Raw genomic sequence first — 122,123 nt, forward strand, 5'->3', positions numbered from 1 at the left:
TAAAGCAGTACATTATCATCACCTTTTACTCTGGTGGAGGAAATAAATTGCCATATCTGAACGTGGACTTTGAAATGCTAATGTTCTTGCGAGGAGGCTGATGTACTATGACCTCAACAGAGACTCTTGCAGTCTGTATACTCAATCTGGCCTGTTTCACTTAACGATCTGCTTCTGCATAATTCTGTTTCCCTGTTTAACTTGAAACGCTTGATACTGTTATTTTACTTACATGCCAAATATGTTTTGACTTGATTTGAGTCTTAGGGGCATCTTGATGGCAGGTCAGAGTTTCAATTCTGACCTTTCTGTTTCATTGCATGTCTTTCTGTATAATTTGTTGGCGCTCTCTGCTGTCAACAATCTAAATGTGTGAAGTCTGTCTCTCCGGGCTATGATTTGGTCATGGTCCCATTTATGTGGTGATTAAAGCTCAGGAGGCCAAAAGCGTGCCTCTATTACCGAGCAATAAATGGTGTGTAAGAGCAAAACATGTCCGTGGTAGAAAATGCAATTTTTTATAGTGCAGTTTGCTGATGCTGAGGGTTGAACATCAGGGAGGTTAGTAAACTTAACAAGCTCCTTAGGGTTGCCAGTTCTGTCCTAAGCTCCTATGGACACTCTGGGTGTAGCGGTGGAGAGAAGGACTTTGTCCAAACTAGGAGCTATAATTGACAACCCCTCAGGAGGAGTGTGTTCAGCAGGATGATCCTCCAGCTGAGATACAGGACAGCAGAACCGAGTGCTGGGATGCAGCATCTGTTTGGTATATAACCATGTAATTCCTAAATAGTTAATGCAGCACTTTTGTTAAACCCTTTGAATTAAAACTGAAATTCTGCAGTTTAATCACATCTTGAATGTTCGATTTAAGCCCCTCTTTGGTGGTATACTGAAGAAATTAATTCAATTAAGTGTTATTTCTATAGTGCCAAATCATAACAGCAAGGTGCTTTATAAAGTTAAAGACCCTACAATAATACAGAGAAAACCACAACAATCAAGCACTGTGAGCAAGCACTTGGCAACAGTGGGAAAGAAAAACTCCCTTTTAACAGGAAGAAAGCTCCAGCAGCACAAGGCTCAGGGAGGGGCAGTCATCTGTTGTTGGGAGTGAGGGGAGGGAGACAAGACAAAGACATGCTGGGGTTGAGAGCCAGAGATTAATGACAACTAATGATTAAATGAAGAATGGTGAAAAAACACAGTAAGTAAAAACAGTGAGTGTAGAAGAAATACTCAGCAGCCTGGCCCTAGTGCAATGTAACTAAGGGTGGATTACGGGTCACTTGATCTAGCTCTACCTAAAAGCTTTATCAAAAAGGAGAGTTTTAGGCCTAATCTTAAAAGTAGAGAGGGTGTCTGACTCCTGAATCCAAGCTGGGAGCTGGTTCAAGAGTAGAAGGGCCTGAAGGCTGAAGGCTCTGCCTCTCATTCAGTCTGAATGAATCTCATGAGTCTGAATGTAAAATGTAAATAGAAGTGTAACTGTCCAATAATTTATGGATGTAACTAAATATATATTGATCATTTCAAACCATTGTGATGGATTGCTGACCTGTCCAGGGTGTACCCTGACTCTCCCCCTATGACAGCTGGGATAGGCTCCAGCTTGACTCTGATTCAGAATTGAATAGGCAGAAGAAAATGGATAGATGTTCAGATTTAAAACTTCTTCTTGTCATTCCTCTGTTTGTATTTGAAGCTGCATGTTTCACCAGTTGTCAGTTCTCCAAGGTCACTTGGCAGGATCCAATTGTGAATGTGAAATCCACGTAATAGTCCAGGTGAGGTGTATTATTCAGTCAGCAGGGAAATGCAATAGCATGAATGAGGATGCTGAAAATAATTCAGATTGTTAGACTCAGCGTGGAAGCCAGTTATGAAGCAAACATAAAAAGGAACTGCTGACATTTGATTTCTCAATACTGAAGAAAACCACAGTGAGTTCACCATAAAATTCAGATTATGACCAGACACCATCTGCACAGCTGGGTCAAGTGGATATTAAGGACAGATGGACAGATGGACTCCAGAAATATGGCAATGATGAAAGAAGGGACTGGACAGAATCCAGTAGTGGGCTGAATTTGAGTTTTCAATTCTACAATTTTATATTTATAATTTTGTATTTAGGAATCCCTGGTGTAACAGTTCAATAGTGGCAGAAAAAGGCCAAAGTTCTAACTTTTAAAGAAGCGGCACGGACTACATTTTAGACCTTTTACACCACATTCATCTAAAAATGGAATTAGGTAATATATATTTTAAAGAGCTCTCAGTTCTGCACTATATTTGAGATACCTGTAATACATGCAGGCTACATGGAGAAAAGGGAAAAAACAATACCAGTGTTTGGTTGATAATTTTGTTGGATAAAGATATAATTTTTGTACTTTTGTTTCTGTATGCTGTTACAGTTCATTTAAAATTAAACAGTCATGGCTGATTAATATGCAGATGTTGTCAACATTTCAGCTAAGATTCAAGGGGTTTTACAAAAAAATTCTAGTAAATATTTACTCACTGGAGATATAATCAGCCCATTTTCAAAGGCATAAAGTTAATTGGGCTACTGACTGTCCAGCTATTTTGTGGCCAGGTAAGGGCTGTCCCCTTGTTATTTAATGAGAAAAGAAGCAGACATGATATAAGAATCAGAATCAGCATACTTTATTAATCTCTGAGAAAATTAGTTAGTCGCATCTGAAAAAGTGTTGAAATGTGTTTTATGGCTTTTACTGTATTGATAAAAATGAGGGCCAAAGAGCTTGTAAGTTAGTGAGGTCGCCAATATAAATAGATAAACCTTTCAGAGAGATACTAAAAAATGTAGAAGTGGCCAAATCAACAATCAATGGAACCTGACCAGCTTAGCAACATCAAAAGACCCAAAAGGCCTAAAAAAGAAGGAAAGTGCATGATGACATTTTCTTGTAAGGGAAGGCCTTCGATATATTAGTAAGATAATGCTAAACTGCATACTGCAGCTATTACAAAAGCATGGCTTTCCAGTGGAAGAGTCGGATGCTGAACTGGTTTGCCTGCAGTCCAGACCATTCAGCAATTAAAAACATCTGGTGCATCATGAAATGAAAAATACAACAAAGAAGACTCAGTACTGTTCAGCAGTTTGAATCCTGTGTCAGACAAGAGTGGGACAATATTCCTCTTCCAAAAGTCCAGCAGCTGCTTATTTTTTCAGTATTCCAGACACACTCAGGATCGCCTTCACTCCTCAGGGCATGTTGATAAACCTGCAGGTGCAGAAAGAAAAACAGAGGAGAAGGTTTGAATTTTGTTTTGCAGTTTAACCAGTGTTCTTAGTTGGTTCGCTAATCTTAAGTCAATGTTCCCTGTTTTTCTTTTGCAGCTTCACTAACATACACTGAAAAAAGGGACTGGCCATCTCTTGGATTTCTGTAAGTATCTTGCGTGTATTTAACATAATTGCCTCATGCTTTAACCCTGGAGAACCCATGGGGTCAAATTTGACCCCATGGTTTCCCTAGAAAACCAATGGGGTCGGCTCTGACCCCATGGGTTCTCCAGGGTTAAAGTTAAGTGTAACTATAGAAACTACATGATATGCAGAGAGAGTATATTAAATTGTTCATATCATGTTCGAGTGAAGTACGTCAATAATATAGCAATGTTAAATCTCGTAACACCGCACGTGATTTCGTCTCGCACGCTTTGGATTGTGGTTTGTGGAAGGCGTCCATCTCAGTCAAGTCGAGCAGCCGCCTCTGCTTTTTTTGTTATACCGAAAAAAGGAAATTGGGTAGTTGTTTCATTTACAAAAGTCTAACTTGTAATTTGAACAAAATAATTTCACGTTTCTATGGTGAACGCAATTAAATCATGTAGGATCTTTATGAAATTCAGCAACTTAATTTGTTCTTGTTGAGATGACATGATAGAATCTAGTAAGAGTGGTTAGTTGCTGGACTCATGAAATTCACGAGATCACATAAGATTTCAAACTGCAGGAAAATCACTGGAGTTATAAGAGGCAGACAACTATACACACACCACATGTATGCTATCTGCTATCTGCATCAAGCCTTGTAATCATAGCTTTCTTACTGTTGTTAAGCCTGGATTGGTGGCGTGGTGGTTAGTGCTGTTGCCTCACAGCAAGAAGGTCCTGGGTTCAAATCTACAATCTAGCTAGTTTGCACTGGTTTCTCTCTGGGTATTCTGGTTTCCTCCCACAGTTAGAAGTCATGCAGTTATTAGGGTTAGGTTAATTGGTCATTCTAAACTACGCATGTATGAGTGAGTGCAAATGGTTGTTTGTCTCTATGTGATAGACTGGTGAGCTGTCCAGGGTGGACCCTGCCTCTTAACCTATCACTTCGGGGTTATGCCCCTGCAACCCAGATAAAGATAGGAGAATGGAAGTTGTTGTAAATCCATTCATTTTTTTATGTTAACTAGACTTTGTTGAACATTATGTAATATGAAGACAACATGTAGTGACCAAGTAGTACTGGGGTAAAGGTTATTGAATAGTGTTGGAATAAAATGACAAAATTGTGAAGAATTAATATATTCCAAGAGCTCAACTTACTTCGTCTAAACATGTTTCAATCATGTTTTCTCAACACAAAATGCACAGGTTTATTGAATATAAATGAGTTGTGTTGATTTAACTCAGTTGTTTAAGTTTCTGCCAAAGCAAAACAATTGTGTGCAACCAATGTCCACTATTGAATTAAATAAATCCAACATGCTCTTTTTTTTCAGAGTAGATGTACAAGATTAACAAAACTCATCCTGAAAGACGCTTTTTGAATATGCAGAAAGTTTGAAATCTTGCAGAACTACATCTGAATATATGCACATCTTGTTACCCTCCAACATCTGAACCCAGGCTAACAGAAAAGGAAGAAGATTAAATCACTTATTTGTGTGTCTTGAATAATAAGACAAAATGAGAAAAGTTGAGAAAAAAAATCTATTTGAAACCAATACAGAAAGTATTGCATAGTGATGCACATGGGTGTATAAAGATTCACATGAATGCAGGGCATAAACAGTCTGATGCTCAGAATTTCCTCGAAAAGGACAACACCTTGCTCAATGTCCTGTCATAATGTTTAAGTTACATATATGCACCTTTACATATATACATAGATGTTTCGTTGTGGTACGTGTTTTAGTGTCCACCAACTGTACTAAAAAAATACATTATTATTTTTTAAAGACACCTTTTGTATAGTTCTGTCCTTAAAGTGCGGATCAAGATGAAGTACAGAAATTAGATTTTGACATTTAAAAAGGTCAGCGAGTGGCCATAGAGTGTTATTTTGGGGATGAAGTATGATAATATGTTTATGTGTTTTTAAAAAAATATATCGTAATAGATCCCAAATCCTTCTAAATGTTGAGGCATTTTACTTCGCCTTCATTTGTCCCGCCTCTAATGGAAAACAAGGGGGAGCCATTCAGCACCATGGACAGCGCCCCCTTCAAGAAAAATGCTTTAGGAATCTTTAGGAAACTTTAGAAAAACAGAGGTAAAGTTCATACCTTTCTAGGTCAGGTTCAAAACCTTCGATAGCCTCATTAACTCTGCCCACAGCACCGTCAGAGCGCCACGGTGAAACATTTATGACTCGCTTGTGTTGTCTTTACTTTTCACTGATGTCTCAAATCCCAGGGAGAAACAGCAGTCTAGCGGCCCATCACGCTGCTACATCCCTGAGGCGAACGCATAATGTATTAACCCTTTGCGACCAGCGCGAGGAGAGTGCGCCGGGTGTTTAAAAGGGCTGCTCCAACCACTTTTAATTATTACGGCGGAGCAGCGCGGTAGACACAGTTTTCAACCTCAAGGCTAAAGACTGCAATCGAGCTGCTGCGGTCCCACTGATGGGGGGAAGCTGAGGCTTCACATGGTCTATTATATAATTAGTATACGGAGTGTAAAATGGGGGTATTTTCATCAGAGGCTGGAAACACAGACAGCCTGGTAAGAACGAAAGGAAGGTCTAATAACAGTGGTTTAAAAATAAAAGGAAAAGAAAGAAAAAGGCTTGGGTGGAGGAAGGTGCCTTGAATCTTGCAAGAAGATGAAAAAGATGAAGACCTGGGAAGGGTGGTGGGAGTGAGGGATGGAGTGGGGGGTAGACACACTGCATCATTTAAGTACTGCGGCTGATGTCACTTCCTAAACACCATAATTGGTCATCAATGACTCTTATAGCTGTGAAGAATGGCTAAATGAAAAAACACACACACAAACACACTTCCCCGGGGCTTTGTTTCAGTGATTCGTTGAACCCTTAATTGCTCGGACCTCACATCCTCTCTCACACACACACACACCTGAGAGAAGGGCAACTCCCACTGAGGACGGCGTCGCATATCTTCCCGCTCACCTATACACAGCCTGCTGCCGTCGCCCCCCTTATGTGCCCCCTCCCTTACCGGACTGGACCGACAAATGGGTTAAATCTGTCACCAGGAGTAGCCGTGATAGATGCACCAGGAGCGTCGGGAGATCCCTTCCCGTCCCTTTGCTGCTTGACAGATCTGCGCTCAAAGCTTTCGCCGTGCATCATCCACGCTGTGGTTTGAATTCGACAAGGAAGACTGAATTAAACCGTGTTTTTTCTTCATTTCTTTCTTTTTAAAATTTGTTTTATAGGCGACCGAGAGAAGCAGCTGCAACAGCAGCACCGGTTCTTAGACCCAGACCCGTGGGCGGCTGGGTGGCGTTCGTCTGGGCGAGCTGATAGGACGCAGATTTGGCACTCTACCTACCAACTGCTTCATCCCAAAACGACCCCAAATTCTCGAGATATGGCGATGAGAAGTGAGATGTAGAAAGCGGACATAAGGCCATTCATGTGGGTCTGTGTTTCAGCCAAAACGGACAACATTTCACACCATCACCACCATCAGCGTCCTCCCCATCTAACCAGTTGATTTTTTAAAATAACTATCTAAAAAGTGTGGAACACATGACACGCTGGTGAATTCCCCAGGCAGGTCCAACACAGAGACTGAATGAGTCCATCTTTGACTGTCGGACGGACTCCTCAAGAGCACAGGACGGATGCAAACAGAATAAACACATCTTGGCAATTCACACAAACACCTTCAGCGTCTCCGCCAACGGTGCTCTAACAGAACGGGGTGACTCGCACACCGGAGGAAAAGTCGTTTCACGGGCAGGTAGGCTATACCCTCACGGCCAATTAGCGTGCTGCCTCCGGGGCGGCGTGTTAAAGGTGATAAAGGTGATTACCGCGACCTAGAGCCCATGCGTCGGTCCTTCTGATCGCCTTGGAGACGCGCAGGCGACTGCACCTGTTGTAATCTCGTCCGTGTGAATGTGTAGGGCTTGTGTGCGCGTGGGCGTATGCGCGTGCGGAGCACATATAGACCTCAGTATGCGTTGACGAGCTGTGAGCCGTGCTTTTTTTGTTAATGGGTGACAAAGTGACAAAACAGCGTGATGTGTGTGTGTGTGTGTGTGTGTGTGTGTGTGTGTGTGTGTGTGTGTGTGTGTGTGTGTGTGTGTGTGTGTGTGCATATCTGAAAATGTATATTATTTCTTAAAATCTTTCAGTCTTTCAGCTGTCTGCGCGAGTCAGAGCGCTGTGTGGGTTTGATCGATATGATTAGGTGATTATAGGTCCATCTCACACGCGCCATAAGTGTAATTACAATATGATTGTCTCAGTACGCAGCAGGGTGCATAGCACTCCATCTCACTCTATGCATTATGCTCTGTGGCTTCTTCAGCCGTTCTCCGGTTTTCTCAGGCTTTAGCAGCTCACATATTGGTTCTGATAAATGGAGACTGGCTGCAGTCTAAAGCCCAGTTGTATTCGTTCTCATTGCCAGATGCTCTAAAACTCCACAGTCATAAAGCGTGATGGCCAAATCTGTCACCTGCCTTACACACATTCATCATCTGATACCCTGGAGGAGACTCGCCTGTGGATGGTAACGGATGGTGGGTATTATAGGTAATTGGGAGTGTAGATTTAGTTCGACTTTGTTTGTTTGTTTTTCCGTGTAGTCTTCTTATAAAGAGGTTGGGGTGGGGGGTGGGGGGTATTAGCACACATGAATGTTTTTCTTTATTTTCAAATCCTCGCACACCCCATTCTGCGGTGAGTGTGTGTGACAGATCAGCAGCTTGGCAGCTTGGAGTGGTGTGTGTCCAGCTGCGCTCCCTCCGCCGCAGAGGCGCGTGGCATGGAACACTATCATGAGTGTCCAGCTTTTTTTCCACTTGTTGGGTGGGATGCTTACAGCATCCAACAGGCTCTTTCAAAACACCTGATATAAGATCACATACTCAGCAGAGCTGCTCAGTTAGCGCAGCAGCTGCAGATGGGGATTGAAATTGACCCAAGTTGAACTCCAGCAGAGGGGGCTTTGGGCGGCAGGATTCACAGCCCATACAGCGCCTCGTTGGAGAGATGTTTTTAGAATACATCCTTGATGGGCAGAAGAAAGACAACTGATATCACAGCTGTGCAGTGACAGCTAGACAGTTTGCCCAAGGTGACTTCAGTGGGATGCTGACAATGTGACATTGTGCAGAGGCACAGTGAATTATTTAATTAACCATTTCTGTTGGTTTAAAATCTGTAAATCTAATAAGACACAACTTTATTGTGGGCTTCTTGTTGATCTTACGCATGTCTTTCTTTGATCCATAAATTCACAAGACCTTCTCTCCATATTTCTTTTTCCTTTGTGGTTTATAGTAACTGAAGGATGATGAATCACAGAGTGGCAGTTTAGCTGTTTCCAGCAGTGGTGCTTCAGATGATCAGCTGTGGTCTTTCATTGTTGTTGGCAGGTGGCAAGGGCTTTAACTAAAAGTGAAGGAGACATGAAGAGAAAAAATGATGTTTTACTGGCTTGAAGTGCAGAGAGGATCATTGGTTCATTTATCTGGTATCTATCTCCTGGGCCAGCTTACAGCTCTCGTGCACATCAGAGAAGCCTTGGATGATGTTTAATGGCTTAGTTGTAGTTAGTAGTTGTATGTTTCGATGGTTAACTGTTGGCTGCAGTAGAAGTAAAAACCAGTTCTCCTTGATGTGGAAGAGAAAATCTGATATTGTTATTCTGTTGTAGGATTGCCTGCTTTTGATGGCTGCACTGTGCATACGCTGCTGGAAAAAAAGTAATGGTGTGATCCCCTCATCTCTTTCCTACTATTCTGCTAATGCATTTTACTCCATGGGGAAGAGGTGAGGAAGGTGAGAAAAAAAAACATTATTCTCCATTTTCCCTATGCAACATTTTTTTTTCTCTCACTCACAGAACCTCGTTTCCCTTCATCTCAGCCTCTCCTCTCTGAGCTCAAATCTGTTCTGATCACCACCATTGCAGACTTGAAAATGGGCTACCTGGGGTGCAAGTGACCCCACAGTTCAAACACTGTCAGTCAGCCCACTTTGATTTGCTCCTTTCATCCCCTTTGCCCCTGCATGCCCCACGAACACACCTGCCTTTATGTCCACTATTCCACTATTCCTCATCCTGCTCTCACACAGTGAATGAAGCTTATCAGATGGTGGCTCTCTGCTAAATCATGTCAGCGCTAATGTCCATCTCTGTGACAACAGTGGGTGATTTCACAAGTAGAAAAAAACCCAACATCCAAAAATATACAGGAGAATGTCAGGGAAGGATGGAAAACAACAGAGAGAAAGGACCGGTGTGCAAGTGTTTGATTTTTGTGCACGCGTGTCTGCTGGTTTTTGCCACGAGTGAGTGGGCGTTTCTGTCAGGGGAACAATTGTGGGAACAGATGGACTGTTGCAATACATTCTCATATTAATTTCATATCATATGTCTTATTTATTTGTCCACTGATTGAATAATTCTCATTTCCTGCTTATTTGAGTCGTTGAAGAATTTGAGAATTTATTCTGTGGCTAATGTTCACACATTAAATCTTCATTACTGCTGTCGTCGTTTTGTTCCCATAGGCTAAATACTGGATATCCGCAGCAGACTGCTAAACCATGATAAATAAACAGCATACATGCATACATCAGCACAAATGTGCCAAAAGCAAGGATCAGGTTATGCGCATGACTTGTTCTGAATCCCCCAAATCAAAAGTAACTATGGTATAGCTTTTAACTGCAGCACTGGAGGGTGGAGTGTCTTATCAAATATGCAGATAATGCCACATTTTTAGACTGGACAGCATTCATAGTGCTCAAATATGGGGTTAGATTTATGTCACTGTGAATGAACAAAATCTGACAGCAAAAATTACAAAAAAAATAAATAAATAAATTGAACATGAAACATATAAGTTGAATGAAAAAAATGACGTCAGTGGCAATAAAACTCTGCATCAATGCTGCATTTCACTAGGAGATTGTCACCTTCTCATCTTTTGCACATTTTCCCAGATGCAATGTTTATTTTTTTAGTTTTAGTTCAGACTGAGATGACATGTATATCCCAGTGCTGGGTTACTTAATGGGAAATATTTATTTTAAGTTATTTTAGCACTTTTTTTCTCTACCACAATACAAAGTAAGAGTCATTTTTAATTGTCTTAATTTATTGTTAATACTATTTCGTTAATGGGCAGCAGGCTAACATAGACAAATTAAGAGGAGTCTTAAGTAATAATGTGATTAGGTGAGGGGAAGACAGTTTATAAAGCTGTTCAACTACCTACCTGCTGCTGCTGAGCTTAGCAACAATGAAACAAAATGACTTGACAAGTATGACCCAAATCTTGCTTTTAGTTATTAAATTCTGCTGTGAGAACATGAAGATGAAGGATTCAAACCTGCAGCCACGCAAGGTTTCATGTAAGGCCCTGCCAGTTTCTAAATGAGCTGAATCTCAGTGTAGTTGTATTTCACTGATGTTGCCAATCCACACAAAGCACCTTCAAGTAATTTTTGCAAAACAGCAGCCAGCGTGGCAGCAAAGTGCAGTAAATGTGGGGTAAAAGCAACAGAATTAATGAGCCATTATCACACATGCACTGCAGCCCTGGAGTGTTTTTGTGTTGTTTCTCGCTTCTCTGTAGTGCTGCATGTGACAAAGCAAACGTCCAAATAGCTTTGATCTGATGTCAAAGCCTCTTTTACCTGCAGCTCCTTATAGTTTAAAGTCTGCGAGATGACCAGTTAAGCCCATGTGGTCTTCCTTGTGCATGCTCTAAGTAAGCACCACCCTTCTCCAAAACCAACTGGAGCTCTAGTAGTGAGAATGCATTTGAAGTTTATGTGTGAAAACAGCTCAGTGTCTGTTACAAAGCAACAGTAGTTAGTAACAACTACCCTCCACTGGTCACACCAAAGTAAGTATAGCTGAAGGAGAAAGCCCTGTGATTCTATTAAACTGTTTGAAAACATTTGAACTTTTTAATTATGAATTAACACAAATATTCTCACATTAAGCTTTCATTTTATTTCTCCATGTGATATGCAGCCACTGCAGGTAGTAATTGGAAATGTTTAATAATGAGGCCTCAGTGTGTCTGTGTGTGTTAGCATCTTGTTGGCTGACACCGATGTCTGCAGAACAGATATATGTTGCCACGGTGACCGCAGTACCTTTAATGTGGAGGTGAGGCACGAGTAGACCCAGGAGCAGATGGACTGAAGAGCAAATTTCCTCCGAGCGCACAAAACTATGGATACATAAATACTTCCCTGCATGCACTTTGTTTGCTGTCTGCCTCTGTCTCTGTCTCATGCACATATACAATTTTCACACCTGATGCCCTCCACAGATCATCAGAACAGGCAATCACACTGCTCTTAACCTTTTAGGCTGTTTTTGTCTTTGCACACTTTGTGTCATTCTCTTCCCTCCACTCCGATTCCAAAATCCAAAAAGGATTTCAGTCTAGAAGGAGAGGAGATGGTTTATATTTCTACCATGTTTCCCATCTCATAGATACCCCCACTTCCAAATCTATCTCTCCTGTCTGGCAGTGGCTGGCTCTCAAAGTCCTATTGGGATCTCAATCTCTTCCTAACTACCTATCTATCCATCTATCTTTCTTTCTTTTTCTCCCTCACTTCAGCTCAGTTCACTGTGTACTATTGGCAGGAATATAACATGAAGCATATCGCCAAAGTGTCAAAATATTACAAGCCCTCAGAGGCATGACTCTCATGAATCAAAACAGAGAATCGCTCTGATCATACGACAGCGTGGGCCACGGTTGATTGATGCCCTGTCTCGCACCGAGGTGTCTCGGCGAGGTGTTGGGTGGCGTTTGGGACTGTCTGGAGGGACAGCTAGTCAGCAGATCTGACAGGGAGGGTTAGAAGAAATTATATCTGGCAAGCGTGTGGCGCTTCTCCTCTGTGGACCAAGGAGACTGAACAAAGACCAAGCAGGACAAAGACAATAGGAGATGGATCGCCTGACTGTACTATGAGGGTATTATCAGAACAATAGTAGTGGAATATTTTCTGTGACTCCATTGAATTATAATGTGATTACATAATTTGTCACTGTGATTCTGAAAGGAGGCGACTGGAATGAACATTAGAAGTGTGGAAGGAACAATGTTGCCTTAGCAGGAGCTCGTGTTTCCAAAAAAGGGCTCATGACTGCTTAGAATACCCATGCTTTGCCACACATTCTCACCTCATTCTTACCTGTGGCATGCATAGCTTATTTAGATTGTGTGTATGTGTGCTCTGCAGGGAGAAGATGCCATTCCACCATGTGCGGGCGGGCCTGCTCTATCCAGACAACTACCTGAGCAGCTCCCTGGCAGAGGGGAACGAAGCCTTCCAGCTAACCAGCCTCTCCACTGAGGAGCTGGGAGGTGAGTGTGCTGACAAAGGGAGCGAGAGAAGGGGGGAGTGTGTGGGGATGCAGAATGAAGTGTGAGGTACTAGCAATTAATGGTTCGCTGCCAGAACAATGCAGTTACACTGCTCCAAGTCTCCAGAGGAAAAGTTTTTCCATTTAGCCACTTTGTCTGAGCTTGACTGGATTCATTGGTTTCCAATTATAGTGCTCAGGAAATAAAATCAATTCAATGGGCTCAGAAGGAAGCAGTGTCTGACAGAATGTATATATGACCAGTTGATACTGGTATGGTAATTTAAGTTTTCAATTCAAATTCATCTTGTGTGAAAATTGATGTTATGTGTTCGCACCAAAGGCTTTGATGTGGCAAATAGATTCTTGGAAAGCAACGCTGCACATTAATAATTTGAGCTAAAATACAGCTTTTTTTAATGTTTGTGTGTGTAAATAACCAGAAAAAGACTATTTTAAGGAGGTTTATTTTTGCTGCTCTGACCAATGGTTTTATCAGTTATGATATTAATCTACTATGAGGAATCTAGCAACATTACTAAAAAAAAACATGGATTCAGTAGAGCAACAGGCACAAGTGTTCCCTTTAAACTGGTTCACAGACTCTTTGTAAACAAATCCCCACAGTTAGTCAGATTTATAAGGACCAGGAAAAAAAAGTGATAAAACTGCAACTCCGCCATGTTATAAACACAAGAATCAACATCTAACCCACTGTGGGGCCCAAGTTTTATCTGTTTATTGCATCATGAAAACTAACTTTTTTAGCGTCTGGCTCATAAAGGTCTGATGAAGAGCAGGTTTTCATGGTGCAATGTGCAGGCTGTTTATTTTTCTCTAGTGAATGTTGGGTTGTTTCAGCCCAAGACTTGCCTCGACTCTTGTGTTGATGCGCATGTAACCGTATAAACATTTACCACAGTAGGAAGAAAGACTTCCTAAATCAAATTCGACATCCAAAATAAACAGTAGATGTGTCCTACAGGGTTGATCGTTATAGAGGTACTAACTGCCAGTGTTGCTGGTAAATTAAATGGCAACTAATTTGACGTAATTATGCTTTTCTTTCCCGGCGATTACTTTGGTGAGTGAAAATTTATCTTTATTGCGCTTTAACCTGGGGAAACAAATAGGGTTTTCCTTTAAACTGGCTTTTACTGAATTTATACATCATGGGCACGCTTCACTGAGTGCCAGCTTTTCTGCAGTGATCCAAAATCATGCTGTGCATGCAGTACTTCTGGGTCCTGATTTGATGTGATTGACCAGGTGTACAAAACAAAGACTTCTCCACTGCAAAAAAATGCATACCCTGTGGTTGTGCTTTGATATGAAACAAATAGCTAATCCTGCCATAGACCGAGGAATGAGAGCATGAGAGTTTGTCTCTGACTCTCTGACTGTGCCTGTTTGTTTGTGCTTATACATGTGGCCCATTGTAGCTTGCTCGAATGAGCTTTGGTATGAAGTACTTTGTAGTATAAATCTTTTAATCCAGCGTCCCTTGTGCACAACTAAACTCAACCCAGTTCAATAAAACAGTTGCTTTACTGCGAGCAGAGCGGGTACAGTAAAACGTCTCATCATCATTAGTCTGGTTGGCCTCTGTCTGTGTCTTGTTAGTCAAGGGCAGCAAGAACGTGAAAGTAGTCTGGCCGTATGTAGAGCTTTTATATAAATTGAATCTGGACTCTTAGGTTCCAGACATCCTGATGTGGTCTTATCTAGTGCCTGTCAGCTACAGCTTCGTTGTAAGCAATGGGACTGTTTGATGTGGACCAAATATCAGTGGTATGTGCTGCCAGCATTTGAAAACTCCTAATCCCACTTCAGAGAGATGCTGAAGGTTCTTCTAGGATCATCTGTTAGTGCAGATAGAAAGCTAGTTAATCACCCCTGTGTAGATCCCTCCTATCATTTCTCTAGTTTTAAGGCATTTCATCAATCACATCAAGAACATGTATAGTCCTGGGGGTTGACCACATAATACGGAGTCATGCACAGGCAGGGTTGGAGCCTAACACACGAACACACGCAGGCATTTCACGGTAATATATCAGGGACTAGCTCATTTGTACCCTGTTGAAAATCTACTCTTCACTGTTGAGCTGCATACAAATACATTTCACTTTGTTTTGGGAGGCCGCACATTCACCCGCATTCCCAATCCCTCGCCTCTGTTTCTCACTTTATTTTGTTGGGGGAGGCAGTGGCATGGTGCTTGAGTCTAGTTATCAGCCGTAGGGGATATTTACAGGCTTAGGCGGGGGCTGTGACTGAACTTCAGCTCTCACGCAACTGACAGTGAAAAGACAGGCATAGGAGACAGATCTGAGGCTGACTTAATACACAGAGGAAGGAAGGAGCTGCATGTCAGGATAAGAATATTAATGACATGAGGCCTGAGAGAGACACAGAGAGATGAACTTCATGTAAAATTCATTGTTTAAGGTTGGAAAGGGATTAGACTTTGGGAAATTGTGTTTTTGATTGTGTTCCTTCTGTAAAGATTTGCAGAATGCCAGGTGAAATGGCACCCGCTCCGACCCCTGAAGCAAAAAAAGATCCGCAACGCACTGAATGCTTGCTCGCTAAAAGATATTAGATAAAGTCCTGCAAAGCTTGTCCCACCTCTGTCGTCTTCATTGCGTCGATGAGTTCGACCCCTAACTCCAAATCAGAGCTCCCTCCTCCTCTTCTCAGACAGCGCTAACTGATTGACAGGTAATTAGCCCCGAGATTGACCAACGTATTTTGTAAGACGGTCCTCGGAGATTTGAGTAATTCTGTTGCATGAAAAGATAGATGCCTTGCAAGCTGTGTGTTTACTTACAATTTGAAGATAGAAGTAAGCCTTTTATGTGGGAGGAGAGAGTCGGAAATGCTCTTGGCAGTGCTTGTGGTGATTGTGCTGCGTGGAGGGATTGGGACAGTTCCCTTGGGGTTTGTAAAATACAATAAGTACACAAAGATGTAAAAGAGCAAGAACAGGGAGAGAGGGACGAAGGGAGCGAGGGCGGGAGATCACTCTCACCTTGATTTGTCTGTGGCACTTCCAGTTAATGGGGAAGCCTGTTATCAACACCAGGGAAGCACCTTTCAGCACCAGCTACAAACCTGTTAAATCCTGTTAATGATTAATTTCTTTCCCATGGATTAGTCCATCTCCCTGACACCATCTGATGACTCACTGTTGCATTTTTAGGTTTTCATCTTATGAGGCTGGAGACGGTATGAACATTGTTGTTAAACTGAACCAGAGAGCGGGTTGTTTGCAATTGCCCTCAGATTTAAAACATTGTCAGTTTCCCTGACAACATTCCAAATAAGTCACATGACTTTGACCTGCGATTAAAATGATTAGCATTAAGTTTGGCACAGAAATTGTTGGGTTAAATTATATATATATATATATATATATATATATATATATATATTCTTTTTTTTTTTCGTTTGGATTTTGTTTTTGTCTCTATAAACTCTCAAGGATTTTCTGTCCTGCCGCTTCATGTCCATCAGCTAGCAGCTAATTTGTCTGTCTGCTGTTTGGAGCCGAGCAGGTTGTGCACAAAGAGGTCAAGGAAGCCTTTTAGCTCATTCATCCAAATGACCAGTGAGCCCATGCCATACAAAATCTTCATTGTACCTTTATCCATTCATTCATTTGTCTGGAATTCACAAGAATCGCTGCTCCTCCTGCAGCGTTGCCCAGAATTTAATCACACTTAAACACAATGATCACCCATATTATGCTCAAGGTCAAGGTCATATTTGTTGTTTTACGGCCAATAACCTGTGAGATGTGGTAGCTACAATGCAGAAAACAGCTGCATCATGCAGCAGCATGTGAGACTGAATGCAAACAGTCATGCTTAAGGCTGGAAATTCAAAAATGTGAGCAGAAACTCTATAGAGCTGAGAGGAACTGACTGTCACTCGTTGTGACCCATTTAACGTACAAGTAGGCATTTGATCGATTGCTGATGTGAAAAATATTGATGTTTGCCACTTTTTTGTGGTTTGTGGTAATCTTGTTTAATGAACAATCCGTGCAGTTCAGCCCCTAGAAGTTTAATCGACACCATGCTGCTTTGTTCCCAAAGACAGAAACAATCACTATTAACGCAATTGCATTTTGCGTATCAATCAAAGTAACTTAAATATGAATGAATTAATGTAAATGAATAAAACAAAACATAATTTAATATAAACACAAGAAAGAGAAGGTTTGGGAAATGCCAATAAAGAGATTTCACTGGCTGTTTTGCTTTCCAGCTTATAACATAAATTAAGAAGTTTGCAACTTTATTCCCAACTAACCAGAAACCAACACAGTGACCTCAACAAGATAAATATTTACAGAGAGTTTTATCTATGATAAGTGTGTAGGTTTAACTTTTTAAACATGTGTCTTATCTCCTCAAACAAGATAAAGAAGCTGAGAGACTGACAGTGATGCACAGCGATGTGTTGTATGTTTGCTGCGCAGAGATCCGTGAGGCGTTCCGTGTTCTGGATCGTGATGGGAATGGTTTCATCTCCAAACAGGAGCTGGGCATGGCCATGCGTTCCCTGGGTTACATGCCCAGTGAAGTGGAGCTGGCCATCATCATGCAGAGACTGGACATGGATGGTAAGATGCTACATAAGGACACACTCTTGGGTGCATGCATGGAGCAGCAAACCATGCATTTTCACATATGCAAAACACAGAGTGCAACCCTGCATGTGCGACTGTTTTACATAAAATATTTGTGTTTACATTGGAATAAAAAAATGTTGTAATGTTATCCTTTTAGAGAGAAGCTTATCATTATGTTTAAATGTGTTGCATTTTTAATGAAGTGTAAATGACTTAAGTAATGCAGTCTTGCAGAACTTAATTCCTCTTTCACTTGCTTGAGGCTAAAAAGGGGTTTTAGTTTTAGTTACAGTGTCCTTCAAACTTTGAAGTGCCTAAATGGCAGCAGGTGGTCACTTATCTAAAATAAATTCACCTGGAGACGACAGAGAGAGAACCTGCCTCCTCCTTAAACTCCTGCTTTGCTTGTAAATTCTCAGAGGGCCGCAATTTCTCATCAGCAGTCCCTGAATCACAAACCAGCTAGTCAATCTTTCGGCTGGTTCTTATCAGCCTGCTCTTGATTTCACTGCTCGCTGTAAATATCAAAGGTCAAAGCTAGAAGCTTTTTGCTTTGGCTTCCATGAGCAGCCTGAGAGCAGCGCTGCCATTTGTTCTGCTGAGAGACAGTATCTCTTTTAAAATCCTTTACCCCTGACTGCTATCATCCCCATGTCACCGCTCATAAAGCACTGAAAGGCAAAATTATTTTAAGAATGAGAAATTTTATAAGGTGTCAGAAAACCTGCACAGTTCTTCGGATGTATTTTATATGTATAATTAAATCAGTTCTTAAGCATTCTTGATCCTCTGATATCCGGCATTATCCTTTTCCCTCAGCTTTAGGCAAATAGTCTTAAAAAATAAGATTATTCTATATTATGTTAATTCAAATTTTTTTTGAGAAGCTGTAGTCAGGCTTTGGAACCAAGCTGATGCTCTTTCATGTGCGCAATATCCTATAATACAAGATAATGGTTTATTTTATGGGTCTGTAATCTCCTAGTCATTTTTGAAAAATAATTTAAAAGTGATAATAAAACATTTACTGGAAAAAAATGCATAATTTTGTAATAAGTATAAGAAGATATATAGTTTCTTCGGAAGAATGTCTTCATATACCGAAAACTTCAACATACTGAATTGTTGGTCTGTTTATAGAAAATGTTCAGGCTCTCTAGTGTTATCTGTGAGTATTTCCTGAATGATTTTCTCTATTATATCTTCCAAATTGCAAATAATTTTCAGCAAGGAATAAAAAAAATAATTGACACACACAACGGTGTTCTCACACAGCATTACCGCACCTTGTCCAGACTACTAATGCGTCTAATATGCTCCTTACGATAACGCGTGATAAACCGAACATTAGATAACAATTTTAACTGGTCATAAAATCAATATTGGCAATATACAGTGTAATAAGTCTGGGTGTTTTATGGTGTTTACAATGTGCTGCCATAGTGACGTTCAGCGTGTATTTATTCCACGGGGCGCTGCCTGTTGACTGTTATCTATAACAACATGCGGCTGCAGAATACATAATGCAAGCACACGCAAAGTTGTCTCTTTTGAATTTAAATCTACCAAATGATCCCTGAATTGTCACAAAAATCAGTCCCACAGACACACACAGGCACACACTCGTACAGGTCCACACATTGTATCCGAAAGGTGAATTAAGGCCGATGCTGCACGAGTGCTCGTCATGGATGAAAGCACACACCCATCTGTTGATCTGTCTCCTTTGTTTCTGGAAAGAAATTAACTTTGTCATAAAATGCATTATTTAACTCTGCTCTGCCAGCCTTCCTGTCTCAGTGTCTGATTGTTTTTTTGTGCTGGTCTGTCTCCTTGCTCCTCTTTTTCTGTGTGTGTGTTTGTCTACCTGCAGGGGACGGCCAGGTGGATTTCGAGGAGTTCATGACGATACTGGGGCCCAAGCTGCTGTCATCTGACAACAGAGAAGGATTTCTAGGCAACACCATTGACAACATCTTCTGGCAGGTGAGAGACAAAGCTTCCTCCTCCCAGCTGGTCAACAGTCTGTTGCTCATCACTCACTCTCCTCATCATTTATCAGTTCAATCCCTTATGCTTCCTCTTACTTCTTCCACCTCACCTCTGACTATGTATTTTAACAGTCAGAACAAGTCTTACATCTTTGAGAACAGCCCTAGTTTCTCCAAGAACTCTGCAGGCATGCATAAAACACACACACGTACACAAAATACACTCTCAGCCCCCCTACCTGCTTTTGCTGTTCCCTTGCATAGTTTTTTTTCCCCTTTTTGGATCTGAGTCTTAAAGGAAAAGAGACCTGCTGAGAATTAAGTGTGTTTCTTTATGTAAGTGTGTGTGTGTGTGTGTGTGTGTGTGTGTTGGAGATTTTTGGGCATGCATGTGTTTATCATTTACAGTGTTGCAGAGAGCATTATCATAATGAAGAGTTCGGGGATGCACTGTTCAAATTAGGCACCACAGTAAATGAAGCTCATTTGCACAATTTTAATGTGCTTACTTTGTTTTTGAAAATTGTTGTAGACAGAAATTAGCTTCTCTCTGAGTCTTTTTTCTGTGCCTCGTAGGTAAGACATGCAACAATAATGAAAAGTGCAAAGTTTTGAGTTTGTGTACGTGCGCTTTTGATGTGTAGGGAGGAGGCTGAGTGCGAGGACGGTTGGATGAGCACAGCGACAGTGCTCAGGAAGCTGTTCTGTGCTTTCCTTGAGTCAAATGAGAGGAGAAACATTTAGAGGGTGACTCATTGAAATGTAGAAGTGTGTGTGTGTGTGTGTGCCTTTCAGGTTACAAACACACACAGGGCCACATTTGCATTCTTCATCCTAGGTTTCAATGTGCAGTTACTTTAGACAATATAATTGGTGAAACAACGAGCCATTCACGCGCATTCACAAAACAAAGAAAATTCTTGCAAAAAACAACAACAAAAAAAGCCAATTTTTAAAACGAGGAATGCTGTGTGAAACAGAACACCTTTTATAAATGAGACAGACAGTGTGCCAGCCAGTGAGGCTGAAAGAGATGACAGAATAGAGAGAAGAGCTGGACAATAAGTGGGGATGGGGAGTTTGTGGGGGTGGTGTGGGGGGATGCCCCACATAAAGATATCGGAGTACAAAGGAAAAGCACACAAGAAAAAAAAAGGGTGGGTGGGGGGGGCGGGGGGGGGGTGACAGACGGAGTAAGAGAAACTGTGATTCATGAAGGTCGCAGACAGTGTGCATCTCAAGGGTGATTTGAAATGTTCACCTCACAAAAACAGGAAGAAGAGATGGGGGGGGAAATGACAGTAGAGTCAAGAAGCACAAGGGGGAGGATGGAGCAAAACAATGTAGGAAAAGCAAAGGGGGGGGGCGGATTTTGTGTGTGTGTTTGTGAGCCTGTTTATTTTCCACAGACCTCAGTGGGAGACGGGAAAAGAGGCAGAGTCATCATGTTGAGAGAGATGGAAGAGGTCCGCCATGATGGATACATTGTGATGGGCCATAATGACTCAGTTCAGTATATTCGAATAATATCTGCGCACTGAGAGATGCATGATGGTTTCACTGAGGAGAGTGGAACTGCTGTGCGTACCTGTTTATGTGTGTGTGTTTATTGAATTGTGCGCGGTCATGTGATTCTGCATCCTTTTTGTTTGGTGTACCTCTGAAAAAACTCTTCTGGTTCACTGTTGATTTTCCACTGTAGCGTGGTGTGAGTGCGATCTCACTGAGCTTTAGATATCTGCTTTGAAAAACTCCTGAATCAAGTTACCGCATTCGCTCTGACAGCCGGTAAATTAGATTTGAGAAAGCTAGCACCCACTCTTCCATTGCAAATTAAGCTGCGGCACCTAAAGACAGTCGCTTTTTTTCAGCTGTGGTACAAACAACAGTTTTTAAACCAATATCTTGACAGTGTTTATAGCTTATGAGAAATATGTTTATGCTGAGAGAGTGGGAAGGAGGTCTGTGGGATCGCCATCATGTTATGATTGTGGCCAGCCTTTCATTACATTTATTTGGCAGACATGTTTTTGTCCTAATGGGCTTCCACATTTTTCCAAAACATGCCAGGAGCATTTCCTGGATTCATGTTCACAGGCACAACATGCAGACAGGAGGAATCGGGCATTGAACCAACCCAACATTTAAAGGCCAGCCTGCTCAACCACCTGAGCTACTCCTGCCACCAAAGCATGTTTAACCTCATTTGCAAAAACCATGTATTGTGTGATGTTACAGTGATGAGAGGACCCAAACACTGGCCACCAGAGTAGAAAGCCCAAACCTGTAATGAGGCATGCAAGGTTTATGAGCCAGCGGGGCAACCAGAGTAGGCAGGGAGCAGGCAAAAGAGACAAAAATATCACAGATATTGAAGTTTGAAGCGAAAGTCCAAGAACAGACAAAGAGTCATACATGGAGAAACACAAGGAATAATCCAAACAAGAAATCATGAGGAACTGGAGCAAAAAGAGGAGCTACAAAGCTTGACTGCAGTTTATAAAAAGAAGATTAAGTAGGAAAGAAAAGGGTAATCGAAACCACAGAAAGGAACAATTAGATTATTCATTAGAGGTAAAGGGTTAAATGAAACAAAACGATTTTTTTAAGTGACTTATTTTAAAACATCGTGTTTTATAAAAAAAAAACAGCATCTCAAATTGTGTATTGCTATACTTATACTTGCTATACATGTAGTTGTAACTTCACTATCAATTATAGCTGATGAGCCCAACAGCTTTCAGAAAGCAGAATCATATGTCATCAAAATCTGTCAGCAGATTCTTTCCAGGCATTGCAGGTAAAATGTGCTGTAGCCTTGTTTTTGTTTTCACTGTGGAAGAAGTATATGCGCAAATGTTTGCAACAACTGTCAAATTGTTGTGTTTGGTACTGAAGTCAAATGTTGCACATGTTGTTTTTGGTAGGTACATGTCAAAATTCAAGTTGTACAAAAGTAATTAGGTAGTGTGTATCGCAGCTGACATATAGAATAATACGTGTAATAATAAGTGTTACTTAAGACGCCTGCAAATCTTCAAGAGACTGAACTTGGTTCTACTTTGCTGTAGTAAAATTTACACTTCAACAGGGCAAACTTCAGAGCTGTGTAGATATCCGTGAGTTGTGTTTGTAGTATGTGAGTATCTAGCTTGCTCTACAGAAGAGGAGCAAGCATAAAGGGAGTATGCAACATTTCAAATGCAGCTCAAGAAATATCAGCAAATATACAGACTGTTTGTGCGCAGTTTGTCGCACACTGTGTCTGCCAGCTAAACATGTAGCTACTCTATTTCCCAGCCAGAGAAAAAAGTGCTCTCAGAGATGGAGAAAGATGTAAGAAAGACAGGGCAGGAGAGGGAGAAGAGAGGTTAGATTTAAAGGTAATGTAGTGAAGTAGATTTTGGGGTAGGATTTTACGTGATGTCAGCGAATGCAGCACTAACATCCACACCTTCCCAGCTGCTAATTAGAGGCCCTATAAGAAACAGCTGTGCTTCACGACCACACGGAGGCATTTGGTAGTCTTTTCCCATCCAAGGTGGCTGAGAGCGTTAGCCAGCTAAGCACTGCAGATCTCCTCATGAAAGCTGTTCATTTTAGTATTGTCCTTTAGAGAGTGGATTGTGCCATGCTGCTGCTGTCTTGTTTTGTCTCGTTCCGTCTTGTTCGGTTTTATTCTGTCTTGTTGTGGCCTGTTATCTTACAAACCTTTATGGACTGGCCTCGACTGAATCCTGGTTTTATGGTCTTTTACTCGGAATTGTTTGCTATATTTTAAATCTTGCTTTTATAAAGTACTGTAACTTAGGGTGTATTTGTTTTATCTTTTACTAATTTGTTTAATGTTTTATGCTTTGTTTTGTTGCTTTAGTGGAGGTGCGGCCGCGTGTTGAGGGGCTAGGCACGTGAGGTGGAATCCCCTCACCGATGCATGAGCGTGTACACACCGGGCATAGGTAGATTGCACCATTTAGATTTCAGTGTGAGGTTTGCAGTGGAACTACATGGGTGAGTAATTGGTGGCACCCTGGGGCACTCCTCTCTGTAGGGTAGGTTGCCTCCTCAAGTGGCCGGTCTCCACCATTTTGTTTAGTTATTTTATCGAGTTGTTATTTTACTAGGGTGGCAGTGAGCCTTGTCGTTTTAATCATTGTTTGTTAATAAAGTGTTTTAATTAACAGTCTTGCAGTCTCAGCCCTGCTACCTTAAGAACCTTTCTGATTTTACAGTTCTATGCTTTTAGTAGTTTTTCTTAATAAACTTTGATTTGTAAAACCGATCTGCTCACCTCTGCTGTTAATAGCGAGCCTGTGGGCTTTGGTAGCTAGTGTAACATCTACATTGGCTATAAAAATCTTTCCTGGGGTGTACCTCTCCCCCCAGGTGGTGTTGTCAACATCCCTTAGTCACCTTCCCTGGTTATCCCTCATTCGCGCCACTACAGTAAAGACTGCCCAGTGACAAACCTAAAATTTAAACCTTACACATAATGTCTAAATTTTTAGACAGATAATGGATCTGTATTTGATATGTTTTAATAAATTCTGTATTTCATATTGTGAAAAGTCCTGCAAAATAAACTGAGATATGCTAACTTTGTGTTATTCCAAGACTGAAATTGCTCGGCAGTTTAATGCAAGATCGACAGGTTAGCTTGTCGTACTGTGGTGAATTTGCAATGAATGTGATTGTTTTCTTGGCATTAACTGCCGCAGCATCACGTTTCTGCACAAGTTTTGTCTATTCAGGTTTGGAGGCACCTGAATAGTCACCCATCTACAATGTAGGCAGCAGAAAATATAACTATTTCCCTGCTTGTGTCCTACATAAGAGATTCCAGCTAAGTACATTCAATAGATTTAGATTGGCATGACATTTCATTCTCATGTGCTGGTATTATTTTGTTGTTTTTTTTAACACAAGTGTCTGTGTTTCTACTTAAGTAAAGAAAGTGTGTACTTTAGCCACCTCTGGAGTCAGTGCCATTTAAAATACAAGAGATGAATTTTTACAGGGACTGCACTCAGAGGTTTAATTCATTCAAGTCATGTAATGTGTCAAAGAGATGATTAATCTGTCAAATATTCATTAAAAATATTAACTGATATTTAAGTCAGGGTTCTAAATTTCTGTCATTAACTTGTTAAGTTTTCTTTTTCTTTAAGCGTAGCCAGCTGTCAGTTATTTTATCAATGAAAACTGAAACCAAAAGGAAAGACTGTCTGCATCTACAGCTGTTAAAAACACACCACAGTGTTCATTCTAATAAGCAAAGATTAGTGCGTTTTAAAAAATGTTGTGTCCCTGTATCCCCATATTCAAAGTGCAGTGAGATTAAGTGGATTACTTTAACACATGTGCTTGAAAAGTGACCAGTATGGTGCCTAGTGAGTTTCAGCAACTTTCAATTGAGAATTTTCTTATTTTCAGTTTTATTCCCTCACATACATCTGCAATTGACTTCTGTTCCTGTGGCTCTTGTTTATCTATTATTCATTTCTGGTTGGCTGTAGCTTCTGCCTTTTTTTAAGTCAATTTTGCACTGCTACATGCAGTCAAAAAAACAAAAAGTTTACTTGAACTTGAAGATGACACCTAACTGTGACAGTACTGCTGCAAGACAGAAGAACTAGGCGGGAGGGGGGAAGTGTACAGAATAAAAGAAACATTGCTTTCGGGATGTCGCTCTGGGTGACTTTTTAGAGAAAGGGTCAGAAGACGAAGCAGGTGGACGAGTGACGAAACAAGCCTGTGTTGTTCGAGGGCAGGAGGATTAGTAAGGAAGGACGGCGTGTAAGCACCTGTTCCTCTGATTGATGTGTCCTGGCTCCTTCGATATGTCACCGGTCACTGCTTGTGATCCCCTGCTGCTTCTCTGTCAACCACTCACTCACATAAACACACACACACACACACATTTCTATATCGAGAGACACACAAATGACATATTTGAGTTCAGTCAGAGAAAGACAAAATGCTCTGACAGGAAAACTCTTGGTCTTCATTGTGTGTGTGTGTGTGTGTGTTTGGGGAGGGGGGATGTCAGTGTCCTTCAGAGACCTGGCAGGAGGAGAAATCACTCTGCTGGTTAGTAACAGGTACCACTGTGGAGTTCACCCACTCGACAGCCAGTCGGGAACATTGTACATTCTCCATGCTCCTGCCCTCACCTGTCATGTCGTCTGTCCTGCGGCTGCAGTCCGAAGAGGTTTTCCTCCATTTCCTTGTATCTATTCAGTTTAGAGACAGCTATGGCAAGAAGGATAGCAGAAGTCAGGCAGCTCATGCCCTCCAACTGCTGCTACCAAACCCTATTTATTTGCCCCGGAGCACCACACAAGGCAGCATGATTCAGTTAAAAGTCTAAACAGTAGTTTTTTTATGCTAATTGCAAATTTAACAGAAGTCAAGACAATCTATTTTCATAGACCAATATCACAAATTTGCTTGAGGGTACTTTGCATTGCAGTCAGCTCCCTCTGTGAGTTTCATTGAGATAAGAAAAAAAAAATTCCCAACATGGGAAGAAATGACAGAAAAATCAAGAAAAGCATCTGAAGATGGGTCCCTGTTCCACTGCCAGCTTTTTGGGTGGTGGAGTGACAGTTTTATTTAAGGCAGGAATTATGATTTGTTGTTGCAGTTTGTTTTTCAGCTCTTGCTAAGATGATTACAACTCATACCCCTGCACTGAATCTTGTTTGTTGTGTCTTACAGCCCCTCTATCTTTACCCACTCCTGTCACTTTTGTCCTTTTGAAAATAAAAGTTGCTTTAGTTTCATGTTTGCCAAATTGTGAATAATCTCCTATGGGTTGTTTTACCTTAGCTAGCCAAATAAAAGCATCTGCATGCGTGGGTGTTGGTTTGTGTGTAAGTGTGTGTGTGTGTGTGTGTGTGTGTGTGTGTGTGTGTGTGTGTGAGAGAGAGAAAGAGACAGACAGGGAGAAGTGGATGAGATAGAAACCCAGAGAGGGTGTCTGTCTGTGCAGTTTTGTGTCTGCAGTTATTTACTGCAGTGTCTCAAGTTTGCTTTCATTTGTGTGGGTTTGTGTGTGAGTATGCATCCAAATGCATGTTTCCATAATTAAAGCGTAAATCCCCAGGAAAGGCAAGACGAACAGTTAGACTGGAATCAATACACATTTGCAGAGCACAGAGAAGTGGACGTGCAAAATACATAAAGACCTGACACAATACCGTGTCCTTCTTATCATGTGTATCCATGCCTGTTCAAGGACATTTCTATTAATGGGTCAATATATCAGTTATGATTCACTTTTTTCTTTTCTTGCAGACTCGAGATCTGTTATAAATCAGAAGATCCACAAATTAGCTAATAATTTGGGGAATTTTATGTGTAAGATTTTTTTTCTTTATCGTAACAAAAGGAATTCATTTTATGACACAGAATTTTGTTCCTTCTCAAGACAATTTTCAAATGTTCGGTGTAATCAAAACACTAGCATTTAGGAACCTAGATAAAATACTAAATATGAGCACAGCGCTTAAATGCACAAAATAGAAACAGAAGCTTAAACAATCTTCATATTTGCAAATCATCTGAGATTCTCTTGCCCCTCCTCTATCCACTGCTGGCATCGATCCTGATTTTGGGCCCAGTAATTTTGTGATGCCATGCTGGTGCCGGCTTTTTGGCACCGTCTTTAGTCAGTGGAAATGTGTGGAACTGGTTTTAGATTGGACACTGGGAACGCATCCGTGGAAAAGAGATGACTGACATCAGCGGCTTTAGTAGTGGCCACGGCGGAAAAAAAACAACAAAAATCAAACTTCTTCTTCCTGTAATGTTTAGTTCTCAAATCCATTCTCGGACCACTACTGAGCATCATGATGTTAAAGGAGAAAAAACTTCCAAAGAGAAATGCTGAAGAACACGACACAAGATACAAAGGCAATTAGGCAGAGGAGAGGCTGACTAAACACATAAATGAAGGACAATTAGAGACAGGTGACAGACAGCAGGGTGGGACAGACAATGAAAGGAAGTGTAAGTATGACAAAATACAACAGGACACAGAAAAAAATAATAACAAAGACAAAGAATGATCTCAGAGTCAGGACAAGACTCCACTAATACATCTCGAAAATGATGCTATAAATCAATTATTTTCTGACACAGAGTTTACAAAAAAAGATTAATACCACTCTCATACAGTATCTGTCTAAATATGCTGTCACAGCTGTATTCACTAATGTCTGGAAATGGGAAAACCTCTAGTCTGACTATGTAATTTGTAAGCTATACAAGCCTATATTTGGCAAAGGACTGTTCCCCCTTTGTTCCATATCACTGTGCGAACTATGTACTGGCTTAGCATCATATTTAATGGACAGAGACGAGACTGCACATTGAAATTCCAGAAAGAAAGCAAATCAGTTTGTTTGTTTTTTCCCCAAAATGTGAAACTTGTCGATTAAACAAGAAATGGGCCTCAACTTCAAGCCTGACCAGGCAGGTGATGTAAGGTTTAAGCAAGAAATTGGTAAGTCCCAAAGACATGTTTAGGTTTCACACAAGGTCATGCTTCTAAAATCATTTATAAGCCCTCCCTCCCCTTTTCATACAACATCTGTGGTTTTCCCTAAAGTCATTAGTCATAAAGCACACTGGTTTTAGTATTTTAGCATATAGTGAGCAAGTCAGTAAAGCAAGAGCAGGATTATCTTTCCCTCGTTAAAATGAGCAGCTCTTCTTCACGAACGCAGCTCTTTTACTTTTTACCACCATTGTCTGCCAGTTCTGTTTTCTCCATCTGTCTCCCACTACTTCACACATCTCCCTTTTCTTTGACCTCATCGTGCTTTCCTGTTTTCTTATCTCGGTGTCTCTCTCTTCCTTTCTCCATCAAACCCTTCTTTTCTTCGTCTTCGCCATGCCTGCCTCTCTGTGTCCATCTGCCGTGCTAAACCAAGCGACTGATTGTATTTCAGGCAGTCAGTGAGGTAAATAATCTAGGCCTGCATGCTGGGCTTGAGGGATATGTCCATGAGTATCCCTGGATTGAGCCCTTGGGTGGTTGGGGGGTAGAATAGATGTTGGACAGAGGGAACGATTCAGACTTCAAGTCATGGATATTTGATACCCTTATTAATAATATGAAATAATTACTCAAAACAACCACCTACATGGAAGCCAACATGCCAGTTTCTCCGCCTATACATGTGAACAGGAAAAACAGGATTATATCATGACTCATGCACCAAAAATAGCTCCAGTTTTCTTTACATTACAACTGACACAGTTCCTACCTACATACTGTATCCCTGCGTTACGCTGTTGACTAATTAAAAATATATTCATATATAGCGTCAATTCCTACACCTCATTCTTCTATATTTATCTGCCCTCATGAAGGCGACCTGTGTTTGACTGTGTATCTGCATTGATTGCTGTGTGCCCCTGCAGTTCGACATGCAGCAGCTGTCTCTGGATGAGCTGAAGCAGGTGCTGTTCCACGCCTTCCGGGACCACCTGACAATGAAGGACATAGAGAACATTATCATCACCGAAGAGGAGAGCCTCAACGAAACCTCAGGGAACTGCCCTGAGTACGAGGGAGGTGAGGAAGCAGTTCTCGTGGAAACTTTGTTTGTATAAAAAGGTGTTTTGGGCAGTAAACAGTAATCTCTTAATGATTCAAATAACGACATGCACTATGCTTATTCGAACTGATTAAACAATCCAAAGTACACATATTTGTTTTTTTGCCAAGAGCCTGGTGAGTAGATCAATATCACTTTTATTTCTGTGTGCTATGAAGCAACAGCCAAGAGGCAATTAGACAAGAAGCAGGGGGAAAACCAGTTTGTTTCTCTCTCCACATCTCTGGATTATCCCTGGTGGCTGTTTATGAGAGATAATCAACCAATCAGAGCTCAGGAGGATGGAAATTAGGGCATCATCTTCCTGCATTGCTAACTCGCCATATTCATTAAAAATGGAAAGAAAGAAAAAAACATGGTCAGCATGTATAAGAACAGGACATCTGTACAAGTTGCTGTGAGTTAACGTAATGAAAACTCTGACTTGTTTCTTCAGTGACTGTGGAAAAATCTTCACCAAAAATGCCTGTAACAAGACAGATAAGGCAGCTGCTACTTATTGTTTTGGACAAAACTAAATCATACACTCCCTCCTCTGGCCAGCTTGACCACAGTTAAATGGATGAGTAAACGGAGTAAAAAGGAAATGCAATTTGACTTTGGCAGCTAACCTGGTTCTCTGCAAAGAATAATACCCAAAAAGCCTTTAACGCTCACAGTTTGGTGTGTTTTGTTTTGGGGGGTTTTCTGCCTTTCATCAGAACACAAAATGGAGCAGTTAAGCTGCAGAACACTGTGTTGTCTTCCTCAAGTCTGCTTGGCAAACTCAGTGAAACGTCTCAAGCAAATAATTAAAGCACACGATAACACTCATAACTATTTGCCATGACACCACAAATAGCTGTATTTACAGTTTAGGTGTGGAGTTTTGTAGAGTGCCAGGCTAGCTCTCTGATTCCAGACTTTTTCGCTATGGTGAGCTATATGCCTTCATATATATTTGAGCTACAGGCACAAGTCGTCTGATCTCAGCAGTGTGTAAGAAAATAAGCAGCACTCCAAACATTATACTAGCTATTTACCATCAGCAAAGGATTATTGCGGTGATCAGTTCTCTTACAGGAGCCCTCGTGTACACTTTACCTGCACAGAGTCATTGTTTTTGTTTTTCTGCTTCAGACATGATCTTGACAGCTGCCCTGGTTTCATTTTGACTATGTCTAGAGAGAGCCACTGATGCAAGTGTGTGCTGTCAGCCAGCTTATCATTGTCTGCAAACAAAACCAAGGACTGAATCATGGACTGTATGTGAGCTTTTGGCTGATGTGGAAGTGCTTAAGCCAAAATAAGGTTAACTCCTCTGACTGCAAAGACAGGTTTGACTGTACAGATAGCCGACAACAACAAGTAAAATGCTAAGACTTTTTTCCTTCCTGGGTCCCCTTTTCTTTTCTTTTTTAGAGGCAAACACATTTGTCCCTAAACGTTTTCCACTTCTTTGTATACTTCCTCACATCAGTTCCAATAGTTTCAACAATCTCCCTTCAGCATCAGTCCTTATACTGATGCTTTGATTATTTTTTCCTTATATTAAGACAACGATTTTTAGTTTCTCATTAATAAATTCAGAAACTGCAATGAAATGCACCGGAGCAATCGACGGTAGTGGACAGGCCAATCAGAATAGTTGTGATCTGCCTCAACACGACATGGGGTTTGACCTCAGGAAACACTTTCCTGTTGAGTGTATAATTTCAGTCATTGGGCTTGAATCATATTAAACATAGCAGGGTATAACTTAAGGGGGACCTTCCTCGTGTCCAGGTCCTTGTTACCCTTTAATTTCTGAGTCAGAGCATCCTCGAGTTTGTTTTCAAAAACCAATATGGTAGTGGTGAAAATACTGAGCTTGCTTTAAATACAGTCTTTTGACTGAATCAAAACAACTTCAACAAATGAGTGAATGTGCTATGGGACTTGACTGGGAGTCATGATGTGCCAGAGCAAACCAGCTGCTCACAAGAAATAAAGTTAAGAGAAATGAAAAGTCTGAGGAAAGGAGAAAACTTAGTTCTACTGGAACAAAGTGGAAACTACATAGCACTGTGCTATGGGTGATTCCTCAGGCTCGCAGAAGCAACCTTTTAAGTGTTGTTTAGCAAAACTTTGAGGTGAAATCCTTCATTTTCTAATCTGCTGCTATATCCATCACAGAAGTTTCACCTGTAAAGTGTTGATCATGTCAAAAAGGCTATGAAAAATCAAGACTGCTGAAGTAATATTTAGATGATAAAATCTAAACATCCTGCGGTCATAAATTAATGTCTTTAAGTTTTTGAAGCCAGGTAAGACAGATTGAAGATTGACGCCCTGCTAAATGTTTGACTGAACAGCTGAAAGACAGGCAATATTTTTCCAGCCTAAGAACAACTTATGTCGCTGTAGGGAGAATAGGGAAATGAAAACCTAAACCTGACCCTGCAGAGCCCAAAATTGCATGTCTGCTGTGAAACATCCACTGAGTAAGACTAAGACAAAGGTAAAGAAAGATCAAACACATTGAAAAACTTAGAAAGCCTTAATGAATCCACTGGGTACTGGGACTCAGTCTTGGGGAGACCTTAAAAAGAGACAGCTGGAGGGAAATGGTGAAACTAAGCAGAGAAGGGACAGGAGATAAGAGGCTAAAGAGGATCAGGGAACTGCTGGTTTGGCACTCTCTTTCACAAAGTTTTTGGTGTTGAGGGAAGGCTGTATCGTGGAGTTAGGGAGAGCAAAATGGAAAGTATAAAAATGTTGAGAGTGGGAAAATAGACAGGGGGAAGATATAGAAGACACGAAGAGGTATAGACATCACTTCTACAGGACAGCTGTACACCCCTCCACATTTAACCCTCTTCCCACATACTCAGCTTCCCTCTTTCATGGCTGCTTCTTTCCCATCTGCGTCCTGTCCAGTGGGACCCCAGTGCCTTTCACAGTTCCTCTTAGATCCACAAGTCTGAGCGCTGACTTGATTTATTGATGCAGTGTGTGATACTAACAACCTGAGACAAGCAGGCTGACAGCAAGGAAACTTTTGGTTGTTACTCCTACTGCAAGGCCTGTTGGAGGACACATCTGTCTCTGCTCATCTTTTTCTCTCAGTCTCCAAAGATAATGTCTTTAAGGAGGAAAGCAGGGGCCTGTCAGCCCAAATATCCCAAGCAGAACAAAAGTTCCACCTCACGCCTCTTGTCTTTGTTTTTGCTGCAGCTTTGCGTGCATTGTAACCAGTTTTTGCCTGTGATGAATTCATTGTCTTTACACTGGAGACGCTTCAACTCGACGATCTGGGTCACAGAGATAAACTGCAAAACATGGCAAACAGAAATGTTAGCTGCTACTTCACCTGCATTTGTTTGAGTCAAAGAACCGACATGTCCCCCGAGGAACAGGTTAAAATGGTAAAATCTGAATTTTTCATGAAGACCATTAGACACTTGGAGAGAAAATGCCCGTTACCTTTATTCTTCTGCAGACTTTATTTTCTAAACCTTCACACATTCTTTCTTGAATGCCGTGTTAAAACAGTCTCAACTCAAAGGTCCATTTAGTTGCATTTCGAAGCTTTTGGTAATATGTTGGAGTTTTCACTCAGCTAGTGGAAGTCACTTAGATTTGACATGAGCTTTGATTATATGATCATGGAGGTTGCATATGGGTGGGAGACTGTAACCCCTAAAACTGCCTCACTGAGCTTGTGAGAACATCCACTGACTTCTTTTTTAATGCTGCACACTTGCACATCACCTTTTAGATTGGCTGTCTTTAGGCCTTGCTTTCACTGAGCAATTCTCTGCAATCAGCTGTGAAATCTGCCAGGAAAACCAAGACACGGTTGTATAGCCATTATAAGTCACCAGATCAGCATGTAACAAGGCATGCCTCCATATAAAGCCAATTAACTGTTTTGTTGTTTTTTAAAGACACAATCAACTGTGAGAGCAGCAGAAAACCAAGGGGGCTATCTATTACCTGTTTCATACCATGATGCAACATTTTGAGAAAATGCTGTGCTTGTTTTTCTTGTGAGAGATCTCTTGCACCTGTGATCTAAGTATAGTGTGAAGCTAGCTCCGGCAAGTGGTTAGCTTAGCATATATGCTAACACCAAAGAAAGACCTTCCAAGAAATTGTCCGATCAATTTTACCTACAAGCAACCATAAAACTCACCAGATGTTATTTTTGGCCACCTGTGTTGACTTCTTGGAGTATCTGCTGCTTGTGAATGTTAGAAGGTTATTTACGGGTACAAATTTTAAAGCATGGCTGAGCATTAGAGATGCTATAGTTTCACCTGACTTTTAGGGTGAGTTAAGCTGACTGTCTCTTAGCTCTGGCTCCACACCTAATTCATAAACATAAAAGTTATATTGATCTTCTGGTTTAACTCCCTGCAAGAGAGCTCTTTTCCCGAAATGTCAAGCAAACACCTTACATGACAGAAGGACCCAAATGGAGGCAACCAGGGCCAGGATAAAATCCAAACCTCAAATATTTTGCCAAGTTGAGGTCATATACAGATGGCCACTTGGCATAGCAAAGAATGCAGAAGATGTAATGGGAGAAAAAAAGAGGAACAGACAGACAACCCATGTAGTAAATCAAAGAAATGAGGAGAATACCACACAGAAGGAAGTAAATTGTTTGATAGCTTGACGACTGAGCGGAACGAGACAATCTGGGAGCTTATTACTGGAGAGCTAGGGATATGTACACTGGGGAGATTGATTGGATTAGTAACAGGTGGTGCACAAAACTGGCGGGAAAAACACGGGGAGAAAGTAAAACAAACCACAGTGCATGAAAGTGAGTGACTTCAAACTAAAACAGGAAGTCACAAAGACTATTCATTTGAACGTGCAGTTTCTATTTCTTTGTTTTCAAACTGAATGCAGTAGCAACTGAATTTACCATGACAAAAAATAAGATGTACAAAAAATAAAATGACAAATTATAATAATCTCTTCATTTCTCTTCTTTTTTCACTTCTCTCAGTTCATCCCAAGAAGAAGAATAGGCAAACGTGTGTCAGGAAAAGCCTGATCTGCGCCTTTGCTATGGCTTTCATCATCAGTGTCATGCTTATCGCAGCCAATCAGATGCTGCGGAACGGCATGGAGTAACCAATTGCACTGTGAGCATGGGGAGTGGACAGAACAGCCATGACCTCACATCTTGTCTTTGCAGCCAAAGCTGGACCACAACCCAAGCACTTCTCTAAACAATCAGTTGAGTTTTGGTTTGGTTTTTTTAAGTTTAATTTGAACTGAACTTACAAAGGCAGACAATGAGTAAAATAAGTAAAATGAAAAGAGTTGTATTGACGATGTCACCACATAGAGTCACTGGATTTACTGATCGTAAGGAACCTGAACTGCAAAAGAATTCTGTTTTTATATAAAACGCTGAAATTAAGGGGGAAGGGGTATTATTTTGCTGTTTTCAAGAACAAGACCACCCTTTAAACTTGATTTTCTAATTACCGAAAATGTGTATCAGGTGCTTTGAGCCATTCCTAATTTCAGAAAACAAATAATGGTTATTATGGACAACTTCAGAAGTTGCACTGAATGTGAAATGAGTGAATGGTGGGCACAGTATTGAAATGCATATATATGTATATATATATATATATATATAGAGAGAGAGAGAGAGAGAGAGAGATTGTTATGTATACAAAAGACTTTGTGAAACATTTACATTAGTCCACCAGTCTTGGGTCACATACATTCTATGTTAATCTACAAGAAGCACAACTCAGTACTCAGTGACAACCCACTCAACAGTCATTGCTATCCCACTAGTAGTATTGATTGATTGATTGATTGATTGATTTGTGTGACATGTGAAAAACAGTGATGTACACGGGTAAGCTCCAACTGTCGGAAACGTTTTTAAAAAAATCTAATCAAATGGAGTGAGGACTGAAAAATATGTTTAGGAATGTATTTGCAGAAAATGTTTCATCTCAGCATGTCACTGTAATACTGCCCAGCTGTGGTAAACATAAACCATGCAAAAGCATGCCACTATATACACTGCCATACCAAACATTACCCCTACTTGTTCCCCATGGATTTCACTGTATATATAATACTACTTAGCTTATGTAATGTATTATTCCTCTCAACAGCAGAATGTATGAAAGATAGAAACTAGTGAGCTATATAAGGGATCGAGTTGTGACATGCTGTCTAATACAGTTGTTTTCTTGGACAAGGTTGCCGTCTAGTGGTGAATTTAAGTACTGCAGGTAAACGCCTGAACAGCCATGTTTACTATGTCTACAGGGGGAAGAACACCGCCAATAAATCTGAGCTTTGATATGTTTTTTGTGTCAGTGTCACAAGGGCACTTTGGTCTGTATTGGTCACTATTTTTAATGAACATTTCTTTCCACATGCCAAACTGGATTGTTGCAACAGTTGATCAAGGTTGGATGGAAGACTGAAGGTGATACCTGTTGTAGTTTCTGGGGTCAATGCTGTGTTTTATGGTTCAGATTTAATAGAGTTTTTTTTTTTTACAAGGCTTACTGGGATGAAAAAGTCCAAGAAAGACCTTGTAGGAGATTAGAATCATGCTCCTCTTCTTGCGTAATGGAGGCACCCAAGGTTGAACATCTCAGTGACACAATATATTAAATCTGAGGATGAAGCTGTACTCGGTGGTGTTGGTTTAGGGCTGGGCAATAAATAAACATCATTATTTATGTGCTGAGATTAAAACAGTATTGTGGGGCCTGAGCAAAATGTTACGTTTTCATAAACAAATTTAAGGAATTAGTGAAAATTACAGCAAATATTGTTTACAGTTATCTTAACCAAATAGCCCAGCCCTATGTAGATGTAGCTTTACATATGCCAGTGTTTATTATTCCTGATTGCAACACACCATAACAGCAGTGTAAGAGGACTGCACTGTGCTCCCCTGGGATATTATTGTAGACTTGTTTGTTCCCACTTAGAACTTGGAGCAATTTCACTTGTTTTCTAGCACTTTGGTAGGGCGGAGGAAAACAAAACTAGATGTTTCAGTCAAACTAATGTGCAACCACAAGTCCAGGTTAGACAAAATATAAAGAAGGTAAGAGGGGAGAGGGCTCTCTTTAAAAATAAATAAAAATTTTAAGAAAGCTTTGTAAGATTACAGCAAAAATGTATAATACTGTAAATCAGTATGCATGTTCTTGTTTAGGTTTTCATGTCTTTGAAAGACAGGGAATCCAATAATCTTTCTTTGTGGTGGCACAGCCTTGGTCTAAATGTAGGTATGTATGTACTACTGTCACATACTGTATTTGACTTTCCAATTTATACAGTAATAGCCATTTTTCTAGTTTCTACCAGCTATTAATCAAATCAGAGTGCGGAAGAGGGCATTTTCATAAATATGCAAATACAAGGTCACGTCACCAACATCTCTGTTTCACGTCACCTAGGGTAGAGTCTGTAGGCCTCACTGTGGATGGTTAAACTTTATATTGAATTCAATATATAGTGTGTTTTCTTCACATTAGGTTTTACTGGAATGTTCTCACTGCCTCATTGTCCTTGTATAAACTGCTGTATAATGTATGCTACACTTATTCCTGTAAGTCGTTTCGTCTTTGATATTGACATTTGACCAATGGGTCATCTCTTCGCCTTTGTCTATTAGCATCACAACCCTTTTGAAACCAGCATAGAGCGCTTTATCTTAACAATTCTCCGATAATTGTGCCATTCAGACATCCTTGCATGGCTATGTAAGGGAAACAAGACCTTTTATCGACACTTTTGATGTTTACATTGTTATACTGTACATCTGTATCAGGACAGGATCAATTCATGATTTTCATGTTTTTGAAAGTTGCTTTTAAGATTTGTTTTTACCAAAACATGTTTTTACCAGTTGTAGATTGTATAAAGACAAATCCTAACACAGATATGTAAAACAACCTTGGCATGCTGCTTAGAAAAGGAGAAAGAAAACAGCAATAGTTACCAACTGAATGGATATTTAAAAATGCAAATAACGAGTTTAATCTGTTTAATCTAAAAAAAAATAAAAAATTATATCCATATATGTTTATGCAATAAAATTTTGTTTTGATAGAAAAACTATAGTAACTGTGGTTTATTTTGAAAGATGTGCAAGAGAGTTTGAAACAACTTACAAGAATTAAAGCAGCACAGAAAGGTCAAATGTTCATAAATTAGCCGCTTAGACTACAGTCATGTGAAAAAGAAAGGATGTCAGATGTCGTAATAAAAAATCGATTGCACTTTATGAACTTAACATCAGTTCAAGTGTGAGAACTTCTGTAAAAGCAGAAGTTTGGGGCCAGTCAGGAAGATTCCTGTGTTTGTGAACACAATGCCAAGAAGGAAAGGTGTTGGCAGTGATCTTGGAGAAGCAATTGTTTCTACCTATCAATCTGGGAAGGGTTACCTATAAGGACAATTCCAAACAATTTGAAGTCCATCATACGACAGTGAGAAAGATTACTGAAGTGGAAAACAATTGGAAAACAGTCAAGACAGCTGCCAATTTTCCAAGAAGTGGGTGCCCCAGCAAATTCCCCCCAAGGTCACACCGTGCAACACTCAAGAGAAATAAAACAGAGGAGCTATATTTCAGCCTTCACAGGCTTCAGCTAGCGCGTTAAATGTTCAGTTGTTATGTTCAGATACATAAAACCTTAGAATTGAAAGTGAGTGTACTTTTTTTGTACATATAATTTTTGGCTCAAAGTAAGTTTGTAAGCAGCAGTGTTTTCACCTAGTGTTTATAATTTAAAGCTCATGTTGTTGCTTTGTCACTTGCTATCATTGCAGTGTCATTTCTAAATATCAGGCTTAAAAATAGAATGACAGCATGGTTGGCCCTGAGCTCCTCTCATTCCCCACACGACACATACAGCAACATCCCAGAGTGCCGAAAGCCCACTATGACATCACCTTCATACAAATGCTCTGAGGGAATTCATCTTAGTGGGTGTTACAGACAAACTGCTTCTTAAAACTCGATTTGATGCAGTCTGTAATGTCTAGAGGGGAACTAACACGTTTGTCAGCTCGTGTCAGACGGAGGATTCCAGTGGAGCAATGCTGGCATCAACGCTAACACTAAATCATGATAATTAGGGAGCATAGGTCAAACTCTAGTGAGAACAGCCTCATAGCAGATGCACCCGAACCCCATTAACCGCCAGATAATGAACCAAAGATGCCATTAGGTGGACAAACAAGGCATTATGCTTAGTGTAATGTTCCAGATAGATATTAACAGCCTGGCTTAGCTGCAAATCCTTCACTCTGTTATCATTGTGGGTGAAATTAACGGGTCGGACTTCATAAGTTAATTCCAGTTTGCTTTAAGGTAAAATGTAAGAAATGGAACAAAGAAGTCACACTGACAATGATTTGCATTAAAAAAAACTCTTTAATATGAGGTATTCACTGCAGATTCATTTTTCTTTTGAACCTCTGGAGCACATATAAATGCACAGGCAGCATGAATGTCAAACACTCTACTTCCCCCCCCTACACTTCTGAGCAAACAAAGACAATAAACAGCATTCAGTGCATTAAAGGGGACCTATTTTCTCCAAACTTTCTGTCATTTACATATGATGGTGGGTGATGATGGCTGCTCATATTAAATGTGGTCAAAATTGCAGCCTATTTAACAGATTTTTTCCTTTACATGTTTATACAGACATACAGTCCAGACAATAAGCACAGATCCCTGCCCACTTGTTGTGCAGACCTACTGTTTGTAAGAGGCAGCCAATCAGAAGAAAGCTGGCTTGAAGGGAGGGGTAAGGGAGATACTGTCTGAGAAGTGAGGGTCTGCACCAAGGAAGAGGATAGAATAAATAAAGATAAAGATTATGAAGATTATATTGAACTTTAAATTCTGAAAAATATGGAGTATAGGTCCCCTTTAACATTAACAAATATCCACAGAAAAAACAGTTTATTTTCTTATGCATCATCAGTGTGGGGTAAATCATATGCAACACTGACTTAAAGGGGGGGGGGGGGGGTCGGGGGGAATCATTTTCTGTATTAATACTGCTTCGCTGTCACTTGTGTAAAACATGGTATAAGATACCATAAAATACAATAAAGACTCCACTATGTAAACAATTACAATGTTTTTTAGCATAAAGGCACAACTGTAACAATGTCTTTTTAGATCAACTAAACACAGGACGACTTTTATTTATTTTTTTATGTGGAAAACCTGCAGTGTCTTCTGTGTTCTAGTTTAACAATAAATTAAAGCTAACAGGACAACTTCTTGTTTGACATACTTGTTACAATATGCAAAAAAAAAAAAACATTAGTGTTGGCATACAAAAAAAACAGTACGTTCAATACTCAATGTCTTCTTGTACCTTTTAAGTCAAATTATAGTGCCATTCACAGATTAAGTCTGAGTGTAGCTGCTGGATCTATGAGTTTCTTGTATTGTTTCCAAAGTATGTTCTGGTGAAGGAAAGGGACTGCTGGAACAGATATAATTAGAGACAGAAATAGGTAGAGAGGAAAATAGAAAAAGACAGAAGCAGAGAAAGAAAAGTGAAGTTTAGAACTCTGTGTGTGGGTGACTGTAGTCTCGACTGCCTCCTGGGCTCTCACTGGGCTTCATGAAGATACCCTCCATGGCTTTCCACAGACTGTGCTGGCTGGGGCTTGACATAGCATGAACTTCTGTCTGGCCGTGGATCGGTCGTCCATACTGCTCCCCCGTCACAGACAGCAGTGCATCAGTGGCCCTGTGACGGAAGCGGACGGCCTCCTCCCGCTTCCATACGGATCCCCCACACTGAACCATCCACTCATCGAGGTGGTCTCCTTCTCCGTTTTCGCCAAATGCGCTCACCTCCTGTGAAAAAGGAGAAAGAGATCAGAGGACTGGTGAAAACAGAATAAAGAAGAAGATGAGGTGCTTTCTTTTGTGGAAGCTCTTTGAAACCCTACAACGTTCCAGACATTTAAAAAAAACCAAAAAACAACCTCCTGATGCTTTTATGCATGCACGGCAGACTAAACTTTACTAGACATTACTGAGCTGTGTGTGGGAATGAAAATATCTAGATCAGTCAGATTAGACAACAATCTTTTACCTGGCAGCCCCCTAATCTATGTAATATTAGACTGAGCCCATAGAACTGTCTTCAGAATTGACAGCCAGCATTAGGTCATTATGCATCCTGTAAACTCTGAAGGTGCCACCTCTCACCTAAACCAAACAAAATTATTAAATCACAATTCTGTATAACTCCTTAACCTGCAGGATACATCCACCCTATATAACCCCATCCTTTTGACCCGATAGGCTCATTTCTCTCCAAATCCAAATGAAAACAAAGGGGGTCATTTGCTTAATATTTATCAAAAGACTATGTCAAGACTGCTTGAATGCCCTTTAATCATCTTACATGTGATGCAGTGAACAACACATTTGCCTGACATGTGAAAGACCATTTGTTTGGAGACTGGCAGAAACCCAGCCTCAGGTGGTCACGAGCTAGCGTGCTGCTAGTGCCTGTCCCAAGATCAGATAAATGGGAGGTTTGTGTGAGGAAGGGCATGTGGCATAAACTCTGTGCCAAATCAAACATGGCAACCCACTGGGAGGTAAAGGAACAACTCAAAGTACCTTCTGATAATACTTGAGGACAGTGAAATTCCCAAGGTGGTGGATACCTCAGTGATGTGAGATAAAGTCATGCCAACTTAAATCATTAAAACTTAAATAACATTCAATGATTAACTTTGAACTTTTTTACCACTGATATTTTAATAGAATTTGTAACTTTTTTCTTTTTCTTTGTTTATTAGCCCTGTGATGAACTGGTGATCTTTCTTGGGTGTATTCTCCCTCTCCCCCTATAACATTTGAGCTAAGTCTTAATCACACTCTGACTCTGATAAATGGTTTAGAAGATACATGCATGGATGCTTGAATGTGCACATCACATCATAGTCAGAAGCTTAACCAGCTTCGGTCTGTTTTTTCAGGGGTATTTACTGGAGTGAGAACAAATCTGTTGCACACCATGCAATCACCTGTCCATATCTGACCAATGTCCTGCTCTTTGCTGCATCTAAAGCCTCGGTCACACAGACCTAGAAGTCAGTCGGGGAGTACCCTGGCAAACCAAAATCCTTGCGACCTCCAGCAAACACTAGACCAACTGAAATTTAAAAATTTTATTCATTTGTGGTTAGCGTCGGGGAATACAGCTTTTTTCCAAGCAACTTGTGGTTGTCAGGGGTTTCCAAGTGGTTTCTATGCCTGTGTGACTGTGGTTGCCCCTGTGTAAATGGGGCTGCCCCTGGGACTTGTGCAGTGTAGGATACTGTCTGAATCTAATTTACATGTTTGGATTTTATATATGAAAAATCCAGATGTGCAAATAACTCATCATTTGACATGACTGAGGCAAATCTGCCCAGACTTAAAATTTATTTATTTATTTTTTAATTTTTAGATTTTAGATTTTTCAAAAATCCTTATTCTGTCCTTTGCAGTTTTCTTGCTGCTTAAATAGCTGTTGACTGTGTTAAACAACCACAGATTTTAAGATTTATCAGTTAATAGATCACAACGCCATGTATACCATTTTTTTTTATCTAGTGTCTTATCTCATCACCAAAGGTTCGGTGAAATACATCCCAGTCCACTGAATGGTGTATTAGTACCACTCATACCAAATTACTGGGCTTCATGAGTGGATGAGAGCTCCTGACAATATAAAGTGTATATTATGCGGTCATAGAAGTCTATGTACATGAAATTATTTACTATTGTGCTAATTTCACATTGATATACAGTTGTACTAAAAGCTTAAAGATTATTAAAGGAATGTTTATTATTGGCTATTGACTGGATAAACTAATCTTCCAATCAGAATCGATCTGGATGAATCAGTCTTGTAACTCACAAAGCAAGCTTTTCCACTAATTTTTAGATCGCTCAAAATGATCTAACACACCCAGATATTTATTGGCCAAGAAAACATGATACGATCAGCCATGCCAGATCCTTCTGAGTTCCCATACAAATAGAAATTATAGGTGTGGAAACTGTTCCCAGTGCCATACTAGTAAAACCACATAGTTTTTTTTCATCCACCTACCGGTAAATATTTTCAGACTATAAGTGTGATTACAAATTTATGAAAGTGGCAAATGCGATTTGCCACTTTCATAAATATTATGCGATAGCAGCTCATTTTAATAATATGTAACATGATATAGCATCTTTTTACAATTTTGTGGCATAGAGCATGTGCCAGCACCCCCTGGGGATACCATGATTTATTATTGAAGAGAAAAGAATTTGCAGAACTTGTACTCAATGTAGTTTCTTCACATTTTTTTTTAAATTAGATTTGTTTTGGGATGTTGGTATTTTTAAAAAATATACGACACTGATTTGTCCAAAGTATGAATATTTGTTGTAAACTGGTTTTATAATTGAGGTAATTTATGAATTTAAGTGACAATTTCAGAATAGGAGACATGGATGGTCCAGTTTTCGGAACAGGTGGTGATGTTAAATGTTATTTGGCTTTTTGAAGATTGTGTTGAAGTTTCGAGTGGGCTCATTCATTACCTGATTGATAGTATGCAGTGTGAGATGTCTAGCCAGGAAACTGTTTTTTTTGTACATGACGAAGGTCACACAGATGAAATGTTGTAAGTCAATAAAAAATGATGATAAGCTGGACAGTGTGTGGAGGTTATATATTGTTCCACCCAATTATTTCTTACAAATTCAGCATTTCTTTATCATGTAGAAAAAATATGTTGTACAGTTGTAATTGCACTTCTTTTTATTATATTTTAATATCTCAGATATTAAATGTAAAGAAATATAAACTAAAATTTCTGTTTTCCTAAGGTACGCATCTTCCAACTCTCTGACACTTTGGTCAGACAGTGTTCTCACACTTTCTCAGGATTTGGGAGTTTTATGCTGACCCGAGGCTGTTTTCCCAGAGAGTTTGTTAAGTATAAAAGCTGCTGTCAACTCAGGTTCACTGCAAAAATGTTGGTTTAGTTTTGAATAAAAGTGAAAGGCACCCTGTTTTTGTGTGTCTGTGTGTGTTTCACAAGATTACGCATTAATAAATGTTACAGCTGTTTATCGCTTCAGTGTTTTTCCTAATCTTCCTAATTCCTAAACTTATAATCAGCTTTTTTGATTAAGAAGAAAAAAAAATAAAGTCCATCTTCTACACACTGACATCCTTCCCCAATTTTCGCAAAGAGAAACCTGGTAAATCCCACACATAGCCCCAAAGCTCTCAGCTTTTCCCTTGTACTTCTCACACCACCCACCTGGTTAGATGACAGCGGGGAGGCGAAGTAGTGGCTATGCAGGTTACGTCCTGTGTTGACATGAGTGAGGCGAATCGTCTGCCCACACTTAACTGGGGTACCTCTGTGGCATAAGGCATCACTGGTCCCACGAACGCTCCAATAGCTGTTGCTGTCTTCTACTGCAGAAACCCCTGTTACAGACTGCTGTCCACTACCTGCCTCAGAGACACAGTCAGCAGGATTGTTAAAGATATTATAGACAGTTAAAATAAAAAAAATCTAATTTCATCTAGTATAGAAGATTGTGATTTAAAACCAGTCCTCTGTATAACTTATGAACTTTGTGTGTGTGATGAAGGTTAGGTTTGCTTTCTTGGTCGGTTTTTGGCAAACAGCAATTCCATATGCTTGTGTGCAACTACAAGTCAGTGTGGTGAAACAATGTTATACCTAGAGTTTTCTGAGCATACAGTAACATTTCTTGTTATTTCCTTTTGTGACGCATTATTGCATACACCAGTGCCAAATGCTGATATTAGGATTAAAACATGCAGGTACTCTAATAGGAAACATTAGAGGTGGAGGTATTCACTGGAGACAAAAGGAATGAAACGTCACGAATATCAGGGGTGATTTGTGACAGAAGGATCACAGCAAGTGTGAGAAGGAAAGGTTTACAAGATGGCAGTGAGACCTGGTGTGATGTATGGTTTGAAGACAGTGACACTGACAAAAACACAGGGTGCTGAGCAGGAGGTGGCAGAGTAGAAGATGCTTTGATTTTTGTTGGGAGTGACCAGAATGGACAGGATTAGAAATTAATATATTAGAGGGAGACGTGAGGTCAAGCAGTTTAAAGACAAAGTTAGAGAGACAAGGCTGAGGACATGCAGAGTTTCTTACAGAGGAAAAAAGAGTGACATGGTGGCAGATGATCTGCTGTGACGACCCCTACCCAGAGCTCATGCCTGCTGGTGAGGGTTGGGGTGAAGATTCACTGGTAAATCGACAGCTTCGCTTTTACACTCAGCTCTCACTTCATTACAATGGACTGGTACCACGGGAGCCAATCTCCAGCAATCTCCCCCCTCACTTATAAACAAGACCCCAAGATACTTGAACATCTCCACTTCCTGACCAGGAGTGTGCCTTCCAACCTTTTCCAGCTGAGGATCAAGGCCTCAGACTCAGAGGCGCTGATTCTCATTGCAAGGGCACCAGCTTATTGATTATTGTTGTATCACGATACCATCCATCTTCTTGTAAACATAACATGATAGTATTTTACTGTGTACAGGTGTCATTTGCATCTGTACTCAGAGTTTATGGAGTTGTTATAACTCATACATACCTCTAAACCTCTATCGCTGACTAGTACTTGCACATATTTAACACCACCCTGGGTTCTTGCTCTGTCAGCTAGTACAGATGGAAAGAACCAGTGTAAACACAGTTTATGCTGCTGACTTAGAGGGGCTGCATTTTGTGTTGGAAATGTGATTTCACCTTCGCTTCTTCTGTCTGGCAATAAAAGACCACAAAGAAACAGAAACAGTCGTAACTGTGTTCTAACTGTGGTTGTGCACATAAACGTTTTTATTTGTCTCACCAGCAAACCTTAGAAATTGAGCTTACATCCTAAAACGTGTCACATTTAACTGCAAACATGATGGAGTTAAATTGAACATTATGACAAACTCACACTGACACAGTTAATGGATGAACATTAAAAAGTCAGAATTGTATTTTTATCCAACAATGCAAACTTTGTTATGAAGGAAAATAACTGCAGTTATTGTTAGCTGAAAAACACGAGTGTTTATGAATGAAAAGATTAGTTTTGACATCAAACTTACCGGACCCGTAGCGTACGTCGTGCGAGTGTAGTCTCACGTTGTGCTTTAAATTCAACAGTTTAATGACTGATCCGCAGGTCACAAAGCTCAGTTCCGTGCCACGGGAGAGTCCAAACACACAGGGAAACAACAACAAAATGGCCTGTACAAAGCGTGGCATACTTTCACAGTTTAATTTACCCATTCCTTCTTTGTATAAAAGCCAAGCACATCCAGCCGCTGATCCTTCTCAGAGATTTGCCTTATATTTCGCTACGTCATTAAAAAACGTACAGTAAGCCAGTGTTGAGCTCAGGAGACAGCGCCTCTAGCGGCTCGGAACGGCAACTGCGCGGTCTTATTTGGTTTTGGGGTTATTTAAGCGTACTATTTGGCATCTCTGTGCTATATTTAAATGATATTTATACTAGGAAAAATACCTTAACGATAGTAAAGGTTGTCATATGGCATGGTGTTATTTTCGTTGTTTATGTGTGTATAGAATCGAGGTAAACCGCAGGGGGTGTTACCTTGCATCGGAAGAGGTTGGAAGTTCCCTTACTGCATCCCGGAATTGTCATCACGCCGCTCGTTCTCGGCCATTTTTACAAGTGCAAGCTCCGAAATATAACATACAATACAACTCAGTTGTTACCGTTAATATATTCGGAGTACGCTACCCCACTGAGTCGTGTAAGTCAGTTTCTTTTAGCGTGATTATGTGCTATGTCTTCACTGCGATGTCTTCTTTTTCAAGTAATTAGTACTAATGCTGATGGCTGTTGTTGTCTTCCCAGCTAATGCCAGGCTAACACATCGACATGCTAAAGCGTTAACTAGCCAACGTTAAACTGCGAAGTTGGTTTGGAGGCCTTGGTTAATTTATGCAATGCTGAATTTACTTTAGGTATAGCGGCCTTTTATTGCCAACACGTTTCAAAGCAACAACGTGCCACCGTTGTACTCGCTGCAATGTTCCTTTCTAGTTTATTAGCATTGCTAATAGTTGTTTAGCCTCGTTCGTTGCTAGCGAAGACGTTAGCTTTAGCTACCGTTATTAACAAAAAATGTTTATACAACAACCTTTTACTTCTTTAACTTGAAGATTTCACCCGGATAACTCACTCTACCGTTATATTTAAAGCAAGTATGCTGTTTGTACGGTAATCACGACCAGTGTTTTGTATGTGTGCGTGTGTGTGTGTGTACGCATTGCGACATGACTAGGTGAAGTCATTGTTAAAGCCCGCTTGTTAAATCTTTCTGGCATTATAATAGTGCTAGAGGAAAAAAATCATTCGAAGGGCTGACTAAAATATACCCTTTTGTTGCTGTTAACGTTAGGCGTTGTTTGTCAACATTACACACATATGTTTTATGAAGCTCTCAAAAGGCATCGTTTTCAGATGTAATCTTTCGCTTTTGTGTGAAAGTCTAAAGCTAAACCCTCATTTCTTTATACTTTACATAGCACAGCATGGTGTGTAGTATATTCATAAATAGTTGAGGAAAACTATCTACAGCAGATAAACAATATCTGGAAGACATGTCCTCAAGAAATAAGAAGAAAAATCATCAAACACCTGACACAGGATGTGAGAAATGCATCTGGACCTTCAGATGATGCCAAAGCATCATCAAAAATTGTCTCAGTAGAATGCTGAAGTACATAAGACTGGACTAAAAATCAGTGACGGTAGGGATTATGATGTGATCAATCAAAAATAGATTTTTTTGGTTCAAATTAATATATATAAAGATATCTAGATAAATGGAGGAGGTCAGGGGTACAACACCGAGTCTCTACAGCCATCTATAAAACACAGTGTGTCAGGGTTTGGGGTTACATTTCAGCCAGTGTTGTTGGGGATCTTGTCAAAATGGATGGAATTATGAATACAGAAAAGTAATGCCAGATTAACTGAAACATCAGCTAAATCATCAGAAAAGCATGTGATTTTTAATTTTTCAGAATGACAATGATTTCAAAACACACTGCCAATTCAGTAAAAACATACCTGGATAGAAAAACACACAGTGGAACTCTGTCATGCCAAGTTTAGAGAGGTGGCCTTTGTGAAGCCTACGACATAACCCACATAAGCGTCTGACGTTGTTGCCCACATTTATGCTTGTCTGTAGTTACATGTTAATTAACGTGTAGTTGTATCCCAGTGTTTCATATGTGCTGCAGACCTGTAGAAAAAAAAATAAAATACTGGGACTTGTTTTTTACCTTCTGGGTCCCCACTCTTTGCTGTGGTCTTTTTTTCTTTTCTTTTTTTTCTTCAGACGCACACATGTGTCTCAGGTTTTTCTACTTCGTATATTCCATCACGTCCATTTAGGTAGTTTTAGCAATCTCCCTCCAGAAATCTGTTGACATTTGTGAGACCTTATATTTATACTGATTTTTATTCTTTATACTGTGGCAATTGTTATTTCTTTCACTGATAATCTTTTTTAAAAGTGCGGCGAAAAAGTAGCTGGAATTGAAGATGCTGAACTGACAATCATAATAGCTGCTGGCTGCATCAAACTCAACGTGTAGTAACATTTCTCGGGGGGTTAGATTATGTGGAATATTATAGCATAGGGTTAAAAGAGGTTTCTGTAGATTTCACACAGAAGTCTATATCAGCTTTAGATTTCAGCCAGAAATCTATGTCATAACTATGTGAAAAACCCCTCTTAACCCGCATTGCAGCCTTCCATGCCCGTGATAATTGCGGGCTGCATCAAGCTGACATGTAGCTACATTTCTTGGAAGGTGAAAGTCAGGTTACCTGGAAGGTTATGGCGTAGGGTTTAAAGGCATTTCCAGTTATGTTTTAAGTAACAATGCAGATTCCCCACTGAAGCAACATTCAGGCAACAGTCATAGATTGGCATCCCCAGAGCCTGGACCTCAACGTTATTGAAGCAATGTGTGAGCATCGTGACAGACAACAGAACAAAAGGAAGCCAATATGCAAATAAAAGCTTTGAATGTCCATCAGAAAGCCTGGAAAACTATTCCTTAAAGAAATTTCAAGAAAGCTTGGGTAAGAGAGTCCAGGCTGTGTTGAAGAATAAAGGTGGTCATATCAAATATTTCCATGTGTGTTTACATTTCTCTCAGTAAATCACTGCAGCACTTTTTTAGCAGAATACGAAGAAATGAGAAAGAAAGTAAAGAATCAAAATTCCTGCACAGCACTATTATACATTACTATCAAATTGTTATCATATTAATCACAAAGTCATTAATAATCAGTAATAACCTGATGAATAATCTATATGTAATACAGGAGACATTATAACATCTTTGGTAATACATTGAGATATGTAAAAAAAATTAATAGTTTAAAGGGACATTAAGCAATCTTTATATTAAGGATTACATTTCTTATTCTAGCACAATGTTTTCCAGTATAGTGTAAGATTTGTGTGTATTTGGCTTTTGTCAGGAGAATTTTGGGAGAACCCAATATTGCCTGATTGATGACATTTTTATTAACAGCATTTTAAACCCTTTCTCAGGAACAGCAGTCATGTCGGACTTTATTGAAAGTGAGGCAGAAGAGTCAGAGGAGGAGTTTGAGGAGAAGGACTTAAAACCTAAGAAGAACCAGAGATTTTTGGAAGAAGATGGTAAGAGTCTGATTTCTTTAACTTTGGGAATGTGTGTTGAAGTTGTATGGCATGTGGACCCCTCATCTGTCATTTCTCAGCAGATGAAGAGGAAGAAGACGATAACCCAGAAGACCAGGATGAGAAAGGGAATTTACGTGGCTTCATTGACGATGGAGACGAGGTTGAAGAGGAGGAAGAAGCAGAAAAAAGTGGAAGTGGAGGGGGGAGTGATTCAGAGGAGGAAGTGAGGCGTCGACATAAAAAAAAGCGCAGTAAGTTCACCTGGTGTTTTTAAAAAATTGTTAAACCTGTGTGATTAATTACATATATCTATGTTTTCACTCTATTGAATATATCTATTCAATAGAGTGAAAACACTCATGCCCCATTATTATGCCATATCACACCATATTAGTGAGTGGAAGATGATCTTGGTTACTTCAGTCTTGCAGCCATGTTGGTACCCTACTAAGCAGTAATTTCGAATCCTATAAGTAATGCATTGAAGGAGAACCATAAGGCCACAGTATACCCACCGCTTTGGTCACTCTGCACTCTGCTGAGAAGGTCATGACACAATCGCATCCATTTATCCATCTATGTTCGCCATTATAGCGCAGGTAGCAGCTGCAGTATTCTCCTGAGTAATAGGTGTTGCCTGAGTGGCAACACCTATTATTCAGGAGACCATGTAAAGGAGAATTAAAGGCAGTGCCTGTTTTTCGAGAAGATATATCTTTTTAAGCAGTTGCAACAATTCTCAGCTTCTGTACTGATACATCATTAAAAAATTGCAAAACTGACATGATCGGGTGTGACAATGTGTCCCCAACCCAGCAGCGGCGGCACTATGCATCAGGTTACAAAAATCGAGGGGTGCGTGACCATTAGAAATGGTGACTTGCAACAGCAGGTGTGATGTTGGTTTTATCCTATGGTGCTGTTTGCCAGCCACCACATGGTATGTTTAGTGGAGTCTTAACGTTCAAGCCAGTGGTTTCCAGGACAGAAAAATTGTATGCATTAAATCACTAATCAAGTCTGTTCAAAAGTGCTTTCAAAGGTTTAGTGACTTTGCCCACAACAGAGTTTTAAAGTTTGTTTTTTTTACCACAAATACACAAATTTACCCAATATTATGGCTTCATTAGCAGGTTAATCTAGAGTACCAACATCAGAACAAATGATATGCTGATTCGAGTTATAGGTGCAGTAAGGCCTCAAAAGTGAAAACATTTGACTATATCTTTTCTACGGTAATGAGTTGACACTCCTGCCCTATTATAAATGCTTTTTTTGTATTTCTTTCTTTCTTTCTGAGACCAAATGTAGTCTGTATAAACACATTGCTTGATTAATTGTGATCATTTGGCTCGGTTGCTTGAGAAGTAGACATTAAATATGCCAATTTATTAAAGGTTACTGCAAAAATTAAGTAGTAGAAAAATGTTAAATGAGGTTAGTAATTTTGGAAAAGCGGTTCCTTTTACTTAGGTGGTTGAGCAAGGAGCACTGATAGATTTTAAGATATAACATTTTCAGTTATGTTCTTAGCATAATATTAAATCTCTGAAATTCTGATGCCTGCTCTGGCAGAAAAGTAATTTTGTTTTTACAAATCTAGGATAAACAAAGTATATTCTGTCACATCGTAACTGAAAAATAGCCTCATATTGTCATTTTTACAGGTACCTCAGCCAGTAGTGTATTTCTAATATAATACAGATATAGTTAATGAGGCAATAGATTGAAATTTATGACTGTTTTCTTATACTGTAGTTGCAGTTTTCAGTGTTATGGCCTTTCTTTTTGCACAGTAGAATTTAAAGTCAGGGGAAAATATATTTCTAAATAATGAGAGCTGACCTTAAACAGATTCCAGGCATCTGTTGGCCACATGTTGCATCTTTCACATTTAGCTCCATATGTTGTGGATCCAGATGCATCCCAGTGTTTACCCAGGCGGATGTTGTTTGATGCGATGCTAGTTCTCTGCTGGTGTGCTTTACAGTTAACATTCATGTTGTCCATTTTTAAAGAAAGTAAAGGTCTAACACAGATGAGTTATTTGCAGTTCTTATAGGAAGTGACAAAATGGGATTTTCAGTGACTCTGGTGTTAATGTGTCAAGTAAATCTTTATATCTACATTAAAAAATATTTCCAGCCTTGTATTTAAACACTGGGATAGACATGCTTTGGCAGTGGTAGTTTGAAGTTGTTTCCTCTGTTTAAGACTTTTCACCTTTGCAGGCTACGATGACTACCTGGATGATGACGACCTTGACCTAATTGAGGAAAACTTGGGTGTCAAAGTGAAAAGGAGGGTAAGTTCCTGTTAGGGCTGGGCGATATATCGAGTTTTTTAAAAATATCGATATATTTTTATACAAGATATAAGATGTGACAATATCCTTTATATCGATATAGTCTATGTTACGTTATAATTATAGTTGTGGAGCCACAAGTTTGCCTCTCTTTCGTCCACTTTTGTCTTTACGCAACGTTACTCGACCTCGCCGCTCTCCTTCACTGAACAACTCCCCCTCCCCCTCCTCCCCCATCGCTTCACCTGCAAGCAGCGACAAGATGGACATGGCAAATCTCCGTTAACGAGTTACTGCGCATCGCCCCGTGCGTGGGGCTGGACGGCGTCAACATGTTAACAAGCTAACCACGCTAACGCCATGCAGCCCAGAGGGGGCTGCACAGCCTAAAATCCTTTCATTCTCTCAAAAGTTGACAGCGCGCCTTATGTATGAATTCTGGTTGTGCTTGATGACTGCAAACCGATTTTATGTGGAACACGGCGCTCAGCAATCTGTCAAAAAATGTTTTAGTACGACTTTGGTAAGCTACGGAGCTGCACCGCTTGATGGATTGTCGGAGCATTACGGCTACCGAGGAGCCTCACGTAGTAATACGTACTGTGCTTTAACGTAATATTACCGTATTGTGTGTGTGTATAAGGACCATAAATGGCACCTGTTAAGAGACGTGGTTACAAAGAGGATTTCAAACTCCAGGCTGTCAGTCACGCAGTAGAAGTTGGGAACAGAGCAGCTGTGAAATCTATGTTATTATGCTCAGCGTCTTTTAGTTTACATTTTGACTGCACAATTGTGAGCTCTTTGTTATGCACAAAAACAACATAGTTTTATTTTATTTATGGATCATTATTATTTAATAAATGCTCATAATTTATTTTTGAGTAGTCTTTTTTCATGTACATCTATGCTGTATGTTAATAAAAGTGCCTGTGTGACATCTGGGACACAGCTTTGACTAAGAACTCTCTTTTTGTTCTTACTTTATGGCTTAAAAAAATATCGAGATATATATCTTATATCGCCATCCAGCTAAAAAATATCGAGATATGAATTTTGGGTCATATCGCCCAGCCCTAGTTCCTGTCTACATTTTTATTTTTACCCTTACATCTAACAATTTCAAGTCACTTTTGTACACTTGAAAAAGTTGAATCCACCTGAACTGACTTGTCTTGAATCACAGAAGAAGAAATATGACCGTGTAAAAACACTGGATGATGATGAAGATGATGACGAGAAGGACTTGATCGCAGATGAGATCTTTTATCCGGATGGTGAAGGGGAGCTGGAGGAAGGCGAGGCTGTTGATGAACCTCTGCAACAGCCTGATGATGATGAAGAAGGAGAGGATGAAGAATCAGGTTGGAGTCTTAAAAAATAATGAGAAAGTAACACATTTTATTTGAGATGTTCTATTGGATTGGGCTGTGGGGTTGTAAGTTTGTGCTATTCTTCCACAGATATCGATGACTTCATTGTGGATGATGATGGCCAGCCCATCACCAAAAAGAGGGGCAAGAAGTTCTCAGGATACACTGATGCGTGAGTGTTGGAGATTATATTGAAGATCTTTGTGGATTTGTTCCTTTCTAAAAAAAAAAAAAAAAGATAATTCAGTGCAGGGTAATGCACTTTTCTATCATTTCCTTTGCATTCAGTTATTTTGTCTCAAGTGTCAATCAGTGAGAAATATTTAATCAAACTAAACACAAAATAAAAAGTCACAAGCTCTCTCTCTGTGTCTCCACAGTGCGCTCCAGGAAGCTCAGGAGATTTTCGGTGGCGACTTTGACTTTGCTGACTTTGATGCTGATGCCTATGACCAGGGTGAGGAGGAGGAAGAGGATCAAGATGAAGAGGGCTGGGACCGACCCAAGAAGCAAACTAAGAGGAGGCTGGGGAGGAAAAGCATTTTTGAGATCTACGAGCCAAGTGAGCTCGAAAGTAGTCACATGACTGACCAGGACAATGAGATCCGCTCCACAGACATGCCTGAGCGGTTCCAGGTGTGTGTTTTGGGGTTAATTTATTGTAAACGTAGTTATTCTGTGCGAACCTGAGGCTGATTTCATGACTGCTCATTTTCTGGCTTGTAGCTGCGAGCTATTCCTGTCAAACCTGCTGAGGATGATGAGCTGGAAGAGGAAGCAGAATGGATCTTCAGACATGGGTTTTCCACTCTTACAATCTCAATGCAGGTAGAGCCTTCATGCCCCGTGGCATGCATACAGTACTGTGCAAAAGTCTTGAGCCACTGCTCATTTCTTTAGATTTGTCTTGTGCAATAGTTCTCCGGGTTTCCTGAAGATCTTTCAAAGCCTTTCTTTGGGCATTGACTACTTTTTCACTCATTTTCAGTCCAGCCCTTGTACCTTAGCAGTTTCAGGAATGTTTTTTTTTTGTTTAAGCTACTTAACACTGAACTATGAATCATTCAAGCATAAAAAGGCACGTAACTCAAGGAGTGAACCGGTATTCTACACACAATAGACAACTTGGCAAAGAGCCAATTTTAAATTGTATTTTCTGGCATTTTGTTACTAGAAGACTATTGCACAAACACATAATTTTTTCTCATTTCCCTTGCTGAATCTCACAATGTAACAGCCATAAAATAGTTTCTTTGCACCAAGGTGATTTCCAAAGAGCTTATAGCTGAAAATCTGGCAAATTTTAGCATGCTGTGGCATTTGTTCCTTTTGTTCTGAAGGACAGAAGAACTGTCTATAGCAGATTAACAATGTCTGAAAGTCATGTCCTTAAGAGACGAGGAAAAAACAGCAGATATTTTATACAGGAACTCAGATGAGAGATGCATAATTTCCTGAAGCCTCACTGAAATATTTTTTATGCCTTTAACAGGAGAGCACAGATTACCTAGACAGGGGCACAACCACAAACTTCAGCAGAAAAGGTCCCAGCACAATTGCCAAGATCAAAGAGGCCCTCAACTTCATGAGGAATCAACAGTTTGAGGTAGAGTGAGCTGCATGTTCTTTTCAAGATACGAGCTTGTCAGTGTTATTTTAACATGAGTAAAATATGTGACACTGTAAAGAGTTCTTGTATCTTTTTCCCCAGGTTCCTTTTATAGCTTTCTACAGAAAAGAATATGTTGAACCAGAGCTCAACATCAATGACCTGTGGAAAGTGTGGCAGTGGGATGAGAAGGTATAATTGCTTTGTCAAATAAGAAATGGATACAGACTAATCCGTCAGTAATCGTCTATGTTGCTTCCAGTATCTGCATTAAAAAACAACAACAAAAAGCATTTCTGGTTTCTTGATTTTAATATTTTCCTCTTTCACTCACCAGTGGACTCAGTTGAAGACCCGGAAGCAGAACCTGACGCGTCTGTTTCAGAAGATGCAATCCTATCAGTTTGAGCAGATCTCTGCTGACCCTGACAAACCTTTGGCTGATGGTATTCGTCCTCTGGACACTACTGACATGGAGAGGTATGACTTCATAGCACTACTGAGCCTACTGGTGAAACGTAGGCTAGAAAAGTAATCTTTTATTTATTTAATTTCTCCTCTGAAATTCTGTTTTGTCCTTTTTAAAGGCTGAAGGATGTACAGACTCTTGAAGAGCTGGGTGATGTCTACAATCACTTTTTGCTCTACTACGGACGAGACATCCCCAAGATGCAGAACGCTGCCAAAGCCAACAAGAAGAGGCTCAAGAAGATCAAAGAAGTGTCAGAGGATGGTAAGAAAACGTGGTTCATTAAATAATGGATAGATTTTGTGGATTTTAAAATTTTTTATTTAAAAAAAATAAAATAAAAATCACCACGGCTCTCTCTTTAGGAGATGAGGAGGAATTAGAGGTAGAAGAAGAAGAAGAGCAGAAAGGACCTGATCTGAAGTTGGCATCCCGTAGGGATATGTACAGCATCTGCCAGAGCGTGGGACTTGGTTAGTCTCCCTTTCTGCTTTGGAAAATGTAATCTCAGTGGTTAAGGAGGATTACCAACTCTTTTCTGCTTTCTTTCTCTCTGCAGATGGCTTGGCTAAAAAGTTTGGTTTAACTCCAGAGCAATTTGGAGAAAATCTGAGGGACAGTTACCAACGTCACGAGACAGAGCAGTTCCCTGCTGAGCCCGTAGAGCTGGCCAAAGATTACGTTTGCAGTCAGTTCTCTACTCCAGAGGCAGTGCTGGAGGGAACTAGGTATATGGTAGCCATGCAGATCGCTCGGGAACCTCTGGTCAGACATGTTCTCCGACAGACCTTTCAGGAGAGAGCCAAGGTTAACATCAAACCTACAAAAAAGGGCAAAAAGGTACACAGCTATTTATAAGAATTTGGTCCAAAAAAAAAATAGACATATAAACCGTCCTCTTTCTAACCCTGCCTTTCTTTCTCCCTGTAGGAGGTAGATGAAGCTCACTTTGCCTACTCTTTCAAGTATCTTAAGAACAAGCCTGTAAAAGAACTGAATGGGGATCAGTTCTTGAAGATGTGCCTTGCAGAGGATGAGGGGCTACTTACCATTGATATCTGCATAGACCTTATAGGAGTTAAAGGGTAAGTAGAGTGACATTTTTAGTGCATATTAATCAAAATCTTTGGAGTATTCTGGTGTGCTTAGCTGCAGAAGCTTAAACACATAGGAATGTGCTTTAAACGCAATTCGTTTGAAATATTTGTAGTTTAATGACAACTGTTTGGTATAAAGTTCAACCACTAAGCACAAGGCAGAACCCCTATTAACATTAATCCCACTGGGAAAATTAAACATGTGTGCAGTGTAGCGTGGTCAAAAGTCTCTGGCACCTTTGCATTTAAAATACTGTTTGTTTCTTAACTAATTTTATCACTGGTGTGAAATAGCTCTTTAAGAAAGAGTAACTGTGTGTTTTTTGTTTTAGACTTGATGATTAAGCTAATCTTTCAAGCTCACCTTTTATGCTCATTAATGTTTAGATTTATTTCATCAGCTGAGGAGAATCATAAAAAAGCATCATCATAAAACATCCTGAGTTCTTACGAATCCTGTCAGTTTTGTAATTAATGAACATTGCTTGGCCTTTGGACATCAAACACAGGCTCTGATGTGACTAACTGTTGTCCCATTTTTAGCGCCTGCATAGAAACCTTGCTTGGATGTTGCAATAAAAGAGTAGTAAAGTAGGATAAGCCCGTTGAGTCTAATTTCTTGAGTTTCTGGCTTTAGCGTGTTCTTTTTTTTTTCTCTCTCTCTCATCCTTGTCAGGAAAAAATGAGGCTTTTGAATTATTAATGGAAATATTAAGACACTCTGCCCTTTGTCCACGTTTTTTACATTTTTTCTGTGCTTCTCCACAGGTATGCAGGGGACCAGACGTACTTTGACGAGATCAAACAGTTCTACTACAGGGACGAGTTCAGTCACCAGGTGCAGGAGTGGAACAGGCAGCGAACTTTAGCCATAGAAAGAGCTCTCAATCAGTTCCTCTACCCTCAGATGGCCAAGGAGCTTAAGAGCAAACTGATTGCTGAGGCCAAAGAGAGCATTATCAGGGTAATTTTCTATCACATTGATGTGATCTGTTCTTCCATTTGTGCTATTATTCCCTATCAGTCTTGCACAGAAAATCAAAAGAGCACAGTCTGAGAAGCTGGACTACGTTTGTGATGTCGTAAATTCAAATCTATTTGTGTTTTTAATCTGAAAACTAATTATGACTTATCCTTTTTTTTTTCCTTCCCCCATTTAACATTGAAGTCCTGCTGTCGCCGACTGTATAACTGGCTGAAAGTGGCTCCGTACAGGCCAGATCAGCAGGTTGAGGAAGATGATGATCTGATGGATGAGAATCAGGGAAAAGGCATCCGAGTGCTTGGTGTAGCCTATGCGCCCAGCAGGTGCGTATATATTAGTAGCTTGAGTTGTTGGTGCGTTCAGCAAAGCACAGATATTTAAGTATAGCATATACGAAAAAAAGTAGTAAGATTTTTGTGTGTATAAACTTTACTCTGGCAGAGATACTCCAGTATTCTGTGCTCTGATCAACGGGGAGGGAGAGGTGATGGACTTTCTTCGTCTGCCCTACTTCATGAAGAGGAGGAACGCCTTCAGGGAGGATGAGAGAGAGAAGAAGGTAGAAGCAGAAAATACAGCTGTAGCACCTCTGTAATGGTTTTTGTTGAAAACAAGCCACTTAAGTCTTTGTTTAAATTGTGTGTCTAATCAGGCCAGTGACATTGAAAATCTCAAGAGGTTTCTGTCAGGCAAGAAACCTCATGTAGTAGCTGTTGCTGGAGAAAACCGGTAAATCACCAGATTTCCTCCTGTTTTTTCTGGATAGATGCTTGTACACATTTTTAACAGCATTCACAATGTAGAGCAGAAATGTTAAAAACATGAACGTGTTTACAGAGATGCCCAAATGATTATGGAGGACATCAAGAGAACTATCGGCGAGCTTGAGCAGGAGTCCTCTCTGCCTGCTGTAGGAGTGGAACTTGTTGACAATGAACTGGCCACGCTGTACATGAACAGCAAGAAGTCTGAGGTACATATTTGTTATCTCACCTACAATAGAATTACACAAAGATGTCTGTGGTTTAATTGTTTGTTAGTCAACCGGCAAGTGTGTTCAATTTATCTAAGGTGTGACCCTGTGTTAGCTTTCATTATTTCTTGTGATCCTGTTGCTTTCTGTCTGCAGGCTGATTTTAGGGATTATCCTCCGTTGCTGCGACAGGCTGTTTCGATAGCCAGGAAGATCCAGGATCCTCTGGTGGAGTATGCTCAGGTCTGCAGCACTGATGAGGATATTCTCTGCCTCAAACTACACCCACTGCAGGTGAGTGAATGAAGACACTGATTTTTGATTGGCTAGTATATACAGGGTAAATCAAAAAGAATCATCCAAATTCAAAATGCTTTTACTGTAATGTTAGAAAGAGGGGATTTTTGAGTTTCACAGGGTTGCTGGTAAAATGCATAACAACAGCAGTTGCTGCTTTGACTCCAGACATACTCGCAAAAGTCTGGGACTTTGAGTATTGCATGGATGTATGCCGTGCGTCTGGAGAGGCACACATTAACCTTGTGAACGTTGTAATTTTTGGATGCAAAACTTTATATTAAGCCATTTGTTTTAAAATGTACTTTCAAAGATGCAGCTTTTTGAAATCTGATTTTTTTTTCATATTCGATGTATTTTTTGCTCAGTACTGTCTTAGCATTTTTAGGTGTCACAAGGTGTTTTATACCAGCTACTGCTTCACTACAAAGATACCATTACTCATTTTCTCTTGTGGGTAACATGAGATTTTTACTGCCACGTTTGTCTACTTTTTTTTCTTCTGCAGCATCATATACACCTGTAACTGCAATCAAAGCTTGTCCTGCAAAGTTAAACTGCAGAAACCACTCAGTCAAGTTTTCAGCCTAGTCAAACGTATCATTTGTAGGAACAAATTATAATAAATTTGATTTATGTCAGTTTCATTATCAACTCTGCACTCAACTCGTATGCAAGCCTTTTCCGTTGTAGTGAAATTGTTTTTACGGTGTCCCACTGTCATGTCAGTATTAGTAAAAAGAATTTTTACACTTAGAAATGTACAGGGTAAGCAGGACAGACACTTCTCAAATGAAACCACTTCTCAATCCCTGTCTTGTAATCGTGTATTAGTCAATGTGAATTCATCAATCATAGGCCATCTTCAATCATAGCATGACTTGCTGTGTTTTTCTGCAGTTACATACAGTGCATTTGTAAAAAATAGTTTGTCCTCTCTTGTCCTTCTTAGGAACATGTGGTGAAGGAGGATTTGCTCAATGCTCTTTACTGTGAGTTCATCAACCGTGTTAATGAGGTTGGAGTGGATGTGAACAGAGCCATCGCACACCCTCATACTCAGAGCCTGGTTCAGTATGTGTGTGGTTTGGGACCAAGGAAGGGTTCACATCTTCTCAAGGTATACATTTCTGCTGCTGATATGTAAAGCGTATGTGCAAGATAACATTGATAACATTATTAACCACTGTGGTTTTATTTTGTGTAGATTCTGAAGCAGAACAATACTCGTTTGGAAAACAGAACACAGCTCGTCACAATGTGTCACATGGGACCCAAGGTTTTTATCAACTGTGCTGGTTTCATCAAAATTGACACGGCTTCGCTTGGGGACAGGTTGGAACCTCGTCTTGACATTTTCAGACAATGTCGATATTTCTCAAAGGGCTGAATGTGCACATGTTTGAGTCTATTATGCTTCTGTGAATTATTTAAAATCAGCCTCGGTTTTTCATTCTCTCAATCTCTCCTGGCAGTACGGACTCCTACATCGAGGTCCTGGATGGTTCTCGTGTCCACCCTGAGACATACGAGTGGGCTCGCAAGATGGCTGTAGACGCGCTCGAGTATGATGAGTCGGCAGAAGATGCCAATCCAGCCGGAGCTCTGGAGGAGATCTTGGAAAATCCCGAACGTCTCAAAGATCTGGACTTGGATGCATTTGCTGAAGAGCTTGAGAGACAGGTCAGTGTCTGTGTGTGTTGTACCTTTGACCACATTAGTATCATACTTTATCCTGCCAAGGAAAAATACGCCTAAGAGGAACCAACACTCCAAAAAAAGAAAAAACAAGAAAAACAAGCATTTCTTTTTATTTGTTCATCATGTGCCCATTTTACCTTTTTATTCAGAAACGGGAGAGTTCTATCTTCTACCACTATTGGATTCAGGAGTCTGTGGTCACAATATTTTTAAACCTGTCATCCTACTGTGTTATGTGCCTGCAGGGTTACGGAAACAAAGGAATTACTCTGTATGACATCCGTGCCGAGCTGAGCTGTAGGTATAAAGACTTACGAGTTGCATACAGAGTCCCTAACACTGAGGAGGTTTTCAACATGCTCACCAAGGAGACTCCAGAGACCTTTTATATCGGTAATATACACTACATTAAGATATGATGCCTCAAATTAAGCTCAATTCATCAATAAGAATCTCATTCACTTGTTCAATGGAGTGATGCTGGTCAACTGTCTTTCACAGTAGAAATATGTAATTCATAATTTAGCCTATGATTAAGGTTTTTCATATCTCTTTCTTTCAGGTAAGCTGATCACTAGTGTAGTAACTGGCATCGCTCACCGACGCCCTCAGGGAGAGAGCTATGACCAGGCCATCCGTAATGATGCTACAGGCCTTTGGCAGTGCCCCTTCTGCCAGCAGGACAATTTCCCTGAACTGAGCGAGGTACCAGACATTGACTTTTCTTTATTCCTGTTTCTGAGTGACTTTGTGTAACAGATATGCCATGACGATCATGTTTATAATTTGTTTTTGTGTGGCGCTTCAGGTGTGGAACCACTTTGACAGTGGGTCATGTCCAGGTCAGGCCATTGGAGTACGGTCCAGATTAGATAATGGTGTTCAGGGTTTCATTCCCACCAAGTTTCTCAGTGACAAAGTGGTCAAACACCCTGAGGAGAGGGTCAAGGTGAGGCGTTTTTTGTTTTGCCCCCTTTATTTGGTTGATCTCACCTGCAATTGTTTTCCTGTTTGTCCACTTACACTACCCATTCCTGATAGAGGTGTATTATTACTACTTTCCATTTTTCGTCCTTCAGCCTTGGGTTGGTGTGTTAACAGATTTTCCCTCCTTCTACTTTAGGTGGGCATGACAGTTCACTGTCGAATCATGAAAATTGACATTGAGAAATTCAGCGTTGACCTCACGTGTCGCACCTCCGATCTAATGGACAAGGCCAACGAATGGAAGCTCCCTAAGGACAGCTACTATGACTTTGACACAGAGTCTGAAGACCAAAAGCAGGACGAGGAGCTCAAAAAGAAACAACAGCGAACACGTGAGTATATGAAGTACCGTATTTCCCGGACTACAAAGCGCACCTGAATATTAGCCGCACAAGCTAAAATCAGGGGAAAATCCTGTTTTGTACATACATTAGCCGCACCTGACTAAAAGCCGCAGGTGTTTCAATGTTGACTTATCATATGTAAGAGAATATGCACAAAGGGAATTGTCAGGAAAGAGATGGCTGTTTGGAGACACATCCCTTTTATTAATATTTTGAAAAACAAATTAGGGGTACATATTTGCATAACTTTTTAGGTATATGTACAAGTACCGGTAATTACAAGTACGAAACATGTACTGTGCTTCATAAATGAATAACAAATGTAGTACATAACAATAACCTACAGCACACCAGAAAAATAGATTCAGCCTACCTTTTAGGCTCAGGTGCAGTGACACGGCTTTAACAAGAAGAAAAGTCAGTCATTCACCACCATCTTCCTGCGCACTAAAACCACCAAAGTCCACCAGTGTCGGATACGAACAGGCTCAGGATGGCTACGTCATCCACTCTCAGCTTCTTTCCTTCGTTGTCACTTTCAAAACCAAACAAATCCTCGTTGTCAGTGTCTGAGTCGAACACCCTCAGAAGGGCCGTGGCGGTGTCCTCCTCTCCATCATGCAGCAGTCTAGCCCTTCGAAATCCGTTGGTGATCATGGATGTTTTCACACTTTTCCACGCTGTCAGAATCCACCGGTGGAGTTGAGCATAACTTGCTTTTCGCAAGTTTATCGCCGCTCGTCATCCACGCCTCCCGCTGAACGCGTAGCGCTACTTTGAAGTTTGTTTTTCTGTACGGCACTATGTTGCCTGGCGGATGGACATGTGACCAACATACCACTCTTGAACCCCGATACTGTGTGTCTGATCACATGCCCTTCCGCCAGGCAACGTAGTGCCGTACAACAGCGGAACAAACAAAACAAATCGTCTTACGATATGACAAAAATCATGGACAATCCATAGAAAAGCCACACCTGACTAAAAGCCGCAGGGTTCAAAGCTTGTGCAAAAAGTAGCGGCTTATAGCCCGACAATTACGGTATACAAAACATATTTGGTTGTTGAAGTTGCAAACAGCACTGCATTTTTAAAAAATCTTTAATACCTAGTAGTGTGGACTTTAACATCATTCATTCTTATACCATTTGTCTTTGGCTTTTTAGCATATATAAAGCGTGTGATTGCCCACCCCAACTTCCACAACATCAGTTTCAACCAGGCAGAGAAGATGATGGAGACCCTGGATCAGGGTGACTTAATTATTAGGCCCAGTAGCAAGGGAGAAAACCACCTCACAGTCACCTGGAAGGTAAGAAAACCAGCACTGCAGAAGGGTTAAAACTTTGGTTGATTGAAAATAACAAATGTAATAAAATGCTTCATTGTGTCCAAGCATTTTAAACAAGACCTGGCAGTAAGATGCGACAAAGACTTAAATGATTTCTTTCGTACCAAATACTCTACTCTGACTCCATATAATGTTTTATAGGTGGCCGATGGCATCTACCAGCATGTTGATGTGAGAGAAGAAGGCAAAGAGAATGCTTTCAGCTTAGGGCACACTCTCTGGATCAACAATGAGGTAAGCTGTTTTGTTGTTGTTGTTGTTTTTTTGTTGAAGTATTGCTTACAGAGTTTTTTTTTTTATTCACTGCAGGAGTTTGAAGATCTGGATGAAATTACTGCTCGGTACATTCAGCCAATGGCATCATTTGCCCGGGATCTACTGGGGCATAAGTACTTCCAGGAGTGCAACGGGGGAAACAGGGAGGTATGTATATTGAGTTTTTTCAGGTGACATTGTTCTTATAATTGAGTTGTGAGCTGTTTGTTTGTGTTGTCTTGGCTTGCACATCTGATCTTGCTCATCTTGTTCTATATCTGACAGAAAATGGAGGAGTTGCTGATCCGGACAAAGAGGGAAAAGCCCACCTTCATTCCTTACTTTATTTCGGCATGCAAAGATCTACCAGGAAAATTCATCCTGGGCTACCAACCACGTGGAAAACCACGGTAAGCGGAAATGTTTTTTTCCTACTTTCATGAAAGAAAATGTGAAGTCTGATGTATAAATGTGGTACAAATATACATTTCTTTATGTATTTATTGGAAGGTTTCTGGTTGATTAACAGGAAGGTTGTCCTTCATGTGAAATGCTTTATTTTTTATCCTCTCCATAGGATTGAGTATGTTACTATCACCCCAGATGGCTTCCGCTACCGTTCACAGATTTTTCCTACAGTGAATGGGCTTTTCCGGTGGTTTAAGGACCATTATCAGGAGCCTGTGCCAGGTATGAAAGTGCTATAACTATACTTTATAAAATATATCACAGCTCCTAAAATACATTATAGGTGATTGTTTAAACATTTTCTCCTTCATTCAAGGCATCACTCCCAGTAACAGCAGTCGAACAAGGACGCCTGCCTCACTGAACGCTACCCCAGCCAATATTAACATTGCAGGTGAGCCCTGAGGTCTCCACCCAATTTATTAATCTAGATTTTCAGCTCAGGCTCTATTAATTTTACTGTTTTCTGCTGTATTCCCTCCTTTCTCACTAGACTTGACACGAGCTGTCAACGCCCTCCCACGCAACATGACATCTCAGATGTTCAATGCCATCGCCGCAGTCACGGGCCAGGGTCAGAACCCCAACACCACACCTGCACAGTGGGGCTCCAGCCAGTACGGCTACGGTGGCAGCACAGGAGGTGGAGGGAGCTCGTCTGCCTATCATGTGAGGACAGCTATGTTTTTTTTTAAAAGAGGAGAGGATGTTTTGGGGATTGTGATTGCTCCCAACAGACTGTTGGGAGTTGTTCACGGTGTCCACTAGAGATAAATTGGGACCAGTGGAAATGGTAAATACCAGCTTGTGATGGTGCAGTTCGGAAAACGGATCATTAGCTGATATGGTGACCTGTCCCGGACACTATTGGAAACCTGAATTACAAGATAAGATTGACCCTTTGTCTAATTATTAATAATTGAGTTCCTAAGGTTTTTGCCACATTAAATATTATTTATCAGACTATTTCTGATGATGGCCACAAGACCAAAACATTAGCATGTTTGTTGACATCAAATCAAATCAAATCACTTTTATTGTCACATCACATGTGCAGGTACACTGGTACAGTACATGAGAGTGAAATTCTTGTGTGCGAGCTTCACAAGCAACAGAGTTGTGCAAAAATACAATAACGTAAAACAAGCAAAATATAAGAATGGCTAAATCTGAAAGTAATAAATATATGTACAATATATATATAATATATATGATCAGAATGAATTGGTGACATTGTTTACCTTTGGGTCCCCATCATTGACGGAAATTGGAACTGAAAAGTTTTTTTGGCAGCATTAAAGCCAACTGAATGTGGTTTTACCTCGATTCACTTCACAATCGATGTGTACTTCATTTCCTGCAGGTGTTTGCCACACCTCAGCAACCTATAGCGACACCCATGATGACGCCCAGCTACTCGTACACCACACCGAGCCAGCAAGCCTTGGGCACGCCGCAATACCCAGGCTCCACTCCTCAGTCTTCACATTCTCATGCCCACGCCCACCCACATGGAAGCCACATGTCACATCATGGCCATCACAGCCATCACAGCAGTCACCACGGCCACTCATCGGGCACGCCGTCATCTTCCACCTCATCCCGAGGACGGACGCCACAACAGCAGCCAAAGTAAGTACAAAATGGCAGTCCTTCAGTCTTAGTTATTTGTGTTAAGACTTCATCTGGAGTTCAGATTTTTCCCTCACCTCCAACTCTTAAAAGTTAAATGTCTGTTTTGAAGTATGTCACTCTGCCAGGCAACAATTTATGTTTATGTTGCAGTTTTCTGCCACAAGGCGGTGCTAAACCTGCAGTAAGAATTATTTGAAATCTAAACAGCCTCCCAATGTTCGGTTGGGTTTCCTTTCATATGCTGACCAATAAACAAATCTCCCTCTGTCCTCTGTCACTGCAGGCCAAGCAGCAGCAGCTCCTCCGCGGTGGACTGGGGCAAGATGGCCGAGCAGTGGCTGAAGGAAAAGGAAGCAGAGGGCAGAAAGAAATCTCAGAGAATGACGCCACGACCGTCACCCAGCCCTATGATCGAGAGCACACCCATGTCAATCGCTGGAGACGCCACACCCCTGCTGGATGAAATGGACCGATAGGGGACAAAGGGGGGCGTTGCTGTACCCCCCACACACACCCAACTTTGTCCCTTTGTACTGCTTTTTCATCCAGATAACCCATTACCCTTTCTCTCCCCAACATCCCATCAGCCCCATCTTCACCTTGACTCTTCATGTTTTCCCTTCACCTCATGATATTGTAGCTGCAGTTTTCACTCTGGTGTCACGGCTCATATCAACCCAGCCCATCTCTCGTCTTCCCGTCGACCCATCAAATGTTTCATAATCTCACCTCCAGCCACCTCACGCTATGGCTGCATAGTATTTTGTACAGTCAGAGTAACACTGTATACATCATGCAAAACGTCAGTAGAATGACATAAAGAAAGGAGAAAAAAAACACTTGAAGTATGCGGAAGCAGTTACGTATAGGATATGGACCTACACTGACATTGAAGGACAAGCTGTCTCTCTTTATTTTTGCCATTGGTTTTAGTTTGATCGAGGAAATAGGTCTGACAGATGGGGAACAACAACCCGGTCATGGTTGGCGGAGTTTTATGAGCAGTTGCCAAAAGAGCGCTTTGCCAAGCCAATGAGGAAATTGAATATTTGTATGAATGCGTCAGAACGAATAAAGACTTTTTTTTTCTTGTTTGAATCTTAAGACTTCAATCTTCACATCTGTCAAAGCAAACACACATGTTACTGAGCAGACACATGGTGACAGAATTCAGTCAGGCATGAGTTACAGATTATTGTCTCCACCACACGCTGTGATATGATCAGCTGACACCGTGTGATTGGCTCCTGTAGATAGCCTCTAATGTATTGCTGAATTTCAGTGGCCTGTTCTGTGTGGTCATTAATGATGTGCCACACTGAAAACAGGATGTTTTTGATGACTTCTTGTTCTTCAATATGCAGAAGTTGTCTTCAGTTTAAAGTTGTTGTTTTTAGTACCTGCTCTGACTGGCAGATTGTTGACGAAACTTTCATTAGTCTGTCAGATGTTGATTTTAAAGTTTACCCAGATCTGAATTTCTTGTATGTTAAATGTGTGCAGTTCAGTGAATACTGGTTTATGATGTTTGCCATCTTAAAAGATGTGATCTCCACGTGCTGCTGCTGTAATTCTGCCTGAGTCAGTATCTCTTTTCTCACTGATATCACAGCTTTCAAAATTTCCAATATTCCAGTGGATGAGCTCAAGTTTTTCTAACACTATCAGCTGAATATACTATCAGACTGACTTCCCACTGCTTATATTCCTAAACTCTGTATAATGTTCTGAACTGCACGACAGTTTAAAGCCACCCTGGTTCTCTCCTGATTCATGGATTCAGTTTTACTTTTGCCGTTTGTGCCAGAGTACAAACAGGCAGCACTGGTATTCAGAGGTGTGTTTAATTTTGCTGTGTGCGAAGCAACATGGTCCCATAATATGCATAATCTTTTTAATTATGGTTTTGGAGTAAACGCTCTGGGTTTTACATTTCTTGCCAGGTGGAGATCTCGCATGTGTCTCAGCGAGGCTGTGATTGGTTGTCGGCAGTAGCTGGTCTCCGGCACTGCTGATGGCTTTTTCTACCTGTGATCCCTTTAATAAAAGTGTTCATATGAAGCTTTGTGTTTTATTCTTGCTAGTCTGTGCAACAAATTGGCAGTCTTAACATATGATGGGCATGTTTGTCTGTTGTTTTTATTTTCTTACTGGCAGCTTACTTCCAGCCTTTGAGTCAACAGTAGGATAGAGAATGTAATTTAACCTTGGTTTATAGTTTGAGACGTGATGATAACAATTTAATTTATTATTTACAACACTGTGGAAGTGTGGAAAACATGGAAAGATTTCAATACCTTAAGAATCTGTATAATATGAGTTAAAACAATATATCCACGCTTATGAAGACACCCACGTTCTTGCTGTCTGGCTTACTGACAAAATTCAATGGAAGCAGATTGAGCTTGCTGCTTTTTCCCATTCCTGCAAACAATCCCTCCATTTTCAAGATCATGAGAACCGTTATGTCAGAGGAGTGGGATGTGTAACGGGTGTGACCATGGTCACTGGAGTTGGCGTACGCATCAAATTAGCAGCAGATAGACACATGACAGGAGGCCTCTAAGGCCCACTCCCCCCTTCTTTTAAAAAGATGCAGTCACCCCAGCACTGACATTTCAGCAGGAGAAAAACGCTCCTTCAAACGGATGTTTTAAAAGCATCAACAAAGTGCAATTTAATGGTGGTTGTAGTGGAGAATAATCTTCCTCTTCTCATAAATGTTTACATAATCAGGGACATCACAATGGCCTGTTTGTTGTCACTGCAGTCAGCTATAAACATTCCTGAGATTACACTGCTCAGATCAGTCAGCTGACAGGCCTGTTTACAGGAACCACTTAGAATTTACATCTTGACCTATTGCTGAATCCTTCTCAGGTCATTATCAGCACTGTGACCTTTCTTTCATGGGTTCTACTCGTGATATTCACAGCGAGCCGTACTGTCCGCATTTCATCTTAACTTTCCTGTTGCACGTCCCATTTCGTGTTGCTGGGTAATTGCTTCCGAAAATTCCTGGCAGATATTCATCCAATCTCAGCAGCAGTTGGGCTTCTTCTTTGGTTTATGGCTGGTCTCTGTGCTGTCTGTGATCCCTGTGAGCAACATAAATAAAAACATATGATTTTTTTCCCCCTTTTCTGTTATTTGTATAAGCAATGTGAGCTTTCTTTTTCTCACTGGAAGCAATAAAACAATCAAAACCTTGGTGAATGGCTCTTAAAGGTTACATTTTCTCGAAAATATCACACCATTGAACTTGGAGACACAGTGAACACGGGGCGTATTGATTATACAGGATTTCTCCCTTTATCAGTAATGGTAAGTAACAAATACATGCCTATGCTACATTACTGTTTGGTCTGTTTATGCTATTGGCACACTGATATGGTTAAATACACACAGAAAAGATAAAACATAGGGGTGGTGGGTGTTGTTTATAGAAATATATAGAAGACCAATATAAGAATGATTGTATGTTTATAAGCAGTAAAATGTATTTACATCTTAAATTTATTGAGGAACCACTTCACCAAAAATGTAGTTATTTATCTGACACTGAACTTTTGATATTATCCCTAAATACAGTAAACTTCATAAGCTAATGTGTCAAATGATGTAACAATGATACTGTAAACATCATGATGCTTTTATAAGGTGTCATAAGTACACAAAACCTAAAAATGAGTCATATTAGCCTGTTGTTAGGTGGTTGCTAGAGAATATGATGACATCATATCTAATATATATATATAAGAACCTGTAGGGGCTCAAGATGTACTCGCGTGACTTGACTTTTTATTTCTCAGCTCACGGTTGTGTAGGAGGAGTTGGTGGATAAACAAACAGACAGAGATTGCTTGTGTTATAGTAGGAAACATTAATAGCAGAGCAGTAGTTAGCATTCAGGAGAGTAAAATATCAAGGACACAAAATGATTTGAGTTTTTTCCTATATAACTTAACTTAGTCCCTGATTACAGGGGAGAAAATCTCCTGGGCACGCTCTCGTATTCTTAACACAAATTGTGATGTTTTTGGCTTAACATCGCTCGAAGATGGTGGCTACCTCAAAACATTACCGAAGCTCCTCGGGCAGCGAGCTGGACAATAAGAAAACCAATAATTTCTGCACCCAGAAAGGAAGAGAGTGATTTCATGACAGAGGATCCCAGATTACTATATTACAATCATTCTCTTTTTTTAAGAGAGGGGGTAAAGGTCACAGTGGGCTTGTTTTAGTCCTGCCAAGATCATTTTTATACGTATTAACAATTTTCAGTGGCATACCACATTTGTTTGATTAATAGCAGTTTATTTTGTGGATCACTGTGCTACGGGTGGTGCACTTATAGGACTTTGACCCTCTGTGGAATGAGTTGGTCGAAAGCCACTCCAGTGACAATCAATGGAGGTACGATGAAAAAACACTCTTTGTGTCTAAGCAAAAAAATAAATAAATTGTTTTTTCCTACACACAAAACAATAAACAGATAAAGCACAGCACCTTTCATTTTTGAGCTAACCACTAAAGCAGCCACTGAATAATGTGGACTCACTGATTATGTCACCAACATGCCTCGACCCACTCCTCTCCAGCTCAGATAAAACATTGGCCTCAAAAGTCAAAGAAGCCACACGGAAGAAGAAGTCCTTCACACCATCTCCTGGACAAAAACAAAGTCACAGAGGGCAGAGTTTACTGAGAGGACAAAACATGAAAATGAAAAGCATTCAGGCTTGATAACCGACTGTTTATCTCCCACCTGACTTTGCAGACACAGCCCAGTACTCTGCTTTGATTTCCTCAGAGAGCCTCATGGCTTCCTGCTCAATCTGAGCCAACAGGTCAGGAGACTGAAGAGCAAAACACAGAGAGAGCGAGAGTGATGAGTCACTGCAGGGCAACTTCAGCAACCCGTCAACCGATTATCAACATTCTGACTGATCAGAACAAAACTCCCCAATATCTGGCATTTTACAGAAGGCTAAAATTGAAATCAGAAATATTTTTATTACTGTTAAAGTCTGTCCTGTATGATGACAAGAGTTTTTGTTATTAACTGAAAAATTACATTAAAATTTTAGTTCAAATCTAAATTTTTAGTCATTTTTTCATAAAATTCACCCACACTGAGGTCCTTCTTGGTACCGACAAGGAACAATAAGACACTGGACGGGTCATTTTCCTTCATAGCATCTTCAAGCCACTGCCTGGATCCACACACATACACAAATAGACACACACGCACACACATTTTATTGGTTTTTAAAAGAAAATATCTGACAGTGACATTGTAATGGAAACTCCTTACCTGGCATGAGCCAGTGAGCCCACACTGCTTAAGTCAAACACAACAATAATGGCTGGAGAAATGCAGACAGTTTGATATGGGTCAGAACGAGAACACGAATCTTTCACCAGCTTTAGTTAAAAGACAAGAATGAATATTTTGAAGCTTCATTCACCTTGTGCTCCTCTGTAATAGGTGGAAGCGATACACTTGAAGCGCTCCTGACCTGCTGTATCCCATCTAAAACAGATCACACGCAGCTTTAATGGTCGTCTTTGGAATATTTGGTGAACGTGAAAGAAACAGTGGGATTAAAAGTGAACTAGAGTCCTAATGCTGACTGGATGCCGAAATTATTACCTTAATATTACACTGATTCTACATGTGCACTCACAGTAGGTACACACACATCTGAAGGTGACATAGTGAAGTCAAGCCTTGTGATTTAAGTCGCACTGAGCAGCCTGAACAACCAGATCGTGAAATTATCAGGCGGCTGCTGCACAGCCCCACAATTATCTATTTATGTGACCTCATTTAGACACAGACTGCTCATACTTGAACTTCTTCGTGGTGATTACTCAAATGACCCTAGGGCTCAGTCTATGAACTGGATGTTTCTCTCTGGTTAAGAAGTACACTTACAGCTGTAAACTGAAGGGAACACCAAGCACCTCAAAGCGCTCCATCTCAAAATCCACCCCTATAGTCGCTTTGTAGTTCTTCTCAAACGCACCCTTACAGAACCTGAGAGGAACAGGGGACAGGTGGCAGACTAAGAAAGGTAAAAAGAAAATCTTTTTAACATTTTTTGAATAAAATGCTTCATTTCTTAAGCATTCTTACCTGCTGATCAGACACGTTTTGCCAACTGCAACATCACCGACGACGATGACCTTAGCAACATTAAAGCTGAGAACAGAAATCCACAACTGTCAGCATTTACTCAACAACATGAAAATACACAACAGGATATTCCACAGCATGGAGAAATCGCTCAAACATTTAATTACATAAATACTTGATATGTTGGAAGCAATGGGAATTTAGTAAAGTGCCCTTTATTTATTTGCAATAATTTATAATTTGATGTATAACACAGAGAAGCAAAAACACAGTTCCAGTGCTAATTCTGCTTCATGACTTCAGTGTAGAAGTGTAGAAGATTTAACTGCTGCGCTTTTATGTATTTATTTTTTATTAAGCAATAACTAATTTATATATTGTATTGAAAAAAGAATTTGTGCTGACAACCCTGACTTGGATAGGGGAAAGAGAATGGATGGATGGGAAGAATTTGTGTATGTGTGATTGCACAAATATGAAGAAAATAACATGCATTAGTCATCTTTATGTGCCTATAACTTAAAAAAGCTACATGTCTGATTATATTCGGTTTTATTATCCATAACAAATCAACTGAAAAGACCAAAAATAAGAATGAACCCTTTGGAAAATATGGTTTGTTTAGCCAAAGCTGCTCTGTGCCTCTGTTATTATCCATAAACAATTAAAGCGCATCAATAAACTACACTGTAACACTGGGCCTTGTAGTTTATTTTGACTCACCACCTCAGACACTGTCCTTGTACTCACTACAGCACCAGCTGTTTTTAACACATGCTCTAATTCCTCCTGTTCCAATGATGTTAACTGAAAACTGCAGTTGATTAAAACTGAACCTATAAGTTAAGCTAAACAATCAAAATGTGATTAAAGTTGAGACTTAATTTAAGGAGTTCTGCATTACTGCCTCAGTAATGCAGAACTTAAAAACACCACCAACAGAAAGTGGTCAGATGTGGCAGGAGCGTCAGCTGACACAGTCAGTCTAATGTGATTTAGAAGACCAAATTAATCAGAAACTCATTAATTTAATTTAAACCCACAGTGTAGAGATGTGTGTAGTAGCATGATGGGAGGCAGAGAGCGTTTATTAACCCTTATGTGACCTTACCTCACTGTGCCTGCTTTCTGGACCTGGCATGCAGCCTTCACGTGCGGGTGGAAGCCTTCTTTGGTGTGCAGCGCTGCATTTGCACTAAAACACTATAAAAAAAACATGTCCATGTTTTATCATGCTTGAAAGAGGCTGCACACTGACCCAATCAGGATTAAAGACTCAACATTCATTTCAGTCATGATGTAAAACTGGAGATTCAGTCTCTTTATGCTGAGGTCAGGTTGCACTGCTGGAGATACTTTTTTTTTTATCACTTGCCAGATGGCAGCAAGGTGAACAGGCTGTGGTTTTTTGTATCCATGGAGATTTTTGTTACCATGGGGATAAACACCAAAGTCATTGTGGAGTACCTTTATTCAGGATTAAGACTAGGTTCAGGTTTGCGATAAGGTAAGGGTAGGAGATTCAACTACAATCATGGGGTTTGTGTGTGCGCGCGCGTGCGTGCGTGTGTATGTGCGTGTGTGTGTGTGTGTGTGTGTGTGTGTGTGTGTGTGTGTGTTTACTAACCTTTGGGAGCTGAGTAATAACCCGGTCCTTCTTCACAGGTGGCAACATGCTGATGCAGCTGATCGATGCACACACACGCATAAACACGCACCTCCTTCAAGAAGCCGCTATCACCACTACAAGCACACGTTTCATTCACTGCAAGAGGACGCACTTCTTGTATTTATCCCTTTCTCATAAATCACCCACAGAACTACAGAATCCACGCAGCACAATACCTTCTAAGCTTGTCAGAATTGAAAATATAAAAGTTTAAATTCTATTTTTAGTAGTCAATTGACAGTAATGTATAAATACACAAACAAATAAAGTTTTTCTTTTTAACAAACAAATCTGAATGGATTTTCACCAAATGTTGTAGAAACGTAGACAGTCAACTGAACAAAGTTACTACTGTCATTACTACTACTTCTCATGGCAGCACTGCAGACCCCAAACTAACATTACTTACGGGCCTGTTTGCTGGTCAAGGATTATGTAAGTTGTAAAAAACTTTACCTGAAGCACTCAGAAGATGTGATGTGTTATCCAAAGTCCGCAGAGGAAACAAATCCAGAACAAAATGACGGCGCCACAGCCTCAGAGAGAAGTCCCACATACTCTGAAATGAGTGACGAGACACAGAGTTAGCTGTCAAAGAGCGCCACTGTGCGGTCACAGGCCGCATTTTATATTAACCTCCTAAGACCCGAACTCTTCCACAGCGGGCATATTTAATTTCTCTTTGATATTTGGGCATATTGGGGCCCGATGAATGTAAAAACAAAGAATTACCAGATTTTTTTTACCTTATTTTTGTTTTTAAGAAAAATAAGAGCCACATATGAGGATATTTGTTTAAAATTTTGATAGAACAGTAGCAACATAATGTCCTCGTAAGTGGATATCAGGCCCTAGGAGAGCAAAATTTAGTATTTTGGTCTAAATAACCCAAAATGTGATGTCCACATATGTGGACGCCAGGTCCTAGGAGGTTAAGAAGTAGCTGCATTTGTTAACGGGAGAAAAAATAAAATTCACAGTTAAGTGGACAAACATAAATTACTAGCTTGAGCACATAAGTAAATAAATAACACACAAAAGCAGGTGATGACCACTATAATGCAGCTCTTAGCTGGTAATTAGATGCTAAAATGCGAACAAAAAATCCGGCACGTTGTTATAAATAAAACAAAAATGTCCAAATGGTTAAAATACATGCTTTTAAAAACGTATCTATCACCACAATTAAAGTGTTATTTAAAAAAAAAGAAAAGAAAAGAAAAGAAAGGGATTATCAAGTTAGCTAGCGAGGCGTTGGATCAAGTGAGTGACGGTTTTCTCCGACAAAATGCGAAGAAAGCCGAAGTAGCACTGACGTTTTATTTCCGCGACAGCCGCAGTATAAAAACGCGCAAACGCACATTGTTCGTCCTTTTGGTCTCTTCTCGTCGGGTGTGGTTCATTGTCGCTAGTTTCGCTGAAGTTGCGAAGTGCATTGATACTTAAGAAGGCTACTGTGCTTTTAGATGAAAGGCCCCGCGTTAAAGGTTAGTTTGTAAGCGTGTTTAAGTCGTGATTTAAGTTCGCTAAAGTTGAAGGTTAGCATTGTTCTTAGTTGTGATGTTGTAGCCACGTGGGGAGGATTGCTGGTCCTGTGCTTTATCTTTCTGCAAATCTTAATGCAAGCATTGAATGCCTCCTCGATGTCTCATGTCTGCCATGAGTCTGGAAAATCATATTTCTGCAAGGCTGACGCACTTATGCTACTGATAAATTAGTGATTATGCAAATTATTTCAAACCCATTCTTCTCTTTACCTCTTTTTGTGTGAAGAACATAAAATAGTGAATTTTGAATTCTCAGAAAGCTGTCAATTGTAACAATATGAACACCATAGGATTTTTAAAAAATCATTATTTTCCTCTCGCTCTCAGGTGGATCTAGGGCTTTTGGGTCACAGTATGGGTTTAAAAATCGTGCTGTTCAAGTCCTGTGGTCTCGTTTCCTCGGAAGGTGAGTGACCATAAAGTGGACCCAGCTGTTTGTCTGATACATCTGTAACCGTGATGAAAACTGTGAATAGGAAGTGCCGTCTGATGCGATAACTGACGATGTTTCTCACTCACTGTTCTGAGCCTCAGTCTCAAAATAGCTCTGTGGTAATCCCTCTGTTCACATGAGTAGAATTTAATTTCTGTTTGCTTTTCAGGCTACTCAGAAGATGCGAGATCAAGAGGATGACAAACCAGGATCAAAGGTTGGCTTAATAGTTCTGAACCCATGTAGTTCTGATGCATGTCAGAACAAATGAACTCAACTCACACACTCGCTGTTTCCTCCTCCAGGTAAAGGAAAAGAACTTGAGCATCCATGAAGGATGTTTGTCTGCATGGTGTGTGCACTCCCAGCTGAACTAGTGGACAGATGTGGATTTGTTACACACAGGTAAATTTCCATTCCTGCCCATAAGCCCATGAAAAACTGGCTGCTTCTGTTGTGATGAAATTTAAACTGATAACAGCTGGAATTACCGGCAGATTGTTCAGTGTTGATCATTGGTTTTCTGAACACAAAGTGAGAATAAATTTGTCTAGAATTGACTTGATCAGTTCAAGTGTCTCACCATTTTGAACTTTGTTTCAGATGTCTCAAAGTGAGCTGGTTGAGATTCATCTGAAGACATGCTGAGCCGTTCCTCGTAAGTACACTTAGAACAAACCTGACTGTATTTAAAGATCAACTCACCTTTGTACAACGAGGACAGATTTTTGAAGTACTCACTGTGTACCACATGGAATTTACATCATTTGAAATCCTGCTGGGATTTGTTTGTATAATTGTCTGATCCTAAAAAGCTTTCCACATTTTGTTCAATGAAATAAAATCTTAAACTTTAATCCAATGCTATTCATCATTTTGTGATAACCTCAAAATTTAAATGAAAGTGCTCTGTTGTGCAAAGGGGAGTTAATTGGAAATGCATTTCCCAAGAGTCTTATGAGCCCTGAGCGGCTATATCAATGATGAAAACCTGGAATAGGAAGTGCCGTCAGATGCGACAACTGACGATTGTCTCTAATCCACCTTTCTGAGTCTCTTCAAATTAAAGAAATTGATGCTTATCAAAGTGTGCTGCATATTCTGATGTTTCCCTTTTTTATTATCAGGTCTGTCTAATGATGTCTTAGTTCACTGTCCAGTGAATTTATCAGGTAACCTTTTTCCTCTATATGACAAGTATTTATCATTAATTGTGGTGATGAAACCTAAACTGAAAAGCTGGAATTACCGTCAGATTGTTCAGTGGTGATTGTTGGTTTTCTGAACAGAAAGTGGAAACGTTACATTCTGCTGTTAGACGGAAGCTTCTTGACATTAACTTCCTCTTATGTCTCAGAACTGGATTCAGTGGCTGCAGAGACTCTTCTTCAGTATACATGGATCCAGAGCTCGGTAAGATACATGCATGTATCAGATGTCTTAAGTCCTATAATTGTCTTTTAGCAATACGTGGTCTGTTTAGTGTGACCTCTGCTGGAGAAATGGAGTGATGCAGTTTGAAAAATAACATGATGCAGTAAAGAAACTCTTCTTGGAATTGTTAGCCTATTTTCACTTTAATCTGTGTTGGCTTTTTATTTTGCACATCGTTCAGTCTATTTCCTTTCCCTCCTCAGGTGAAAAGAGGACTTGGAATGGATCTTTATGTGAAGATGGATTTAACATTATTTAACATTTAATGCTTGATGTTTAAGAACTGATGCTGCTGTAATTTGAATAAACTGTTGACAGGAAACCAGTGTAACCAGTGTTCTCATCATTGTGTTAAACGATAGGCTTGAATTTGGATTTATTTTTATTAATTGTATAGCACCTTTCAGAACTCAAGTCCTTCAACAAAAAATGGCAATTTTGTTTTCTTAGGTGTAAAGTCACTGACTTTTCAGAACATGTTTCAACAATCAGAATTGGTAGCTCTGTTCCTGGCTCTTCATCGGAGTCTAATGAGCAAGATGATCAACTCCAAGTCAGCCCTGGCAATAAAGTTGAACACCTGCTGGACCTTAAATATCATTGCAGGCAACTTACTTGAGACTCACAACAGACACTGATTCAATGACCTAGTCATACTTGTATACACTGTAAGGTATTGTACTTTCTATGGAATCATTTAATATCTTTTACATTTCAAATATTGTAGACATCTTTAAAATATATTATGAATGACATTAAGTGAAAATTAAAATGAAAGTATTGTGAATATAATATTACCCATTTAAATGTAATTGACTCAGAGTTTATTATAAATTTCTATTAAGAAAAAAGTTTATCCAATGTTTTTGCATTCAGTCTATTGCGTTTTGGTTTTTTGACACCATTTACCCAGCTTTGGAAAACTCACAGGTATAGATGAAGCTGGGGTACACAAAAACTGTAAAGCCAGGTGGAAAAGGTTCTGATAAGATGTCTTCCTATTCCCCCAGTACGTTAAAGGATCCTCTGATCTTGGAATGTTTCTCTCCGACACTCTCCGCAATACTAAGGGTTGGCAGTCCTCTATAATAAAATTCAGGACTCTTCCTAGATGCTTGATTTCAAAATAAAACATATTAATACAAAAGATAATAAAGCTGTTCAGTGTCAATATAGGCCTACCTGTGTTCGTTCTCGGTGTGTTTGTCTCCTCATTTTCTTGTTTGGCTCTGTAATGCCTAAACACTGAGGAGGTGCTTTTGTTTGTGTTAGAAATGCAGAACAGATGCGACATTTAACCTGCATAAAATGAAATAAATAATTTACACTGCAAGTCTCATTGCTGTTTTTCCTATTCTGATAGATTACACTGAAACAAAGACAGACAAACTATTTGCAGTTAAAAGATCAAAATGATCCCACACAGCAGAAACATTTCTTTTTCTTTCGGGCTCCATTTTGTTATGGAGAGATGTGTATTTTTTATTTATTTTTTTTATCTTTGCGAGAGTAATTTTGTGTTTTTTTGGTGGCGACTCATTCCGTTGGCAGATGCGGATGCGGTACCTTTTAAACACAGTTTGGCGGTTGGCAATGAGCGATACAGCAGCTGTATCGATCACGTGACTTTTTCTTAAAGCGGCGCACGCACCGATACAGGTTTCACTCTGTGAGCTTGATACATGCGCCGGTGCGTCAGTGTTGCTGGACCCATCACTACACCTCACATTTTTTTCAGATGAGCTTTGAACAAAAGTCACCAATATTGTCTGATGGTGTAAATCAAAAGAGGCAATGCACGTGTATCTTATTGCCTCTGCTGCAGAAACATGATTCGACATAGTGAAGGTAGATAAATTAAATACCTTGTTTAATAGTTGGAGAAAAAGTCAGAAGTTAAGGAGGCATAGTGGAAACATTGTCTAAATTTGTTGAATAAGGAGCTATGACACAAAAGGAAACAGGAACACCACAGGGATAGGACATGCAGAGCATGAGTATGCTAAGGAACAGGGTGAGATAAAAGCAAGTGATCATGTATTTTCTTTAACATATCTTTGCCACATAGATTTGTGGAAATTCATCAAATCTGACAAAACAGCAGGCTCAAAATCTTTTTTTTTCTTTTTAACATTATATCCAATCTACATCTTTAGGGTTGGGACTCCAGTCTTATGTAATACATTGTCAATATATAAAAGAGGGTGTGTGCTGCACGTCACATCTTGCGATTCCAAGGAACTCTTCTTGCAAGGAGGGATCAGTTGGTTGTCACCGTGCACAGGTAATAATCTCTGTTCATTTCAACAATAGCTCTCACACGGAGTTGGGTGTCTCTGAGTTATTGTTTTTTTCCTTGCACCAGAATCTGTCGGAAGACTTTGATCGTCATCATGGCTAAATCTGAAACTTGTCTCGTCAACTTGCGTTACCAAGATGGCAGCAAGGGAAGCCCCTCCAACCCTGCCAAGTTCAAAAATCAGGACTTCGCTCAGATAAAAGCTGACTGTCTCCGGAAAGGAGAACTGTTTGTGGACAACGAGTTCCCACCAAATGGTCTTTCTTTGGGTGATCTGCCTGATATGAGTCCCTCACAGGAGAGTGAAGTGAAATGGCTTCGACCAGCAGTAAAATCATTTTAAAAATATTTATTTTTCTTTCACTTCGAAATCTGATGGATTGTTAGTTAGCGTTTCTGTACAGTAGGAAAAACAGATTCTTTTTACATGCTTGTCAACATATTTTTCTCCACTGTCTTTTCAAGGATTTATTGAGAAAACAAGGAAAGAAGGATAAGCCTGCTTTCAGTAAAGATGGTATGTCACGATTTGACTTTGGACAAGGCGACGTGGGTAAGCAAAACTTTCTTGCTTATAGCTAATGACAATGACAACTATGTTCCACAGCTTGAGAAAACTATTAGTTTCCTCCTTTTATCAGGTGACTGCTGGTTTTTATCTGCAATATCTGCACTGACCTTCCAAGAAAATCTGATGGCACAAGTTGTGCCAATGGACCAGTCCTTTGAGAACTATGCAGGAATATTTCACTTCAGGGTAACAAAGGATTAATAAATGTGTCTAAAGAATACTTTTACAAAACAGAAACACAACACATTGTGGTTAATTATTCCAGAGGTGGTGAGTAACGAAGTACAAATACTTTGTTACTGTACTTAAGTAGAATTTTCAGGTATCTGTACTTTACTTGAGTATTTATTTTTCTGACAACTTTTTACTTTTACTCCCTACATTTTAAACAAATATCTATACTTTCTACTAATTACATTTTCCAAACGGCCTCCCTACTTTTGTTTTAACATATTTGAGGTGAGTTCTTGTTTCACGTCACTGCAAGTCTTGGCGATCTTGGCTCAAGAGTTGGCAGCTCGTCTTGTAAGTGGAAGGTTGCCGGTTTGAGCCCTGGCTCCGACAGTCTCGGTCGTTGTGTCCTTGGGCAAGACACTTCACCTGTTGCCTACTGGTGGTGGTCAGAGGGCCCGGTGGCGCCAGTGTCTGGCAGCCTCGCCTCTGTCAGTGCGCCCCAGGGCAGCCGTGGCTACAGTGTAGCTTTCCATCACCAGTGTGTGAATGTGTGTGTGAATGGGTGGATGACTGAATGTGTAAAGCTCTTTGGGGTCCTTAGGGACTAGTAAAGCGCTATACAAATAAAGGCCATTTACCATTCAAACATCAAACTGATTTGAGCTTAAACAGTAACACATGAAAGATAATCCCTTTCCCCAGTACAAGGGGCACAGTGTTTTTTCATGCTGTGAAACCTGCTGAAAAACAAGCTGAGGCAGACTTGCTGTGTTATTCAAAGGTTGCTTGAAAAAACTTTGCACGTCAGTGCAGGATAAACAGGTTAGTTTGCTTTACTGTCATGGATGGATGATGATCAAATCACCACAGCCTGAACTATCACTGAATGGAGCTCTTAATAGAAATTATTGTGAGTTGTGATTCTTTTCTCCACTCTGAGCCATTCTCCACTCGGCCCCACATGCTGAATCTCACTTTAACCTCTTGCCTACTTATTTTCTGTTTAGAGGCAAAGTCACGCCTACAATCTAGGCAACAGAAAATGGAGGTGTTTTTATTTTCCTTCTGTTTCTCTGCTGGTGTTCAGCTTATCTTAGAAATGTCCTCCAAAGAGCTACATTTTACTTTCTTACTTTGAGTACATTTCAGAGCCTGTACTTTATTACTTTTAAAAAGAAAGTGAAGAAGTGGAATCAGTACATCAACCTTTACTGGAGTATTTTTCAACACTAGTATCTGTTCTTCTAGTACAGAAATCTAATCTAAATCAAAGTACAGAATCTCTGTACTTTTGCCACCTCTGATTGATTCTTAGCTGTCCTCTCTGTTTCAGCTCTGGAGGTTTGGAAAGTGGGTAGATGTTGTCATTGATGACAATCTGCCAACGATCAAAAAGCGGTTAGTGTTTGTGTCCTCGAAATGTGGAAATGAGTTCTGGGCTCCTCTGCTGGAGAAGGCATATGCCAAGTAAACAACCATCTCTCACACTTTCATGTAAATCAGTTTAGAAGGTCACATTTCTGATGTGAATGTCATTGATTAAAAAGTGTTTCTCCTTCTGGGTGCCTCCTTCAGACTTTGTGGCTCGTATGCAGACATGCATAGTGGGTTTCCATCAGAGGCCTGCAAAGATTTCACTGGAGGTGTGAACCAGACTTACAAACTGAAAGAGATGAACTCAGCTGGCCATGGTGATCTTTGGCTCACATTAAACAGAGCAACTAGGTGCCAATCACTGATTTGTTGTTGGACGTCCTGCGATAAGGTAAAAAATAAACAAACAAAAACCCCCAACAAGAATCAAAAACAATAGATTAAAAAAAAACTTGTTCTGTCTTTTTCAGGGTGCTAACGTCTCTGACACTGGATTGGTGAATGGGCATGCCTATTCCATTACAGGTGTCACTAAGGTAAACCATGGAGCTAGAAATTTACATTCACCACAGAAAAGAGTGAAAACAAGAGCCAAGAAAACTTAATTGCAAAAATTGTGATAGTATCAATGAATGTGATAATGTGATACCATTACTGAAGCATTTCCAATACCTGGTGTCTTCACTTCATTATTTCATTTGAAGGTGGAATTAAACGGCTCCAAAGTCCGACTGGTGCGAGTCATGAACCCATGGGGCAAACGGGAGTGGAACGGAAAATGGAGCGACAAGTACTTGACTTAATCAAAAAACATACAACGTCCATATACCGCTGACAGTGACACAATTTATACTAGCGCCGCACCTACACATAATCAACTTACAGTGTTATCATAAATAGACAGGCATAAAACTGAAAAAAAAAATAGTAATTATAATTTAATTAGAAGCTGTTTATGCAAACCTACAACAGGCAGTTCAAGAATTTCTAATGAGATAAACAGTATAGCTGGAACAATAAGTGGCCAACAAAAGAGAGAGAGAGACAAAACATAGGTATGCTGTGCAAAATGAAAATGGCCAGACATCCACAGAGAACAATAGTGGTGGATGATCACAGGATGCTTTCTAATATATAGAAGAACAACTTATGAACTTCCAGCCAAATTTAAAAAATGACAAACATTCTCACATATTGAAGGGGAGTGTTCAGCACAGTGCAAAACATTTATTGATCTCAAGAGAAGAAATGCTGTGTGTAGTATTTATATATATATATATATATATATATATATATATATATATATATATATATATATATATATATATATACATATATATATATATATATATATATACATATATATATATATATATATATATATATATATATATATATATATATATATATATATATATACATATATGTGTGTGTGTGTGTGTGTACATATATATATACACATACAGTATATGTGTATTGTATATAAATATATCTGTTTTGCTGCATTAAAGTCTGTCATTAACTTATTTGTTTCGTGTTCTCAGGTCAGATTTGTGGGACAAAGTAAGTCCAGAAGTTCAAAAAAAGTGTTTTGACCGTGATGACGGAGAGTTCTGGTAAATTCTACATTTTGCACACTGATCACTCTCAATAGTTAAAAAAAGCTTTTAAAAACTCAAAAACAAAACATCATATAATCGTTTTGATGCAATACCCAAGAGTTTGTATCTTATTGCTTGATATTTTATGTTTATTTTCTTTTTTATCTCTATCTGCTCATCCGTCTGTCAGGATGCAAATGGAGGACTTCTGTTCCTATTTTGCTTACGTATCCATCTGCTGTGAGACCCCTAACTTTCTTGATGGAGACTTAAAATGTCAGTGGAATTGCATGATTTACGATGGCAGCTGGGTAGCAGGGAAATCTGCAGGTGGCGATGTGAATCACTGTAAGACAAGTTCATTCCTTTCTAAACTTTAGCTATCACTAAAAGAATAATATATTTATTACATGTTTCTTTTATCTGTGCAAACACAAAACCCACCATAAATTTCTAAAATGTAACTAACAAGATTAATGTTTCCTCACTCTCTGTAGCCACCTTTGCAACAAACCCTCAGTATCGCATCCGGGTGACTGTTATAGACAAGAAGGAGCCAGGAGACAAAAACATCGTGCTCTCCCTGATGGAGAAACCTCAGCAGGGAAATCGCAAAGAGATACGCCTCGACCGATATGGACTTACCATCTATAAGGTATTCATTCTAAATGTGCTTCCTTTGATTTAAATAATTGTTAAATACTGCAACTGAATACTGAAGGACAAGAAACTAAGTCTTTAAAACAATTGTATCACCTTGTTATTAAGACACGAGTACTTTCCTAATTGAGCAGCTGAGTTAGTAAGACAATAATAATAAAAAAAATGTCTTCGCTGATTTCGCATTCATTATTTAAAGTTACTATGGAAATTGGTTCCTGCGAAACAGTTTAATGAAGTTATTCTTACCATTTTCCAATTAACAGATTCCACCAGGGGTAAGTACAAACAATAACAAATATATGAAACTTGACTGTGTACCAAAAGTAAATTCAGCATTTTAATAACTTTAATAACAATGTACACTGAGACTCCACCATAGACATTCCTTCATATTTCTCCCAGACCCCACAAGGACACCTGCAACAGGATTTCTTTCAGAGGAACAGGCCTGTGAAAGCAGAAAAGACTTACAGCTCTGAGCGAGAGCACATTGAACTCCACAGTCTGGAACCTGGAGAGTATGTGATCATCCCATCCACCTATAAACCCAACATCACTGCAGATTTCGCTCTCGCTGTCTACACCAAGACTGACAAATAAGATCATGTAAAGATGAAGGATTAATATGATTAATTCAGGATAATATAACAAATGAATTATTTATTTAACAAATGACACCATAGGGTAGTTTCCTGTTTGTTAGCCAGACATCTCTGCTGGTGGTGAAATACGGTTGGTGGGGTTAAAAATGGTCACATGATTCATACTGTCAGGGTTGTCTCAAACAGTGGTCCCCAACCCCCGGGCCACGGACTGGTACTGGTCTGTGAGTCGTTTGGTACCGGGCCACGAGAGTTGAGGCTTGGGTGTGAAATTTATGGTTTTCAGGGGTTTTATTGGCTTTTATAGTCATTTTTCTAAATTGTTTTTATCGTTAACTAGGTTTCCCTGGGTCTTTTCCTGTGTGTTATGAATAAATCTCTTTTTTTTACTGGTTTTATTTTGTTGTATTTATCCGCGACACCTTTAAGGCCAGTCCGTTAAAATATTGTCGGACATAAACCGGTCCTTGGTGCAAAAAAAAGGTCGGGGACTGCTGGTCTAGAATACTCCCAATATAATTTTTTGCTGGGCATTTCTATTTATTTCACAGCCTGCATAAGCAAAATGCAGCCATGTAGTGCATTTTTGCACAGATAACATAGATGCTGATAAATAACATGACTTTATCCATACCTAAAAGAAATAATAGGCTAAATGATTAAAATGTAGAATGCTAATGCTACTGATAGTTGGCCAGGTTCATCAATTTCTATAAAACAGAATAATAATTATTTAAAAGAATAAGTTCTGTGGACACTGGGAGTTAGTTTGAAGAAGTGATGTGGTGATGCAGTGGATAAGGTTCCTGGTTTAATCTCCTGATCTTCTGTGTGGACTTTGAATGTTCTCCCCTTCTGAGGACTCGGGCTTCTTCCCACAATCCAAAGACATGCATCTTCACTGGTGACTCTAAATTGGGGTTCAGAAAAAATAAGAAAATAAAACAGGATGATTTTTCAGCTCTGACTCTGTCTGTTCTCATTTCTTTCTTCTTCTACTTAATAGTAGGGATGGGTACCGGTATCCGGTGCCATTATGGCACCGGTTCTGACATAAACGGTAGTAACCAGACCGAAAAGCAGCGCACATTTCGGTGCTTTATTTCGGTGCTTTTTTTTCCCAAGATGTCATACACTTTGGATTCTAGCCAATCATTTTACCTTTGCAAGCGTAGTAGGCGGGCCCAGGTACGTACGTTCTTTTAGAGCAGAGCTACAGATTAAAAATGCCCAAGGCGAAGCGGTCAAAAGTCTGGCTATACTTCACAGCAAAAGATGCAAACTCAGCAGCCTACAATAAGTGCTTTAAGCTGATACTGTGATACTGTGCAAAGGAGATAACACCTCGAATCTGATGAAACACCTATCGACGCATAGCATTTTGTTAAAAGCCGAGAAATGCACCGTATTTGATAGCTTGCTGCGAGACCTCACACCGAGCACATCTACTGTGGGTGGGTTGCCTGTTATCAGACCCGGAGTTAGCAACATCCCCCAAGAACCCGAAGAGGAGAGTCCTGGCCCCTAGCCCTGCCGGATGATGATGGCAGCAGCAGCCGTTCTTCTCTGCGTGAGTAGCTTAATGTTGTTCGTGTGTAATTTACGTTGAGTAGGTTAACCACGTTATTAAACTAATGCACGTAAGGTGAGCTAGCAAACACCCTCGTAGTTACATGCGGCTGTCTTCTTGTTTGATGGCAGATACTCCCTTCACCCTGGCCAAAAAGGCTAAAATGACCAAAGAAAAAGTGGGAAACAGCTAAACATGAGAGGTTTTTGGACAAAGTTGGTGTTTTTTTCCATTGATTAAGCACTGCTTCCAGCCAAGAGTGATGCCATAAATACCTATAGCTGCAGAAAAGGCTAACATTGTTATCTTTTTACAAAAAAACAGCTGAACATGAGAGGTTTTTGGACAAAGTGTGTGTTCTCCATTCTATCCACCGGCACCGTTTCAAAAGTACTGGTTTGGTACTGGTATCAGATAAAACCTAAACGATACCCATCCCTACTTAATAGAAATTTCAATAGAAAAACTCAATAGAGAATATTATTTGCAACATTAAGAAATCCTCACTATAAACCGTTACACACACTGTGCTGCCATAAGGAAAATATTTCTAAGGTAAAAAGAAAAGCTGGAAAACTACACACTGTACCAACAGTATTGACTTGGTATTGACCGCAGCAGTCAGTGGAAGAATCCCATAATTTCCCATTCCCTGGTAGCGTGCTCGGAAGTTAAGGGGTTTTTTTTCGCTGTAAAAAGAAGTTTTCTTCCCACGCACTGAACAGCGGACGCTAATGTTTTTGTCACTTTTTACGGAATCAAACTCAAAGTAAGGTCAGTACTTCCACGCTTTAAACGCTGCACGGTCATACTCTCTCCCGCACTCGATATATTATCCATTGTTGATCTGCACACAGCTGATCACGTCGCACTCGCTTACGTTATTGTCATGAGACACTCTCTCAAAAAAATCACGGTTTTAGTAACGCAGCGTGCTTACGGGAAAGTAACAGTAATCTAATTACCTTTTTTGCAATAGTAATCCCTTTACTCGTTACTTGAAAAAAGTAATCGGATTATAGTAACGCGTTACTTGTACATAAGTAAACTAAATGTGCGCGCTTACAAATAGAACAAATGTATGCAAACCAATCAATAAAGTTATTGAGAACTAAAGTGTGTTACTGTGTTCAAATGACGAAATGAAAATACAAGAGTTACCGCCTTTAGAGTGTGGCCATGGGTTTGGCCATCACATGTAGTTTATTAGTTTAACTTAGTATGTAACCCCAGATAATGTTAGGGGAGAGTGAGGTAAGATGAGCCACTTTTTACTCATGTTGCCCTGGATGTGAGAAAAAAATGACACAGAAATAGAATGATAACATATTCCTTTATTTCAGGATGTCTCCTTTCAAATGTAATGATCAGAATCTATGTCTGATGACGCTGCCCAAAATAATGACCTATTAAAAAAAAATGCTCCTTTGGCTCAACTTGCCCCAGATTAGGGGGAAATTGAACCTAGTCAGTGGGTAAACTGAGCCATCTTGGGGCAAACTGACCATGTAGTTTTTAAAATGTAAAACTGATCATATTGTGAAAACAAACCATTTTAACAGTTGTAAACCTGTGAGAACAAACCTGGAAACTGGTGGTTTCTAAACAAACCACCAGTTCAAAACCATTTATTCAACAGAACTTCAATATTCCAATGATCAAGGTTGCAGGGGAATATGAACTGTTGCTCCCTCCTTGCAGTTCCTCCAGCCTGTTGAGGTTGAGGTAGCTTCTTCAGCACATCCTTGCGTGGGAAAGATGCCTCATCATTTTCCTTGAACACAAACGTGGGTTTCTTACTGCTAGTGATCCCTCGGATTCTTCTGAGAAATCTGGCACTCACTTCGTTGTCTGCAAAGCTGTCAACCAGGCCAATGTAATGGTGGCTCCTGGATTTGGATGCAAATCTTACGATGACAAAGTCACCAACTACCAGGTCTGAGACATCTGGTTCACTTCTTTCATCGCTGGAACTCTCATACTCAGAAGTGTCTTCAAATGGGATGGGAACATCACTCTCCTCAGAGCTGCTTTCGACTGCAATTTTTGTCTGGGTTTGTTTCCTCTTCCACATTCCTTGCTTTTTGTGGATTATTTCTTTTTTGCCTTTCAGTTTATTTGTCCTTTCTTCATGGGCTCTCTCAATTGCCTGCTTTTCAGGTGTATCAGTCAGGATTCGTGTCTTCACACGCTTTCGATTTGTTTGTTTCCTGGGCTGCTGACTTTTGGGTAAGGGTAGAATATCAGTGGGAGACACATATCGAGCATGGTTGGGGTCACTTCATGAACCACATGCATGTACAGGGTCTGGTGAAGGTAGCTCAGCAGAAAGAGAGGCTGAAACCACAGGTGCAACACCTTCAGCGGCAGGCTGCTGCTCCAGGTTGGGCCTGTCTGACACCATGGATGGCTCAAACTCTGCATCAGAGAAGATATCTCTGTTGTAAGGGAAAATCCCAGTGGCTCTAAATCCCGAGGAGATATTTCGTGGTGTCATTGCTGACATGAAAGCATCATTCACACAACCAGCAATTTGGTATATGCTGGCAGTTTTGCCTGGGTTGGACCTCATCCAGCCATCAAGAGCTCTGTTGTAATAGGTTGTAAATGGACCATACACACACTTATCCAGAGGCTGAAGGCGATGGGAAGTGTGGGGTGGAATTGTGAGCAATACCACTTGTTTTTGCTATGTCCAAAGCCTTCAGTGAAATGTGGGCTTCATGGTTATCCATGATTAGCAGTGGCAGGTCAGGGGAGCACTTGGTCTGCTGAACCAGATGTTCAAGGAACACAACAAAGACATCTTCACTGATCCAGCCTGATCTTGTAGTGGTACCAATTGATCCCGGAGGTGCTCCTGCAATGAAGTGGTCTTTGTATCTAACCCTTGGGAAGATAAGCATCGGAGGGACTGCGTTACCAGTCGCATTGACAGCACAGACTACAGTCACCAGTTCGCCTCTTTCAGCAGATGTGATGGAGCCCACTTGTTTTTTTCCTTTTTCTGCCACTACCTGCTTTGGTGTCTGTACTGTTGTTACACCTGTTTCGTCAACATTAAAAATCATGTTTGGGGGGAATTTATACCTGTCAAACAAAAAAAGAGCAATGATGATTAGTTAAATTTTTAAGTAATGCAAAAAATGTTAGCTGAGAGTACGCATATTTATTCACTTAACTGTTGTTTGTAGTTGTCATAAATAGTTATTAATGTTTTCAATTAGATAACTTCTGTTACCTGTCGATCACTTTAGCCAGATTGTCAAAGAACTCCCCAACTGTAGTCTTATTGAAGGCTGTAGCTCTTCCCAAAGATGTTGCCTCAGGCATACGGCAAGAGAGATGGTGGCGTGCCAAAAAATTCTTGAACCATTCTTTACCTAAAAAATGTAATGGTAAAGTAGTAAACTACACAAAATACATTAGTCTGTGTCAACCTACTGAAATGTTGTTTCTTGCACTTCCTACCGGCTAAACCTTTCTCTGTCCAGTTGCTGGGAGTAGGAATGTTGTTTCTGCCTGCCAATTCTAATGCCAGTTCACGGCATTTCTTTGGGGAAATGCCATGGAACTGCTCTGCAAGCTTCTTGATATGCTCTGCTAGCTCCTTCTCCACCTCCTCAGAGAAGACTCTCTTTGCTGAAGCTGTTCCACTATAGCCAACCGATTTGACCTCCTGTGTGTCCCTCTTTTTAATATATCTCCTGAGTGTTGACCTGTCAATTTGTCTTTCTTTAGCCACTGATCTTATGGACTTTCCTCCCTTGACTTCACTCGCTGCCCTTTCAATCTCCTCCAGGGGTGTTGAGCCCCAGCTGGTCTTCCGTCTGTAGGTCCTTGGCATGATATCTTTTCTATAATAGTTAACATATGACAAATACAACAAAAGGGTTCAGTATACTGAACTAAAATACTATTTAATAAGTCAGAGCCTTAAATAAATTTCAGTGCCTTATGGTGGGGTAGGTTGAACCATTGGATCAATTTACCCCATAGCCTTTGGCTCACTTTGCCCCATAGCCACCATTTTGAAAAAAACGGGCTCAAGGGCGTCGATTTGGCATGGACAGAAGGGACACGTCCCCACCAATATCCAGCGATTACTGAATTGTCCCCACCAATAATTTGATCTCTTCGAGTAAAGAAAAACAAACCCGATAGAAAGAAAGAAAAAACGATCTGTCAACGTCTCATTCAACCAGCGGTGCAGAAAGAGTTAAATTACGTTCTCTACCTCATGTGACAAATATGGCCAATGTGATTGGCTGTGCCTTTCAGGGAGCTCTGTTTAGTTTTAGCAGCGGCAAGCCTGCGCTTCGGGGACCTGCAAGGAGGAGAGGAGGATGGCAGCAAAAAGGAAGAACCTGGATATAAGAAAGTATTTTTCAAAGAAACCTGTAAGTCACTTAAAGTCAAGTTCACTCATAAAATGTGTCCGTCATAATAACGTTACAGGCTATGCTAGGCTTTGGCCCACATCAGTCTAAAATTGTATGTAACCATAAATAACGTGTTTTGGAAACTAACTGCACAACAGGCAGCACTATTAGTTATCTCAGTCTCAGAGCAGCATTTCTAATTTTGATTGAAACTGTCAGAGAAAACGGCAGCCTCGAGCAAGCCAGGATATTAGTTTACAGAGGCTGTTAAAATTATATGTTTAACGTTAAAATGTTGGTGACACAATAATTTCATCCTAATAGTGCTGACATATTCATAGGGTTCATTTTTGAGACAAAATATCATGAGGTAGTCGTGATTTTGCAAATATTTCAACTTGTAGTGCAGTTTGCACAAATTGTTTTAAAAATGCACTCACCCTACAAACATTACTGATGCGTCAAGATCTGCACAAATTGACAGAAACACTGAAGCAGCTACACATTTTATTCTTATTGTCATGTATGTCCTATTTGTCAGATGACAGAAGAACTAACACAAAGCTCAGAGAGTAATGGTGATACAAGATCACAGGTGAAATTGGATGATGACTTGTTGGTTCATGACTGTATTTGACTGCATGTATGTGGAATGTCTCACTGTTATTTATCAGGTGACAGAGGCAGCTCTGCCATGTTGTAGCTCAGACAGAGGTGAAGAGGCAAGGTCACAGGTGACTGACTGATGTTTTGGTGCTATAGATTAACTAGTATTTATTATCATGACAGTTGTTAGGCTGCTGATGTAAATTGATTCATTAGTGTATATTTGACAAAGAATCTGAATTGACATGTCTCACTTTTTATATGGCACGAATCAATGTGTTATTTTATCAGGTGGCAATATGTCCTAGTGCAGTCAGAGGGGAAGAGCCAGGGCCAAAGGTGAGGCACATCAAGCACAGAATAATAATTTTAATCTGAGGATTAAACGCATGTACTGAGGCTGAAAGAAGCTTCAGTGCTCTCAGAAGACTAAACACATGGCTAAGGTTAACAATGACTCAAATGAGATTAAACAATGCTGCTGTATGCCATGTTCACCAGGAGAGACTGGACACTATAGATGTAAAACAAATATGCCAGCAGTTTATCTCAGTTAACAAGAGGAGAAGGCATGTGTTTGGCTCCTTCACATACTGGACATTGAGTTGTTGTGTGGGGCACCAGTAGTCCATGTCTGTTGCTGTAACAGTAGTTCACGTTTAGAATAAGAAGTCCCAGCTCACTGATTTGATCGGGGCAACAGTGTGCCTAAACTGTTGTATGATTTTGCTGAGAGATCTTTTACTTTGTGGTAATCTTAGATGAGTAGTTTTATGGACAAAAACCACGAGGTCATTCAGTGTTCCCTTAGTGCTAATGTATAAGAGATGTTGGTGTACTATAACTGAAGTAATGTTGTTCAGTCCTTAAAGTCATATTCTTTTATTGTCATGACTGTATTTGAAACTATTTTTATTTTTGTATGATACCTGATTTATATGGAATATAGCTGAAGTAAACTAAAGCCTAAAATACTTAGTCATTTGTTTAATAGTAATTTAACATTATATAATTCACATATAAAACTATGAATTGTGATTTTAAATGGTTTAAAAGCATGTAGAATAGCATATGTAGGCAAGTATATTTCTCCTCTTTTTTATTAAGAAGCAAAAACAAAAAGGAAAAAAAAAAAGAAACAGGGCAGGGTTCGGTGGTTGAATCATTCGTCCCCACCAATGCCAGAACCAAATCTACGCCCTTGAACGGGCTAGTTTAGCAATATAGGCTAATCTTTAGAAAACTTCTTCAGATGATATTATATTTTAGAAACCCACCAACATGTATAATATATCATTTTAGACACAGATACATTTGTTTTAATATTACAGTCAATTTACCTGATATGCAGAAATTTTACTTTGACAAGCAGAAAACATTTTTTTGTGTAATACAGACTTACCCCTTCTCCAATGTGCTCCTCTTTAATATAGCAGGATGGAAATGATGAGTGCTTCCTGGATTTATGGTCACATGACAAAACATGAACACAGTTACCTAGATACAAGGGGTGGTTCAACTTACCCACTGGCTCATCTTACCTCACTCTCCCCTATGGCTTGAGGGCCAATTAGCAGCAGTCTATGAAGGGCTGCCAGTTAACATCAGAGGCTGCTGCTGGAACCTTGCGCCACCACTGCGCTATGTTGTTTTATTTTGTCAGCCTCTCTCGGTTTATGTTACCGCTATTCATCTGCAGCACGTTTTAAAGCTCAGTTTTTAAAACCTTACACTGTAACTACAGCCCAGCCCATGGAGCGGCATATTAATGACTAACCTCATATTGTAGATGGATTATCTCAGTTGTTCTCCTAACTGAAGTTTGGTCCGTTTACAGCATCCTGCCATGAGATTGTATTTGTCCCTAACCATCAGGAACCCTCATGTTAACTTTTATTGAGTGAAAAAAAGTTAGCGTTCATCCTCCAGTTTCACATTATGCTAACTATAGCTGTGTAGCTAGCCACCACGTAGCACATATACCAGCTAGTACAACTTTAATAACCCTACAAAAGTCACTGCTGTTTAGTTTTCTGCCTTCATTTATGTCAGAAGTGATAACAGAGCTGTACGTTTGAATTTTTTCAGAAATCTCTCAGTCAGAACATGCTATATCATGTTTAGATGGAAACTAGCGAGCTAATGCCCTCCTAACTTCTAATTCTGTTAAACTTCATAAATTCTGCTTTCTTTTTTTTTTTTTTGTTATTTTATTTATTTGAACAACTCTCCTACCTAATACACATACAGTGTCTTCAGAGAAATAGAATACGGAGAGAGTCACAGACTTAAGGAAAAAACATAGGAATTAGAAGGAAAAAAGAACAAACAATACATGTGTATATATATGTAGCCAAGTGAACTGATACTATGCATGGAAAGGGTTTAAAAAGAGGGGATTGTGTTTATGACTGGTTGCCTGTCTACCAGAGGTCTGTTGTAGAGTTGTCATGGTGATGACTAGACCTCGCGTTTGGGGGTATACTGTCCCTTTAAGAGCAGCTGTAAGCCAGAGTATGCATGCACGCAAGTTTGCGTCACCCACTGAGCGCTGTGAGCGGGAGCACTGGAGAGTCAGAGGCTGCAAACGATTCTGTGGCTAGCTACACATGAGGTAAATGTGCTTAAAAAGTGTAGCATACTGCAAAATATTGTCACCAGTGTTGCAATAGACTGTAATTAGCTATGTTTCTTTAGCGATGACTCCATGTTTGTGACCATTTCTGTAGAGTTCTTAACGTGCGACGGGTGTATGTTTAATGGTCACGTGCTGTGAGAGGGACTGAAGAGCGAGTTGGCGTGAGTAGTGACAGTGTCATAACAGAGTTCAAAGTTGCTAAGTTTATACTGTTATTCATTTTGCATAACTCTGTATATTTCTGTTTGATTCAGAGGGGAGATCACTTGTGTGATTCCTGCGTGTGTACTTGTCTTAGCAGTGGCTGTGTGGAGAAACCAAAGTGAGTTCATGATGTTCTCCCATAGAAATGTGTATGTTTACTGTGTACTTTATTGCCAGTTGAACTGCGAAATTGTGGGATGCAAACAATGTGTTTATTTGTTTTGTTTTCTCTTTTTTTGTATTGGTTTCTAGACAGGTCACTACTGTTGTCTATACTGTTTAAATTTAATGTGTACACATGATAGTTACTGTTGTCTCAGACCCTGAAAGACAGTTTTAGGCTGAGCCAGTGGAATAGTTACATTTTACCGTTTTCGCTCAAAACTATAGTATTAAAACTGTGCTCCTCCGAGTACAGTCGGAGAATAAAAAAGCCCACAAAAGAGTATTTCCTGTGTCCTGTCTAATTCCACCATGACCGGGCCACATAGTTTGGTGTCAGAAGTGGGATTCTCAGTTTAGTTTTGAGTTTCAGTATAGAGAGACCAGTGTTGGGGAGTAACGGAATACATGTACCGCCGTTACGTATTTAGAATACAAGATATGAGTAACTGTATTCCGTTACAGTTACCGTTTAAAAAGGTGGTATTCAGAATACAGTTACTTTGTTGAAATAAAGGGATTACACGGCGGTATTTTCCTGTTTCATATTGTGGCGGATCAGGACTGTTTGGGTTTGTTTGACAGCTACGTTCTGTTGTTCCAGGCGGCAGCGTTACGGTTGCCATGGTTACAGGGTGACGCGCTCTCTCGCTGCGTGTTTCCTGGGTGAGAGAGCGCTTTTTTGCTGTTGTTGTTGTGCTAAGCTAAAAGGCAGAATGCTACAGGCGTGGCCCTAAAGAATGTAGCCTGATGGGCAGTGTAGTCCGTGCTGCAGGGAGAATGGACTGTCATACCCGTTATGTGTCTGTGAGCGAGGGAGGGAGAGAAAGGAAAAGTCCGAGCTGTCACGGAGCAAAAACGGGAGCTGGAAGCATGTAAATATAATAATAACCACTGCAGCCAAGAAGAGTGCCTGACGAGCCCATTTGTAAGTAAGCTATTAAGACTCGACTGTACACTGTGTTCGTGTTTTCCTCCGGAAAAAATAAGTTCCGTTGGAGCAGCCTTTCAACGCCTCTCTCTGTCTCTGCTAGCAAAGTTGACCCAGACAACAAAGTAAAGCTAGTTTTCAGCTACGAGCCCGACACGAACCCGATGTATTAGCCAGAGGTCCCTTTACTACGGTTCGGAGCCGCGGACCTTCAGTAACTGTAATAAATCACAGCAATAGTACATTCACGTAGTTGTAAACAGCATGATAATATATTAAGTAATCCAAAGTATTCAGAATACGTTACCCTCATTGAGTAACGTAACGGAATACGTTACAGAATACATTTTGGGGCATGAATTCGGTATTCTGTAATGGAATACATTTTAAAAGTAACCTTCCCAACACTGAGAGAGACACAGTGAGTGGGGCTTTATAGACAACAGTAGTGGCTGAGAAGATCCCAGTCCTACCCAGAGGGCGGCAACTGCAGTGTGGATATCCTGAGGTGGTTCTGTGCAGTGGCAGTTGGTACAACAGGAGCCTGCTTCAGCCGTTACACGAGGAGGGCGCCTGACACAGATTTTGGACTGTTGAATCTCATCTACAAGTGACTGTGGGAATCTGCTGCAGTAAAGACTCAGAGACATTGCAGTATGTCACAAGAGGACGAGGGGGAAGGTCCTTCAGGGGCCGGGGCTATCCCCACTGAAGACAGCCAAGCTGCCTCTTTGTTTGACAGTGCAGGTAACCCGTTGGTGCAGCTGCAAACACAGATTAACGAACTGAGTAGGAAACATGATGCTGTTATGTCTAGTATTGCTAACATGGGTAATTTTCCAACCAGATCTGTTGTGTACATTCCAAGAGAAAAGGTGATAATACCTTTTAGTGGGGAACCAGCAAAAGATGCTTACACTGTTGATGAATTCATAGCAGAGGTGGAAAGAGCAATAAGAACTAGGGGTCTGCGTGGAGAGGATCAAACCGACTTTATCCTCTCACAGCTGAAAGGGTCTGCCCTAGAGGAAGTCAAGTTACGTATGGCAGGCCAGGTGAAGCAACCGAGTGATCTCTTTTCATATTTGAGGGAGGCATTTAGAGAGAAGCGCATCACACCACAGCTCTTGCATGCTTTTTATGCACGCCGCCAACTAGATGGGGAAGACCTACGAGATTATTCACATGCACTCTCTCAGTTGCTCAATGCTGCAATACAACAGTCCCCTAATGTAGTACCCAACACACAGCTGGTACTTCGGGATCAGTTCATTGAAGGTGTGCATGCCCCAAATCTTCGGCGTGAACTACGTAGGCTCACTAGGGAGAAGCCTGGGTGTAGTCTCTTTGATGTTAGAGAGGAGGCAATCATGTGGACTATGGAAGATCATCCACGCAGCACTAATGTAGCAAGACATAGAAATATAGTGAGTGACAGGCCAGATGAAAGCTGTGAAAAGACAACCTCCACAAGTGATGTACAGACAGACTTTTCCATGGCTCTGCAAGAGATGGTTAAAATAATCACACAACAGGGTAAGGCAATAGGGGAGTTAACTAATGCAGTGAGGGAGCTCACAACACAGACTGCCAGTTCTGAAGACAGTAGAGGTGTTAAAGCTAAGCCCAAGCCTAAGTACACTAGAGAGGGTCAGCCCATTTGTCTCCGATGTGAAGGGGTGGGACATATGGCCAGACACTGTAATGCACCCCGACAACCTACGAGCCAGTCTGCAGCCATGCCCAGTTCACCGCTAACGGGAAACGGGAACCCTCCATTGCTATGAGCCGGGCAATGCGAGGCAAGTCAGAGGGCTCAAAGGAAGCTCTAACCAAGGAACATTTTCTAGAACATGCTGTAGGTCAGTGCCCTGAAGTAGATATCCAGATAGGTGGTGTATCCCTTAGATGTCTACTAGACACAGGAAGTAATGTAAGCACTTTGACAGAAAGCTTTTTCAGAAATCATCTCCAGGGAGAAGATGAAGATATGCACTGTACTGCCAAGTGGCTTAAAATCACAGCAGCCAACCAGTTGCCGCTGCCCTATTTAGGCTATGTAGAGTTAGATGTACAGGTTATGGGGCTCACTATACCAGAATGTGGTTTTCTCATAATCAAAGATGATAAAGCAGAAAGAGACAATGCCAAATGGTTGGATTCGTCACCTCATGGCATTATAGGGATGAACATTGCAAAACGATGTAGACAGTTAGTACTCTCAGAGTTTGACACCACTCTAGGGGGAGAGCTGGAGTCCAGCTGGAGGAAGGCCTGCCACTGCGTACAAGCTGCTGAGCTGGTGGAAAAGGTGTCTACTGCCCGTGTTGCAAGCAAACACAAGGTGCGGGTGCCTGCCTCATCCCTGACCACTGTCTATGCAAGGGGCCATGGCAAGCAGTTTGGTAGCGCGTTGGTTGAACCAGGGAATGTTCAGCTCCCAGGTGGCTTACTGGTGATCCCAACACTGGTGTCAACTAACAGCCTGGTATTCCCAGTACAGGTGATGAACATCTCACAAGAGGATGTTTGGCTTCCACCTAAGGCTAGACTAGGCATCATTAGTCCTGGCCGCTGCATTGAGGGTGACCCATGCGAGGTGAAATTTGAGCGCATATCTGCCAACCATGAGGAGGTGACTCTTAACCAAAAGGACTGTCAGGGGGCCAACAGCTGCGTACAGGACTTATTGGGAAGATTACACATAGGTGGCACACCGGAACAACAGGTCGAGGTCAGAACTCTTTTAAAAAGGTATGTGGATGTTTTTGCACTTCATGATGAGGATTTGGGGTACACTGATCGTGTGAAGCATGAAATTCCTGTTGTAGATGAAGTCCCTGTTTCTCAGCCTTACAGGCGCATTCCACCAAATCAGTACAAAGAGGTCAGGGAGCACATTTCTGAACTATTGAGAAAGGGGGTGATTCGGGAGAGTTCGAGTTCCTATGCTTCACCAGTTGTTCTGGTACGCAAGTCAGATGGGAGTCTTAGACTGTGTGTAGACTACCGCACACTAAATGCAAAGACCAGGCGTGATGCGTTTCCGCTCCCTCGCATTGAGGAGAGCCTGGATGCCTTGAGTGGTGCAGAGTTCTTCTCAACCATAGATCTTGCCAGTGGCTACCATCAGGTAGCGGTACATGAGAAAGACAGAGACAAAACAGCATTTACCACACCATTTGGCCTGTATGAATACTTGAGGATGCCTTTCGGGCTATGTAATGCCCCCGCGACCTTTCAGTGTCTTATGCAGGCCACAATGAGTGATTTGGTCTTTCAGATTGTGTTGATCTACTTGGATGATCTGCTTGTGTTTTCAACAACATTCCAGGATCACATTGTGAGACTGGAGACTGTTTTGAAAAGACTGAGGGATACGGGGCTGAAGGTTAAGGTTGAAAAGTGCCATTTCCTCCAGCCCAAGGTCAAGTTTCTCGGTCATGAAGTGTCGGCTCAGGGAATAAGCACAGATCCTGACAAGATAAGCGCTGTGGCAAAATGGCCCATCCCTGGTACTGTGAAAGAGCTAAGGTCATTTTTAGGATTTTGCAGCTACTATAGGAGATTCATTGAGGGCTTTTCCCAAACTGCGGGGCCACTCCATGATGTAGTGAACGTCTGCGTTAAGGAGATAAGTCCTGTCAGGGCTAAACAGCTTTTTGCTTCAGCCTGGACACCACAATGCTTACAAGCTTTTGAGTTGCTTAAGGAAAAGTTGACTAGTGCCCCTGTTCTAGGCTATGCTGACTTCAGTCTCCCTTTCACGCTGGAGACGGATGCTAGCAGTCTTGGATTAGGTGCTGTTCTGTCCCAGAAGCAGGGGGGAAGGAATAAAGTCATAGCTTATGCTAGTAGGAGGCTCAGAGGGGCTGAGAAGAATGATCAAAACTTTAGCAGCATGAAGCTCGAACTCCTAGCATTAAAGTGGGCGATCACAGAAAAGTTTAGGAGTTATCTGCTGGGGTCCAAGTTCACAATCGTAACAGATAACAATCCCCTGTGTCACCTTCCCACTGCTAATTTAGGAGCCATTCAACAGAGGTGGGTAGCTCAGCTGTCTGTGTTTGACTTTGATGTCAAGTATCGCCCTGGCCGCTGCAACACTGCCGCTGATGCCCTCTCTCGGCAACCAACAGTTGACACGGCAGAACCTGACAGTGAGGATGCAGAATATGATGGCTCTATAGCCATATGTAATGTGCTAAGGGCCGGTACGAGTCTAGGCCCAGATCTTGTCATGGCTGGAGTTGAGGCTCGTAGGATCACTCTGCTGCAGGCCTCCGAACCAGATGACGAAGCAGTCAATGAGGCTGTGCTGGGCAACACCCCAACGATGCCTGGTTATTCCAATGCAGAACTCTATCGCTTTCAAGAGTCAGACCCAACAATTGGTGTCTTGAGAGAGTTTTGGTGCAGGCAGAAGAGACCTACCTACAGAGAGAGAGGGGGTCTGTCTAAACCAGGTACGTTCTCTACTGAAGCAGTGGCCTCGGATCAGAGAAAAGGATGGACTGCTATACCACGTGATTGAGGATGCTCACCTTGGACAGTGCCATCAGCTGCTACTACCTGCCTGCCTTAAAGAAAAAGTGCTCAGGAGTGTGCATGACCACATGGGACACCAGGGAATCGAACGCACCCTGGGATTGTTGAAACAAAGATGTTTCTGGGGGGGCATGTTTGAAGATGTTGAGCCCTGGGTGAAGAAATGTCAGAGGTGTGTGTTAACAAAGATGCCTCAACCCAAAGTTCAGGCACCCCACGCTCCATTTTTAGCTACCCGCCCACTTGAAGTTGTTACTGTTGATTACACCACCCTTGAGCGGGCTACGGATGGTCGTGAAAACGTTCTTGTAATAACTAACGTATTCACCAAGTTCAGTCAGGCATTTGCCACACGAGATCAAAAAGCAGATACCACAGCTAAGATTATCCTGAAAGAGTGGTTCATGAAATATGGGGTACCAGAGCGCCTGCACTCAGACCAAGGCAGGAATTTTGAAAGCGCAGTGATTGCTGAGCTATGCAAACTGTATGGAGTAAAGAAAACTCGTACAACACCCCACCACCCTCAGGGTAACCCACATTGTGAGAGGTTCAACAGGACTTTGCACAACCTCTTGCGTACGCTTCCCCCTAAGAAGAAGTGGCGCTGGCCCGAGCATCTGTCAGAGCTGGTGTATGCTTACAATGTCACGCCGCACTCGACCACAGGGTATTCGCCCCATTACCTGCTGTTTGGGGTTCACCCACATCTACCCGTTGATGCATTGTTGGGCCGGGAGGAAGTGAAGGATGACAAACTGGACTGGTTAGCAGTGCACCAGGAGCGTCTCCAGGATGCACATGCCAGAGCCAGAGAATTTGCTGAACGGAAGGCTGCAGAGAGAGTGGTTCAGCAGCAAGGAAAGGTGTTCTGTCCACCTGTTGACATTGGACAGTTCGTGTATCTCCGTTACCGACCACCAGGAAGGAATAAAATTTTAACTGGGTTACAAATGCCATTAACATTTAAGGACATACACTTTATTTCTTTATGTGTAGTGTGCATTACCCTTTTGTGATTTACTGGTTGTCTTTTGAGACCCCCACAGGCACCCTATTGAACCCTTGTTTAAACAAAACATTTTCATTAACAAACTGCAACTTAGTTTAACTATGTACAAATGAGAGGACTTCAATAAAGAGGTACCAGCCACAAGTTTTCACTCCATTTGGCCAGTGGATGCGGATCTTGCTGAGAGGAGTCTGAAAACGGATGCCTTCTTGCTTTAATATCTTTTTGATGTTCATGTATGCTTTGCGTTCTTGCACCATTCTTGCCGAGTAGTCGTGGTCAAAATAAACCCTGCTTCCGTCCAGAGTGACTATTTTCTTTTCCCATGCTTTTTTAAGTATCATCTCTTTGGTTGTGAATTGTTGGAAATTGACAACGACTGACCTCGGGGGGAGACCCGCTGTCAGTTTCGAGGTTAACGCTCAGTGTGCGCATTGAATCTGGAGGTTGATGTTAACATTAAGCTCCTCTCTGAGCCAGACTTCCAGAAACTGGGCCAGCTGTTCTGCCTTAGATTCGGCTCCCTCTTGTATTCCGTAGATCCGCAGATTGTTACGTCTGGATCGTAGTTCCAAGTCATCCAATTTGGCCATCATCAGTTTTTGCTGTCTCATTAGTTCTGTCAGGGTTTGATTGGCCTCATGGCTCCACGCCTCTATTTCTTCCGTGTGGGTCAGCGCAGCTTCTAATTTCCCTTCTTGTTCTTTAAGTTCTGTAGTCATGTTCTTAAACTTCTGGTCGATGTCTTCTTTGAATTTATTCAGTTCGTGTTTCATTTGGCCGGTAATTTCTTCTTTGAATGTCATGAAGTCTGATTTCAATTCGTTTTGGAGGGATTGAATTTGTTTGCTAATACAGTCCAGTCCGTTTTGAAACGTGGCCATATTAGCTTCGGGTGCTAGCTTGTCCTCGTTGTTCGGGTGTTTGATGTCTTTACCTTGGTTGTCCGTAGTTTTTTTATTCTTTGCTTTTGTTGTCCCTCCACTCATCTTCCAAAGTCGTTTTGTCTCACGCTTTAATTCGTGTTGTAGCGGAGTTTATCTACTTGGCTTGCGGGAGCTCTGTACTTATGCGACCATACTGCTCTACCATCACACCGGAAGTCCATAAATTCTGTTTTCATGGATGCCTGGATGTTAAACTTAATTGTTACACCTAGTAGAGCAGCCACACTGCTCATTTTAGTAGAGATCAAAGAATTTAGACAGTTTTTAACTCTCTGTGATGCCGCAGTGTTTCACTTTGGGACCAGAAGCAGAGTTTGGACCCGGAAACGGTTAATGATGTCAAACTTAAAGACCGGATACTTGTGGGGAAACACAGCCACTTATGGGGACAAAATGCCCATCCTCACAAGTTTGAAGGCATTTTTGAGAGTCATAATGTGGTTTTATTGTCAGGGTTACAATTTGGTTATAGTTAGGTTAGGTTTAGGCCGAGGGTTAGGATTAGACATTGTTCAGTGTTGATCATTGGTTTTCTGATCACAAAGTGAGAATAAATTTGTCAAGAATTGACTTGATCAGTTCAAGTGTCTCACAGTTTCGAACTTTGTTCAGGTTGAGATCCATCTGAAGACATGCTGAGCTGGTCCTCGTAAGTACTTATTTTGAAATACAGTCAGGTTTATCATAAACTCACCTTTGCACAACAAGGACAGATTTTTAAAGTACTCACTGTGCAGCACATGGAATTTACATTTAGATTAATCATTTGAAATCCTGCTGGAATTTGTTTGTATATTTGTGTTTGATCCCAAAAAGCTTTGCATATTTTGTTCAATGACATAAAACCTACTTACAGTTTAATCCAATGCTACTTATCAATTTGTAAGAACTGTAAAATTGAAAATAAAGTTTGTTGTACACGGAGCAGTTAATTGGAAATGTATTTCCCACCCTCATTCCTCCAAGATTTTTTTTTTAGTGTACTCTCTGAACACCTGGATTATGCACTTGTTCTTGGGAGCGACCTCAACTTCAGCGTAAATGAAGAAATGCATAGCCTCAATACAGCAGGAACTCAGCACAACTGGCAGTCCACAAATAATCAAAACAGTATAATAATCAAATAGTACATGAGCGACTTTGGACTTTGCGACAAATGGCGCTCCCTTCACCCCAACCGTAAGGAATATACTTTCTTCTCACATGTCCATCACTCCTAGTCTCGGCTGGATTATTTCTTAGATTAGAGAAGATAACCCCCCTTTTAAAAAATTCTCCCTTTTGGTTTCTTTTATCATGTCCTTGATGTTACTCCCCTGATATTTACTACATTCAGTTTTGTCTCACAACTGTTCATTATTTACTATTTTTGTAATGATACAAAAATGTAGTATAAAATATGTAACTCAATCAACTAATGCTATAAAAAATACATTTAAAATTTGATTAAAATAAAGGTGAGCACAGTCATCAGCTAATCCTAGCCTTTTTATTAGTTTAAATCAAACTAATTTATAAAAGTTACTTTCACTCCCTATTTATACCCTGGTCCTTCCCACCCCACAGTTTAATAACCACTGGCTTCTTTCATCATTTGGATGATACATTAGTATACATCAATAGGAATTTCAATACTCTAAAATGCATGTATGTCTTTCTCCATGTTTTGTGGTTTCTAGATAACATCCACTTCCCCGTTGCGTGAAGAGAAATGTTTGGCCACGTCTGACTGACACCCCAAAAATGACTGACTTGCACAAAAGCCTTTGTCAAAGCAAAGTTTGAGTGCAGCCATTAGTGCGGTGCAGATGTGGAAGCTGCTGCAGTTGAATTTATACCTGCAGGCAAAAAACATGTGCAAGCTGGTAAAGTTAGAGGAAAACATTTTCAGTTCTTTTAAGAACAAAAGAGGTCTGCTAAACAGAACAAAACTCAAGGAGAACATAAAATAATTAAGAGACATGTACTAACAGCTCAAAGAAACCCAAATGATCAAAAACAGACACATGATGTCTGTAAACACTGATCATTTAACTAACCACATATAATTTAAAATGAAATATTAAATGTGGAAAAAGACTTTTAGGATATGATCCACCTAAAGCACTGAAAAACTAGAACAAAAAAATCACCCAACAGAAAGTCTAAGAATGTTGAATATAATAATGAGCTAAATGTGTTTGTTCTAAACGTACCTTTATACTTAAACTGTTGCACTGTCTGGACTTGCTGGCAGAGGATCGTTCCTGCAGCAAGTTTTCACAAAGTCTGGATCCATGCTTCAGGGTTTATGTGATAACACCTTTGTCTGGAGTCATACAGCAGGGAAAACATTTAGGTCACCTGTATGTTTAAGAAAAAAAAGTTAAAAAAAAAAAAAAAAAAAAAAAGGATTTCTGGTGACAACCCCTTTCTGTAGCTTAACCAGGCCCCAGCAAACAAAATGGGACACAAAGAATGTGCCTGTGTGGGACACATTACTAAAGCTGAATGACATTCAACATGTGAAGGACAACTTTATTTGAAGGTGACCTTCTGAACTCCCTCGCTAAGTAACTATAATTAGTATGTATAATAACACATATACAGCTTTAAATAAATGTAAGTGTCATTAAAGTTATTTCAGTGTTTGGGTTTCAGTGAGGAAGCACCCATATTGACGCACATATTTCCTGTAAAACTCATAAAAACACCAACATAGGCACCAGCTCATTTGCAGACATTACCATTGATGTGTCCAAGCTTAGCATCTCAATAATCTGTCATATGGCTTTCCTACAATTTCAGGGGTGGGTGGGACTCCAGACTTATGTAAGGGTGTGTGATTATAAGAAAGAGGCTGTGAGCTGAACATACCATATTTGCCAATTCAAAGATCCTTCTCTTGCGACGAAGCAGCTGTCTGTTGCTGCCGTGCACAGGTAAAAACCTCTGGTCATCTCTACACAAGCTCCTGCATGCAAAGTTTTAGCTTAAAAGTCTTTCAGTTAATTTTTTTCTTGCGTCAGAGTCTGTCTGAAGCTTTTGCTCATCATGGCTGAAACTGGAACTTGCACGTCTGTCATTAACTTGCGTTACCAAGATGGCAGCGAGGGAAGCCCCTCCAACCCTGCCAAGTTTAAAAATCAAGATTTCAGATAAAAGCTGACTGCCTCCGTAGCGGGCGACTGTTTATGGACAACACCTTCCCACCTAACAGTGGTTCTTTGGGTGACCTGCCTGATCTGAGCGCCTCGCAGGAGAACGACGTGGAATGGCTTCGACCGGCAGTAAAATACTTTTTATCAAATACTTTGAAGTACTTATTGTCAAATCATCATATAGTATTATATACTATTTTTTTTCTTACTGAAGTAAATGTATTTATCTTTTTTGTGTATGTGTGTAATACAGTACAGGTTTCCTTTGGCCAATTTGAAGTGTTAAGTGTTAAACAAATGATTCTTCTTTACTGTCTCCTCTAGGATATTTTGAAATTACAAAAAATCAATGATGAGCCCGCTTTCTGTATTGATGGAGCCTCACGATTTGACTTCGGGCAAGGCACTGTGGGTACGCGAAAATGTCTTGGTTATAGCTAAAGATGACAAAAATCAGATGTGGCACATCTTGATAAAACTATTACTTGTCTTCTTTTAACAGGTAACTGCTGGTTTCTTTCTGCAATATCAGCACTGACGTTTCAAAAAAACCTGTGCCTTTGGACCAGTCCTTCAAGAATTACGCAGTAATATTTCACTTCAGGGTAAAGAATTAATAACTAACAAGCCTGTTAATATATTGCTTTCACAGTGGAGCTACATTATAAAATACAATAGTCTTATTATCTTGCATCTGTTTCAGTTCTGGAGATTTGGAAAGTGGGTAGATGTTATCATTGATGATTATCTGCCAACAATCAACAAGCAATTGTTGTTAGCGCATAGCAAATGTGGAAATGAGTTCTGGGTTCCTCTGCTGGAGAAGGCATATGCCAAGTAAAAACCATTCTTCTGTCTCTCTAACACACACACACACACACACACACGTGCGGCACAAACACCAAATAAAGACACACGTTTTTCTCTTTTGGTTCCTTCAGAATTTGTGGTTCATATGCAGACATGCACTGGGGGTCACCATCAGAATCCTTCAAAGATTTCACTGGAGGGGTGACCATGACTTACAAACTCAGGGAGGCCCACTCAGCAGGCCATGATGCCGAGCTGTGGCTCACGCTCAAGAGAGCTATTCAGTGTAAATCACTGATTTGCTCTGGGACTTTCCCAAAAGAGGTAAGAACAACTTTCCTGGAGGAACATTTAGCCTTTATTTGATCTATTTGAACTTGTTCGCCTGCCTTTTCCAGGATGCTTTGGTCAACACTGTTTCTCACACTGGACTGGTGGATGCTCACGCTTATTCTGTCACAGGTGTCACTGAGGTAACTTGCAAAAGAGCTGAAAGAACTTAATTGCAGCAAATGTTTTCTGACTTCAGTGAAAAATTTCATCTGAAGGTGGAGTTATACAGCTCCAAAGTAAGGCTGGTGCGACTCATCAACCCCTGGGGCAAACAGGAGTGGAATGGAAAGTGGAGCGACAAATACTCACACATTTGTGTGCAATTTACAGAAATAAAGAAATGGATTAACCTTGCACAATTATATATTACTTTTAAGAAAAGAATATGTTTGAAAGTGCTGAACTAATTTCCTTTTGTTGTTCAGGTCAGATTTGTGGTACAAAGTGAGGACAGAAGATCGGAAAAAATGTTTCAACCGCGAGGACGGAGAGTTCTGGTATGTTAGCTAATAAAAGTACCACAGGAAGAGTTATTGTAACACAGTCATGCTTAAAGTGTTTCTCATCAACACATACTGCTACATCAGAAAGTCATTACAGCCATATGACCCCCATAAAACATTTGTAACAACATTTTGATCGCGGGGCGATCGTGGCTCAAGGCCATTTACCATTTACCATAAAACATTTGTAAAGCTTGTCTTTGAAAACCTGTTCTGCTTACATTATTTGTTTGTTGGCTTGCATTTGCTTATTGCTAGGTTTCTTAAAGGTGGTGACTTCACCTATTTGTTTTCCAATATCCAAAAGTTTAAGACTTGAAAAATGGCAAAAAAAATCATATTATGCATGGTTGGATCTTAACAAGGTTCCAAGTAGAGCCTGTTTCAGTTTAAGCATTGTTTTCATAAATTGTATGCTCAAAAATGTTTTGTCTCACTCTCATTCTTGTTGCATGGTGAAGCTCCGCTTGTTAAGATCAAACCATGCAAAATATGATTTTTTTTTTTGCCATTTTTCAGGTGGTCTTAAACTTTTGATTAGGACTTTATTAACCACCAAGCAATCATGTTATTTATCAAAAAGATTGCCTTAAAGATGCTCAAAAAAGGCCCCAACATCTGAAACCAGGTAGAGAGGTCAAGTTCAGTCACCCAGCTTAGCATAAATACACTGTAGGAACAGCAACTTTGGAACTTGTGCAATGGCTTCATTTTTCAGCTTTAGCGATTCTTGATTAATCTCCCTGAATATCGTACAGTGGAGCCTACCTCGTGTTCGTCCTTCCTCTTTAAAATGTTTCTCCAAAGAGCTGTATTGGTTAAAAACGTCACAGGGTCTAAATGAAAGACCTGATAATATATAAAAAAAAACAACTAGCAAACATTTTATTGTTGCAGACAGATTACTACTATTCCTACTGCTGTAGTCATAAAATGCTCCAAACCACTGGCACATACAGCAATTGTAATCTCACTGATGTTTAACATCTACCCTTTTTGTTTTTATCTCTTTTCTTGTACTCATCTGTGTCTCTCAGGATGCAACTGGAGGACTTCTGTTACTATTTCAGCCATGTATCCATCTGCTGTGAGAACCCTAACTTCATAGACGGTGATCTTAAATGTCAGTGGAAATGCATGACTTACAATGGCAGCTGGGTAGCAGGGAGATCTGCAGGTGGTGGCGTGAACAACTGTGAGGCCGGTTCATTCTTTTTCCTTAATGCGCAAATACTGTGGTGTTTATATATGTGTCTGCAAACACAAGATCCACCACACCATCTCCTCCGAGGAAGTCACTTGGATGAGTGATGAACTGTTTCTGGTCATAGCATTTTCTACGTCCAGATAAACAGATTCAACTTTTTGGGATTTTCTTACCTGGATGATTGAGCATGGATCAAGACACCACACTCTCTCTAAAAATGTAATTTGCATTGTTGTTTCCCTTTCTCTGTAGCCACCTTTGCAACAAACCCTCAGTATCGCATCCAGGTGAGTGTTATAGACGAGGACGAGCCAGAAGACAAAAACATATTACTCTCCCTGATACAAAAACCTCAGCAGGGGCAACGCAGACAGAGACGATTCTACCCCGTTGGACTTACCATCTATAAGGTATGCATTGTGAATGAAATATAAAATAACAGCAAATTGTTACAAAATGCTTAATAATTTTATTAATAATAAACACTCTTAGCTACTGTTGTTTTGGCTTTAAAAATATATTCATGTCCACTTGTCCACTTTGTAATAAAAAGTCTGGAAGATCTTCAGTTAACTTTCAGGTCAACTGTGTTAGAGGAATAAAAACGTTTCCTTGTCATTGGTATAGACATGCCCTTTTGAGTGATTTGAAAACTGTTTGACATCCTTTTTTCCCATTTTCACATTCAACAGATTCCACCAGGGGTAAGCAAACAAATAGCAAACTCCAACAAAAGGAAAATTCCACATTTAAATAACTTGAACAAGACAAACCGATGGTCAGGAAACAATTTCATTGCACTTAACAACTTTCATATTGCTCCCAGACCCTGCAAGGACACCTAGGGTCCTCTTTTTTTGGTGGTAACAACCCCCTGAAGACACCCAATTTTTACAGCTTCAATAGCGATCTGACCGAACTACACAGTCTGGAACCTGGAGAGTATGTGATCATCACGTCCACCATGAAACCCAACATGACTGCCGATTTCATCTTACTGTTTACACCAAGGCTGATGTTGAGATCAGGTAAAGACCCATGAGAGACTTTATTCCCAAAGCTTATTTGAATACATGCTTTCCTAGCAGCATTTTAAAAAGTGTTGCAAGACACATAAGTCTCACCTTTTTACACACTTTCTGCTGTAACCAGCTCCCACAGTGGAGGTGATGAAGAGGAGGAATTGATTCTTCCTCAGGTATAAAATAAGAGGTTGCTGTACATACTGTAACGTACTTAATACACTTCAAGTTTTCATCTAATATGTTTTGTTTTCTTTAAGATCCGAGACAAGCCCAAAGAGGAGACCACAGATAAGGACGCCAACCTTATTTCCTTGTTCAACCTGTATGCAAATCAGGTCAGGTGTATATTTTTTAATGATTGCTCCTCATATTTTACTCCTTTGCTGTTTGTCCGTTTCATTTTTTTAATCTGCACTGAACAGTTTTAGTTGTTTCTGTGTTCTAGAATGGTGAGCTGCTGGCTGGACAACTCCAGAAACTCCTGAATGACAGGTTCCCTCATGGTAAGATGATCATTTGTGCTTTCAGAATATTTAAAATGCTACCTCATTTTGTAACAAACCAGACTAAAAAGGTTTTGTCTACCATCCATAGGAACCTTGTATGGCTTTGGTTTGGATACCTGCAGGAGTATGATTGCCTTGGTGGACGTATCCTCAAATACTGAAGTATATTCCTGCTCTTCTTTTGTTCTACCACACCCAAACTGACCAAAGCTGACTTTCAGTAACAATCTGATTAGGAATAGCACAGTTTCGTCTGTGATTTCCTTAATGTACGCAGCTTGACCAAAGGATGACAATGTCTTTTACTGAATTTTTGATTCTTTGGAACAAGATTCAAGAATACAAGGTAAAACAGCAAATGCAGGACATATTTCAAATAATTTCTCTAACTTTTAGAGCTGTATTTCCCTCAGACACTGATATTTTTTTAAGTTCAGTGTCTGACATGTAGTTAAAAAAAATAAATGTTATTTTGAAAGTGCTCCTTACTACTAAATGTCAGGTAATCTTTTTTTTCTGCAGAAACTCTTCCATCAATCTGATCTTAATCAAAGTGGATCCTTGACTGACCTTGAGCTCCAGAAAGCAGTTGAGGCTGCAGGTAACACTAGTTGTTTTTGCGTTTTAACTTTAAGCTTAGTTCACAATTGTGTTCATGTTATAACTGCAGTACTCGTCATCGCTTTCTCCTCATGTCATTATCAGGTCTGAATGTGAATGACAGAACGGTGAGGCTGATGATGTTTCGGTATTCACGCTTCTCCGTCACCACGTTGGAGGATTTCATCACTCTCATGTTGCGATTGGATAAGATGTCAAGTAAGAGATACAGCCACCACCAAGTACTTCAAGAAATAAATCTGTTGAATTTATCAATTTCAAAATGTGATTAAGCTTATTTTGCATTGTCTGTGTTTTTTCTCACAGACATTTTCAAGGACAAATCCTCTGATGGAACAATGCGCTTGACCTGGGATGAGGCAAGTCACTGAATTGCGCTTTAATCATCCATTATTAATATTTTTTAATATTATGTGTTTTAGATCATGTTGTGTCTGCCTTTTACTTTGAAAGTACGTTTCAGTGTAGCTACAATATGCAACATTTGTAAAGTTAGAATTATGTTTAAAAAAATAAAGATCAACACCTGAGTACATATCAAATGGCCACTGCAATGCATTCTTATTAATGTGCAGTACACAGTCACTTGAATAATTAATTTAATAGCTACACTTTCCTCTGTTTCAGTGGAGCAACATCTCCATTTGCCCCAGGTGGGCAAATGAACTGAATCATTTCTTCAACAGATTTGATTCAGCCATGAGGCAGTCTCCAACATCGGCTGCAGACTCACCCACCCCCACTGCTGCTGTTCCACCTCTGACACCTCAGACACTTCACACCTCCTCTATTCACCCTGCTCACTCCTCCCCACCCCCAACAACAGCATCCAATACACAATCAACACAAGGCTCCAGCCTGTCTCTCTCAACCACCCAGGTTAGGAGGGAACTGAGGAGGATTAATGGCAAGAAGGCAGCGGGCCCAGATGGCATCAGCTCGAGGGTCGTCAGGTCCTGCGCGGACCAACTGTGTGGGGTGATCGAGCACCTCTTCAACCTGAGCCTGAGGCTGGGAAGAGTCCCACAGCTCTGGAAAACCTCCTGTGTTGTACCAGTGCCAAAGACTTCACGCCCCAAGGACCTCAACAGCTACAGGCCGGTGGCTCTGACATCCCACCTGATGAAGACCCTGGAGCGGTTGGTCCTGGCTCAGCTTCGGCGCCTTGTGAGCTCATCACTGGACCCACTTCAGTTTGCCTACCAGCCTGGCATTGGAGCGGATGATGCCGTCATTCACCTCCTACATCGCTCCCTCGCTCACCTGGAGGCCGCTGGAAACACTGTGAGAATCATGTTCTTTGATTTTTCCAGTGCCTTCAACACTATTCTTCCCTCGGTTCTGAAGGACAAGCTGGAGAACTCTGGAGTGGACCATCACCTCACTACCTGGATTTTGGACTACCTCACCGACCGACCACAGTATGTGAGGACTCAGGGCTGTGTGTCGGACAGGGTCGTCTGCAGTACGGGGGCCCCACAGGGAACGGTTCTGGCTCCGTTCCTCTTCACCATCTACACTGCAGACTTCTCCCACAACTCCACCCAGTGCTTCCTGCAGAAGTTCTCTGATGACTCTGCTATAGTCGGCCTCATCACTGATGGGGACGACAAGGAGTACAGAGGACTGACTCAGGACTTTGTGGACTGGTGCCAGCTGAACTACCTCCAGATCAATGCCAGTAAAACCAAGGAGCTGGTGGTAGACTTCCGCAGGCACAAACATCCTCCACTGCAACCACTGAATATCCAAGGTATGGACATTGAGGCTGTGGACAGCTACAGGTACCTTGGTGTTCATCTGAACAGCAAACTGGACTGGACTCATAACTCAGACGCCCTCTACAGGAAAGGGCAGAGCAGACTGTACCTGCTGCGGAGACTCAGGTCGTTTGGAGTGGAGGGCCCACTCCTGAAGACCTTCTATGACTCTGTGGTGGCCTCAGCCATCTTTTATGGTGTGGTCTGCTGGGGCGGCAGCTTCTCTGCTGGGGACAGGAAGAGACTGAACAGGCTGATCCGAAGGGCCAGCTCTGTTCTAGGATGCCCTCTGGACCCAGTGGAGGTGGTGAGTGACAGGAGAATGGTGGCTAAGCTGTCATCCCTGTTGGACAACATCTCCCACCCCATGCATGAGACTGTGACAGCACTGAGCAGCTCCTTCAGTGGGAGACTGCGGCACCCACAGTGTGGGACGGAGAGATTTCGCAGGTCTTTCCTCCCCACTGCTGTCAGACTCCACAACAAAGACTTTAACTGATCAAACACACACATCCACAAATATGCAATAACACAAATGTGCAATAATCTTTTCTGGCATCGTTGTATTTTTACTAAGTTGTATATAGCATTTGTATTCTATTTTTATCTTATTGTATATTTTATTCTATTTTATTCTACTGTATATAGTATTTTATTCTATTCTATTCTGTACAGCTGTGTACTGTATTTATTCTTATTTTATTTTATTCTAATTTTTGCTTCATAACTTTTGCACTGTCCACTTCCTGCTGTGACAAAACAAATTTCCCACGTGTGGGACTAATAAAGGTTATCTTATCTTATCTTATCTTATCTTATGTACAACTAGACCAAAGTGAGCTCAGGAGAGCTGCAGGAGAAGACTACAACTAGACCTGTATGGGAGCTGGATGATTTGCATAACAGTAGCAAACATACTACTAACCATGACTTATACTTGGAGCTAGAGAAAGGATTTTTTTTTCTTTTGAAAAGCAAATAAGCCAACTAGATTTTTTTGGACACTCACTGTTATCATTTGTTCATGTAAGAATGAGTGCTTTGCAAAAGTACACCTTGAAGACTTTACTTAATCTTTACGTAAAGCCAAGTGTATCATATTTGATATGCAACTCAGTGTTATTTTTATTTATTTATTTTTCCAAAAGAATTTAATAAATTGCATAAGATGCCAAATTTAAATTCATATTTATAAATTTATAATTGGGCAGCACGGTGGCACGGTGGTTAGCACTGTTGCCGCACAGCAAGAAGGTCCTGAGTTCAATTCCAACATCAGGCCGGGGTCTTTCTGTGTGGAGTTTGCATGTTCTCCCCGTGTTTGCGTGGGTTCTCTCCGGGTACTCCGGCTTCCTCCCACTGTCCAAAGACATGCAGCTTGTGGGGATAGGTTAATTGGATAACCCAAATTGCCACTAGGTGTAAGTGTGCGAGTGAATGTGAGTGCGAATGGTTGTCTGTCCCTGTATGTTAGCCCTGCGACAGACTGGCGACCTGTCCAGGGCGTACCCTGCCTCTCGCCCTATGATAGCTGGGATAGGCTCCAGCGCCCCCCGCGACCCTGAAAAGGATAAGCGGAAGCGAATGGATGGATGGATGGATGGACATTTATAATTACTTTCTTTTAAAATTGATCAAAAGGTTCAATAAACACTCCATTTTCAAATAAGGCAAATTTTCTGGCAGTTATTTCTTTATGAGGATAATTGATTATGCAACAAAAAAGGGTTTGACACAATTATTGTAACAATTTCAGCGTGCACATTCACAAACCTTTAGGTATATTCTCATTCAGACTGTTCTGCTGCCAAATTTTCAAGTGACAAGATGTTCACAAACTTTGAATTTCTGCATTACTATATTCAAAGGATGGAATTGCCATTAAACTACATGCATAAAGTCTATTGTGCAATGAACAGTCTCAGATACATGCTGGTTAGTGCTGAATAAAACATCTAATAAAACAAAAGCAATCTATTCACCTGTTTTCTGTTCAGTTTAGTTTAAGCTAGTTTGCAGAGTGAGTTTTCTAGTTTTAGTTAAATTCTTATCAGTTTCAGTGTTAGTTTTTGTCTTCAGGAACTAAAAGAAGAAGTCCACTTGCCCTTGATATATAAATAAAAAACTAAGGTGGCGTATTAGCAAAAACTGTGTACAGGCTGTGATCAGCTAACCTGTTGTAGCTGATGCGCTGTGGTTTACTGCTCTTTGTGGATTTGCGCAACTGAATGAAGAAATAAGCAGATGTTTCACAAGCTAGCTTGGCTGATTTCCATTCCCTACACTGATGGTATACTGTTTATGCCTCTTTATACTAGACAGTCTACAGGTAGTATAAATGTAAAATATATTGAATGAATTTAAGCATTGTGGGCTTAGAGTAACCCAACACTGACCGTGAACACCAAAGCCACTATGCACCAGTCCAACATAGTGCTTTACTGTAAACTGACCACAGTATGACAAGCTAAACTGTTTATCCTGCACAAAACTGGCAAGTATTTTCATGTAACTTCAGGATAAATATAAGGAGGAAAAAACTGTTAGCCTCTTAGCCTGCCCGTTTTCAGACTTTGTTAACACGACATTGACTCAAATCAAACTCTCTGCTCTCTAGTTCAATATGAATTCAGCAGTGTCAAGCCTGCTTCCAGTGACAGTAATCTGCTATGGCTACACGATGCCAGTCATGTACAGGATGGATGCAAAGTAGAAGAAACTGTATAAGCTGTTTGAGATGTAAGGGGTGATATTACTTTTACTTTGAAAGGTTTTAACTGATGTCTATTTTTAAATTTCAGTCGACAAGCACTGGTTGCCTTGCCTGCCCCGACAGAAAGCCACTTGTTCATGCACTGTAAAATTATCTATTTTCATCTGCAACTTTTCTTTTTGGAATTTGATCTGTGGTTTCAATGATTTAGACACCACTACTCGGTTTCTGAACCAGCTACTTTTGCTGATTGGAGCTGGTTTTCTATAGCTAAGTCATGCGCTGCATTTTTAACTTAAGTGTAGACACGTGATGACTCTTTCAAAGCTCCTCTATCTCAGCATCACTTTGATTTGAAGCTTAAGCAATTCCTTTAGAGCAAGATGGCATCACAGATTGTGTGTGTGTGTGTGTGTGTGTGCGCATGTGTGTGTGTGTGTGCTTGTTTTTTCTGTTTAGGGTAAGTAAGAGCTAAAAAAACAAAACAAAACAAACAAACAAACAAACAAACAAAAAAAACCAGAACAAAAAACCCCCAAAACAAAGCCAAATGAAGGAATCTGTATCCGGAATCATAAACACTATCACGTTGCTCTGGTGACATGATTCCCTCTGTTTACTAAAATCTTAAAGGACATCCATCTTTAGGTAAATGATGGCCACAAACTTGTTGATCGTAGTTGAACCCTGAGCATAATCTGAATGTAGCTTCAGTTGAAGAATACAATGGAAAGAGCATTTAACAAAACATCTCAAAAAATCTGCTCCAGTTTGAATGTTGGACTTATACATGTCACAACTCCTTGTGCTTTAAAGCTATTTGCTTAGTTTGATTTTTATCTCAAATCAGACAGGAGTGCTTTTTATGACGAAATAGAAAAAAAATCAGCAGGTCACAAAAATCATTATCCAACTAGACTTGAGGTCTTTCAATTTGGGCTAAACTGCTAGCTGGATTTGAATGACTACAGACTAATGAATCAGTTTGACTGGGGAGGCAAAAATCCATCTCCAACACAAATTATTCATACTTCCAGCTGATTAAGAAGCTTTTTTCATGATGAAGATAGAGGAATTTTATGCCTGTTGTGAAGAAGGTCCTGAGTTCAATTCCACCATCAGGCCAGGGTCCCTGTTTGTGTGGGTTCTCTCCAGGTACTCCAGCTTCCTCCCACAGTCTAAAGACATGCAGTTAGTGGGGTTAGGTTAATTGGTCATTCTAAATTGCCCATAGGTGTGAATGTGAGTGCAAATGGTTGTCTGTCTTTATGTGTTAGCCCTGCGACAGACTGGTGATCTATCCAGGATGTACTCTGCCTCTCGCCCTAAGACAGCTGGGCAGCCCGTGACCCTGAAAAGGATAAGCGGAAGAGAATGGTTGGATAGACACTTTAACATGCTATGCAGTTATGTTTTATCTGGTTTAAACTATCCTAGTGAGAACTAGTGGAATAAATGTCAAAAATGAAACTGATAATCAGGCACGTGCAGAGGGGGGGGGCTAGAGGTGCTTGAGCACCTGCCCCTTTCCTGATGGGTGCCCAAAGTGCCCTTTTCTTGAGGCAACTTTTTAAAAAATATATATATAATTTTTTTTTAAATGTGTGTGTGTGTGCGGAGTCCTGTCTGTGCCCCTCGACAATAATATTTAACTATTAATCACAATTTGCTAAATAAAAGGATCTGGCTTGCATCAGTCACATGATCACCATTAACCAATGATCGCCCTTGACGGCAGAACGCGCTGGTTACGAGCCGGGAACGAGCTCATAAAGAGCACGCGCATTTTTAGCGGTCCGGAGCTGTAGGAGAAACACAAATTACCTCAGGCACACAGACTGATGCGACAAAACCAGTAAGTAGGTGTACAGCGCACACTGTAGTGTATAGCACACAGCAGTATTAGCTTATTATGTACACGTTGGTAAGTTGTCTTGTGACAACTGACGAACTGAAACAAATGAGCGTGCTGTGTGTGTAACAGCGCGACAAACATTACCTGTCCTTTTATTAACTGCACAAGTAGTGCTGGTCGTAGCTGCTGGCTAACTGGGTAAGGCTGTCATGGGTCTGTAGCTCTGTCCACCGTTTTAGGGAACATATTTAGTTTTAAAGCAAGTTACAGGGCTTTTCCTGCCTTTCTGGAGGGCTTATATTTCACTAAAAACGATCTAATATGCATGTCCACATAATTATGGATTATTATAATTATAATATTTAAAAAACATACGCTGTATTTTAAAGAACATACATTAAGACACAGATTATAGTAGATTTATATTTTAAAATGCTGATTTTATAGCAATAAAATTTTGTATCTCTACAGTTAAAAAATGTAATAAGCTTTCTGCCTGCACAGAGTGGTTAGTGAAACAAATGGAATCATCATAAATACATTATTTCATATTTATTATTGTTTTTCCCTCATTGCTTTATTATTGTAGCTCTAGTAATAAATAATAATGGAAGGATTCTGGATCAGCACCATGATGCCTACATTATATACAGTATTCTGAAGGTCTAAAATGTCCCTGTGTGTGCGTGCATGTGTGTGTTTTATGTATATGGATTTTTTAAATTATTACTCATGATATAACATTGTCCAGACATGGCTGGTAAGGACATGAGGAGGAAACAGTAGGAGCTGTGTGAGGCTACTAAAGGCAGTGAATCCCTCAGCAGCTGGATTACAAAGAACACAGGTATCATTAACATGTACCAGTTGTTGGAGAGGTATTCCAGTATAAAAATAATAATAAGCACAACTGGAATGTTTTGCTTCTATAACATTTTTCTGTCATCATTTTATTATAGATTAAATGCAGCAGTTGTTAGGTGTGGATAATTAAATAATAGTTTATTGCAATAGCAAGTTGTGCCTTGTTCTCAGATAGACAGCAAGTGGAGAGTGATATGTGAAATGATGGGATGGAAAGAAGAAGAGAAGCAGCGTGATTCACAGGCAGAGCCTTGTTTATTTCTCACAGTTTTTTGTTGCTTTGTGGTTCCAAGCCCATTTTCTTATGTTCTTTGCATTTAGTTATTATCTCATAACACTTGTTTAATCAGCTACCATCTCTCCTATGAACATTTTAATGTCTACAGTCTCAGATCAGCACAGCCCTACCCTCCAGCACTATCAGCAGCAGGAGCAGCAACAACCCCTCAACAGCAACATTGTACCCATCAGGTAAAACATAGGCTACGTTTGCTTTGCCTTGTTGCCACCTCACAACAGTAATGTAGTATAATGCGATCCCTTATTAGATTCTTGATGAATGTGTGTTGTTGTTATTCAGCCTGGTTCAATGTGCCCCTTTTTAACTTTGAGCACCCGCCCCTTTAAACGTCTCTGCACGGCCCTGCTGATAATAAGGAATATATAATATTTTATTAAATGCTGTAACCATAACACACTTTTTCAGAGGAGTTTTGGACAAATCCACAGTACTGACTGATAGTGACAGACAACAACGTAGACAAGAACATCTTATTGTCTCTTCTGCAGAAACCTGATGAAGAATGTTGCACTAAAGTTAAATAATATGCAGTGGAGTTATTCATCTACAAGATAAGTGTGAGTTCATGTTTTATAATCTATAAATAAAGGTATGCACTTGGTACTTTGTTGCATTTTAGTATTCAACCCAGCAACGGTTTCTTTCATTCTGAATACATGCCATCCAAGATAAACAAAAAGCCTCCAAACATCCATCAATAAAAGAAAATGTCTTCTTACCAAAGAGTGACTTTCAGCAATAATTTGTAAATCTTCATCAGACTTCAAAGTTAGTCGGACTGCAATTTTTTGGGAAATTTTGGAGATTTATTTGGAGGGTGCCTGGACCCAGGAGACCCATGGAATGATCTTACAACCAAAAGTGTTCAGATTTTGAAGTGATTTCATTATCTTAAAAGTTTTTATCATATTTGATGGATTTTTTTTTTTTTTAAACCTTAAGCCTGTTTTTGTATGCTTCAGTTGGTTATGTTTGGTAGTAAGCATATATATTTAGCTTAAAAACAAGAATGTGAAAGTAATTTTCTTCTTCTTTTTCTTGGTTTTTTTTTATTTATTTTTTTTAGGAGTCCTGTGATCCTGAATGTACGTCACATGTTAAAGCTTCTTAATAATGCCTTTGCAACCTCAATTCAACTGAGTTTAGTTCAGCTCTGTTTTCATTAAAATACCAGTATTACTGAGAAGCAGACATATGTGGGACTGAGTTCTACACATGTAGTGTCAGGGGTCAGTGAACAGCTACAGAACACTTGCAATTACTCATTTTCTTCTGAGATCTCCTCCTCCCATTCCAAATAAATCATAGCAGCAACCATCATAACCACATCAGCACTGTCTGTGAAGCTGGATTTAAGAAATAAGTATATAAACTTCAAGTTTTTAGAATATCTTTAGTGCCATCTTGTGCCAGTACAGAACATGACGGGTAACTTGGTTGCTGCACAGTGTAAGTCTGCAACTTACACTAGTTTATATTACTAACCAGTGATAGAACACATAATTCAGTGGAAAACAAGGGCACTAAAACTAAAAAGGGTACTTTTTGTACTGCACCTTGTGGAATTTCATCCAGGCACCCCGAATACAGGAAAGTCTGGAACCAGCTCTATGTTAAAAAAGTCCCATCTCTGATCCTATGAGTATTACTCAGTGGGCAAAGAGAGCTTAGATGGAGCCGGGGGGAAAACTTGCCCAGCTCTAACTGCTTCTTAAGCAGGTGACCTTTACTCCACTCCACTCAGTACTCCACTCAGTCAAACCCATTACCAGCAGCTCCCCTCTAAATCTGTGTATTTGATAACTAACTGGATTAAATTTAGTGGTCTGGAAAAGTAGGGCGACTCATATGTTTGACATAGTCATCAGACAAATGGGTAGTGACTGTTTTATGGTTATTTTCTTTAGTTCATTTTTGTTTACTGTGATATTATTTCTCTCTGGAAACAGCATGGTAGTTCAGGTAAACAAGGGGCAGACAAAGAAGAACTGCTTTGCTTTTGATATGAAGATGAAATCTTTTTGTGTGAAATTCTTGGAAACTGTGTGTGATCCTGAGGACTGATATTTAAGTGTCACTTAGGATTCCTAGGAAGGAGGACTGCATTTTTTACCATCCCATTTTAAAAACATTCAAAAATGTTTCAAGTTTGAGTCTTTTCAGTCATGGAAATTAGCTTCTATACTGACCAGAGTGTACAAAGTTTATTTATTTTTTATTTAGATTAGAAATATATGGATATAAAATTCCACACTTTTTACGACTTTGTCTCTCCCGATCCTACGGTGGCTGGGAAGTGCAAATCACATTTACAATATCAACAACAAAATAACATTTCCGAAAACAATTTTACATAAAAAAAACAAAACAAATAAAAAGCTTGACAACAAAATAACATTTCCGAAAACACTTTTACATAAAAAAAAAACAAATTAAAAAATGACAACAAAATAACATTTAAGAAAACAAATTAACAAGTCCGCAACAAATTAACAAGTGGCTCTTGACGGAAAGGGATTGTCTGAAATACCGGAAGTGACTCAACGATTAGGCTTACTCCTCCACTTTTCTTGTAGTACAGACAAGTGATTTGTAGTCAGCTAAGCGAGGGCTTTTCAGAGAAGTAGTGTTCAGTTACTGTTTGAAGAGATTTTACAAAAGAGTATGGGTGAGATAATGATGTTCAGATTTTTAAATGTCACGGGGATTTTCTTAAGAAAATATCCAGGCCTTAAAACCGTCATGGTCCACACTCCAGCCCAGCAGGTGGCGGTAAAGCGCCTTTAAATTAGCGGCAGAAGAAGAAGCAGCAGCTAAACTCGGGACGTCAACAAACGTCCTCACAGCGCTTCGTTACATTTATTACCCTGACGGTGCTCGCTGCACTACATAGATAAATGGAAAATGTTTTGTAGCGTTAGCTTCAGCCTCTTCACTCTTTTTTGTGCTTCCTGTGGACGGTCTCTGGAGCTTTTGCGGGACACAGACCAGGCTGAAGGATCAGACACCATACAGTACTGCATTCAATATTTCAACGAAGGTCACTCATATAGTGCAGCGAGCACCTGATGGAAAAGGACCTCCCTCTTCCTTCTCCTTTTCCCTCATTACAAAAGCACTGTAAGCACATGTTTTCTGAATATGTTTCCCTCTGGAAACAGCAGGACCATGCATAAATCTGATATTTGTGTGTAACTTCCAAACTGTATGTTATGCAGAAGTATAAAACATTATTTAACATCAGATCCTGAGTTGTTTATTTGTTAATCAAGATGTTGATCAGCTCTAAACATGCAGGGCTAGGACTTACAGCATGTAGAGAAGTACTTCTTTTCTTAATTTTTTTTTTTACTAAGTATCATTCCAGCCTGTAAATCTGAAATTTGTGTTAAAACTGACCTAACCTTTATCTAGTGACGTGCGGTCAGGAGAGGCAGGACAGGCTCTCCTGACCACACTGGGAACCTCTGCAGACCATGCGGTTACATTGTAACCTTGGTTCTCTGTGTGAGAGACTCTCTCTCCACTCCGTTACATGTTACATATTCCATATGTACGGGGTATGACCCCCTCTTGGTCATGGCGTGTAGATACTTCTTTAAGACACTCCGGCCAGCCTGGCCACACCCCACAGCTTACGTATAAAACAGCTGTGCAAACGTTACACCGGCAATGTTCCCTCTAATTTTTCATGTGTCTGAGTGAACACACAAACTCCCTGAGCGAACACTTGGACCACTGTGAGCAACAGCAGACGTGTGCACTGTGGTCTCGGCAGCATTGACTCCATCCAAATTACATGGTTTATTAAAATAATCATATTAGTTAGTTTTCTTCTTCTTAAGTTTAAGAAGAAGAAAACTAATTTTAAACCATGGATAACTAAGGGGCTAGTAAACACGTGCAAAAAGAAGAACAAACTATATAGCGATTATATAAAACTCAGAACAAAGACCGCTGAAATGAAATATAAAGTCGATAAAAATAGGCTAGTATTAATATTGAGCAAGGCCAAGAAAGAATACTATAACAAACTATTTCAAGAAAAGAAAAATAATATAAAGGGTATTTGGAATATTTTCAGAGAGATATTAGGCAATAAGAATGTTTCCTTAGATTTGCCTAAGTATTTTTATAAGGAAAATAAGATTATAAAGGACATGAATGAAGTGGTAAATGAATTCAATTCCTTTTTTGTAAATATTGGCCCTAATTTGGCGAATCTAATTAGAAAACATGATAAGTTAGAACAAAAGGATGACTGGAAAAGTGAAAGCAGAGTAGTTAAATCTATATTTTTAGCTGATATCACTGAAAAAGAAATTGCAGCAATTTTAAACAAGACTAAAAATAAGACATCTACTGATTGCGATGGTTTAGATATGGTTATAGTTAAAAAGACATTGGACTGTATAATTACTCCTCTTTGTTATATTTTCAATCTTTCATTCCATACTGGCGTATTTCCTGACAGAATGAAAGTGGCAAAAGTGATACATCTGTATAAAAAGGGAGATAAACATAGTTTTAATAACTATAGGCCAGTGTCACTTTTGTCACAGTTTTCTAAAGTACTTGAAAAACCTTTTGTGGAAAGACTTGATAGCTTTATTGAAAAACATCAATTACTAAGTGAAAATCAATATGGATTTCGGAAAAATAGATCAACGGCATTAGCACTGATGACTACTATTGACGATATTTCATGTGCAACAGACAATAATAAATATACAATAGGGGTATTTATTGACTTAAAAAAAGCTTTTGATACGCTGCAACATTCTATTTTGATTTCTAAGCTTAATACTTATGGGGTGAGAGGAATTGCATTAAACTGGTTAAGTAGTTATCTAGAAAATAGGTCCCAGTATGTGCATTATTTAGACAATTCCTTTGAAAGACTGAAAATTGAATGTGGGGTTCCTCAAGGTTCTGTTTTGGGACCAAAACTTTTTAATTTATACATAAATGATATTTGCGATGTGTCCAAAATGTTAAATTTCGTTTTGTTTGCAGATGATACAAATTTTTATTGTGCTGGGGATAAATTGAAAGAATTGGCTGAATTAATGGTTTCTGAAATGGAAAAACTAAAAAAATGGTTTGATGTAAACAAATTATCTTTGAACTTGACAAAAACGAAATTTATGATTTTTGGAAATCGGGTAAAAGAGGATGAAGTAATTCTGTCCATTGATGGAGTTCCAATTGAGAGAGTTAGTGAACTCCGTTTTTTGTGGGTAGTATTGGATGATAAATTAACATGGAAATCTCATATTGAAAATGTTAGAAAAAAGATGGTTACAAATATTTATATTCTGGGTAATGTCAGAAATATACTAGATTATAAGGCAATGCGTATTTTATATTTCTCACTAATTTCCCCCTATCTCAGTTATTGTGCTGATATCTTCAAGATAATCTCAAGAGTTGTACAAACATGCACCGTTTTAAAATGTTATATACTTAAAAGGATAAATCAATATGAAGAACATGAAAGTAATTTGGCTAAATGTGGAAGGAAAAATTTTCATTGCCATTTAGTGCTGTATATTGCTGATTATACTGATTTGTTGTTTAGTTTTGCATTGTTACATAAAGATACATGTTAGGGTTTTTTTTGGGGGGGGGGGGGGGGGGGGGTTATTGGCGCCCTCTTGTAAGAATAATTGGATTGCAGATAGGGGGCAGGTGCTAACAAGAATTTATTCTTGTTCCTGCTCCTTTTCACCCATGGGTGCAGTGTTATATTAATGGGAAGGAGGATCTGTATGTAGGAAAAGAAACACTGTTGAACCATGTGTGAAACAAATAAAGAAATGAAATTACAGCATTTACATTTACTACTTTTAAATAACTGCTTTAGCCCACTTACAATGAAAATTTAAAAAAAAAATCTTATTCATGACCTGTGTAGTATGTTAACACTATTGGAAGTAAAAATAACTTGAACTCCAATTTTGAAAACAAAACTTTCTTTCTTTCTTTTTTTTTTTCCTTTTTTTTTATAAAGCTCTGACTTGTTTTATGAGTATGAGTCTGTGGTCTGGGAGATAGTCCTGTAACTCTCTGCAAAATACAGTAAATAATGACCAATGTTGGGCAATTAATTATATAGTTACTTCTTCAAAAAAGTAACTGAGTTAACAAAGTTTTTTGCAGTTATTTACCTTAAAATGCAGCCAAGGCGTTTTTTTAAATAAACATTTCAAACTATTTACAGAACAATCAGGTGTTCTGCATCAAATTTGATGCCACACAAATTATTTTTGCCACT

At 40.2% G+C, this 122,123-nt stretch overlaps 5 protein-coding genes, 1 long non-coding RNA gene and 4 other non-coding genes across 14 annotated transcripts; 8 read left to right on the forward strand and 2 right to left on the reverse strand.

Annotated features, from left to right (window-relative positions):
- Positions 1-6,369: 6,369 nt before the first annotated feature.
- Positions 6,370-37,089, forward strand: caln2 (calneuron 2). The gene is made up of 6 exons (XM_063488118.1): positions 6,370-7,188; positions 12,681-12,805; positions 17,294-17,437; positions 19,320-19,432; positions 28,870-29,023; positions 34,048-37,089. Exons 2-6 carry the CDS (start codon positions 12,688-12,690, stop codon positions 34,173-34,175), a joined length of 657 nt encoding a protein of 218 aa, XP_063344188.1. The 5' UTR covers positions 6,370-7,188; positions 12,681-12,687; the 3' UTR covers positions 34,176-37,089.
- Positions 37,090-38,464: 1,375 nt separating this feature from the next.
- Positions 38,465-45,489, reverse strand: sdf2 (stromal cell-derived factor 2). The gene is made up of 3 exons (XM_063486173.1): positions 45,236-45,489; positions 43,398-43,594; positions 38,465-39,930 (listed from the first exon to the last, which is right to left on the reverse strand). Exons 1-3 carry the CDS (start codon positions 45,417-45,419, stop codon positions 39,631-39,633), a joined length of 681 nt encoding a protein of 226 aa, XP_063342243.1. The 5' UTR covers positions 45,420-45,489; the 3' UTR covers positions 38,465-39,630.
- Positions 45,490-45,785: 296 nt separating this feature from the next.
- Positions 45,786-66,760, forward strand: supt6h (SPT6 homolog, histone chaperone and transcription elongation factor). 3 transcript variants are annotated; one of them, XM_063488468.1, is made up of 37 exons: positions 45,786-45,907; positions 48,737-48,847; positions 48,928-49,101; positions 51,082-51,155; positions 52,342-52,519; positions 52,619-52,700; positions 52,909-53,164; positions 53,255-53,356; positions 54,021-54,134; positions 54,240-54,329; positions 54,475-54,617; positions 54,725-54,870; positions 54,972-55,079; positions 55,166-55,446; positions 55,537-55,691; positions 56,472-56,667; positions 56,872-57,011; positions 57,130-57,247; positions 57,341-57,417; positions 57,526-57,661; positions 57,818-57,955; positions 58,911-59,078; positions 59,166-59,293; positions 59,434-59,641; positions 59,905-60,052; positions 60,222-60,364; positions 60,468-60,608; positions 60,783-60,978; positions 62,157-62,302; positions 62,483-62,575; positions 62,651-62,764; positions 62,882-63,006; positions 63,174-63,286; positions 63,381-63,458; positions 63,558-63,733; positions 64,428-64,696; positions 64,983-66,760. In XM_063488468.1, the coding sequence occupies exons 2-37, from the start codon at positions 48,748-48,750 to the stop codon at positions 65,173-65,175; spliced, it is 5,247 nt and encodes a 1,748-aa protein (XP_063344538.1). In that variant the 5' UTR covers positions 45,786-45,907; positions 48,737-48,747; the 3' UTR covers positions 65,176-66,760. The 3 variants fall into 3 exon arrangements, with proteins under 3 accessions (XP_063344538.1, XP_063344540.1, XP_063344539.1); XM_063488470.1 differs by having other exon boundaries at positions 48,931-49,101; XM_063488469.1 differs by lacking the exon at positions 45,786-45,907 and adding an exon at positions 46,768-46,910.
- A 588-nt stretch (positions 66,761-67,348) lies between these two features.
- rab34b (RAB34, member RAS oncogene family b) lies at positions 67,349-73,249 on the reverse strand. 3 transcript variants are annotated; one of them, XM_063488473.1, is made up of 11 exons: positions 72,967-73,249; positions 72,469-72,584; positions 71,953-72,044; positions 70,842-70,907; positions 70,641-70,742; positions 70,171-70,235; positions 70,017-70,068; positions 69,834-69,915; positions 69,468-69,558; positions 69,261-69,368; positions 67,349-67,797 (listed from the first exon to the last, which is right to left on the reverse strand). In XM_063488473.1, the coding sequence occupies exons 2-11, from the start codon at positions 72,547-72,549 to the stop codon at positions 67,739-67,741; spliced, it is 798 nt and encodes a 265-aa protein (XP_063344543.1). In that variant the 5' UTR covers positions 72,550-72,584; positions 72,967-73,249; the 3' UTR covers positions 67,349-67,738. The 3 variants fall into 3 exon arrangements, with proteins under 3 accessions (XP_063344543.1, XP_063344541.1, XP_063344542.1); XM_063488471.1 differs by having other exon boundaries at positions 72,469-72,606; XM_063488472.1 differs by lacking the exon at positions 72,967-73,249 and having other exon boundaries at positions 72,469-72,717.
- Positions 73,250-73,872: 623 nt separating this feature from the next.
- LOC134636966 (uncharacterized) lies at positions 73,873-76,666 on the forward strand. The gene is made up of 8 exons (XR_010095042.1): positions 73,873-73,997; positions 74,385-74,463; positions 74,660-74,707; positions 74,796-74,895; positions 75,094-75,148; positions 75,618-75,662; positions 75,848-75,903; positions 76,128-76,666. It is a non-coding gene; the product is annotated as an uncharacterized LOC134636966 (long non-coding RNA).
- Positions 74,510-74,581, forward strand: LOC134638056 (small nucleolar RNA SNORD49). Its single transcript, XR_010095228.1, has one exon. It is a non-coding gene; the product is annotated as a small nucleolar RNA SNORD49 (small nucleolar RNA).
- On the forward strand, positions 74,945-75,019 carry LOC134638066 (small nucleolar RNA SNORD65). The gene has a single exon (XR_010095236.1). It is a non-coding gene; the product is annotated as a small nucleolar RNA SNORD65 (small nucleolar RNA).
- Positions 75,467-75,544, forward strand: LOC134638057 (small nucleolar RNA SNORD49). The gene has a single exon (XR_010095229.1). It is a non-coding gene; the product is annotated as a small nucleolar RNA SNORD49 (small nucleolar RNA).
- Positions 75,705-75,777, forward strand: LOC134638067 (small nucleolar RNA SNORD65). Its single transcript, XR_010095237.1, has one exon. It is a non-coding gene; the product is annotated as a small nucleolar RNA SNORD65 (small nucleolar RNA).
- Positions 76,667-78,317: 1,651 nt separating the features above from the next.
- On the forward strand, positions 78,318-83,206 carry LOC134635289 (calpain-1 catalytic subunit-like). The gene is made up of 11 exons (XM_063484686.1): positions 78,318-78,551; positions 78,689-78,776; positions 78,865-78,980; positions 80,302-80,435; positions 80,544-80,762; positions 80,833-80,878; positions 81,047-81,132; positions 81,887-81,958; positions 82,134-82,291; positions 82,441-82,598; positions 83,009-83,206. The coding sequence occupies exons 1-11, from the start codon at positions 78,318-78,320 to the stop codon at positions 83,204-83,206; spliced, it is 1,509 nt and encodes a 502-aa protein (XP_063340756.1).
- Positions 83,207-122,123: the final 38,917 nt, after the last annotated feature.

The sequence above is a fragment of the Pelmatolapia mariae genome, linkage group LG10_11 (assembly GCF_036321145.2).
Source record: "Pelmatolapia mariae isolate MD_Pm_ZW linkage group LG10_11, Pm_UMD_F_2, whole genome shotgun sequence".
Classification (NCBI taxonomy): domain Eukaryota; kingdom Metazoa; phylum Chordata; class Actinopteri; order Cichliformes; family Cichlidae; genus Pelmatolapia; species Pelmatolapia mariae.

Coding starts and splice junctions, on each gene's coding strand:
- caln2 (XM_063488118.1), top strand. CDS start 12,688: ATGCCATTCCACCATGTGCGGGCGGGCCTGCTCTATCCAGACAACTAC. Junction 19,433..28,869: donor TTGACAACATCTTCTGGCAG/GTGAGAGACAAA, acceptor GTGCCCCTGCAG/TTCGACATGCAGCAGCTGTC. Junction 29,024..34,047: donor CTGCCCTGAGTACGAGGGAG/GTGAGGAAGCAG, acceptor CACTTCTCTCAG/TTCATCCCAAGAAGAAGAAT.
- sdf2 (XM_063486173.1), bottom strand. CDS start 45,419: ATGGGTAAATTAAACTGTGAAAGTATGCCACGCTTTGTACAGGCCATT. Junction 43,595..45,235: donor CGACGTACGCTACGGGTCCG/GTAAGTTTGATG, acceptor TCTCTGAGGCAG/GTAGTGGACAGCAGTCTGTA. Junction 39,931..43,397: donor CCCCGCTGTCATCTAACCAG/GTGGGTGGTGTG, acceptor CCTTTTTCACAG/GAGGTGAGCGCATTTGGCGA.
- supt6h (XM_063488468.1), top strand. CDS start 48,748: ATGTCGGACTTTATTGAAAGTGAGGCAGAAGAGTCAGAGGAGGAGTTT. Junction 53,165..53,254: donor ACATGCCTGAGCGGTTCCAG/GTGTGTGTTTTG, acceptor TCTGGCTTGTAG/CTGCGAGCTATTCCTGTCAA. Junction 57,662..57,817: donor TGAACAGCAAGAAGTCTGAG/GTACATATTTGT, acceptor TTCTGTCTGCAG/GCTGATTTTAGGGATTATCC.
- rab34b (XM_063488473.1), bottom strand. CDS start 72,549: ATGCGTGTGTGTGCATCGATCAGCTGCATCAGCATGTTGCCACCTGTG. Junction 70,908..71,952: donor CAGAAAGCAGGCACAGTGAG/GTAAGGTCACAT, acceptor TTCTGTTCTCAG/CTTTAATGTTGCTAAGGTCA. Junction 67,798..69,260: donor GCATGTTGGTGACATAATCA/GTGAGTCCACAT, acceptor TGTTGCTCACAG/GGATCACAGACAGCACAGAG.
- LOC134635289 (XM_063484686.1), top strand. CDS start 78,318: ATGGCTAAATCTGAAACTTGTCTCGTCAACTTGCGTTACCAAGATGGC. Junction 78,777..78,864: donor CTTTGGACAAGGCGACGTGG/GTAAGCAAAACT, acceptor TCCTTTTATCAG/GTGACTGCTGGTTTTTATCT. Junction 82,292..82,440: donor AGGTGGCGATGTGAATCACT/GTAAGACAAGTT, acceptor CACTCTCTGTAG/CCACCTTTGCAACAAACCCT.